Source organism: Salvia hispanica, chromosome 5 (assembly GCF_029641045.1).
Source record: "Salvia hispanica isolate PSC_SH4W2 chromosome 5, Shi_PSC_v1, whole genome shotgun sequence".
NCBI classification, from domain to species: Eukaryota; Viridiplantae; Streptophyta; class Magnoliopsida; order Lamiales; family Lamiaceae; genus Salvia; species Salvia hispanica.
This window is the reverse complement of record NC_142696.1, coordinates 42,901,701-43,044,910: the sequence shown is the minus strand read 5'-3', so window position 1 is coordinate 43,044,910 and position 143,210 is coordinate 42,901,701. Positions and strand designations below refer to the sequence as shown.

Genomic DNA, 143,210 nt, shown 5'->3' with positions numbered 1-143,210 from the left:
AAGCCATAGTTTAAGGAATCAATTGCTGAAGCTAGGGTAAACATAACAAAAAAATGGCTAATGTGTTGTAGTACATGTGATATGCTAGAGTGAGGTTGTAGAGCTTAGGTTTGTAGATTTCAGATTTAGTAAGAAATTAGATGGTTTGACTTCTGACTTATGGATTCATTTGTAGATAAATGAGTAAAAGTATTTTCTTTGTCTAATATGTAAGGCCCCCTGTATATATGCTGTAAAAGTTGTATCATCATTCAAGTCCACTTGGAGGTGTAATGTTTTTTTTTTCTTTTCCATCAATTCATCAGGTTTTTGATCTTTCATCTGTCAAGCCTCATGAATTTGTTCAGTATGGGTTATCTTGCTTGGAAAAGTTTTCTGCTCTTGGTGACCCCTGTGCAAAACATATCCGTGATAACCTCAGAATCGTGGTATATTTCCTATGCTGTATTATCTGTTAATCTATATTATTACACCAGTCTTCAATATTAGCATATTTGATTTTTTGTGCTTATGATGAAATTTACACTGAGGACCATACTGAATATGGTTTTTGATAGGTAGCAGGAGGTGATGGAACTGTTGGCTGGGTCCTTGGCTGTGTTGGAGAACTTAACAGTCAACTCAGACTGCCGCTTCCACCAACTGGAATTCTTCCACTTGGCACTGGAAATGACTTATCGAGGAGTTTTGGTTGGGTAATCTTTTCATCTGCATTAACTTGGTACTCTTTCTGTCTAGTATGCTATGAACTTATCTCCCGTGTCCATATTTTCAGGGCGGCTCATTTCCTTTTAATTGGAAAACAGCAGTTAAAAGAACCCTGGACAAGGTTACCCAAGGTCCCATAGCTCGTCTGGATAGGTGATGTCCTTAATTTGCTCCCCTGTATATGTTTTATGCCAGATGATACTCTTATTTACATCAGTTCATCAGTTAAATGCTGTGAACACTTGCACAAAAAGCATCTGGGTATGACTAGGTAATTTATTATGCAACTACGACAATGACCCAGACCTTTTATTTTTTAGTTGGGTTGTGGTGGGGGGAAGGTGTACCAGAGGATATTGCACCTTCAGTGGCATTAGCGTATTGGAAATATGATTCTTTTATCTTAAATGCAATTGCAAGGTAAAGGTAAGGATTTCAGTTCAAACTATAATAGAGCGTTAAGGCTGCAGCGTAGAAACTAAAACAGTGAGGCATCACAGTGGCCTCATGGGGGTTTCTTTTATCAGTAGAATTTAATGATCTGAATTCGTAGAAATTGCCTTCTATTTTCCGCTGCATGTACTTGCTGTTTTGTTGGGTGAAAGTTTGTGGTATATATGACGATGTTGTTTATATCTCTCTTGATATAAGCATTGATTTGTATATCTTGAGATTCATATGTTTATGTGTGTCTGTCATGCATTAGTAAGTGGATATGTCTTGTCTGGTTAGTCATCTTAATATGCTTCCTTTGTTTTGTTTTAGCAATATTTCCTTGGCCGTTGATATAATAACCTCTTATGTGTAGTTGGCACATTTTGATATCTAAACCAGCTGGCGAAGAGTTGGAAATACCTTATTCTCTCAAGCCAACAGAAGAAACCCCACTTGATGAGGTTTGTTGCTGAAGTTCGTTTTTCATTTTGAACTGAGCTTTGCTTTCTAGCCAGGAAACTTTATGACTGCTGTTTGTTAGCAGACATGCGGTTTAGGTATTAGGGTTAACAAATTTTCTGTTGGTTTTCATATTTTACTCTATTTTTTACTCCTATGCTGCTATGCACATTGTAGAGCAACATCCACTACTATAAAATCTCAAAAAATGATTCCTGAAAAGAGCTTATATATTTCTCAGTATCACATTTATTGTGAGTTTGTATGTTTTTCATCCTAAATTTCCATGAACTTGATATGAATGATAGTACGAGTTCTCACCTTAAACCTAACACTTCTGAGCTCTGAATGCTGTTGTTCACAAAGGAGGTCTATCACTTGGGCTGAATGCTGTTGTTACACAAAGATGGTCTATCACTTGGGCTTAGTCTCTCATCATAATACTGAATAACTTTGTAGAATAGGGCATATATACACACACACTTTAGTAATTTCTTGTCGCACAAGCAAATGTTCAGTTTTTCTATCTTTGCAGATATAATTCTACTTTCTCATAGTTTTATTTTGTTATTGGTTAGAGATCCCTGCCTTTTTTCTACTCTATATTTGCTATATTACCCAAAGTCCATCAAAAAATTGTGTTCTCCACAGCAGTGTTATCAAATAGCGGATATGGTGGCGCCATGGCGCTATGCCATGGTGTTTGGTGGTGGAAACGCCATAGCACCATGGCGCTGCCATAGCACCGCCATATTCACCATTTAACAACATTGCGTGTGTATTGCATTTAGGAATGGGGCATTATGCTAGAAACATGGAGGTTAGATTTGTATTTTATGCTTTATTAATTGTTTTAAGAGTTTTAGATGGTATGTTTTTATTACTCTGTATTTTCTAATTTTTGAATTATATATAAATATATAAGTATTATTTTATTTATTTAATTATTGACCGCCATATCCGCCATACTAATACGCCATATCCATGTGGCGGTTTTTAGGCGAACCGCCATACGAGATTGATAACATTGTAGTCCACGGACACTCTTCTAGTAAAGCTGTTTTCTTTAGTTTGTGATACAATCAAACATGGGTGTAAAGCCGCGCCCACCAGACTCAGGACTGAAATCCACGTACACCAGATGCTGGTTTAAACCCTCATATATTAAGTGCGGCTTTAAAGCTGCGAGCCCCAAACACGTTTTATACTGTTTTTGCAAATAAAAGAAAGGTTCCCAAAATTATTGTATTTGTGCCCCAAAGTAGAAAAAACCTTCTATTGCCTCAAGGTTCTTTCTCTTTTATGTATCTCCATAGGTTCATTTCTACTAGGAGTTTTACAAATGTCTTAAATTCCATAAAACTGTGTGTTATCCATGGACACTTTTGACTAAATTTCTAATTTTAGGTCTTATATTTGTTTACCTTAGATTATTGATTAGATCGTAGTGATAATTTTCTTATATTGGAAGCAAATTTGCAGTATCTTATTAGAACGGAAGCAAATATCCTACTGAATGCTTCCTCACTATATACTATATTGCTAAAAGATTCTCCCTCCATCTCAGAGAAAGATTCATCACTTTTTATACCATGGGTTTTAAGAAACGTTAGATGAGTGGATTAAGTTGATAAAGGGTAAAAAATAAAGGGTTTGTGGTGGGGTGGTGTCCACAAATGGAAAATGAATATTATCTTCACCTACAGATAATTTCAATCACATGCAAGAATGAAATTCTAAATTCTAGTAATAGTTTAGTATTGAAATGAAATCTGACAAATGCATCATATTTTTCAAATGAAATGCAGTTTCTTTTCTTTGTTTTGTTTAAACTTAGTCATAGTGCAGGAACTAGAAGTTGAAGGAGAACTGCCGGAGCAGGTTAATTGCTATCAAGGAGTCTTCTATAATTATTTCAGTATAGGTCTGCATTTGTAGTCATTTTCTCTCTTGAGCTAAGTTCTTGCTGTTCACTTGTAAAAAATGTTGGTTATGTTATTGTGTTGTAGGAATGGATGCCCAGGTCGCTTATGGTTTCCACCATTTACGTAATGAGAAACCATACCTTGCTCAAGGTCCTATCTCAAATAAGGTGCAACACGTGTTTCCCATGTAAAATATCGTTTACATACTTATCTCTTAGTAATAACTGTAGGTGTTACAAAAATACATTCAAAATATCTTCGTCTTGGACTATTTAACTTAATTGGTGCTTATGCAATGCTAACGGTCAACTGGCATTCCTGGTAGAATTTCATATTACTACAATATTTTGAACCTTTTGAATTCAGTTTCTGCAGAAAGTTGTCAACATTCTTTGAAGCTAAGTTCATTTTTGTCACGATTGATTCTATTTGTGATGGCTCTTTTCTGTGTTGTTGGGTGCAGTTAATCTACTCTGGTTACAGTTGCAAGCAAGGATGGTTCTTCACACCATGCAGCAGCGATCCTGGTTTAAGGTTAGAATCTACTCTGGTTATATAGCATGATAATCTTGAAGTTCCTTTCGTAGCTAAGTGCCAACTGCCAATTGTTATCTCTTACGACAAATCAAATCAATAAAGACTACATAGCTCCTACATATCATAGTATACATTCTCTAAAAGGGACTGAATTCAAATCTTAATTTGCAGGAGTTTGAAGAACATCTTGAGAATATACGCTAAGAAGGTCAATTCTTCCGAATGGGAGCAAGTCCATGTCCCTTCAAGGTTCAGTTTATTTGCTGAGATATTCATAAAATCTAAATTTATTCTCCTTAGTCACACCATGAAAGTAGTTCAACAATCATGGTCTGAGTGCTTCCTGTCCTGTATCACTACTAAATCAGTTTTTTTTTTTCAATGACTGCTCTTAAAATATTTTGTTTTCATTTACATGATTTTCATGGATTACAGTGTGAGGTCTATTGTTGCTCTAAATCTTCCTAGCTACGGAAGTGGTAGAAATCCATGGGGCAATTTGAAGCCAGACTATTTAGAGAAGGTATGGATTACTTCACACTATATAACCTTTTTTTTTCTTAACATGATGGAGACGAAGTTACTCATTTTTTCGCTTGTTTCATGTTGATGTCAAGCAGTTTATGCACTATGTCAGTGAGTTTTGTGCAATTGATTGATTCAGGACATTGCATGGAAGTCCTTTCTCTATATTCACATTCGTTTGAATCTTTTCTTTTGTATATTCTTTTTTACATCATACTCCAATGCTTCATATCTAAAAGAACTTCCATTGCAAAATATTGTAAGTAGAACATTACTAAGTAAACCAACATCTTGCATATCTTATTCATTTTTATATAAAAGAGCTGTTTGACTATGTTTGTCCTAGAAGCAAGAATCTGTATGTATCTCTGTTTTGCACTTCGACCTTTCTGTCTCTACGACCCAAAGACTTCAAAATTAGGGACTTAATCAAGTTGATTGCATCTGATTGCACAACTCATATGCTGATACCTTGTTTCTCTTGACAAAAATTGCACAGAGAGGATTTGTTGAGGCGAGTGCTGATGATGGGTTACTAGAAGTTTTCGGTTTCAAACAAGGATGGCATGCTTCAATGGTTATGGTAGAATTGATTTCTGCTAAGCACATAACACAGGTAGCAGCAACGATATTCAAGTTATTGTTACATAGCTGGGAATAATAGTGCTTGGTAATAACCAAAGGCAGATAAGATTGAAATAATTGTTCTCACACGTCATATGGCACGAATATGAATAGATCACCTTTTACAGGATAGAAAAACTGACTATCACGTGACCTAATGACTCAGGCTTCAGCTATTCGATTCGAGCTTAGAGGTGGAGAATGGACAGAGGCATACATGCAGATTGATGGCGAACCATGGAAGCAACCCATGAACAAGGACTTTTCGACATTTGTGGAAATTAAACGTGTACAGTATCAATCTCTTATGGTCAAGGGAGACTAGCATCGACTACCATACGTTTTCTATTGTTTGCTGGGGTATTTCGACAAATATTTATTCTGATACACAATCAATTCAATGTTGTACAGCTCATTCCCTCTTTTAACCTTGTATCTAATCTATTCTTTGGAGGGAAGGTGTTTATAACTGCTCTTTTGAATTCTATTTTCATGTTGAAATGTATTCTCTCCAACCAAGTGGAATGAAGATTGAATGAAACGAAGAACAACTGGTTCTGTGTGCATATACCTCTCTTTCTCTCTCACATATAGCAGTATTGTATTCTTTTTTTCTTAATGTAGATTTAGTGAAGATAAACAAAGGAAGCGGAATAAGGCAAGTGAAGATGAGGCCAGAAGGAAACATACAAATGCCTTTTTGGTTGTGTGATTAATCGTGCATGTATATTTGTCACTTCTCTATCTTATCAAATGGGTTCTTGAAAGGCGAAAAATGAGGTCCCGCCTATTCAGGGTTCGTGTATATACACAATACATGTGGTACACGTAATTATGCAAATTGAGCAATAACTCATTGGATATTAGTTGTATATATAATTGTCCTAATAATATGCCTTGATGATATTTATCATGTAGTACTATATTTGAGTAACATTATTGGTGCCTAAAATTATTAGTATAGCTGAATTTTGATATCTCCCACCAGTATAAAGTTGGTTAAAAAATTCATGAGCTTTGATCTTATAATCTCATGATTCAGAATTTCCCCAGTTTGAAATTCACGTGACGAGTCAGAGTGTTACATGGACCAGAAGTATTATGTTTAGGCGTGTGGTGTGTCGTTTCGATAATGAAAGTTTATTTTTTAAAGTCACTATTTGAGTAAAAGAGCATTCTTGAAATATTGAAATAAATAGCAAGTGTGGATACATTTTTTTTTTTAATACGGAGTAGTATTTGTGAGTATATTTTAGTTTTAAATATCATTTGAACCTTTTATTTCACCTGTTACTATTTTTCGTATTCATTTCAGGAAACATAGTGTACTTTTATGCATACTATCATACTCCTTTCGTCCATCAATACAAGGCCAATTTTAACCGGATACAAATTTTAAGAAATTCAATAGAAAATGAGGAGAAAATGTTAGTGGAAGATGAGTCGTATAATGAAATGTGAGTGAGATAAAAATAGTGGTTATTACTAATAATACTAGTAAAAAAGTAAATATGATATTTATTGGTGGACAAACGAAAATGACAAAATCAGATGTTTATTGGTGGATGGAGGTAGCATGTGTTTTACTAAAGAGTGAACTACATAAATGGTACCTGATCTTTATTTTATATCGTTTTTGGTACCCAGTGACAAAAATAACCCTAGGTACCAAACTTGATTATTTTGTTATGGAGGATATTTTTGGAAATTTCCATTAAATAGTATACAAAACATGTGATTATTTTTTTATTCATTTCTTATTTCTTTTTTTCTTCTTTAGTTTCCCCTTCTTTCTTTTTATACATACATCTAATGCATTCATAATAATATAAATCAAGAACAAAACACCTAATTAAATTAATTATTTAAAATATTTAAATCAATTAAATATTTTGTATTGAATTGTTTTATACTCATTTTATGGTTGAAACACCTAACTAAAAATATTCAACTCTTAATATCATTATGAATATAATTCATAATTTTAAATTTTTATTAAGATTATATATATTGGTTAGTTATTAGTTTAATGTAAAATAATAATAATAATAATAATAATAATAATAATAATATATTATTATATAATATTATGTGATTCATAATTTAAATAATTATATTATCATTATTTATTTATTACAACTAGTTTTTAGTATTATAACAATAATATTAGTACAATAATTAAATATAACTATAACTATAACTATACTTAAGTATATTTGAATGATATCAAAAAAATAAATTAATATCAAAATAATAATTTTAATATTGATTAATAATAATAGTATAAAGAGTGAGAAGAATGAGTGAAGAAATTATAATATCACTTTTGGTACTTAGTTTTGTATGTCCAAAATAACCTTAATGATACAAATGGAAATATGTTTTTGTTTAGAGGGCATTTTGGGGTCAAAATGCATCAGGTACCAAAAATATGATTTATAGATACCAAAAATGATATAAAAAAAAGATCGGATACCATTTATGTGTGAAAGTAAAAGATCATGTACCATTTATGTAATTCACTCTTTACTAAAATAAAAATACCATCGAAAAGAACATGGAAACCAATTCTGTAGTTTGTTTCTTGTGACGTTTAAATAAGACGTGTCAATGTAAAAGAAGTAAGTACAAAAATCTAAAGTGGAAACAAAAAGATGGCAATAAGTACAAAAATCTAAAGTGGAAACAAAAAGATGGCAATCTCAATAACCAAATAATGTTTGTAGTTCTTAAAAAAGGATAATTTAATAACGTAAAAAATGATAAAAGCAAAAGCACATTAAAGCTTTACAAAATGTTAGGTGAAGTCCTATTAAGCACTAACTTATTACGTGTTAAGTTGCATCGACACCAAAAGTTTCTATCTTCTGTTTGTTAATTGTCCTAACCAATCGATAATCAATAATTACGTGCATAGAAGAAATCGTGACAACTTTATTCCATAATTTACGTGTTCTTCAAATTTGTCGTTTCACGAATTATTTGTTTTTTTGTCATATCGCAATAGATATTTATAGATCTTACGTATCAGAGTTATATACATATAATTTCATCGTACTATAAAGCAATTGAAAATAGGGCTGACAAAACATACCGAAATATCGAAATATCGCATTTACCATATCGAAAAAATACCGAATTTTCGGTATACCGCACTTTTCGGTACGATATGATACCTTACCGGTAGATTAAGGTACGGTAAAGGTATAGATTTTGCATATACCGCGATATACCGCATCATACCGCAATTATAGTATGTACTGCAAAATTACGGTATATACCGTAATTTTGCGGTATATACCGTTAATAAATATATTTTTTTTAATATATTATTTATAAAATTATAATATTTATATTTTTAAAACTAAAGAAAGATTAGTGGCATAATTCGTAAAGCAGTAGTAGCCATCATTAATTCATTATTCTGCCCTAATTCTAAATCTCAATTCTTCAATATTTTATAAATCAAACAGGTATGATTTGTGGTATACCGCGGTATACCGCAACACGGTACGGCATACCGAAATATCGGTAAGGTAAAGGTTTTCAAATTTTGACATACTGAATTTTTCGGTATACCTAAGGTATAGGTATGGCATTTAGTCATACCGTAATTTGCGGTACGGTATGCGGATGGCATTCTCGGTGCGGTATATACCGTACCGTGCCAACCCTAATTGAAAACTCCATCTTATGCCCATAATTAATTGTCTTATAAATTCAAGCACAAAGTACTGTAAATTCAATTGAGGTTAATTATGCTACTTCTAAATAAGGATATTTATAATTACACCTAGAGAATATTAGAGCAGCTTGAAATTCTTGGATCAATCCGAATATAGGTTAAGATGATGAATTTTTTACCCAATAAAATCACAATATGAATGAACAGACCAATAGTTTGGATCTAGATGTAACTATGGTCTATTCTCCAGTTTTATTTAACAATAGTAAATTTTATATAGATTACTACACATAAATATTAACCTTATGTTTCATTTTAAGTATAAGTGAATTAAAAAATATTAAATAAATTAAAAAAAATATTCAGAATTTTAAAATATTTTATTACTACTATTTATGTTTCATTTTAATTTTACAAATATTACATTAGATTTTCAATATCAATGTCCTATAGGCCAATGCCTTAAATCATTTAATAACTCAAGACTGATCAGACATCATTCTTAAATCTTAACATATGTCATTACGTTATAAGTATATTTTAGAACTGAAACAATTAAATGTCTTGTATTCTATAAATACTCCTACGAGTAATTTTCAGTATTATGCATTAAATAAATCATATATTAATTTTATTGTTAATAGCCAGCAAGAACCAAAATATATAAGATTAAGATTAACATCTCTAGTTACGTCATATAAAAATTGTTGATATAATAAGTAAAAATAATACTCATATTAAGAAGAAAAAACCATCCCTCTCTCCTTTGGATAATTGGATGAGCTTATATAAATGAGCACCTCGAGCTCTGCTCACGTATTTTCCCACTCCGCCACCACCGCCGCCGCGCTCATATATCATCAACAGGTCTGTGATTGTGTCCTCACATATACGTTAAAAAAAAAGAAAAGGAAATGGCGTCGACGGCAGAAGCAGCGGCGCCACCGTCATGGAAGTCGCCGGTGCCGTACCTATTCTGCGGGTTGGCAGCCATGCTTGGCCTCATAGCCTTTGCTCTCTTGGTCTTAGGCTGCTCCTACTGGAAGCTCAACAACGACCACCGCCAAAGAAGGAGCGTCGTTGAATCACAGACCGGCGAAAAGGAGGCGGCGGTGGTGGTGGAGGAGAAGTACCTGGTGATAATGGCTGGAGAGGATAACCCAACTTTCTTGGCAACTCCGTGCACTAAAACTACTCAATCTTCTCTGGCATTACAACAAAACATTCACATTCACTGACATATAAATGGATTAAGGAATTGTTGTACATTCAGCTCCACCCATGTAAAAATATAAATACTACTTTTTTCAAGAATTACATGTAATTTATTGTCTTTAATTACACACACTAATTTTGTAAGTAGTACTAGTACTATATTGTACTCCTATATTCGGTTATTGCAAACTTTATGTGACTATTGAATTCTGATATCACCAAATATAATGTTGATAGTTCACAGCACATAAATGTGGTGCCACCTACTTAAATTTTGTTATTTTGATATAATTTCTTCGGGACTTTCAAATAAGTGACTATTGATTATTCCTTTGGTCTACAAAAATAATTTTACTATACAAATGTTAATTACTATTAATAAATGAAATATAAGATGGACTATAATAATGGAGGATCCCAAATGGCTATAGACGTCAATGGCTAAGCAAAAGTTGATAACTATTGCTTCTTCCACTTAAACTTGAGCATGATTCCATGAATCAAAAATGCAAATTTCCTTGTTATTGGCAGATGCTTTGGCCTTTGGATATTTGATCGGCACTACTTTCAAAAAGATAGTATGAATATTCGTCAGTCGTGGATGTTTTGAACTCTGCCGAATCATAATATATTCATATATATATAAAGGCTCAAAGGGGGAAAATCAAACCAAATTTATTTTATTTATATTCATAACTTTCAAATTAATTATTATTGTTTTATTTTATTAATTATGCATTATAAGCAAAATATTTCTAGCATTTTAGAAGTCCTGGAGCCCTACGGATTAATATATTATATATGTCATTCATCCAATTTCTAACTGTACAATATGTAATATTCATACAAATTATTTGTGTAATATATAGATAGGGGTGTTTAGATGACGGTCATATATTCCTTCAATAATTGATATCTGATAAAACCAAATTTAAAGTTGCTCTTATTATTGCTGCTATAAAGGAATGACAATAACATTTCCTTACTCATATAAAGTTTAGATAATCTCTCTCTTTTTCCAAAGAAATTCGTTGAAGCTAACTTTGTGATATCTCGATCTAAAAAGTTATTTGTGGTTGTGGCCGAGTTCAAATCTAAATATTTTACACAATCTTATTATTATTGTATGCAATATATAATTATAAATCGATAGAGTATTTAAATATGGATGGACCAATACTTATACACCTCCAAATGTGATCGTAGGTATGTATAATGACATAAAGTAAACGTAATGTCACTAGCTCATTTCGTGTGGATGAGGATCAACACAATTATAATTTTCTTAATTTGTGTACATTTATTTTATTACTATTTAGTATTCTCATGTTATTATTGAATGTCTTAATAATAAACAAATAGCCAAGAAACATTCTTTAATAATTCCCAAAAATTTGAAAACAGACCTACTATTTTTAATCAAGAACACGAATGCAAAATTACGAAAGATCAAATTAACCTGCATCTGTTACACCCCAATTTTCCAATGAATAAGAAATAGGAAATGAAGGGCAAAACATGATTTACTTGAATAATTAGTTCTCATTGAAAAATATCTGTAATAGTAAAACTTGATGGGCTCCAATAGGTAAATAATAATTGGGCTTTCGATTTAATTTTGCCCAAGTATTTAAATGGCTAAACTCTTCATATATATTTTGACTCTAAAATTTGCGGCCCTCCAATTTAATACTCACCGAATATAATATCTTATCTGAATTTTAATACGAAAACTTTTAAATTTTCTTATGCGAATATAATATCGGTTTAATTTTAATCCACTTTAACTCTATGTGAATTTTAAAAAATGTGAAAGTTGGTGGGTATTAACTTTTTGTATAATTTTTTTTAAAAAACCAGAGCACTTAAAAAGATAATCAAATAAATATACACGATATTTATAGTGGGACAGAATGATTAAAAAATTTGGTTAGTGTTGATTTAGTTGGCCAAACTTTTAGTAATCCACATTACCCTTTTAAATTTCAACACGTCGGCTTGTATCAAAGGAGATAGGCGAACAATGGGGGTAGCTTCTTTGTATTCGATCAGCACCTACTTCCATCATTAAATATATCTTTTTCGAAATATATGTAATACTACTATATATTATATCATCTATCGTTATTGCATTGACAAAACACTAATAAAATTAGCACTCCTACTTTATAGAATGGTCAAATTTGGAAGGTCAACCATTCGACTTCCAACATTGCTTTATAGTTTATAGAATGAATCAATTATCAAAAAAATGCCAGCTATAAACAGAAATAAAAATAAAAACTACTACTCCATGTTTCGCAAAATTTGCTACATGTCTGTTCTTAATAGCATAATCATTTGAGTAGTAGCACTAACCAAGAACAAATATCGTCTGTAAAATATGACAATTTACTAAATATAAATCAGGTCAGATCGATGCAATCTAATTCAAAGAATTTTAACTTTAATATTTAGTTATTTTAGCACAAAAATTGTTTTGGTAGTTATGCTACTAGAATATATATACAAAGTTACAAACATCATGGCATGATGTTAATTAGATGTAACCTAATTTGTAAAATGCAACTGAAAATTCATATTATTTTCACACACATCACACATACATTAATCCAATTAGCTAAAGGAGTTTCCCACTCATTTTTTAAAGACTTTCCCGATAGTTCTAGAATAAGAATTTGTTTCATTTTCTATAATTTGGACATGATGTAAGTTATTTAAATTAACAAGACGTGTTAGTCAACAGCAAAAGAATTTGTATTTTTTAAGAAATACTAGTATTATTGGTAAGTCATGGGTGCTTGCGGCCATGAAAGTCGGACACTACAAGCGACAAGTCAACAATGAGTTATGAGGAAGAAGGAAATTATGAGCAATTTTATTCGTGATATTATTTTTCATTATTTTTTCATCTTTGTCCCTATCAAACAAAAACCATGTGTCTGCCCATGCGTACTCATGAGTCAGCCGTAGAATCGATCAATCCTCCTCCCCCAACCTCGGCTAGAATCGTCCTTGCTACTACTGATCTAATTTCTAAATCTCATGACGGTGAATTTATATTAGTAGTATCGTCCTTACTACTGCTGATCTAATTTCAAAATCCTGTACCGATGGATTTATATTAGTAGGTGGTGGCGTTCGGTTGTCATGACTAATTATCATGAGACTATCCATCTAAGATTAAGTTGTAAAATTAATTTAGTTGGACGGGGGAGGCTATGACTAATAATCACGAGATTATCCATCTAGGATTAAATTATGAGGTCAATCTTATAAACTAAACATGATACATATTTAATCGTGAGATTTAGTCTTGCCAACCGAACACCCCGTAGTATGCCATTAAAATCCATTCTCAACCGTTAGCTCATGATCAAGGCTTCCAAAAAAAACATGATAAATACACCCAATAGCAATTTATATTTATTTCAGTTTCAAAGTTATCCGATTATTTTTAATTAATTTTGGAAAAAAAGAGCCCCCAACCAATCAAACTCCAGATACAGATAGACTTAGTCCATCTGGCCATTCCAGTAGCCACCCTGCCAACAATAACACGTGAGATCTTATCTTCATATAGCTAATTGCTATATATAGAAATAAATTTAGCAATATTCCTATCATTCTATTGATCGAGTCAATCTTGAGACACTGAAATCGAAAAGCCAAATCTATTTCAAAGGTCAATTATAACTAAACAACTTGTTTATTAGGAGTACTTAATTAAAAGAAAAGAAAACAGAAAAACCCACATTCAACAAAAAGTAGCTGGGCTTTTCGGTAGAGCAGAGAGTTTCAATACAAAACGAGATTAAATTAATTTCCAAAAAATCTGCCTTTTAATTATTGGACAGATAATCGGAAATCACTATCACTAGAAATGCGTCGATTCATCTCTCAAAACGACGTCGGGACGATGCCGTAACCTGCACCAGCGATAAGATTGCCGGAGACGAAGCTGAGAATTCCGTCGATTTCAGCCTCCGTATCGCTTCTCTTTGCAAATCTGCCTTTAACTCTCGGCCGCGTTTCTGCGTACGCCTTCCTTGATGTGTAACGGATCGTCTTCTCGAATTTCCTATTTTTCCTCTTCTCCTTATACCGTAATACTCTGGCTTCTCTGTCCATTCCGGCCGCCGGCGTTACGTGATTCGCGATCGGATCGGAGATTGAGCTCAAGGTGAAAGGATAAGATGTTTCCGCGTTTCCGTCTGGCACAAAGCCGACCTCCATTGACGATGACGAAACCTGGAGATTTTGAGATGAATAATTAGGTCAATTGATTGTCTAGAATTGGGATTCGATCGTTTAAATTAGGGATAAGAGGTGTGAAGGAGTGATTACGCTGTGGCTGAGAGATGCGGCGGTGTAGCTGTTGCTGTAGGAGGTGATGTTGGATCTCGTGAAGTCGATCTCGAACCGATTAACCGGTGATTGTTGGTGAGATAATTGAGCTGAAAGCGGCGGTGCCGCGGTTGTTTGTACGGGGACGAGACTGTCACCGTAAGGCTGTGAGCAAATTCGGTAACTGTCAAAATCGGAATCGGCGAATAGGAATTCCACCGGTTTCAAACCCGGCGCCGGCGGGAGTTTGGTTGGAACGATCGGGTTTGTTGAGATCCACGAATCGGCGATGTAATCGTCTAATTTCCGATTGCTGATCGAATCGGCGATACAATCGCCCAATTTCCGATTGCCGATCGAATCGGCGACCGGAGCGTCGTCGAAGATGGCGGTGGTCGACTTCATCAGTTGGGACTCGGCGGTGGCGTAGAAGGGAAGCACCGCGGCACGGTCGTGGCGCTGCGCGAGGGGATTGGCGGAGTGGATGTCGCGGTCGCAGGTGGCGCAGAGGGCGGCGGCGTCGGCCTTGCAGGTGAGGGCGGCGGGCGCCTGCTCGCAGACGTCGCACATCCACACTCTCCCGTGGCTCTCCGGCGTCGCGTCGTGGAGCTTGGCGTCGCACGCCATGCACATGAAGGCGGAGTGCGCGCGGCAGAACAGCAGCGCCGCCGCAGACTTGCAAAAGTCGCACGGCTTCGCCGCCGCATTCCACCCCGCCGGAAAACACCTGACGCCTTCAACCGCATCTAGCGTGACTCCCATTGGTTTGATTTCGATTATCTGTGTATCAAAAATTGATGAGTAGGCGTGACAAGTGGTGTAGATACCTAAATTGGGAGTGTGTAAATCTGTATCTAAGCTGTGGTGAGGAGAGAGAAACTGGGGGGGACACGTGGATGGGTATGAGCCGCGAAAAAGGTGTCTTGATATTCGAGATGATGATAATTGAGAGAGAGTAGTTGTCAATTGTCTGTACCGACGTAGGCCCCACCGATTTGAACAATCAAATTGGCTTCTATACTTATCGCTTATAAAGATGGTGTTTAAATAATGATTTTAATGTGTATTGGATGAGATCAACTTTTTTGTTTCTATTTTAAGTATGTCGATTGTTAATTTGCTCGTAGGCTTCAGTGTGCCAGCTGTGCCTGACCATCTGAATGTCACGCATAGGCATAGCTCCTATTTACAAAGTAGGAGAGGGAACTTTAGATGCACAACACTCCTCAAGATTTAGGATATTAAATTTTTACTTTTTATGATTTTTAAGATGTGTAATTTTAAATGTTTTTAATGAAGTCATTTCTCTATGTATATTGTTCTCGTGTATTAGTACAATTTTGCAATTATTCAACATTAAAATAATGAATAGTAAAATTAATGTGATGGATGATTAGAGAAATAAGAATGTACGAATTGTGGAATGATGAAAAAAAATAATGCGACGGTGAAGAAGGATGACTAGATGGGTGGGATGAGAGGCATATGCACTTATACATGTATTCCCTACGTCCCATTAAAAATGACACACTTTCCTTTTTAGTTTGTCCCAACCAAGATGATCCATTACTTAAAATAGAAATCTCTTTATCTCTACTTTATCTCCCCTCTCTTGTTTTACTCTCTCTATTTAACATACAAAATAAAGTTGCATAAAATCCTGTGCCGCCCAAGAAAGAGGTCATCTTTCTTGGAACGGAGGGAGTATGTGGCAACAAGCTAGTGCTGTCAATAATAACCGCTCTAATTATATAGTTTAGGATCTCGAATTTATCGGTGTTAGGGGGTATACATACAACTATTTTCAGCTGAGATTTACTCCGTATTAGAAAGTGAAGCCTTAGTTTTATTTTTATCTTTATAGTAATTGTTTAATTTTTTCTATACACAGATAAACATATTGAACTTTTTAATTTAGTCACAAATTTTCGTGAAAGTAGATTGTAATGGGAAAACTGCTAGTCCGTGAGTTTACATCTTTTAGTAACACATTTTCTTTATTAACATCACAACAAATGCATTTTTTCCTTTACAAAACTCATAACTTTTTTCCCTGCAAAAAGGACAGATCATGAATTTTCATCTCTTAAATGTTACAAAAAGTTCCACCTTTCCTTTATTTTCAGAATATATCCATGTATTATGTATACATTATTTAAACAAGTAGTACTTACGTTGTTTTGGTCATTCACAACAAGAATGCAAAATCAGTATGGCTGATAAATTCTCGGCCGCATAACACAGTAACAAACACTATTTAAACAACTATAGTGTATTGTTTCGGTCATTCACAACAAGACTGCAAAATATGACGCGTTTGCGGCCCTATTGTATGGCTGATAAATTCCCGGTCGCAAAACACAGCTGTTTTTACGACCCTGTTGCATGTCGCGGAGGCCACAATCCATTTTTTTTCTTACAAATTTTTATTCTTATATTTAATAATTTAATTGCTTTCAATTTCAAATGCTGCTTGGCGCAAGCTGCTCCAAAATAGTTTGAAACCGTAATTTGTTATTTAAATAATGTGTTTTTAAATTTTTGGTACTTTTATCGTACTCGTTTGTTTAGGATATTAAATAGTAAAATATAATATGTTCAAATCGTTCAATCTATCAAAATATAATTTTTTGGTACTTTTATTGTACTCGTTTTTTTACATAATTTTAATTTGTGGCTTATTAATTGCAATTTTATTACTTTCCGCAATTCAAATTTTAAAATGCAAATTAATATAAAAAAAGATAAATCAATAAATTAAGTTTTGGCTGAAAATGAGTTGTCCGTATTGCATATTTAAGTCACTTAATATTACATAGTAAAATATAATATGTTCAAATAGTTCAATCTATCAAAATATATAGTAGAAAACTACGCTATAGAACCATTAGCATTTAAATCAACATTTATCTTCGAAGGGTCCAGTATAAGAGCATCCGCAATGGTCGGCTAGCGACCGGCTAGCCGATTCGTCGCGCTAGCCGATCGGCTAGCCGAACCATTGCAATCGGCGAGGACGAAATCGGCGAGCGGATCGGTGTGGGCTGGCCGATCGCTCGTCGCTGGCCGAAGCGCTGGCCGATCGGCTAGCCGCCATTGTGGCGGCCCGATCGGCCAGCGATCGGCCAACGCTATTTTTTAATTTTTTTTAATTCTTTTTTTAATTCTTTTAAAAAAAAATTTAATTCTTTTTTTTAATTTTTTTTTATTCTTTTTTTTATTTTTGAAAAACTATAAACGCGATTTTCTCTATCTCTAAATTTCTGTAGCGATGGACAACAACAACTAGCCCAATACAAAATTAAGACCTAAAACAAAAACATTTTTTTATGTATTTTTTATGTATTTTTTAAATAAATTAGTGAGGAGTAGAGTGGCAAACTATAACGGATTCAAGGCATACTAACATTTTTTTATGTCTTTTTTAAATAAATTAGTGAGGAGTAGAGTGGGGCGGTGGCTCGTGTGTGGAAGCCCGGATTTTTTTTTATTATGCAATTTTTTTTATTTTTAGTTAATGTACTTTTTTTAAAAAATAAAATTAATGAATTTTCCCGTATATGTTTCGTAAATTTAATTCGGTAATTTAATCGTGATTTTAATTCCGTAAATGTAGTATATTTTGAATTATTTTTATTACGGCTGACCTATGGCTAGCCTATGGCTGGCCTAAATCTGATGTGGCAGGTGGATTTTTTAGTGTTGCTGACGTGGCAGGGGAGAGAATGGCTAGCCTATTGCTGGCCTATTGCTGGCCTATGTACCATTGCGGATGCTCTAAGGGCATCCACTATAGGGGCGGCGCGCCGGCCGCCCCGTTTGCGGCTTAGCCGCGGCGGGCTATAGCAGAGGAGGCGTCCGCCCCGGGGGCGGACGGGCATTCGCCGCGATTGCGGCGAGGACGGGCCGGAGGAGAGAGAAGCGCAGCGGTTGTGCGGCGAAACCGGCGCGGCGGTCGCCGGTTTAAATATTTTTTTTTTTAAATTTCGAATTTGTAATGGTTTTTTTATAAATATTCCTCCCATTTTCATCTTCTCTCCACACACATCTTCACACCCATTTCACTTTCTATCCAAATTTTCTATCTTTAAAAACTTTTCAATTATGGATGATTTGTGAAATCAAGCATGGTATTCTTTGATTCAAGAGGTGCAGAGGGAGGCCGACGAGGAGGCGGCGGCGGCGATCCCTCGTGAGATTCGTCATCGTCGGACAATCCCACGAGACCATGTCGGAGCGGCTGAGCGGCTTATGGCCGACTACTTTAGCGCTGACCCTCGTTACCCGGCTGAGATTTTTCGTTAGCGTTTCAGAATGTCGCGACCGCTCTTTACCCATATAGTGACGACATTGGCGGACCGGTTCGAGTGCTTCACGCTCCGGAGTGATTGCACTGGCCGGATCGGACTGTCTACTTTGCAGAAATGCACCTCTGCAATTAGGCAGCTTGCCTATGCCGGACCGTCTGATATGTTCGACGAATACCTACAGATGGGTGAGACGACTAGTCTAAATGTGCTCCGGCAGTTTTGTAAGGGCATTCGGGAAGTCTTTGGTCCGGAGTTCCTACGAAAGCCAACCCCTGATGAGTGCCAGAGACTGCTAGATATGCACGGTGCGGTGCACAATTTCCCCGGGATGATGGGCAGCATTGATTGCATGCATTGGGAGTGGAAAAACTGCCCGGTGGCGTGGAAAGGCCAGTTCACTACCGGTTTCAAGCAGAAACATCCGTCGATGATCCTCGAAGCCGTTGCTGACTACCGTTTGCGGATCTGGCATGCGTATTTCGGTGTTGCAGGTTCGAACAACGACATCAACGTTCTGCAGTCGTCGCCTATCTTCAATGATGAGTGCCGGGGAGAGGGTCCAGAGATCAGTTTTGTAGCAAATGGCACGCAGTATCGCAGGGGATACTATTTGGCAGATGGAATATACCCTCGTTGGCCCATATTCGTCAAGACACTTCGCCAACCGGCTGGAGCGAAGAGACAATATTTTGCGTGAAAACAAGAGGCCGCTAGGAAAGATGTTGAGCGAGCTTTTGGTGTGCTCCATTCGCGATGGGCCATTCTACGCTGCCCGACACGAGTTTGGCACGAAGATGATGTCGCGGATATTATGGTAGCATGTATCATATTGCACAATATGATAATAGAAGATGAAGGATTTGCTGAAGAACGTTGGGCACCGGAAGATCGTGCAAGTACAAGTCACGGCGTTGCCTCCACGCCGATACAGATTGGTGTACCACGTAGTAATGAATATTTGATCCAACGTTTCGCTGATATACGCAGGAACACAACACATGACCAACTCCAGGTCGATTTGATTGAAGAGGTCTGAGCACGTAGGGGAGGCGGCGTAGCGTGAAGAACATGTGTGATTTTCCGTAGATCAAATTTTCGTTCTAATTTTCCCCTCACTTTAATCCGACGAAAATTTAGTTTTCAATTTTAATTTTATTGCACTAGTTGTTTTTCTCTAATTATTTTTAGTCCGATAATTTTAATTGTAATTGAATTAAAATATACAACAAATAAAATAAAGTGAAATATGGCTAAAAAAAGTGTCCACTATTGCTGTGGACACTTTTTTTTATGGCTGTGGACAAATAAAAAGTGGCTATGAGAAAAAAAAAAAAATTATCCACCAAAAAGTGTCACAAAAAAGTGTCCACCTATAATGGATGCTCTGAGTAAACCCCATTACCAAAGATGTTTCTTATTTGTATAGAGTGACAAGTGGAGTTATGTGCCATAAATTCGACATAAAACAAGTATAATTGGTTTGTGACGACTGTAATCATGTTAGTGGCTAAACACTAAAGCAGACATTGCATACTCAATTCATGTTAAACACTTTTGATCGATTTGAAAGTTAAGAAAGTCCATCTCTTTTAAATACAAGCATGAATCTGGAAATATTAGGTTGTCAATTAATTGTGCTATTAATGTTAACTTGTTCTAAAATTTGATTAAATACACTATAAGCCTTTGTACTAGTACATTTTCCTTTACTAACGTTCTAGTGAATAATTAGATTGTGTAAAAACAATACTACACCTACAATTATACTTATTGATTTATTAGATGCAGAAGACAGATTTTAAAATCACAGTTAAGGGACACGTAGAGATGGAAATTTTTTAATTTAAAAATAATACTATGAGTTTTCTTCAGATTAAACAAATATATTAAATTCCTACTTCTTAGTTAATTAAAAAGAAAACAGAGTATATTTTGAATAAAGCGAAAAAAGTAATTTGGCAACGTATGATTGGACCACACTTGCTCTGACTCATATCCATGTCGGCTATTAATCATAAAGCTTATGTGCCAATTATAATATATAGAGTACAATTTATACTACATCTACTAGTATATTTCTATATTGACACCTTGGATTATACTCCTTCCGTCCCCAGATAATTCGATCCAGTATTTTATTTCGGACCCCCATATAACTTGTCTCATTTCACTTTTATCATTTTTGGTAGTGGACCACATATTCTACTAACTCATTTCTACTCATATTTTATTATAAAACTAATAATTTATAAGTAGAACCCACATTCCACCAACTTTTTCAACTCACTTTCCATTAGATTTTTTAAAATCCGTGACGGGTCAAACTGTCCCAAATTATTTGGGATGAAGGGAGTAATAGTATAATTTAATTTGAACTCATAATATAGGTTCTCAACATTTCCTCCTACAATTTAAGCCAATGTATCACCATTGTGGCTTTGTGTTTCTTTTTCTTTTTTATTAAGTCGTACTTTTTTCTTTAAATTATTTTATCAATTACTATCTAGGATATGCGTCCATTTGTGAATTTGTTTTTCGTTACAGTGAAAAATCTACTCCATTAAAATAAAAACAACTACGATTATCAAAATCGATTTTTTTTCATTTCATTAGGTATTGAGATATTTTGCCCTTAATAGTGTCTCAAGACAAAAAATTGCCTTAGTTGGGAACTTTACTGTATTGTCCAGTGGATCCTACAAGGATATGATAGAATGATTTGGACAAGAGAAATAAAAAGTTGTGACAGAAGAAGAGAAAAACTATAAGCTAATTTGCAAATTTAGGTTTTTAGATGAGCAAAGTCCAATATGATTAGGTTTTTAGATGACAATTCGAACACTACATTTTCCGGTGTCAAGATTTTCACAAATTTCCTATGCTGATTGCAAAAGAGGTAGTAGTATTTGATTTGCCTATCTTATATATACTTTAATTTGTTTCATATGGACTTAGGTAGTCAAATTATAAACATTATTCGTGCACTGAGCCCAATGGCTTAAACGTGTTTTTCTCGAATTAAAAATGGGCCAATACTTTATGAGAAATAGTGATGAAAATCCAGTGCTTGGGCATTACAAGCGCTTATACCCAATTGGAGTACTTCATTACTAAAAATTGTTCCTTGTATATTAATTTCTCGTGGATCGCATGAGGTAGGTGCGTGCACTCGAGACTGCCTCTTCGAACTTAATGGAAAAACGATAAAACTTTTAAAACGTATCAAAATAAATAAATAATACGGCTAGTTTGTACCATGACTAATTGTAAGAAAAAAAAAAAAAAAAAAACTAATACATCCACACACATGATGTATGCGAGAGCGATGCCAATTGAGTTAGTTCATCTGATTTCAGAATAGGTTTATTCAGAATGCATATTAAACGAATTGAAACTTAATTGGATTATAATTTTCAATTCTTACCCGAATATTCGAATTTTGGATATTTAAGTCGGATTTGAGTTTAACCCAGCCTTATAGAGTGAAGATCTGCTGCGCACCTTATTTGAGCGTAATGTGAGCGCCTAAATCCAAGTCAGCCACATTCCTTATTTTTAGTGTTTAAAATTATACTACCAATTTAGTTAGACTTATATTCTGTTCTCTTTTCCGTATCTTTTTTATTCCATTTCAATTCTACTATCTTTCATTTACCTCTCTTTCTACAAATTTTCACTGCTCAAGTTTGCTTCATTGCAATTAATTCCCAACATATATTTTTCATTTTTTTTCTCTGCAGATTCCCAACATCACGCCGCTTTGTATTCTTCCCAAATCATCTCTCTTTGTAGTTCTTTTTCAACATCAACTTTTTTGTGTCATGTTTCTCAATTCTGGCAAACCCCAGTTTATTAATTTTGTTACAATTCTTCTTCATTGGATAGATAAGAGTTATCATCTTCTCGAATCCTTTTCTAAGAGGGTGATGCTAAATGGCCACATTATGGCTTGGCCATAATCAGATTTTACAATCAAATTTAATGCACTTAGAAAGTATCAAAATTCCATGACTATCTTACCCTTTGCTTTAAATCATCAAGAAACATTTGCTGCTTTATATATACGTTCTATACTAGTAGTAATTATTTCTTCTCTTATTTTCTAAGATTTTATTTCGTCTTAGTCATAGTATTTGTTCATGAAGGTGACTTAATATACAAAAGGCAGTGGAAACGGAATATTAAAATAGTAAGGCATTTCCAATTAAAAGTAATATCACTAGTATATTTAATTGAAAATAAATACTACTATTTACTTACATTTTTATTAATTTTTTAGTTTATATTGTTTTAGTTTGATGGGAAAATTGATATTCCGCTTTAATGTAATAAGTTTGTAACGTAGTCTGTATTTTAGTTCATACTAGTAAATTTCATTCAATTGTTATTCAATTCAATTGTAAATTTGGGATTTCATTTAGTCTTAACATGCAATATTTTTAAAATTTATTAATAATTTACAATAATTCAATACATCATAAATATAATAAGTAAATATATAGGATTACCAATATATATACTATACGTAATATCATAATCATAAATAATAACTTTTATACAATATTAATACAAATACGTATTATTAATATTAATTTAAGATACTACCCCATATTATAATAATTTGATTAAGAAGAATTCATAATAATAACTTCATACACCATAATGTTACTTAATATTAATGTATATAATAAACTACAAAGGAGTATATAAATTTATAATTAAATATATTAAGTAATGACATTATGTTACACATATCAAACTATAGCCATTTCTGTTACTTTAATTTACTAGTAGTACTTATTCTTATTATTCCCACTGTTCTTAATAATTTAACATCATTTAATTCGATACGAGTTTTTATAAATATAATAAAAAAATTGATTGAAAAAGTTAGTGACATGCAGGTTCTATTTTTATATATTAGTTTTATAATATAATATGAGTGAGAATGAGTTAGTGGATTGTGATCCATTATAAAAAAAATGGTTAAAGTGAAAGGTGGCAAATTTTTAGGGACGGACGAAAAAGAAAATAAGTAACAAATTTTTAGGAATAGAGGGAGTATTATTTTTTTAGAATCGTAGTTACTAGTATAATTTAATTTGTAATCATATGATTAGACTTATCCATTTTGGAGTGTTAAAGTAAATGTTATTCAATCCGTTAAAATACTCTTTCTGGCTTAAAGCCTTAAAGAATATGCATTTGGGTTCGTCTCGATTTTAATACAAAATTAGTAAAATAAGAGAGGGGTAGAGAAAAAAAGTAATTAAAATATTATTAGCAGAGAATGGATCTCACGTCACTAATTAAAATATTATTAGTAGAGAATGGATCTCACGTCACTAGAGAAAAAATAATTTCTAAAATTAGAAAGTACATATTCTTGTTGAACTAATCAAAAAGGAAAAAATATATATTCTTGTAGGACGAATGGACTAAAAAAAAGTGAATAAAGTAAATAGTAAAGTAAGAAAACAAATAAATTAAAGTGAAAAAAATGTTAATTACCTCGACTATAATGGAACTTTCCTAAGTGAAAAAATTATTTAATTATAATGGAAAATTTCTGATATGGAATAAACGTACATGCTTAATTAATTCAAGATTAATTGTGCAATAAACATACATACATCATTAGGATCCGATAATAATTATTTTTGGGAAATAGAGTTTGTAATTAGTAAAGACAGAGATTAGTTTCAACATTTAATTTGAAATTAAATATGTATTCTCTCTCCAAAATTGGAAGGAAAGAGTGATTGTGTAAAACTAGTTAAGCACTATCTAAAACTATTATTTTATTATATTACTTTTGCAATTATTTATAGAAATACCACTGTGTGGCCAGCCACATTGTGGCCGCATAGCATTATTGTTTCTAAAAAGTCTTGGTTGATAATTTTCTTTCATTTTATATGGTGAAGAAAAAGTATGCTTCCAATGTAATAAGTGAAATACTCCCTCCGTCCTAAGGAAGATGACTCTTTTCTTGGGCAGCACATGATTTTAGGTAGTTTTATTTTGTGTTAAGTGGAGAGAGAAAAGTAAGAGAAGGGGAATAAAGTAGAAATAAACGTGTTTTCATTTGTAGGAATGGGCCATCTTGATTGGGACAAACCAAAAAGGAAAGTGGATCATCTTCAATGGGACGGAGGGAGTAAATATTACTCCCTCCGTCCCGGCTAAGATGACACATTGCTTAGCCGGCACAAGATTTTAGGAGTTATTGGTTAAAGTGTTTAATTGGAGAGAGAAAATGTGGGTGTAAGTATTAAATTAGAGAGATAAAGAAAGATGGATATTTTAATAGAAATGAGAAAAAATGGTTGAGTGTATTAATTGGAGAGAGAAAATTTCCAAAAAAAGGAAATGTGTCATTTTAGTTGGGACAAACTAAAAAGAAAAACGTGTCATCTTAAGCAGGACGAGTACTTTCTCCGTCCAACAATAGAAGTCAGATTTGTGTGAGAACGAGTTTTAAGAATATAAAAAATAATATGTTGAAAAAGTTAGTGGAATATGAAGTTCATTTTTTTATATTCGATTTATAATAGATGTGAGTGAAATGAGTTAATGGAATGTGAGACCTACTTAACTTAATATTTATGATAAAATTGAAATGTGATTCTTATCCTTGACATACCAAAATGATAAAATGTGACTCTTATTATATGATGAAGAGAGTATCAGTATCAACTGTGACTTTTTAAATAGAAATATAGAGATCGAAATATAAAATATAACATAGAAATAGAGAGATCGGAAGAGACAACCAAGTAACCTTAAGTTTAAAATAGAGAAACGTTGTTGACGAAAAGTGAAACACAGGGCGGCAGTATTTAGGTGTTTGAAGAAAAGAGATTGAATATAAAATACAAAATGATAAATTAATAAATTGGCCATGAAAAGATAATAAAAAGAATAAAAACTAATGATGCAATTAAATAAGGAATATGGCTGATTTGGATTTAAGCGCTCACATTACGCTCAAATAAGGTAGAGATCTTCACTCAGCCTTATAATATCGAGTTAACAATTCTCATTATACATATATTAAGAGATACAAGTTCACATCAATCTATCACTGAAATACATGAAATTTTCAATTATTTGCTAAAGATATATTGATAATTAAGAGTCTGATTATTTTTGTGACGTGGCTCCACCCATCAGAGTAGAAATAAATTGTTGAATATTTCTATCTGAACTCCCCCCTTCATCAACAGCTCCCTTTGCCAACTCCTTCCATTTCCTTGCATTCTCTCTCATCTCTTCCGCTCTCTCTCCCTCCATCACACAATTTACGCAACGAACCAATTCTTCATGCCCAACAACACCTCCATCATTGGGGTAAGCCCTCACTCCCATTTTCCAAACATCCATAACGAACTTTGCATTCGTAGCCTGATCACTCCACCACGGGACCCCCACCATCGGGACCCCGAGGCTCAGTGCCTCCAGAGTCGAGTTCCACCCACAGTGCGTCACAAAGCAGCCTATGGCGTTATGAGCAAGTACCTCAAGCTGCGAGCACCATGACACGATTAGCCCCTTATCCGAGGCTTCGTCCGCGAAATTTTCCGGGAGCTTCGACACCTCCGAGGATCGGACCACCCATAGGAAGTGTTTTCCGGTTAGCTTAAGGGCCGTTGCCAATTCCTCCATTTCACGCTTTTCCAATTCGGCAATACTACCGAAGGAGACGTAGATAACTGATTTAGGTGATCTTTGTTGTAGCCATCTCAAGCAAATGTCATCTGGCTTCAACAAACTAAGACCATAACTTTTGTCATGTTGTAATCTTTTATCTAGGTAGATAGAAGGTATGGCTGGTCCAATTGTTTTTACTGACATTGATTTTTTCATCCATTCATTTGCCTGAAACAAAGATTCCAATTAAGTACTACATAAGTTACGTTAAAAATTGTAATTTATTTAGCAATTGTCTCAAAACTCAATATATCATCATATATAGAACAGGGGTTCCGAAGGTGTATTTTTTATTTTGACATATTAGTTAGGAATTAAGTAGCTACCTGATTAGTGAAAAAATCTGAGCTATATTAAATTAGGAAAAGAGACTCTCTCTGCTGCATTAGTATGAGACGTTGAATCTTCTAATTATGGCAATCTAAAAATCTCAAACCTAATTATACCATATTTAAGGATGATAATTAACAGATGGTCCCAAATTAGTTCAATTCTATGCTACATGTGACATTGGAAACAAAACCAACCAAGCAAAAAAAATAAAAAAATCTAATAAGTATATTCCATTTTCTTTCAAATCCAATCCAACTCAAATGACTTATTCCAAAAGACTAGCCACGTACCTCTTGGTCAAGCTCGTAAACCGAGTTAGCAAACACGAAATCAGAATCCTCCACACCATCAAACTGGCCCACCAGCAGCTCCAACACGCCCGGATGCTTCTCCTGGTCAACAACAAACGACGGCAAATCCGAGAGCGCCAACGGCGGCAGCCCGGGAAGCACGGTTTCCTTGTCCGTTACCGGAACTTTGAGCAAGCCTTTAAACACGTTGTAGTAGACAGCATTAACAGAACTCGGCTGCGTGAAGAAGGCCGCACCAAACAGGCCTTTACTCTTCGCCACGGCCAGCCCCCACGGCAAGAAGGCGTCGTAGACGACGCAGTCCACGGCCCGGCCCCGGCCTTCTCGAAGCTTCTCGATGAGCCGGGACGCTGACTCCGTCCCTTCCTTTTTTAAGGTGGCTACATACTCCCGAGGGTCGGCGTCGGCTCTGGCGGCGGCGGAGGTGTAGCCGTCGGAGATGGTTTCGACGGCGATGGAGGCGGAGATGTCGGCGGTGGCGGAGGTGAGGACGTCTTGTGGTACGGCGAAGGTGATTGTGATGCCTTTGTGGGCTAAGCGTTTGGAGAATTGGATCAAGGGGTTTATGTGGCCTTGGCTTGGATATGGAAGGATTAGGCAGTGTGGTTTGTGTTCTATTTTTTGATCCATTTCTTTCTGTTTGGATTTAGGTGGTTTGTTTAGACTTTAGGATGGTTGGGGTGTGATCATGTGTACTAGGTAAGGTTATATATAGAACATTGGAAGATTTAGACAAGTTATGGATAAGAGGTGAATTCTATCAGCGGTTGTAAAAATGTTGGGGATAGAGGTGGCATGATGATTAGTTCTTCCTCGGTGTCACTGTAAGTGAACACATTTATTTTGGGCATGAGTTACGGCTAAAAGGTGAACTATGGTGACATTTATCGAGTTAAATGGATCAAATAAAATAAAAGAGAGAATAAAATAGAGAAATGAAAAAAGAGTAATTATGAGAAAAAATAAAATAGAAGAAAATATAGTAAGTATATTTTTTTTTCTAAAAATGAAAATCAATTATTTATAGTGAAACACAAAATATCTAAATATTGCTTGCACATGCGTTCATTTGAAAATTTGTTTTTCGATACAGTTTGCAGTCCTATTAAAATGATACAACTACATACGATTATCAAAATTGATTTTTTGAATTTTTTTTTTCATTTTGTTAAAGTATTGAAATATTTCGACGCGGTAATAGTGTCACAGTACCAAAATAGTGTCTCAGTTGGAAACTTCACTATTTTGTTCTATCCTACAAGGATACTACTATTCAGAGGCGGACTTATTAAGGGCCATGGGATTTCCTTGGAACCCCCATCCATTTGGTTATTTGCTATATTATGTATAGTTATACATCACGAGCCAAGTAACTTGTTAGCTCAGTTGGCTGGATGGCTGAGGTTACAGGTTCGATTCCTCTTGTTGGCGTTTCTTGACTTTCTTATTTCTAATTCTAGTTCCTTTGTTAATTTTTATCTTTTTTATTTAATTTGTATTTCCCTATTTCTCATAACTAATTTAATTTATTAATGTTGTTTTTTATTTTCTTATAGTTTATTAACTAATAATTAATTAATTAATAGTATATTATTTTTTATTTCCTTAAACTATAAGTTTTGTTTATTTTTCATTATTTATGTAAATGTTATTATTATAAGATCACAAATTAATAATCATTAATTTATAAATTGTTTTCTTTAATTATTTCAATGTCAACATTTCATCGTATGTGTATTTAATTTATGGTGCTCACTCAAACTATTTATCACTCTCATTCATCTCTCTCACAGTTTCGTAATATGTTGTGTTGCTTCTAAAATCATTAACATTAAAAATATGCAATTATCGTTAATAGTAATTTGGACCCCCAGTATAAAAATCCTGCGTCCGCCACTGCTATTATTATTAGACAAGTAAATAAAACTCGTGACAGAGAACAAGAGATACAATAAGAGGTGAATTATTCTATGAGTGGTTAACAATATTTGGATGGATGTGACATAAAGATTATCTTCCTTGTCTTGCTACGAGTGAGTGAATTATTTTGGGCATATAAGTTAAAGGCTAAAAGATGAACTATGATGACATTGGATAGAAAATTAAATAAAAGAGGAAATAAAATAGAGAAATGAAAAAGAGTAATTATGAGAAATAAGAAAATAAATATGTTTTTTTTAAATGAAAATTAATCAATAATAGTGAAACACAAAATCTAAATATTGCTCGGATATGCGTCCGTTTGTAAATTTGTTTTTGGTTACAGTCTAGCATCTTAAAATGAAAATATTTTTTCATTTTGTTAAAAGTGTCTCGACAAAAAAGTTGTCTTATTGGGAACTTCACATGTGGATCCTACAAGAAAATATTAGCTACAAAGTTGGGCAAAGTCCAAATTTTATTAGGTTTTTAGATGACAATTCTAACACTACATACATTGCTGGTGTCAGCTTTCACAATTTTCCTACACTGGTTGCAAAATAGGTGTTTGTCACGCTATCTTTTGTAATTTTCTATTGCTTGCAAATTCGCAATTTGCCTCCTCTTTTGGTCATACTATGACTTAGGTAGTCAATACTCCTCCGTTCCTTAAATTGTATCACAGTTTGACTGAGCACAGATTCTAAGAAATGTAATAAAAAGTGGGTTAAAAAAGTTGGTAGCGAGCACAGATTCTAAGAAATGTAATAAAAAGTGGGTTAAAAAAGTTGGTAGCGTGTGAGTGAGAATAAGTTAGTGGAATGTGAGTCTACTATCAAAAATAGTAAAAAAGTAAAATATGACAAATTTTATAGGACGAATAGAAATAGAAAAATGTGATAAAATTTCAGGAAGGGAGTACGTTTAAGGTTTGGATTTTCATTCGGTATTCCTAAATGTTTGAATAGGATCTCACTCCTAAATATGTGTACTCCCATTAGATAAACCGGACTATTAATACTACTAGTATCTCACCACGGTCATACTATTCTTTAAATATTTATAAATTTGATTATTCAATTTAATGATTTTATATTACATACACTTTTTGGACAAAAACCTACGTTGAGATCAAACTAAGATCATGATATAAAAAATATATGATATCAATAGCACCGTAATGCAATTTAAAAAATGTTTTTCACTTTAAGATTAAAATGCACTTTAACATTTCCTTGATTAAAAGAATACTAACCATTGAAAATGGAATATTAACCATTGAAAATGGATTCACAAATATGTTGGAATTGAACAATGAAACTTTCAATATAAATTGTTGACAGTCAGGTTTTTTCCTCTTCAATTTTGTGGTTTTTCGTATGTGAATTGGAGTGTATCCAACTGATCAGGAAGAGATTCCCGACCCAGTTGAGTCGTTGGTACGATAACCGGGACCTGGCTTCAAACAAATTTCCTCAACCCACTTCTACTGATTAGTATAATGGAGGTAAGGGTCGAATCCCACGAGGATGGGCACGTTTTGATAACTGCGGTGACTTTCCTGGGTGTTTTGGTTAGCTACCACGCTTGGGTTGAGATTTTACCTAGACACGAAATAAAGGTGGCACCCTACTGACTAGTAGGAGTAAAAATAACAGGCATGTGGTGGTGTTCGTGAAAGTAGGGGACAAGGTGTCTCAGAGACATATGGAAAGTAGACAGTTACTAAAAGAGAAAAATTAGACTACAAGGCATATTTGGTGGCTGGGTGGTTCTCTGACAGGTCTGGACAGTACATCTGAAAAGTAGGGAACAAAAGCAAAAGTAACTTAAAAGTAAAGTGGTTCAAACTAAAGTTGATTTTGACGTTTTCTATTTCACCAAGTATTAACAGAATTCAGATAAACACAAACACCATAACTAAACTTCAGATTCATAAATTCAAACTCAAGATCCATCGATTTAAATGCTCAAACTTAAATTAAACGGTGAAACTGCAACTTTACTTCTACTGACTGACATGCAGGGTGGTAATCACGGCGCAGAAAAGAAACTCATGCACGAAAACTTGACTAAACATAGCTACAACTTCGAATCAACAACTCCAGATAAGAAAGCACTCAGAAATTAAAAGCAATAACTAGATCTAACTTTCCTAGGCAGAATGAAGCAAACTCGAACCAAAGCGACATGCGAAATAGAAACTTCATAACGTAAATGTTGGAAAATAATAAAGTACTTCAAAAGAGCAACAACGATGAGTGTTTGCAAATAACCAACGATGAAAACAAGTAAACTTTAAACTAAGAAAGCGATTAAGATTGTTTGTGCCACTCCGGGCGATGATACTACTACACTACTACGATAACTGGCTGGAACGGTGGACCGATGACTTCTCCGGCAGACTCTTGGACGTCAAGTGATCATGGCTGTGGCGAGGAACGAGAGATAGGATAATGCTGAAGGAACTGATCTTCTAGAGAGAATTCTAACTAAGTGTGGTGGTTGGACTTAAGGGCGAACTCTAAGTGCGATCTCTTCTCTCTCTCCAAGTGGCTTCTTTTATAGGGAGGCTTGCCCTTGCTTTTAGGGTAGACTTCCTCCGCATTTTGACCTTTTTGCCCTTGCCAATGATCATCCCAGCTATCCTCCTTCTCCATCTCGAGCCTTTTCTCTGCCATGCATCCTGGTCAGTATCGCACCCTTCTGGCGCCCTTTTCACTTGCGTCACCTGAATCGTCTCCTACTAACTTGGATCCTTTAATCCTGCACACTTGAGCAACTGTTTTGCAGATAATACATGCATTTCACGACATACTGACCAGTAACCAAGGCTTAGAATACGACTTATCAATTGTTTTCCAAAAATCATTTCACTTCCCCTCTTCCAACCATTTACTTTCCAATTAAGACAATAACAAAAAAAATACTTTCTCACTTCTCCATATTTATAGTTTGTAGAATCTCCACTTCGTCTTCTTTTTTTACCACAAAGTGACAGTAACACCTATTCACAAATAGGATAGGAAAGTCTGCTTCCTTCTTTATAGCTTACGCAAATTATTAAAATTCCAGAGCTATCTCTTACTTCCATGTGTACATGACAATTCTTCCATCGCAAAAATATCCTACTTAAGTATTGAAAAATACTCCATCCGTCCTCCATTAAGAGTCACACTTTTCCATTTCGGTCCGTCCCCAATTAAGAGTCACACTTCATTTTTACCATAAATAGTAAGTAGGTCTCACATTCCATTAACTCAATTAACTCACATTTTATTATAAAACCAATATAAAAAAAATGGGTCCCACATTCCATTAACTTTTTCAACCAATTTTTCTTTACATTTCTTAAAACCCGTGTCCGGTCAAAGTGTGACTTCTAATCGGGAACGGAGGGAGTACATATTAATGATCAAATATTTTTTTTTATCACTTAATATAAGTGTAATGTGAGTGACAATAGATATATAAAAATAATAAATTGCGTAAAGATGAAGAATATATTATGCATGATTCGATCAAATTACCCGTATCCTCTTTGAGATCATCCCACTTGAATTTACTCAAATATTTGATATTCCATAGGTCATAGTAGATTGACGACCTTTTCTTTCCACCTATACCAAAAAAGGGGAAGACGTAAACCATGATGGGCAACTGCAATCCTAACAAATACGCCGCATACAAATCCTATACGAATAACATGAAAGGTCATAAAATTAATATACCTTACACCACAAAATTATGGTAATGGAATGACAGTTACAAACGAGGTGAAGAGGCAAAGACTCCCCATGACCCACTCACGTCCCACGTTTAATTTTATATAAATTAATCAAAGACGTATTTATTTTTCATTAATATTACAAAATTTTATAATGACAATCTTGTGAATATTCCCAAAACTCCCATTTTTTTCATTTTACACCTAAAGACATTAAATTAAACATATTTAAACCGGAATTAAGACAAACACAATTATTTGGACAATGCTAAAGAGACTATATTAAGTATTGACATTTTTGAAAAATATGTTTAAAACATTCCTTTATATTTCTCTACTAAAAATAATAAATTGTGTAAAGATGAAGATAAATACTATGTATGTTTGAATTAAGGATGTGACAATTCTTTCCTCTCTAAGAACTGTAAGAAATATTGGGATAAAATTCTGTAACCATATACACGCGGTACTCTAACTATTGTAATCAAAGAAAAAAAACAACAATAAATGAAATGGAAATTACAATGAAAATTTAGCCAAGAAAAATCCTCTTTCCGTAAGACAAATTACATCACGGTTAGTGCTCTCGGATTGACGTATTTTCCCCAAAGATGAAACGACTTCCTCCTAACGTATATAACATCTCAAACCTGCTAGATACCTATAAACTTGATGGGGCTCCGAAATCGAGCAAAACAATGTTTCTAAAATGTGCAATAAAATGTTGAGAGCTTGAGAGAGAATGGAGAATGTTTTGTTAGTGTGTATTTCATCCATAGCTTTGTGCCTTTTATAGATACAAAATTAGTACATGAGAGATCATGGAATTAAAACATCATAAATTATAAAATCAAGACAATATATGTTACGAAATTTGTTAAATGCTCTTTATTCTATTTAAATATTTGTAACCACCAATGAGTCATTGTAGTGCTTTAAGAATGAGTCAGATGCTCATTAAAATATCTAAATAAATATTCATGAGCGTTACTTAAAATATTCAAATTGGTCCGTAACTTATAAACTAGTATCACACCCGTGCGATGCACGGATCGATTTAATTTCGTAAAATAAATTTCTATTTAAAATTAATTATTTTTAAATCCGATACAACTATTTATCTAAAGATTAAAAATCACAAACACATAAAATAATTTAAAATGTACAACCCCAAAAACATTACAACAAATTTAGAAATCAACCAAGTGCATACACATATTTAAGATAACGATATGGAATCTGCATTATTTATAAAATTATTCAAAGTTCCAATGACCAATTTTTTATCTCTATCACAAAACAATAGTCATAATTTTATATTTTATCAATGGAACATAAACACTTGAATACCATTCACATAAAAAAATTAATACACAACAATAATCATCAATACTAAAGAGACTTTAAAATGTAAAAATGAGTAATTAAGTACGTGGTACATATAAAATTTTTATAAATAACATATTAGTTTATAAGTTTTGAAAAAAAAATTGTATACATTATCAACCGTGGAATCACAAGTACTATCAACCTCGTTGATACAAATTAAAATTTTCAAAATATGTCACACAATTATGTTTTGAAAAAAAGATATATTTGTTACAATAGTTGTGCATGTAATTATTTCCAAGGCAGAGCCTAAAAATAATTACACATTAAATAAATATACTTACGCAACCCATTTCCTCCTTATTTGCGGTCAACTGATAATTCGACATCCAATTCGACATCCAATTTTATTAGAAGGCATATTATATTAATATTTACATTTGTAATTGAATGAAGGAAAGGTTACATTTCAATATCAATTCTCAAAATAAACTACAAAACTCATACTTCCATAAAAAAATTTTTTAATGTTTTGCTTAAACTATTGTTTTCAACACCGTAACTCACGTAGTTTATTATAATTCCTACAATGAGTTGATCAAATTTATGCAATCACATTTATAGAAAACCATAGAATAAAGAATAAAGATTATCGGAAGATGAAACCAAAGAATAATGTTTATTAGACATTCAGTGATAAATGCCATAGAAATACGAAATAACGTAGTGAGTGAGAGGATGTAAACTACGAATCTCATACTTAAATAAAAAAGTTAATTTTACACGTAAGCAATTGCCTCCAACACCACAATTCACGTAGTGTATATAATTCTTGCAATTACATAAACAATGAGAGCTAATCAAATCACGTTTATAGGAGACCGTAGAATAAAATATATAGGAAAATGAAACCAAATATAATAAAGTTTATTAAAAATTCAGTGACAAATGCCATAGAAATAAGAAATAACAGGAATGAGTGTGTGGGTTTAGAGCCAACACATATCATATATTTATAGTTGAAAAAAAACCTTTCACTTCTCCAATTATGTATAATAAATTTTTAAAACCTTTTATTTTTAATGTAATGACATAATGATTGAAATTCAATTATTTTTAATGTATATAAATATAGAGTACGTTACTAAGTAATGTGCATGAATATAACTTTTGACTGGATCATATTATTGTGGTGGATAATGCTCATGATGTGAGAAAATTTATAATCCTTCATTATATCTATTGAAATATAACATAAATTTCTAGCAAATAATAAATGTCACCAATTTTTAGATAGAAAACGGCCTCATCAATATTTACATATAAGATCTACATTTATACACAAATGCATAATCTTGAGTATAACGGCAGCTTAGCTTATGATAATCAATACAAATTTTATATATTGGACACACTTTATATCATACCAAAAACTTTTAAATATTCAAATATGGCCAAAAACTCGCATTTTATATTAGTATATATATATATATAGATATTTTAAAATAAGGACAAAACATATAAATATTTTTAAAAAAAAATTCCAAAACTCGCTTTGTATAGATTCAATTATTAATTGTAACAGTTTGATAACATTTCATATCAATATGTAGTTTTCATTCGATTGAGTGAATTTTGTAGCAGTACTTAAATTTTGGGTAAAGAAATAAGCGAATTGGGTCGATTTATATCCTTCAAAACCATCGCATTAAGGGCCCAAATGACGTAAGCCCATTTAATTGTTTTCTTATGTAAGCCCAATAGCTTAAACGTGTTTTTTTTGCAAACTCTGGTGCTCGGGCTTAACATGACACCAATGACTTCATTAATAAAAATTATTCCTTGAATATGAATTTAATCTATTAAACATTAAGGGATTTGTATGAATGGAAATTGCATATGAAGATATTAGATATGGTTATGTTTTATACTTACGTTTTGGGCACATATAGTCTTTTAATAGGATGTTTACTTTATCATGACTTATTTTATCAAATGCTTACTTTCTAAGTTTCAATCAAAATGACAATAATAATCCTAGTTAACCATTAATATTACCATTGAACTACCCTCCTGTGGCTGGTGTGACTGTGAGGTAGGGATGTCCCCCCGGATATTACCTCTTCAAACTTTGCAGTCCATCGAATTTTAGAACATCTTTATTCAGTTTATGGATTATTCGAGTTAAAATTTTATCGAATTATGAATTTTCAAGTATAACCTTAACATTCAATTTCAAGCTAGTCAACAGATTAATTGGAATGAAGACTAAATTTGAAATTAATGTGTAAATTTTATTTATAAACATATAAATAATATAAAATAATAATGATAGTAGCAAATATAAACAAAAAAACAAACTTAGTTGCTCCATCACTTCTTTAAGTACAAATTTATAATAATATAGTACGTATATATTGCGAAATGATATGCGAGCATCATCTATTACATAAAAAGTTCCTCCACATCTTCTTTAATTACAAAATTATGTAATGGAGTACATCAAAATTCATGTAGTTCGCTATCAATATTACTGATCGGGAACAGAGAGTCTAAAATAGTCTCTCACCAACCAGGAACTTAAACTTGCCTATTCTTACACTTTTTATAATAATGTGAACTTGAACCATTAGGTTCATTGCGAAATGGTATCCAACACTCTCTGCAAACTAATCCAAATTTAATTTTTACTAATTCCATCCACGATCAAATTTTTCTTTGCGGCCTAATATCAAAGTCAAATATCTGCACAAATTAATAGTATACGTTTATACGTTAAATTGAGTGGTTGAACGGCGACCCTGTGAATTTATTTTCAAACCAAAAAAAATCTCAACGAAATTTGTAAAATTAATTAATTGATGGTAAGACTTTCGAGAGTGCTTTCTTTTGGCAAATCACTTATAAGTACTCCATTATTTATTCAAAGACGTCAACATCAGCCGCAAATCATTTTATCATTACTAACTTTTTTTATCATTATTAACTTAAGCACGCAAACGACAAGGTTGAAGATCACAAAGAACAAAATAAAAGGATAAGAGCATCCGCAACGCTGCCTCGTTGCGGACTCGATCTCATCTCGACGAGACGAGACGGCATCGAGACAGCGTTGCGGCTCCCGTCTCGTCTCGACGAGACGAGATGTCTCGACGCCCAACGCGTCCCGGCGAGGCAAGTCTCGAGGTCGCGAGACACGCGCCCGGCGCCACGTGGCGCGCGCGGGCTGGTGGCGTGACGTCCACTCGCCGACCCGCGAGTGGGCGTCGGATTTATGACGTCATAATTCAATTTTTTTTTTTTAAAATCAGACTTTTCAAAAAAAAAAAAAAAAAAAAACTAAAAAAAAAAACGGTAATATTTTAATTTTTAATTTTTTTTTTTTTATATATTCTATATATACTCTTCTCCATTCTCCATATTACACACAAACACACATTTATCCTCTCATCTCTCTTTCTTTCCTCTCGAATCACTTCTATAAAATCATTCCTTTATTTTTTTCTTCTCCTAAATTTAATCAATTATGGATCCATTTGAGCAAATGCGTCGAATAATGGAAGAATCGCTAGAAGCAGATCGACGTAGGGAGCAGGAAGCCGCCGCGCCTCCTAGGCAACGCCGGACATACATCCACCGTAAACGGGAGGAAGCCGCCGCAAGGTTGGAACGTGATTACTTCAGTCCGAACCCGGTGTGGGGAGATATCTACTTCCGTCGCCGTTTCCGTATGTCACGCCCGCTCTTTTTGCATATCGCGAATACATTGGCGGCACGGGAAGAGTTCTTCAGGGAAGGGTTCGACGTTGTTGGTCGTCCTAGCCACACGACGCTCCAGAAATGTACTGCGGCGATCCGTCAGCTTGCTACTGGACAAACGGCGGATGCGTTCGACGAATACCTGCACGTCGGAGAATCCACTGGGCGACTTTGTTTGTTGAACTTCTGCAAAGGCGTCCGGGCAGCCTTCACCGCCGAATTTCTGAAAAAGCCAACCACCGCAGATTGTCAGTTTCTGCTCCGTCTTCACGAACACGTGCACGGATTCCCCGGGATGCTCGGGAGTGTCGATTGCATGCATTGGCAATGGAAGAATTGCCCTGTGGCGTTGAAGGGGTCATACACGAGCGGCCACAAAGGCACCCACCCCACCGTTATACTCGAGGCCGTCGCCGACTACCGGCTATGGATTTGGCATGCGTATTTCGGGGTCCCCGGCTCGAACAACGACATCAACGTGCTCAACAACTCCGACCTCTTCGCTGAAGTTCTGAATGGTAAAGCGCCGGCCATCAACTTCGTCGCTAACAATCGCCAGTATAAAATGGGGTACTATCTTGCCGACGGCATCTATCCGAAGTGGCCAACCTTCGTGAAGACGTTCAACAGGCCTACGGACGAAAAGCAGTCTCTTTTTGCGCAGAAGCAAGAGTCTGCTCGCAAGGATGTGGAGAGAGCGTTCGGGGTTCTCCAAGCTCGATGGAACATTATCAAAGCCCCGGCTTGACAGTGGTTTATAGAGAATATGGTCGACATCATGTATACGTGCATAATCTTGCACAACATGATTGTCGCCGACGAAGGACCTGAGGCGGGAAATTGGTTCGACCTTGAAACCCCGGGAAGCTCAACCGCAAGTAGTCCGCCTCGAACGGGAGTGCATCCGTCTTTGCAAGAGCGGTTGTCTATTCGGGCAAGGACACGTGATTCTACCGCCCACGCCCAACTCCAGGAGGATCTAATGGAGCACATTTGGGCAAAATTTGGCAACCAGTAGATGATCGTCACTAGAGAACTCCTTCTTCTGCTTCTTTGCCTCCATTTTTTTTTATTTGAGTTTAAGTGTGCAATTTGTAATTTCTAGTTTTTTAATTATGTCTTTTTTATTTTTTTATGTATTTTAAATTGTAATTTTATTTTATTTATAATGAAGTGTGTTTTTTATTAATTGAATTTGTTGGAATTAAAAATAAAAAATGAAATTGAATGAATAGTTAAGAGATGGTTAAGAGATGGTTAAGAGATGGAGGGTTGCAGGTGCTGTCTCTTAGTTAAGAGATGAGCTGAAAAGTACAATGGGGCCCATGAATAGTGAAGAGATGAGACGGTTAAGAGACGGATAAGAGATAGCGTTGCGGATGGCCTAAGTGCATCCCCCCAAATTTTCAGAACAAGACAATAGCAATGTGCAATTTGCCAACAGACAAGAAAAAAGGATATATACCCAAAACTTGTCAGCATGAGTCATTTACTGTGAAAGTCGACCAACGTATAAGATATCGAAATGAGAAGAAGAAAACGTGCTACATATTCATGTTTATCAAAAAAACAACACATAGCTCTATCTGCAGATAGTCATCCTAATTGAATCTCTACACAAATCATGCCAGTGACAATTGCGGTATTTTTCTTGATCAGGATGGACAACAATGACATCATGTTCTCGTACACATACTTAGCCACCTCCAGATTTAAGTGTATTACTCAGCCTGTACAGTTATCAAGATAAATATGTCAAGCAATTGATCAAAAGGGATGCAAATTACTCATAGTGCATCATACTATTGGTGTAAAAGATGCCGGTTCAGTTCATTAAAGGAAAAACACGTGTCTCCCTTTTTTACATTGAACCATTATTTCTGAAGAAACATATTTTTATATGATCAAAGCAGGGAATAATAGAGCTTGCTAGTAATAGAATCACATGTTGTAGTTAATAGAGCTTACCAGTCCAAGCCCTCAAAAAGGCCTTCTCCTTTTATAGCAGAGGTTTTGAAAATAGACCATTGCCGGTTCTTAATCTTGTGCAGTTCCAAGGCTTCAGTAATTGCAGCATCATCAAGTGCCCCGGGAAGATCCTGCATGTCAGGTAATGAACATGGATTCAGTGGTTTGTCAAGAAGTTTACATGCATAATTCATAATTACGTTTTGCAATGGTGCTGTGTTCAACCAGAAATTTCATATAATTATCGACAAATCTTAAGCATACTGAGACACTAGATTAAGCAGTCAGTTGAGAACACCTGTTTATTTGCAAATAAGAGGACGACAGCACCTTTAAGCTCCTCCTCCTGTCAATACCCCATAATAGTGCAATTAATTTTCAAATAATGAAGGACGTCAAAGGTAAAACAGAGACCCATGAAAAGATGATAAAAGACCAGTATACCTCAACTAAGAGAGTACTCAAAAGAGGGAAAATTAGCAGAGGGAAAAACTGCTACATGGTGATGCATGCTTCAAGAAACTATTTATAGGACTCAAGTAACATGAACACAGACAACAACTTTGACCCTCTAACCCATCAAGCATATAAAAACTGAGGTCTATAAGCAGAACAGTGATTCTTGCTGGATTTCACAGTGCTGGAGAGTGACAAATATAAAGATATACTCCCTCCGTCCACGATTAGGAGTCCCGTTTTCCATTTCGGTCCACCGCGAATAGGAGTCCCGGTTCATTATTACTATAAATGGTAATAGGCCCCACATTCCCCTAACACATTCCACTCATATTTCATTTAAAATTAAAACATATAACTGGGACCCATATTCCACTACTTTTTTCCACCCACTTTTCTTAACATTTCTTAAAATCTGTGCCGAAAAGAAATGGGACTCCTAATGGTGGACGGAGGGAGTACCAAATTTTAACTCAATCATTTTAATATAATAAAGCAAGAAGAACCTCTAGTATTGCATGGAATTCTTCTTTGGCAATCACCAGCCTATCTGTATCACTTGAATCAACAACATATATTATAGCTTGAGTGTTGGGGAAGTAGCATCTCCAATATGGCCTGTATTACAAAATAAAGTTGAAGAAGCACAGTGTCAGCCTGAAATAGACTGTGTCATGTATTATCACGGGTATTTAAATCAACAGCCTAAATGAAGACATGTAAGGCGAAGATGACTGAAGTTTCAGAAAAAGTAAGACCGTATCCCCAGAAGATATATTGGATAACTGTAAGTGCACAAATATTTCTGAAAGGATATAACCAGACATCTGAAGCATATTTATTTTATTCTAGATTGTCCTCAAGAGACTCTTAAGGATCAAATTATAATTCATGTTTATTTTATGCCCACCTTATAGCTATCTGAATTCTGATAATACAAAACTACAAGTTATTATAAAGGTGTTGGTCACAAAATAAGGTACATGCCCATTTAACATCCATATGAGTTTGAAATCCAAGTAACAATAGATAAGACCAAGGCATAAAGAGGAGGGAATTTAGACAAGAATCTTGGTAAGATAAATGGATTTAACTAATGCTTCTCTCTTAAGTTTTTTCTAGATATTTGAAATCAGCAGATAGAGCAAAAGGAAGCAACACGCATGATAGACCACAATGTACATACTATCAAGTATCAATTTCTCATCAGTGAAAGGAAATATATCCCCATTTTACAGAATATTAAGTTTGAGCATTTATCAAAAGCCTGATACTAAAATGAGGTATTACACTGAGTTCAGTAGCAAATTTTATGTATGATTCAAACATTAATATTGGATGATCTCATGGTTGAAACCCACTAATTCGATGCTCCAAAAGAGATTGTCAAACCAACTGAAACTTACTACTAGTATATTTTAATGAATCTTCTCTGAAATGTATCATCTAATGGGGAACTGAAATGAAATCCAAATAATAGTACCAGTCTACCAGAGAGCCATTATTTCATAGTAAATGCTACACATGCAAGTGATGCTAGATTAAGAAGATGAAAACTTATAAACATTGTGTTTATTCTTAAAATTTCTCTGTAACAGGCTATCATTTTTTTTGCTTTTCCTCCTAAATGTTCTGTTTCAGTCAACAAAGTCAAATTGCAAGCTAAAATTTTTTAAAATAGAACTAAAAAATTACAGAGAGGACCAATACAAGTTACCTGATACTTGTCTGGCCACCTGAGATAAGAAAAGCAAAGAGCAGTTAGCTATCATCACCAGAAAGACTTCTAGCAACACAATGTAATGATTGGCCAGAGAGATACAAATAAACATAGCTAAATTCTAAAAAATGCTTGCAGCACAGGTAAAACTATAAGCACAAATAAATACTACAATCAACTACAAAAGATGTAGAAAGATGAAGCTAAATATTATCATGTTCATACATGACCTGGTTTGCGTTCATATTTCACAACTCCTAACTAACTTCTTTTTGCATGCGTAAATTTCACCTTAATACTCTAGTTTCAATGTTTCTTACAAGTCTCCCTATAATCAATGATTAAATTCTATATTTGAACTTCTGTCAAAGTCACAGATCATGAATTCTTTTCTCATGTGATGTCAGGAACATGATAAGTATCTTACATTCTCCAACTGTTCAGAAACACTACAGATCCAAGTATGTATACAACAAAATTTTTATCAAGATATGATGATAAAGAGATTAACATAATCAACTAATGCAAGGAATTTACCTAGATCCCAAACTTGAAACTTTATGTTGTTATACTGCACCGTTTCCACATTGAACCCAATTGCTGCAACAACAACAAATAATGTCAAATTACAATTAGTTTATTTCTTCTCTCCCATAAAGTGGACAATTACGCTTATCATCTCTAGTAATCCATCAAGCGACAGTCCATACAGCAAAATTGTGAAATCCAGAGACCACATCGACTACAAAGCCAATTTGAGACCAGAAAAGAGCTTCGGCTAGAACACTATCCATAAACTACAAGACTTATCTATTAACGCCGATAGCAGTTTAAAATAAAGCAATATGATCAATTATCCAATTATTACACAATGCCCCCATCATTGTAGATTCAATGAACAAATAGAATTTGCGAGCTGCTTACTGGGAATTGTAGATACTACTTCACCCATCTGGAGTCGATCTGCCAAAAACAAACAAAGAAATTAAACAATCAAAGCTAGAATTGATCAGCCGAAGGAGAATAAGGGGGATCCGTACAAAGAATCGTGGTTTTCCCGGCATTGTCAAGGCCGAGAACCAGGATCCGAGCTTCTTTGTTCCCAAACAGCGACGAAAACAGCCGCGTAAATACTATTCCCATTTCCACGCCAATCTGCGCAAAAGGTCAACGAATTGCCCACTCAAATCGGGGGGAGAAATGCAGAAAACAATTAGATCAGATCGAAGAAAATCTCCGTACCCTCAAATACTTCCTGCAAAACAAAAATCACAACAAATCTGAGCCGCGGAGATGGTAAAATGGATCAAACTAGGGATGCAGCAATCGATTACGTGCGGTGAAGAGGAGGGCCTACGACGGAGGAAGAAGACAGTATCAAAAGTGCCGATGCTGAATTATTTGGAGATGCAATCTTGAGCTTTGCGAGCGTGATTGGCGTAGAAGCAACTGATTTTGATTTTCATAACATAAATTTGGTTAGGAACAAAGAATCTGGGAAAGTTCCATGGATTTGTAGAGTGATGAGAGTGTAGATCACGAGGAGGAAGAAAATGAAATCAGCACAAGTAAATGGGCCTTACGCGGGTTGGTCTTACCCGACCCGAACTTTAAATGGGCCTTTTGACGATATCAAATAGGGCCTTGATTAAAAATGTACTATACTTCTGCTAGTACATTACATTTTAATATCTTTCGTCACATTAGATCAGATATGATATATCTCAAGAGGTAGAATGTACATTACATTTTAATTAAATGGATTGAATTTTTTTATTACTTTTAACGTACAAATATAATTTTACGTCTAGCTAATTATATATGCCATGAGTTAGAATGTTCTCGTATAATACAAAGCCCGGTATTGCCAAAGGAATGGAGTACCCCAATTATAGGGCCCACGAGGTGCATTATATTGCTAACTTTTTAAGTTGCTAACTCTGTTAACTTATCAACGCAGTGTATTAAAAATGTCAACACGATGACATTAAAATATCAACATATAATGTCAACACAATATATTGAAATGTTAACAAAATTATATGTGGACATTTTTAATACACTGCGTTGATAGGTTAGCATAGTTAGCAACTTTAGAAATTTAGCAATTGACCACACTCCTAGAACCCACTGTCTACTTCATTACAGAGACATAATATGAACTTGTAATCAATTTCAGTCGAACGAGTTGTTGACATTTTGACCAATTTCCTACTATAATTAATCGAGTAAAAGAAAGACTAAATAGCCAAATTCATCTAATTTTAATTTTAGCCAGCTTGTAAATTATTGGAATATTAACATAATTGCCAAATTAATCAAACATATTATATATGCACATAATAATAATTTAATCTTTCGCGAGAACAGTATTTTGAGAGAGAGAGAAAGTTGTGAAGACGAGCGAATTATAATTATTTGGGGAATAATCATTTAGAATCACGTTCCGCATATTTAGGTGAAAGTAATATGAAAGCTTCAATATTTTATAATTTTCATGTTCACTCCATTTCATATCAATAATTTTCAAAGCTGTTTAATTTACAAAGAGTTACACCCTCTCATCTACTTTCACTAAAACAATTGGCGATGATTAAACATGCGCTATAAATCGATGATTACACATTGATGATTCATCATTAAAGGAATCAATTATGAATTGATATGCAAAGCTAGATATCACTTGCGTTACAAGAAATAAATCGATTGCTTTAACAAATAATTTCATAGGTCAAATATTAAAAGATAAATATCAGTCAGAACTCAGAAGCATTCATTTTTTATGCAAATTTGTAACTCTATTTTCATTAATGATTGATCGTCACATGCCCAACTGGCTTAATGCAACTGATACTGAATATACAGTTTTATCAGTTTTATATAATAATCGAAATAGTCTATGGGCTAAATGCTACTAGTATTTATATACTTGTTGAATTTCACATCATACATAAATAAGACTAACATGCTTTAGTAGTATTTAATTTGTTTGATATGGGAGTATGGATTAATTTATTCTTTTCGGATTATTTAATTTAAATTATTAAATTTTCAGCATATTTTAGAATTTTTAGTGTTGCATATCAATTTGAAAACCTGCAGCAAATTATTCAATTTTAAATTTTTTATGATTTTGCAATCATAGTAAATTTTGATAATGTTCATGATGACATGCATGGACAACTCATTTCAATAATTTTATGTTATAAGGATATACCCAAATGCAGAAGCAATTACTTAGAGTTGGAAAGTTTCGAAAATATGTCAAAATTGGGAGTGTAAATTGAAAATTTTCCTTCAATTGAGGACATAATTATTCTCCGTTCCACTACATCTTAATTTTTTTTGTTTTTTTTTTTATACGTTTTTATTTGAATCCCATTGTTTTAATTGGGACACTAACATTGAAACTGTTTTTTAACATGTACGTGATGTATTTAGAAACACAAATTAACGTTCATAATTAACAAAAAATTGTCTTTTTCTTTTGCGGTGATTGTAAAATTGATGTTATCTAGCAATCGTTTTATTGAGCGTAGAAAGTGTTTCCTTCTTTTTAAAAAGGTTGAAATCACAATTTGATTATACTTAGATTCGATGGAGTGAATGACGAAGAAGTAGTCATGGAACAATCCATGTGGATCTATGTTTGTCTGCGTCGAATTCCCTTCTCAACTTATAAACAATGTTGTTACCACATGACTAAAAGCGACCACTAAAAAAAAAAACATCAAATAGCACCGTAGTTCAACTAGTAAATTCCAAAATCTTCAATGATAAAATAAATTACCAACAGATTAGTTGCGGAGTAATATCAGAACAATTGTTTACTACTAAATTTAGCAGCATGTTATGCTATCTGAATTGTGTAGAGACCTATTTCACAGTTCCTTCTTTTAAAATTTACACGTAAACTATGAAAAATAGTGACTAATTATGGGATATCATAATTATACTTAACGTGATGTTATTCCAGTAATATCACTCTTGGTATTGAATAAAAGCTCTTACAGTAAACTTAGCTTGGTTAGATTTTTGTTAGTTACAAAGCATACTCGCCCACTGGAAATTCAATCCACCAGCCAGCTATGCCTTTATCCGCTAAAAAGCCAATTACTCCTTTCGTCTCGCAATATGAGTCCTATTCAGTTATGACACAAGTTTTTAGAAATATAAAGAAAAGTGAGTTGAATAAGTTAGTGGAACATGAGTCCTACTTACATTTAGTATTAGTTTTGTAGTACTCCCTCCGTCTCGACTAAGATGACACATTGCTTAGCCGACACGGGATTTTAAGAGTTATTGGTTAAAGTATTTAATTGGAGAGAGAGAAGGTGAGTGTAAGTATTAAAGTAGAGAGATAAAGAAATATGGATATTTTAATAGGAGTGAGAAAAAATGGTTGATTGGTTAAAGTATTTAATTGGAGAGAGAAGGTGAGTGTAAGTATTAAATTAGAGAGATAAATAAAGATGGATATTTTAATGGGAGTGAGAAAAAGTGGTTGAGTGTATTAATTGGAGAGAGAAAGTTACCAAAAAAGAAAATGCGTCATCTTAGTTGTGACAAACTAAAAAAGGAAAACGTGTCATCTTAAGGGGGACGGAGGGAGTAATAAATTGTGAGTGGAATAAATTGGTCGAATGTGGGGCCTATAGCCTACTTACTCTTTATGGTAAACGTGAAATATGATTATTATTGTGGAACGGCCAAGATGGCAAAATATGACTTTTATTATGGACGGGGAATTATAATTTTGCTTGTAAAATCGTAATGCCACATAATTAGGAGATGGTAAAGAAGCCTGTAGAGGCAGTCCTACCCTGTTTATTTATAGCAACCATTTAAAATAAAGTTGGATGAAATTGCATCTTCTAATCTTAATTTGCTTTTACTCATGTGAGAGCATGTGATGTGGATATTGTAGCATAAGCCTTTCTGCCGTTACCTCACTACTAACTATAGCTTTGTTAAAACTCATCAATTTTCTTCTCAATTTAATTGATTTTGCAATAAATGAAGATAGGCTAGTAATAAAATATTATATAGAAAAGTCATTTTTTAACTCCACTCATTATTATACCATTTTTTCAAATAAGATTATTCACCTATTTCTTAAGCTCAATATATCCCCTGGATAAATCGTATGGCCAAGAAAACCCATAAAGCAGAATTGAAAAGATTGTAATATTCTATGAAAGCAATTCAAAGAATCTACCCAAGCCATTATTTATACATATATATATCACTTTCACAATAATGTTTAATTATCTGTAGAGTAGGTGTTGTTGCAAAATCATAGTAATTCAAGAAATTCCATAAAATCACAAAATACTGAAAATAAAAGTGTATTCCAGTTATGAATCATTATGAGAAAGAAAGTTAGCTATGATGGGCACAATGATTAGTAGGAACATGGGTGCCACCCCAAACACACACTAAACAGTACACACATTTCACTCTTATAAATGGCATCGTCAAATACAAAACCAGATGCTCAAATCTACATCTGTAACCCTCTCTCTCTATATTCTACTGCCAGATAAGATTTTAATTGTAATTAAAATTATTTAATTACAATGCTACGCCGCCGCATTCCAATCCTCGCGCTCCTCTTCCTCGCCGTGATTCCGGACAACGCCGCCGCCTCGTCGTCCAAGAGCCAGTTCCTGTCGGTGCAGAACGCGGCCAGGGCGGCGCTGCGCCTCCCGCCGCTGGCGTGGGATCGGCGGATGGCACATTTCGCGGCGGCGTACGCCCGGCGGCGGCGCGGCGACTGCGAGCTGCGGCACTCGGGCGGGCCGTACGGAGAGAACATATTCTGGGGCAGCGGCGGAGCGTGGACGGCGGGGCAGGCGGCGGCGGAGTGGGTGGCGGAGCGGCGGGAGTACAGCTACAAGTCGAACTCGTGCGCGGATGGGCGGCAGTGCGGGCATTACACGCAGATCGTGTGGAGGGAGACGACCAGGATGGGCTGCGCCAGAGTCGTGTGCGACCGAGGCAAGGGTGTTTTCGTCATTTGCAACTACAATCCCCCTGGAAATTACGTTGGCCAAAGGCCTTATTGATTAGTACTAACTTTTACGCTTCAAGTTTGTTAGTAGTACATATTTTCGGAGTATCTGTTTTCATTATTTTTTTTTTCTTAGGAAATAACGATTATAATTATTTGTATGCAGAAAGAGACACCATGTTGATATTATGATTAAGTGCATCGTTGTGAGTCTCTTATCCTCAATAGTGGAGTAGTATTAATTTATTTTGTGTTTTTTATTTTGTATAGTGTGTGAATTATTCGTATACATATATGTTGTCTGTGTTGAAAACTACCTTTTTAATCACAAAAAGACCAATTTGTGAGCATCTTTTATAGATTCGTGAATATTTAACCAATCTTAATTTTATTTTTATTCTAATATTAGTGTTAAATAAATTTGATTACTGATAAAAAAAATTTCTAAAAGCTACAACCGGTGAATAAAATAATTAATTATACCTTTTTAAAAAAATTAATTTTCATGTAACTAATAAAATAATTAATTATACCTTTTTAAAAAAATTAATTTTCATGTAACTTATAAATTTGATGAACATTAAGCATCCACAATAGGGGCGGCGCGGCGGCCGCGGCTGGCTACTGTGGCGGAAGCGGGCGGACGCGTCCGCCCTGGAGGCGGACGGATTTTGTGGGGCGGAAGGGCTTTCGCTCCGAAAGCGGCGAGGACGAGCCGGAGGAGAGAGAAACCGCCGCGGCTATCTATTGCACGGCGAAACCGCCGCGGCGGTCGCCGATTTGCTTCTTTTCTTTTTTTTTAAATTTTGAATTTTGAATTTTTTTTTTTTTGCTTATTTTAAAATATAAATTCTAATTGAAATAAAATATACAAAGAATAAAAATAAAGTGAAATGTGGCTAACAAAAGTGTTCACTATTGCTGCGGAAACTTTTTTTTGTGGCCGTGGACAAATAAAAAGTGGCTATGGACAAAAAACGTAAAAGTGTCCGGCCAAAGTGTCCACTCTATTGTGGATGCTCTTAGAGCATCCACAGTGCCGGCCAGCCGACCGGCTAGCTGATTCGCGGCGCTGGCCGATCGGCTAGCCGAACCATTGCAATCGGCCAGCGGCGAATCGGCGAGAAAATCGGCGTGGGCTGGCCGATTCAGTGGCGCTGGCCGATGCGCTGGCCGGCATTGTGGCGTGCCGATCGGCCAGCGCCTATTTTCTTCTTTTTAAAAAAAAAACCTATATATATGCGATTTTAGTTTCATTTTCATTTGCACCACTTGTTTTAACGAGTTTTCTCCCTCTCTAACTTTCTGTACAAGAGCATCATCGAGCGATGAGTAACACGAGTGGTAGCGGTGGTGGTAGTGGTGGTAGTGGTGGGGATGTTGAGGAGTACGAACGGCAGATGAACGAGGCTATGGAGGCCTACATGAACCGCGAGATGGAGCGGTACATGCGACGGGTGGAACAGCAGGCGGTACCTCGCCCTCCACCGGTTGTCCACCACCGAGCAGTGATAGATCGGGATCACGTAACTGCACATCAGCGGCTATATGACGACTACTTTTCAGAGAACCCGCGGTTTCCCGCACACATGTTCAGGCGGCGTTTTAGAATGCGCAGGGAGTTGTTTATGCGTATCGTTGACGCTTTGGAGCGTCGATATCTGTGTTTCCACTTCAGGCACGATGCGGTTGACAGACCCGACCACACCCCTATCCAAAAGTGCACGTCGGCAATCAGGTAGTTGGCCTACGGAGGCACGACAGACATGTGGGATGAGTACCTCCACATCGGTGAGACGACTTCTCTGCAATGTCTGAAGTTTTTCTGTCGGGGCGTGATAAAGATTTTCGGTGAGCAGTACCTTTGAAGCCCTACTCCCCAAGATTGTCAGAATTTGATGCAGATGCACGGGGAGCAGCATGGGTTCCCCGGGATGTTAGGCAGCATAGATTGTATGCATTGGGAGTGGAAGAACTGTCCGACTGCCTGGAAGGGGGCCTACACGACCGGCTACAAGTCAAAGAATCCCACGATGATCCTCGAGGCCGTAGCTGATTACCGGCTGTGGATCTGGCATGCGTATTTTGGGGTAGCCGAGTCGAACAACGACCTCAACGTCCTGAACTCGTCGCCCCTCTTCAACGAGAAGTGTCAGGGCATCGGTCCAGCCGTCTCATGTGTGGCCAACGACAACCGGCATGATATGGGCTATTACTTGGCGGATGGGATATAACCTAGGTGGCCTGTCTTTGTGAAGACGATCAGGCACGCAAGTGATGAAAGGAAGGCCTACTTTGCGGAACGGCAGGAGTCGGCGCGCAAGGACGTGGCGCGCGCATTTGGTGTGCTCCAGTCTCGATGGGCGGCAATTAAGGGTCCAACGCGTTTGTGGGATGTCAAATGCGTTTCTCAAATAATGTACGTCTGCATTATCATGCACAACATGATCGTCGAAGACGAAGGCGTACAACTCACTAGTTGGGCCAATGACGATGAAGCCGATCCAAGCCACGGAACGGCCACTCCTAGCGTACGACGTGGGGTACCTCTCGATGAAGCTGGCCACCTCAAGGAATATGCCGACATGCGCCAAGTGGAAGCTCATATTCAACTCCAAAAGGATATAATTGAAGAGTTGTGGGCACGGAGGACTGCACGGCGATAGGTTTTTTTCTTTATTATGTAATTTTTTTTAATCTATGTACGTTTGTTTTTATCTATGTACTTTTTTTAAAGGCAATTAATGGATTTTCTCAAATATGTCTCGTAAATTTAATTCTGTAATTTAAGCATAATTTTAATTCCGTAAATGTAGTATTTTTTGAATTATTTTTATTGCGGCTGTCCTATGGCTGGCCTAAATCTGATGTGGCAGGTGGATTTTTAGTGCTGCTGACGTGGCAGGGAGAGAGAGTGACTGGCCTATGACTAGCCTAAAGCCAGTGTGGATGCTGTTATAACAATCTACGCAATTTGAAAGAAATGGCAATATAAGAAAAATTAAAATGCGAAAGTGATTGAATGTCTATTTCCTCACATAAAGTGAGTGGTAAATCGGTGATCGGTCTTCTTAATTGTACAACAATTAGTTAGGATGATAAATTTAGTATTAACAATAACACTGTTTATATTAATGAAAATAGTGGCCATTATTCTAGTTGAAATGGATGGAGACTTTTAATAGGGTTAAGGACATGCAGTTGACATATCTGATCAGTATACTATACTAGTACTATTATTTCAGAACGAAATCGTGATCGGCGAATTTTCTTTAAGCATTATTTTCAGATAATGGGCGTGCATTTAATTCTGACAAAATTGTCTTAACCCTAGCCCAACTAATAAATGGCTTACATTACATCTTCAAGCATTTTAAGTTAAGCCCTCAAATTTGGTCCATATTAAGTTTCTCACCATCTTACTTAGTTAACTTAACTCTGTTCTAGAGTGAATTAATACATTCCAAACCTCCCATGCCATCAACGGCAGCTTGGCTTCGGTGTCGGCAGAGTGAAGGAGATATGAACGGGATGTCGCTAAGGGTCTTTCCAAACCCTTCAAATATAGTATGGTTTGGCTTTCACAAGTCAAACATCTTTTTACTTGAACTGTACTTTCAAACACAATTTTATTAGTGAAGAATAAGCACTTAGAGATGCACGGATATAAAGAAGCAAACTAAGTTAGTGGACAAAAGGTCTATTTGCAAAAAAATAAATATTACAAGAGATATTTGTTCTTTCTTGAGAAAAAATCAATTATATAATAGGATTTTATTTATTTTAAATAATTTAAAAGTTGTTAGAGCCAAGTCAAGTAGAGACTTGTTTACAAATTAAAATTATACTCAATCCCTCCACCAATTTAAGGTCAAGCTTCATTGGACATGGATTTCAAAAATTATTGTGAAAAGTGAATGGAAACTGGAAGGGTCAAGTGGAATGTTGTTTCTATTTTTATATATTATTTTTATAATGAAAGAAATAAAATTGGTGGATAAAGAGTTCGTTACTAAAAGTAGTAAAAAAGTACTCCCTCCGTCTCAATAAATATGAAATAATTGGTTTGCGGCATAAGATTTTATATAGGGTAAATTGGCTTAAAAATCGTGAACTTTCATAAAAGTTTGGTTTTTCCCGTAAACTATAAATGTTGCGTAAAAAATCATGAACTTTCATAAAATGTGCCGATTTCCCGTATCGGGTATTCCGGCTAAGATGGTGATATTGACGATGACGTGGATGATGAGTTGGTTGCTGAGATGGAATTTTTTTTAATAAACAAAAGCATTACTTATTATACTTATTATACATATAATCTTATCTCACACCATTATTTTTTTAGAATCCTCGAAACAGGGCCCTGATTCTTCCTGATTCTTCCGGAAATTCCGAATGCATGTTACCAAAATTGCAATGTTCATCCAAGTAGTGTTGTTTCACCCATACATAGAAAGATACACATCTGCAATTGAATCAATTAAGTAAATTCACTCAGAATTTGGGGATTTTGGGGTAAATGTGAAATTAGGATTGAACGCTTACCGCCCAGTAAGGGAGGGGTTGGATTCGGCCGCTAACGACGAGCCACTGGACGCCGTAGCCGACGAAGTCTTCGACGGATCCAATGAGGAGGATGACGGAGGTGGGGAGACAGTCTGAGGCGAGGCCGGCGAAGATGTCGAATGCTTTTCCGACGTCTTTGGCGACGGAGAGGCTGTTGAGCTAGAGCTGAGTGAGTCCCATGAGTGTTTTGAGGGCGTCGGAGTAATTAGAGAAGGTGTAATTGTTGCCGGAAATCGCTTGAACCCAGACGGCGGTGACAAGGCCGAGCCATTTTCCGGCAGGGGACGCCGACGAGAGTTTTACTCCCATGGCAGAATGTGGGAAATATTTCTTTGGAAATAATTTCAAGGTTTTGAACTTTGGTACTTGCTGTGAGGACGGGATGGAGAATTGCAGATGGAGGAGGAGGAATAGCGATGGGATTGAGGAATCGCAGCTGGAGAAGGAGGAATCGCAATGGAGAAATTGCAGATTGGACTTCACGATGGGAGGAAGAATTCTAACCCTAATTGATTAAATTTAATTTTTTAACAGAAATTACTCAAAACGACGTCGTTTTGACAGCCGGTATGCCATGTCACAACTCCGGCAGCCACGTAGGATAAGTTTTGGCCGGAAATATACCGGGTCGGGTTTTACGGGAAATTTACACAACCCGGCAAAGTTCATGATTTTTTACGCAACATTTATAGTTTACGGGAAAAACTAAAATTTTATGAAAGTTCACGATTTTTAAGTCAATTTGCCCTTTTATATAGTGTTGTTTTGTGAGGTAATGAAGAGAGAGTAAAATAAGAGAGACGAAAAAGTAGAGAGAGTATTATTTTTATTTAAGGAAATGTTTCATTTTTAATAGGACAATAAAAAAAACGTTTAATTTCTAATGGGATAGAGAAAGTATTAATGGACACAATAAAATGACAAAATAAGATGTTTATTGATGGACGAAGGGAGTACGAGCATCTCCAATGGGCGGACTTCCCCGACGCCCTTACCGTCGCCCTTCCCAAATACACCTTTTGCCACGTCATAACGACTTCCCACCCTCCTGCCACATCATAAGGACTTCCCACTGCACAATCTGCCCTTCTCATCGCCCTTCCTGGGCGGACTTCCCGCAATTAAAAAAATTCACAAATTCACAAATATTCAATTTACGTTACGGAGTTAAAATTTTGAGCTGTATATATAGATTTTTTTTTTAAAAAAAATAAAATTAAAATACCGGACGTCCGCGTGTCGCCACAATGGCGGACGTCCGCCCGCCCTTCCCACGACGTCCGCGTCCTCCTCTCCGTGCCACAATGGCGCCCTTCTCCGGCGGACTTCCCGGAGGCCGGAAGCCTCTCCAAAGGACGACTGGAAGTCTGCCATTGAAGATGCTCTTGTCCGGATGAGCTAGTAATGGATTGTCTAGTTGGGGATATCAGAGATTAGTGAGGGCCACTTTTTTATGGGCTGTCAGACATATTTATTTCCGGGCAATTTATAGTATATGGATCTGATTATTCATGCATGATAATTCTTTATTATACTATTAACAGATTTATCGTAGTATCCTTATAGCTATAGTCTTCTAGATTTATAGCCTTAATTTAAATTCCAAAACTTCATAAAAATATTAATAGCATATAATACCTATAGGCTATAGTCATGCTTCTAATATTTTGCTGGCCTTCGCTGGACAGGAGTATTTTTTAGGGACGGATGGAGCAGTATGAATAAAAAGTAGTACTAACAAATTTTGTTTTGTGGTAAGAAAATTGATAACATTCTCCCTCAGTCGTGGCCGAGTTGCCTACTGCCACCTTAATTTCTCCATCACTGTGGCCAAGCCTGTGGCCGTCGACCATGAAGCCGCTTATTCTCAATTTGGTATTTTCAAATTTGGACTTTAGATTTAGATGAGAACAAAACAAGAAGACATATGCAGTGAACGTTTATCTGATTATCTCTTTCCATGCACCTTGAGATCCAGAATAGTTTAAAATTGGGTGTACGGGTATCCGATCCCTCGAAAATATTTTGGGATCGGATTTCTGCTGGTGCAGTGGTAAGCTTTTTCCGGAGTCGGATACCTAATTTATTTGATTTGGATTTTCGATAAGATAGTCATATCATGTCCTGGAATTAGTGCTACTCCATGCACCTCATTTTTATGTATCTCTAATAGAAAGATCTAAGATTCAAATCAAAACTGTCCACAGTCCAAATAAATAAAAAGTAGTAGGAGTACTACGTAATTATGCAAATGGTAACGTTTATTCAGTCGTTCCCTAAAAAGAAAACACGTATTCACAACAATATACAAGACCAAACTCCCCTGGTTTATGAACTAAACAAACCCCTAAAAACTCATACCATAATCTCCATACACATGCTCATCAATCACAGCCGTCGAATCCCACGAGCTCGACTTCACCTCCAATTCATTACACCACCATGCAACATTCTCCCTCCCTACACCACCCATTTCCTTAAAATAATCCAACTCATCATCACCAATTGTCTGCAGATTTTCCCCTCCCGCCGCCGCACCAAAACCGTCGTTGACTAAAATAGGATTCTGCTCCACCATCCCGGATTTCTCGTCGAAGTGAAACGGAATCTTCATTGAATCGAGAGCAGGAGGGGCGGGGAGATTCAAGGCTGGAATATTCTGATTGAGAGAATCTAGGGTTTCGATCATCTTGGGCCAGAGGGCAGGATTGTTGTAGAGAGAGAAAGGACTTTGGAGGGTCTGCAGCTGCAAGTGGAGCTGGAGCCTCTCCATGGCTGAGTTGCTCAGGTTCTGCAGATCGAAGCCGTCTTCTCCCTCCGGCTCCCTTCTCGAGCTCGACTTCCTGTGCCGGCCGAGGAGCTTCTTCTTGAGCCGCGTGTTCCAGTAGTTCTTGATGTCGTTGTCAGTTCTCCCCGGCAGCTGCGCCGCGATTATAGACCACCTAAAGTGAGATCAATTTTAGAAGCAAATTAGAAAACTATACTTCTTCCGTCCCACTCTAACCGATGTATACTTTTTTGACGTCACACTCTAAATGATTATATTTCTTAAAATAAAAAACTTTATTCTTCCTTTACTTAATTCAGATTAAATATAAATTCGACACATCCATTAGCAACACACATGGGAGTATACACACAATCTGACAAGAGTTTTTGTATACTCGATGTAATTTAACTCTTTTGGATGTTTTTTATTTCAAGAAAAGAAATGTAGATTCCTAATCTTAGTTCAAACAGAAGAATGGAAGACAAGTGCAAAAGGACAAGAGAGAGAGAAAGAGAGGGACCTGCTGCCTATGCTGATGTAGAGGCTGCAAATAATGTTGTCTTCTTCCTCAGTAAATCCACCATGCTTGATGTTAGGCCTCAAGTAATTCAGCCATCTCAGCCTGCAACTCTTCCCACATCTCTTCAACCCTGCATATATAATTTCATCATCATTAATTCATCTCAATATCATTATTCCAAAAAATTAATAAGGAGAAATGGCATATATGCATACCGATTTTCTGAGGAAGAGCGATCCAATTGTTTCCGGTGCCGTGTTGATCGATGTATGATTTGAGTTTGAAATCTTCTTCAGGAGACCATGGTCCCTTCTTCACATTGGCTTTGTCACAGCATGGAGCTCTCCCCATCTTCTATTTTATTTCTTCAAATGGATAGAATTTGAAATCTTAATTTGTGTTTTGTTTATTTGAGAAATGTCCGAGTGGAAGACCTTTATTTATAGCAAGTAAGATGATGATGTGATACTTGGGACAAACCAAAAAAGTCTTGCTCCCATCCACTCTAGCTAGGGTTTCCCCTCTCTCTCTCTCTCTCTCACACACACACACACATGAATTTGGGTTAGTTCAGTGGTAGTAATATTTTATTTTGGTGTATATACAACTCGACAAAGAAGTAGACAGAATTTCATTGAAACGCAATACAAAAATCAATAGCTTTTTGGGGTTTGCAATGATAGAGCAAAATTCATGGAACAAGTACATCCATTGGTTTGTCGCCAACTTCCTTGAAATGTTCGATTTTTGGGGTGCCTTTATGAAATCAGTGTTTAATTACTAGTACTATATTGAAAACCTAAAATGTATTATAAGATAACAAGTTACTAATTGTGTGCATTGTCTTAATGGTAGATTAGTTAATATATGTTTACGGCTAAATGTCTCGGATTTGAGTCCAACATTTAAAATTTATGCCAGTCCAATAAAAAAAGATAGCTAGCTGATTAATTTGTGGTGATAATAAAGTTTGTGAAACGATCTAATCGATGGAATAAGTAAGCGCGTGGTAGATGAAAACTTATGTGAAACAAAAGGCTTTCTTGATCTCTAATTTCAAATAATGTACAGATTAGGTAATATTCGTATAGAGAAGTTCATTGCAATAATGAATTAAATAGTACGAAATTGGTAGCCTTCTTTTTCTTAAAATAACTCAATACTCACAATTTGGTGGAGAATCAACATTGGAAAATCTCTAGGCAGAGAAAGCCACAATACACAATATTACTCAGAAATCGCATGCCTCTTACCTTGACTTTTCATCTTCTAGAATGTCTATATGTGTACATCAGTTTTATCCTGCTGAGTTACACATTCAAAAACAGAATGCACCACAGAAATCATTAGCTGTTTATTATATATTCCTATATTTATTGATAGTTCATAAACGTTTGTTAAAATGTTAATAGTACTGTATAAATGAATTAATATATATAGGGGGTGTTCGGTTTGCAAGATTGTATTCGAGATTAATTTTATAGTGTGTTTGGTTCATGAGATTCAATCCCACAACTCAATCCCAGATGGATAATCATGGGATAGTTAGTCATAGCTAATCCCCTATAACAAATAATCTCACAACTCAATCCTAGATTGTATCTTGGTATTACTTTATCTTGGAAACCGAACACCACCATAATGTCTTGTTTTACGAGATATGATGAGATAGGGCGAGATTAAATATATAGTGTCTCATCAATCTGATCATGTGTTGAGAGTTGAAATATGGATTAAGTAATTAACTATTTATCAGCAAGTCGTTGATTACGGCATAGCGCATATTGTTGATGTTGTTACTTTATGACACCCTTAAAGTTAACAACTTGGATATAATTTTTAACTACCCTAAATCAAGAGTTCCTACTATAATACAAAAAAGTTAGTGAGAAAATAATTAAACAGCAGCCATTAAAAATTCAAATTTTTTCTAATGGAGGAACCCATTGATTGACCTTGGTTTCCCTACTAGAATATTTTAGAGGAAAATGGGCAGGAACCACAGTTTGTTAGAAATTACAAGCAAGAAACAATCAAGATTTCAAAAAGGTTGTAATAAATTAATAACCAAATTGACTCAGATATTTAAGGGGAAGAAAACATGTGTCTGTTTGTCTTTCTCTGTAGGTTAGAATCTCTCTCTCCATTGACACTGCATTTTGCATACATCACAAATGAAGACCTATCTCATGACTTTTTTTTAGGAGAGCCGGTGAAGGAATTGTTTCTTGATTAATTGATATTTATGGGTCATAATTATCTTGATCAATAACTATATTTATATCTTTAACTCTTCTATTTTAGAGTTAAATGACCAAAAATAACTTAAAATGTGTATTCTTATCATGTTTTGCATTATATATAGTAGTATATCTTAACCTAAAGGTGGTGCTTTTGGGTTTGAATGCCATCAAATATGTCCTTCTAATCTTATTCTTTATATTTGTTCGCGTTAGCAAGTGATAAATCAAGAAATATAACTTGACAGGAAATAATGAAGACGATCCTTATTAGTTATACTTCCTCCATCCACGAGTCGATCAATAACTTTAACAGTGGAAAATACATTTTTAATAAAAATTGTACTAGTACATGTTTTAGTGAAAAAAAGTTCACTTTATTCGAAAGATACTTACTATAGAAAAATAAGTTTAGTGGACTTATAAAAAATAGAAAAATGCGACTATTAGTTGTGGCGGGAGTAATTCATTAGGGGTTGCTTCAGCTTAATTACCACAACGAGAGGAGAACATTGGAGATGGAAACCTCACTAACTTCAAGTAATCATCGGAGAACACGAAAATTCTTATGTAGTAATGATTAGACTTTGGCAACCAATATGTTTAAATAAGTAGTACTGATCATAGTTTTACGATTTTCAACTAGCTTTAGAAAAATGGACGATAACGAGATTAATATCAAGTTCATCCAAATGAAATAATATAGGGACGTCCAAAAAAGTCCTAAAGTGATGGGACAATAACGAGATTAACTTCAAGTTACAATAAAAAAAATTTACTATGACTTATTAGCTTTAGAAATTTGATACTTTAATAATTTATATATTAATTATGTGTCAAGTCATCACTTCATATATCATAACTGATTAGTTACTAGTTTGTAAATTAACATCGAAATGATACTTATTTAGTTATTTTTGTATCCAGTCCAATACTAAATTACTACATGTTTCAATTTGAGAACATACGATCCGATGATCCAAACTTTGCCCAAAATTAAAAAAGTGAACCAAAAATGGGTGATCCCAAAACTAAATAAATTAAAAAAGTGAACCAAAACTGGGTGATCCCAAAACTAAATAAATTAGTCTGACATACCTAAAATACATATGCATATTTTATATTTTGACTTTTGATCCATATTAAACAATATATGGATAATAGTATATAGAAATCTGAACCAAAACCACTGTTAGGGAATTATGTAATGTACGAAGGAGACTTTATTTATTGTTATATTTTAAATGCTTCATTTTATTTTATTAAAGGCGCATACTATTGACATGTTGTAGAGAACTATCGGTCCTTCCATATTAAAATACTGACCAACCATATAAATTTCCAAATTCTGTCGACTAGTTAGTGTCCATGAATTTTTGTAGATGCAGCTACCAAAAGTTTCTGATAAAAATATAATTTTACCTACTGATACAACTTTAATTATACTTATATACAAATTAATTTGTACTTAGTTATATGTTTTTTCATAGCTATTTTTATTACTCCGTTCGTATTCTAATTAAATTATATACCTTCCTAGCTTTCATGAATCATTAGATTCATGTAATATGGTTAATTGCTTCATTAGTTTTCTACTCCCCATTTATGGTGCTGTATTATTGGTATATTTTAACAGGATTTTCTGTATAAAGTTTAATTTTATTTATATTTATGCATTTATATGCTAATGGTCATGCATGTAAATTATTACCATATCAATATGGCCAGATCACTTCAGATTATCATTGCTACTTTAAGTTGTACTTTGAAGACTAAATGATATTGTAATCATTTTTATAATAAAGTGGCTCAACCGATTTGTTGTGTGCCACTTAATTGGTAGCCACAATAGGCTTTGGGTTTAATTAATTAGCTTTTTGATAAAAATATATCTGTTATCCAATATGATAAATGAGATACATAATTGTAGTTTTAGTTACAATTACATTTTTTTCTAAAATTATGAGAATACTATTAGAGAAAAAATTCACCATGGAATTAATTGCACTAGTAGTTTTTATTTTCTCTAATTATCTTGTTTCTTTCACACTTCAAGAATCTTGACTTAGAGTCTTGACATAATTTCTTGCTTGATGATTGGCATGAACTCAACTAAATCAAGGTTTTTAGTCTAGGATTTTTCATGCAATAATATATAAAAAAACCCTAAAAGTCCTAAAAGATAATACCCTCTCATAATACTAGCGTTGACAAATAAACAGGCCACAATTATGTAACATGCATCTTTTAGAAAACGTCACAAATATAATTCGTTGGAGAAGACCCTAATTGATTAATTAATCCCTAAGTTAGTCACACTTTCACTATCATAAGCACACTTTTTGTATTTTAAATACTATCTCAATTAGTGTCCCAGTCCCGCAAACTGCAAGTTATCTTTAATTAATTAAGACATATTTATCGTCAAACCCATTGTCTCACCAAATCCATCTCTTTTTGGTATTCAAGAAAGACTTGGCCTTATCATTTTACTGCACCAATTATTGGCATTTGTACCTCAATGTACTATCCTTATAGAAATAGTTTCTCTCCTACAATTTTAATTTTATTTATTTTTCAATTTTCAGATAAAGAGTTAAATATTTGTGTAAAGCTTACATATTTGATACATTTAGAAGAAAAAATGATCAATATATCAACCGTCTGACAATCTTACACATTTTTTTAGTCCGAATATAAAACGAGACAAACTAAGAAAATAAATCATTCCTCATTCAATTTTAATCGAAAAACAGAGTCTTGACATATGACATCCAGAAATGTAATGGAATATAAATAGCTTTCACATAACATTCCTAATCCTATTTGAAAAAGAGTATAGTATCTCCATCTCCTAAGCCACCAGAAGGCTTCCTACAAAATTTATTAACCAACAAATCACTCTCTGGCAACGTGCCAACTTCTACGTACCAAAACTTTCGAGAAGATGAGCACCAAAGACGATAATCGGGTGTTGAATTTACACTAATGTGGAAATTTACACGATAAGGTGAGGATTAAACGGGAAAGTAAAACTCCATATTGCTTAAATATATTTACACATCTCTGGTAGAAGAAGAGGAGAAGCATCATCCACACCCAACCATCTTCCAAACAGAGTATTAGCCAGCTGCCTGAAACCAAAAAAAGCAAAAATTTATTATAGCATCTCTAACATTTTCGGAGTCAATCATAAAATCGAAGCACTTACAACGTCTGAAGGCGTGTTTAAAAGCTCCATCAAACAAAAGACTAATATTATTGCATTTCATGGACGAAGAGGGTAATATAATATGGATTATTTTTAGGAGGTATACGCTTCTCTTTACACCTTTGTACTCCCACAAAAAGTCTAAAAATTCTCTTCAGTGAAAGCATCATTTCAGATTCATTGCTGCAGCCATATTTCTTAACTTCTGAGCTATTTCTGAGAACGATGGCCTCTCCGCTGGTTCTGAACCCCAGCAAGTTTCCATCAACAACTTCCATTCCGGGTCACACCATGTAGGTGTTTGTGGGCGCAACGTGTTGTTCACAATCCCACCTACAAACCACAAAGAGAACTCATTCACAAAACTAATTGCTGTTGTTAAACGTTTAATATAGACGCACCAACTTGATACATACCACACAACTAGAATGCCAGATCGTATAGACTACAGAGGCATGTAGTACTTTTTAATTCGTAAGAACAAATAAACAAAAATGTTCTATCTATGCATTCATGGCAATTAGAAAAACGCATTTCAAGAAAGGGGTTGCTAAATTATTAATTGCATACCAATTATAGAAGCACAGTGCATATCCGTATATGGCTCATCACCCGTAAGCAGTTCCCACATGACAATCCCAAATGAGTAAACATCAATCTGTCATGGGAAAACAGATAAATTAGCAGTCAGTGACACTGGATATAGTTTCCCCTTCCAATATAAGTTGGTGTCTTCTTCTTTTCCGTTGGAGTATTCTTTCTTGTTCCTTTTTTTTTGATTGGGGGGACTGAGATTGGACCATCATTACCTTTTCTGTCACCATATGACTCTTTCCACTCAGGAGTTCAGGTGCCATCCATGGTAATGTGCCACGAACACCTCCCGACACTAAAGTATGCTGTTTTACCTTCGATAAGCCCAGGTCGCCAATCTAAATTCAAATTCAAAAAGAACAAAATCAGCTCTCAAAAAAATTATCCACATAAAGAACCACTAAGCTACCCAAAAGGAAAGCAACAAAATAGTTTGGATTTTGTCCAAACAAAGTCACATTAGCATAAACTCATGAACAATACTTGTCATCGTGCATAATCCAAAAGGTCTTCCCAGAGTTTTTATTCAACTTCTGAACCACAATGAGCCACGAAACGCAGTAGATGGTGATGGACAAAAAAGAATTTCAGGAATTTTTGGTAAGTCAATGAACCTACCTTGCACACTGGACGATGTGGGTCTCTCATGTTCACCAACAGATTTTCACATTTAAGGTCAAAATGAACAATATTTTTTCCGTGCAAGTACTCCATGCCAAATGCAGCATCCATTGCAATTATGAGTCTCTTACGTCTATCAATTGTTCTGCTCAAAAGTTAATCAAAACAGAGTCACATACGTAAACACTTGATGAGAATGTGCAGGCCAATCAGTAAAGTACCATACCTGTCCTTTTTTTGAAGAAATTGTTTCAAAGATCCATTAACCATGAATTCAGTTACAGTTGCTAAAGATCCATCAGGGCCATCACGAACCACCCCATAGAAAGAGACAACATTTGGATGGTGCAATGAACTAAGTATCAGAGCTTCCTTCCAGAAATCAGCAATCTACGCATCAAGTAGGTGAAATCAGAGTTCAATGTGAAATGTAATGAATGAACCCAAGAGGTGTTGGCTGGGTGGGGGAGAGTGAGATCCAATTAAGCACACACCACACGTTCAAAATACATAACCACAAAAATTATACATCAGAAAAACACGAGATCCATTTTTCACAACAGGAACTGACAAAATTGAGTATAACTCCAGCTGACTTGCTAACTAATGCAAGCAAGTGTTTGCTAACATCACATGGAACTTCAAATAACTGAATTAATGAATGAATAAAGAGCCAATCATAACTGTCCAACAGAAAGTAAAATGCTCAGTACAGAGGACTAAAAAACTGTCATCCAAGAAAAGTTCTCGAAGATGTGTTGCCTTTTCTAGTCAACTAATGATCTAGTATATCTCACAGTCACAGGCATTGACAACTTGCTTAAACCCTATGAGTCTCACTCTCATGGCATATAACATGCATCACAATTGGCTTGGATTCATTGACATTAACTTCACAACAAAACACAAAATTTGTGTTATTATTTCCAAACCACTCATCCTCAACCAAAAAACAGAGGCAATTAGTGGCAACCAAAATCTCTTTTGCATGCAAAGGAGAAATAGGAATAGATTCTGTTACCAGCACAAGATTACTAAATGAATATGCATGACTTATAAAGGAAAAGACCATTTTGACAATGTAATTAAGTCAAAAGCCATACCAGACGTTCCCTTTCAGATGGTCTTCCAGTAAAGCAGCTGGCTTTTATTCTTTTTATTGCTACATCTGATCCTTTCCATTTCCCATGGTATACAGCACCATAAGTTCCAGAACCTAATTCCCGAATTTCCTCCAGATCTTCATTTCTTATTGTCTATAAAGTTAGCGAAGGTGGCACATCAGAGGGCAGTTATCGATTAAATATGCAGATGTCTTTGATGAAGAAAGCAATTTTCAAATAGCATATAAATACGCAATTGGCAGGAAAAAAACAAACAATAGCAGATGTAATGAGCATAAAATCAAGTACAGAGATGAGAACCTGCAATCCTCGATCAAGTGCTTCTGCCTCAGCTTTTGTCAACTCTATCTTGGAGCGGTCTAAATTGTCATTTTCAGAATCTACCTCCAACTCCATGTTGCCATCCTATAAAACAACAATGTTATTTAAGGACAACCATGAATGCACTAGCATTTGTATACTTGATCCATACCACTCCATCTTTGTGGTTTTGAGCATCATCCTTTGTATCAGCATCATGCGCACTGCCCAAATCAGAGTCTTCTTGAACTTTAGCTTTCACCTCCTTCAAACTCAGTAAAGCTGCCTCCTTCACAGATTCAATCAACTCGGGCAAGAATTCTAATCTGTCATCTTGCTGCTCAGGAGCACCAGCTTTAGTTTCGTCGCCATTTAAAGCATCACCATTTTCAATAGCAAATTTTGGAACATCAGAACTTATGACAGCGGATGATGCTAAAGCATCTGACTTCCTCTCAATGGATGCTCGAACACATGAATCTTTGGCCACTGCTCCATTAGTTTTCTCTTTGCTCCCATCATATGCATCATTCTCATTAATGATAGCTGGTTTATTAGTTTCACAGCCACTCCAGAGATCTATCCCAGAAGCAGCAACATTCATAGTCACTGATGCATCATCAACTAGTAAGACCGGATCAGACTTTGGAAATGGATCTTTAGAAGTAGCTAGTGTAGTCAACGCAGGTGCTGATTGGACAGGTTCCATATGAGATGAATGGTGATTCTCCAAAGTGTAGGCGTGAGGAGGAAATTTCACAGGCCGGACATGAGGAAAGTCTGACATGAGAGAACCATCATAAGCCACAACTTTCTGCGATGACTCCGCCCAGGGACTCTGATTCTCTAAACCAGTTCTCACCCTGGGACTTGCCTCCATAGCACCACGAATGAAGCCCATGGGAACAGAGCCATTAACTAGCTGAGAAGAAGGTGTTTCATAAGCGGGACTGCCCTGCAATGGGCTATGAACATTTCTCCACAGAGGTTGTGAAGGAATATGGCCATGAGGAACCTGGTATACATTATCAGCTCCATATGCATAGGGAGCATTCCCGAAGCGAACACCACGCTCCTCCGAAGACTGTAAATGAAGCTGTGATCCAGTTGCTGCCGATGGATCCTGAAATCCTTGACTGCCATAGTCAACTCCAGGACGAGCATAGCGTTGATCATCATGATGGATGTAGTGTGATTGCACATGGTGTCCATCACATACATTACCATGCCCGAGTGGAACATTCATCCCATTGTCCACAATATAACTTTCAGCTAACCTTCCAGACACAGATAAAGATTGCTGTGGTCTCAGTTCCTCAGTCCAAGGATTTGACAGATGCGGCGAAACCCATCCTCTTTCATGACCATGGGTTTCAGAATACATTGATCGGGGATCGTTAGGATCCCTGCTGTAGTATGGAGGGTTCAGGTTTCCATCCGAATTCAACATGTATACGTCTCGGTGTCGAGGGCACTCGGAACAAGAATTAGGGACCTGAAGATATCCATTTCCAACGTTTGGTGGCTCTAGATGCGACTGCTCACCAGGCTTCCAAGAAGAATCGTGAAAAACTTGATTTCTTTGAAATGGCACCCGGCAATGGTCACAAACACTGTTTCCGTCATAGACATTGGACCCTTGGAGCATGTTGCCCACAGAGCCAGGTGGAATCAGCACCACATTGTCTGCATATTGTGGCTGTTGCTCGTAAATAGAATGATTACTGATTGGAGGTCGGTTATAATCCTCAGGTACTCTATCAAATTCCCCATATGGTGTTCGATAACGAGTTGATGAAGGTGAAGTCGGAATTTCAGCAACTGGTCTCTGATCTATAGGTTGTCGAGGAGAGTAGTACGCAGGACTCCATGGAGCCTCCATTTCATTATACCGTTGATTAACTGCTTGCTGGGGCTGCCCTGAGCCTAGGTGAGGAATTGTCAGATGCCGCAGATTCATCTGAGCCATCGGCAATTCCATGTTTCTCTGGCCGTGGACGCTGCCCTCTAGATTCATCTGGGTAAAGTATTGCTCAGCAGCTTGGACGTCATCTAATGATCCAACTAGCAACGACTCACCAAGTGGCTTCCTGTCAGGAGACTCATTAAGGCTATTTAAGGCGTCCACATACCTCCTCTCATTGTCCCTTTCATCTCCATCTCCAAAATGCAAAGAACCATCTTGATCAGGATTAGCAAACAAAAATATCCTCAGCCTAGTAAACCCATCGGCAGATCCCAACTTATCATACTCCTCCATCATATTAGTGACATCATCGTCGTTTACAACAGATACAAGAGCATCAAGATCCTCATCCGGCTGCTGGTATTTCAGAACAGTTACACCCTCGTAGAGCTCTCTCATCTTCCCCATGAGGTCTTCATAAGTTATATCACGCGGAACACTCACAATCCGAGTCTCACCTCCAACATATCTAAGCTTCCCATCTTGGGGGCGAGGCAGTATACTACCACTGAAACTACATAAGAATTTAACACGCTGACTCTCCTCAGCGCTTGGGACGCTTGCCGGGGCCATTTTAAGGCTATCCATCAAGGAGAAGGCTGGCACTTGTTGATAGTCTCAAATTCTACTTCGCTCAGATTCTCCACCTCTTCAATTATACACATTGAATTCACCCATGTGTGTGTCAAAACACTCCTCCGTTCCCAATCCCAATCTTAAAGCATCCGTTTAAGGTCCACAATTCATGCATTAAACAGCCAGATGGTTTGTAACAAGAATTTATCAAAAAAGGACAAATTTTAACATTGAATGAGTTGCGAAGAGATTTAAACCATTTGAAAATTCAATAGCCAAAAGCAACACCAAAATCCGCACTTTCACACCGATTCATCCCAAAATAACAAACTTTTCAGCCAAATAATTGAGCTTTCCAATTAAACCTAACAAATCCAGATTCGGATACGCATGAAATCGAAAATACACAAACATCAGATTACCTGATAACAGGGGATTCCAACAACACCGGAGCCCTGAATTTTTTTTTCTCAAAACCCAAAATTCATGAAAACCCCAGAAAATCCCCCAAACCTTGTGGATCTCTCGCAACCCTCCTTCGATCAAAAACTAATAATGTAAAATAATAAAATAGTGCGCTCTCTCTCATAAAAAAAACGGACAAGGAAAAAAAATAACTGACTGAGAGGTAGTTGTCCGGCGATATATATAATTATAATCCCTAATTCATGCAAATATGTGTATGGGAAAAAGGGATCAAATTATGGTGATGAAATGACGAGAGAGAGAGGACCTGTGGAGAGAGAGAGAGAGAGGGAGGAATGCTTTGGAGTTTGGGGATGGTGAAGTTGCCAGGTTTGTGGACACGTGGCGGTTTCTAGTTATTGGGAAATAGGCATCAATTTATCTGCTGACTAACAGCATATTCTTAAATGAAGCCTACCTATAATTACTTCCTAATTCTGTTCCTATTTTCTAGGAAACTTAATCAAAAATCTGATTATTTAGTTTAGGGTCTTCGTCTAAAACACCATCAATTTTATTTTAAACTATGATTACACCCGTGCTATACACCGCGCATATTATTTATATCAGATTATAAAATATTTTTTAATATTAAACAATGGGGGAGTGATTAATTGTTAATTAATTAGCAATCTCATTCTTAAATATTAGTAGATTAGAAGATCCGGTGGTTGAAATAATGTCACATGGATTTTTAATTAAAAAAATTAATAAATAAAATTAGAGGGTATTAATGTCAATTCTCTCTCATTAAAATTATCTTAAAACTTTAAATTTACGTATCTCTCGATTTAAATTTTTTTTTCGCAAAAAATATATCAAATTAAAGATAATTTTATAAGGATTCAAACGAGATCTCAACTGCATATGTTTCGACGACGTTCGGATGATGAAATTTGATATATTTTATTTTAGTTTTCGTAAATCTTGATAACCAGATTTTTATCAACAAATATATCAAAAAATTTCAATATGATGCATATAAAATCTCAGTAAAACCATGTAAAAATCTCAATAAATATATGTTGATATTTTCTTGTACTAGTGTTGATATTCTTATGTCATATTGTTGATATTTGTTATATACTATGTTGATATAAAAAAACATTCACGAAAATTATCATATGATAACATAATGACGATATTACCCTTTTGTTGATATTTTGTCTACTACTTATTGAAATTCGTAAGGTTCAATCTCATCCACTCACTTTAAAATTGAAGGGTGGAGATTTGGTCTTGATTTTGGATTAGAATGTTAGAGCATCCGCAGCGGTGCTTGTCCGTCGCCTTGTCCGTCCGTGCCGCTGGACAGAGTTCGTCCGTCCGCCGCTACAGCGGCACGGCGCTGCTCTTAGCTAAGAGCACGTCCGTGCCGCTGAGCAGTCATACGTGGCGTGTTTTTATTGGCCAACGGCTATGCCGTTAGCAAATTCGATTTTTATTTTTTATTTTTTAAATTCATAATTAATTCAAAATAATACCAAAAAATAAAAAAAAATAAAAATTTGGATTCCCAAAAAAATAGAGCCGTTTATAGACGTTTTTTTTGGATTTTTGTGAATTTTTTATTTTTTTTTATCCCAAAATCATCTATAAATACACACATTCATCATCCACTTTTCACATCAAATTATCTCCCATTCATACTTTTTCATACTAAATCATCTACATCTTCCTCTCTCACCCAAACTCTCTCTAAAAAATTCAAAAATGGATTTCACCAATCTCATTGCGAAAGCGGAGCGCGAAGAACAAGAATATTATGAACAATATCGTGCCGCCTATGAAGCCTATGTCGCCGCCAATACCCCCGCCCCTCCTCCTCAACCAACTAGAGCAAAACGTCGCTACATCCCCCGTGATCGAGAGGGAGCCCATGAAAGGCCCGTTGCCGACTATTTTTCCGACCAGCAGCGGTATCGAGAAGATTACTTTCGGCGCCGTTTTCGCATATCAAAACGGTTGTTTATGCGTATTGTCAACACATTGTCCACCCGCGTTGAATACTTTCAAGAAGGTGCAGATGCAACCGGTCGGCAAAGTCTCACGGCATTGCAAAAGTGTACTTGTGCCATCCGACAACTTGCTACTGGGCAAATGGCTGACCTCTTCGACGAGTATTTGCATGTCGGTGAGTCAACTGGAATCCTATGCCTCAAGAGTTTTTGCGACGGCGTTCGTTCTGCTTTCGGAGAGGAATTCCTTCGGGCACCCACCACCGACGATTGTCAACGGTTGCTTCGTCTTCACGAAACAGTCCACGGTTTTCCCGGTATGCTAGGCAGCATTGACTGCATGCATTGGAAGTGGAAGAATTGCCCGACTGCTTGGAGGGGGCAACACTTAAGCGGGCACAAAGGTGGCGGCCCAACGCTTATCCTTGAAGCGGTCGCCGACTACCGCCTATGGATTTGGCACGCATATTTCGGTGTTGCCGGATCCAACAACGACTTGAACGTGTTATATTCTTCACCACTCTTCGATGATGTTTTGAATGGTGTAGCACCGGCGATCGACTTCACCGTCAACGGAAATGCATAGCACATGGGTTACTATCTCGCCGATGGTATCTACCCAAGGTGGTCGAATTTTGTGAAATCGTTCAGCAATCCACAAGAGCAAAGACGAATTCTTTTTGCGCAGCGTCAAGAGTCTGCTCGGAAAGACGTCGAAAGAGCTTTTGGTGTCCTTCAAGGCCGATTCAACATTGTGAAGTCCCCTTCTCGGCTTTGGTACGTTAAGAATATCGCCGACATCATGTACACGTGTATTATCTAGCACAACATGATTATAGTTGACGAAGGACCGATGGCGGCTAACTTTTACGACGAGGATGAAGCCGGAAGCTCAACCGCGAGGTCTCCCCCACGTCGAGGTGTGCATACGACGGTGAACGAGAGGATGGAAAGAAGACACACAATGCGCGATACAAGAGCCCACACTGAGCTACAAAAAGATCTAATCAATCACATTTGGGCGAAATTCGGCAACGAGTAGTGTAATTTTTAATTTTTAGGATTTTAATTGTGTAATTTTTAATTTTTAGGATTTTAATTATGTAATTTTTAATTATTTTGTAATTTGTAATAGTATTTCGGATATTTTTAATGCATTTTAATATTGTGGAAATGTTTTTATTTAAATTGAATAATAGAATGGTGGGACCCTTGAGCTTGTCCTTAGCTAAGAGCACGGATGTGGGTGTTGTGCTCTTAGCTAAGAACAAGATAAAAGCACGGATGAGAATGCTCTTATAAACAATAGAAGATGACCCATAGACAATACCCTTATATGGGTCTAAAATTATAAATGTATATAATAATAAATATATCATGTACAATATTACTATATTTGATCAAAATAGTTACTTTTATTAAAATAAAGTTGTGATGTACAAATTTATGAATTTAGTATAATATATGTAAAAAAATTGCGAAAAGTAATTTTATTATATAATGATAGTATTGATAAATGAGCATATTATATACAGAACAAAAAGATTATAGTAAGTTTAAAAATTATATTCAATATTCATATACATATTGTAATAAGGATTACCAGATTCAAATTCAATGTACATACATATTAAGATTAGAATTTAATTTATTTAAACAAATAACCTCATACATGCATTCAATATTATAACGTACATGCATTCAATATTATAACTAATATAGTTAATGACAAAAGATGTTGATTTGTATATGAATGGGGCAATTGAAAAAAATGAAACTTCATCATTAATATTCTAATTTCAAAATTTATAAACAGACCACAATTTTACCAAACTTATTGAAATGACTATTATCCCAATAAAAAATAGAATTACAGTATAATTAACATTACCTTTTATTATGCATATACTTTTTTTTCATCTTGCACGACACATTATATTTTCTTTCAAAATGTGTAGAATATCAAATAATTATGCAACAAAAAAATGAAATAAAAAATAATTTATTAAAATTAACTCGTAAATATTGATTAAAACCTTTTAACTAAAAACAAATAAGATCGAACAAAAAAATTATTAACACTTATACAAAACAAATAAATTCAATGTTGATACTTTCATCACCAAATATGGAAAAAGAAGAACCCACCCAATTGTCAGAGACTGAATATCAAAGAGAATAACAATAAGGATGGGAAATTCTAGGTAGAAGATAAGAGGTAGTAAAAAAATACTATGCTCCCTCTGTCACACTGTGAAAGCCCAGAGCTGCCTTCTCTTGAAAATTGAAGAACCTAAATATCTGACATCAGGAAATTGAAGAGCATAGCAATAAGCAAAGGAATCGTCCAGGTAGAAGATAAACGACAGTGCATAGAAAAATACTATACTCCCTCTGCCACCTTTCATAAACTCGATCAACACCAGCTCCAAATATTGGTCCATGTCCAACAACCAGACCAAGATAGCCACCTTTAGCATAGAAAAAAAATTATTTTGCATCTCCCGTCATATGTCGAGGCCAAACACAGTACCCATGTAAAAAAAAGAAACTGATGGCACGGAGAAAAAAAATAATTAAGCACCAAACCAGAACTGGCTTCCATGTAAGGTTGATTAAGACTTACCAGCCAATTGCTAAAACAACGGAAATTGAAGAGTATAACGGTAACCCTCCATAGACATTGTCATTGCCAGAGATGAGTCCGTGTCCATATAGCAAGAACAATCTATTCCAATTTATTTATGGAGACACCAAAGAAGAGAAAAACAATGAGAAAAGTAATCAAAGCATGAGCACTTCCATCAAAACTCGAGAATGAACTGGAAATAAATTCACATAGACAAAAAGGCAAAAACCTAACCTTCTGGCCCGAATGATCTTGAGCTACCAAATCGATTGCCCTACATAAAAGTATTTAATGTAGTTTCTTCTTTTTCGTCAACATTACATGGAAATACTTGGAAGATTTCATGTGCTCCACTACTCCACTAAACCTAGGCCTGCTTGTTCGGTCGGTTCCGGTTCAACCCGGTCCGGTTGACCAGGTACCCGGTTGCAAAATCTCATGAATCTCGGAACCGGAACCGGATTCGGAACCGTCCGGTTCCGGTTTAGAACCGACCGGGTAAGAACCGGCCGGTATCGGTTTCGAACCGGAACCGATTAGTAGTTTTAATTTTAATTTAAGTATACTAATTAATGAAAAGTTGTTTATTATTTACCTAATTTTAATCTGACACCAAACTAGATTTAACTTATATATAACAAAAATTACATTATCTCCACTTAGCCCATGAGTTGTCTGTGATGTCAAACCAGAATTACGGTATATTCTTTCGCATGTTTCCTCAATTAGTAACCTCCACCTTGACTCCTCTAAGAGCTTTCATGATCTGTTAAAATTATTTTTGTTTAAAGCACTCAAAGTATAATGGTAAATAATGATCCAAACACATAAATTGAAAAATTATATTGTCAAACCAAGAGTAGCATTTATTTTAAGCAATATCAAAGTAGCAAAGGAATACATTCAGTAATACTAAAGAATCAAAACCAACCTTGATAATAATAAATGAATTACCGTTAATTACTATACTTCAATTTTAGTAAAAAAAAATTAAATTTAATATATATTATTCGGTTCTGGGTAAGAACCGGTCGGTTCCGGGTAGAACCGGAACCGGAATTTATGAAAACATTAGAACCGGTACCGGAACCGGAATCCGATTCATCGGATCCGGTTCTGGTTCTTCGATTACCCGATCGGTTCCGGTTCCGATTCCGGGTACCCGAGAACCGGAGAACCGGTTAAGCAGGCCTAACTAAACCAACTACATATAATTTACGATTTATGATTACGAAGTCTTTATTTCATTTTATTTTATTATAATATTCATAATGATGGTTTTGTAAATATCATCAAAAAGTCCCTTTTTTTTATATATTTATAGATTTGGTTTCTAAAATAATCATCTATAGTTTTGAGCTTATATGTGAATTTCTCATGTTGGTTTCATGTCAAATAAAAACTGACGTGTCCAAATTTCAATTTGCATGGCAATTTAGTTGCATGCGTGATTATTTTAACTTTTTATTACTATTATTATTTGACTTTTAAAATTGAGATTGATTAAAAAAAATATTTATTTATATGTTGATGATGTTTAAGAGCAATTTATAAATTTGCAAAAATATGAGTAAATTTTATTCAAAGTTAATGTTATTTTCAACCAATAACAGTAAATAAATTTATACAATAATAATTTATAATCAAATAATAACAAAAAATAAAAATTAAATTTAGAATAATTATAACTACAACCCTTGCTACTCCATAAATTAAGTATGGCGGTTAGGGATGTCAATCTAGCCCGAAACCTACGGGTCGACCCGAGTTACCCGGTAAAATCATAGGATTAGGGACAGAAAATCACAACCCATATTCAGAAGCGGGCTACACGGGCTAACCCGTTCGGATTGGCGGGTTATACGGGCTGGCCTAGGTGATTTGCGGGTTAGCCCGCGGGTTGAGCATTTAATATAAAATATAATTAAAATTTTAGATTATATGCTTATATAAAGTATACTTGGTAATATCAATATTAAATATAGTACAAAATTTGATATGAAGAACATATGGTAATTATATTTTCTCTCTCAAATTAAGTTAGAGTTATATGAAATGCATGATTTCCATTTAATTGTAGTCAGATTCATATGTGATATTAATTAAACGATATGTCTATTATTTTCTTTCTCTTGATCACTGTGATAATACTTTACTATTTGCGACAATCTACTTTTAATAATTTTAGAATATTGGATTGGATAGAAAGTACATATAAGATTACTATTGACCCGAATAGCCCGTGAGTTAGCTCGAAACCCGAAGATTTAGGGTTAGGGCTGAAAATTTATAACCCGAAAAATTTACAGTCCGAACAACCCGCACCCAAATAACCCGACAACCCGAGTGGATTGGCCCGAACCCGAGTGGGTTAGCCCAATTTACATCCCTAATGGCGGTTAATTGGTTATCAAGAAACCTTTGTATGATATTGGGCTTCACTGGGCCTTTAGTCTCTGTACACAATCTTTATAAGTCCATGTGGACTAGTCCTAATGTACAGATCTACCACATTGCTTATCTCATTTTTTTGTTTCTTTCTTAAATTAATAAAATTAACATTTTTTTTTCCAATTAAAATTATTAGTAGAAATGTATCCAATTTTCCAATGATTTTTATTCACGGTTGCTCAATTCTCATAATTAATCCCATAATCTACAACAATGTTGTAGTAATTTGTAAGCTTCATTGTGAGCTTCTTATATCTCCTTCTACGACAGCAAAGTTGTGAGCTTCCTCAATGTGCTAATTCTACTACTTAATCCAAAGCTCTCAAAAAATGCTGACGTAATTCGATGACGTCACATCTTCCAAATCCAACGGTAGGTGATTTTCCTGAACTTGAAAGCCCTTTGAAATAGATGCCGGAAATACGATAAACTACTATATATAGTACACATCCCACCTTCCACCAATGCTTTCTATTCTCATCAATAGCAAAAGGGCAAAACATCCAAAGCTCTTGCTTTTCTTCTTTTTTATCCTCAATTTTTGAAACCGTAGTTCTGGATAAAGTAGCGACCTACTCTTCTTGCTCTGTCACTGTTGCTATAAAAAAGGGGGTCTTGGCTCCAGTCTTCGATACAATCACGGAGTAGCAACCACATCTGGCTTTGCCTCCAATCAGCTCAGTAGGTGAGTTTTGGTTGTAATTGAGTGTGTGTCTTGATTTGGGGGTGATGGATTTTGGTGTTGATTGATCTGTTTGAGGGATCTGGGATTTTGAGCTCAAAATTGATATGGGTTTGTGATTTTTGGGGGAGTTGAGATCTGTTTGACTTCGTTTATGATTCTGTGATGTTTCTTGGTTTTATGGGTTGCTAATTGATTTGTGCTTGTTTCTGGTGTTTTTGTAGTGCCAAAATGCATACGAGGTATATGGAGAGAACAAATTCGATGAAAGCGGGAGGAAAGAGGAGTTTGGAAGATGGTGGGGGAGATGAAGATCAGCAGAAGCCAGATAAAAAGCGACCTGCTTTAGCTAGGTAGAAAGAGTTTATTAAAATCATCGTTTTTTTGTGTAATTATTTCTAATTGTGAGTCTTATAACTGTATATGGAAATAAATTATGTTGCCTTTTGCGTGCTTAGCCTTAGTTCTTACTTCACTTGTTATTAGTTGTTGCAATTGCAACTGGGTGGGTCTTCGTAGTCTTCATATGAAGCTGAAGAACTTTTGCAAGTTGTGCATAAACTGATGTTGAAGCAATTTGGTTGGAGTTTCAACGGTCGCTATGTTATTAAATCATGATGTTTTGTAGCATTTCACTGTGAAGTCGACTAATCATCACAACTGATTCGTGTAGTGTCTAACACAAGAACATAGACTTTAGTTCAATTCTTCAATATGTAGGAGGGAAACCAGATGGGCTGGGTGTCCGTTGACACATTTGACTATAAGTTTGATTACGCTTCTTCTCAAATGCTATGTTTACTTGACTTGTGAGAGGGAAATTGGAAATTTTTATTTTCTGATAAAGCGGCATGCTTTTATGCAGTGTTATTGTGGAGGCTCTTAGGGTGGATAGCCTCCAGAAGCTCTGCTCGTCTCTGGAACCGATTCTTCGAAGAGTGGTAATGATGAATGCATGTGTATTTTGTTGTGAAACTCTACTGAATTGTACAATTGGTTCCTCTAGGTAGAATGATTGGAATGTGGATTATATCCTTTGGTTCTTGTATTGTTATTTTTATGTGAATCAAAGTCCTTGTAGATCTAATATAGACAAGAAAAAACATCACCCACTCTCGCTCTTCCTTTTTGTTTGATGTTGGAATGAAATTAATACCAACATGAAACCAAAACTAGTTTCTAGATTATGGATGTTCTCTATACTGAAATAATTTGTATACATTACTCATTATTAAACCATGCCCATGTATATGACCATGGTCTCTTTAGCCTTATTCATATCGTTTTCTTTTATAGGTCAGTGAAGAAGTTGAAAGAGCTTTGGCTAAGCTGGGTCCAGCCCAAATCAATGGAAGGTAGAAATTGAATGTAATAAAGCTCATTTTCTGCCAATCGATTTATGCTGTAAATGTCTGAAAGTCTGAAACTCTGGTGGCGTTGTATTCCTGTCAAAAGTTATTGTGGCAGCATTTTCGTCAAAGTAAATTTTGGTATTGTACCTCACCTATGCCTTCATTCTATGCACTGCTCTCTTCAGTATGCTTTAATAAGAGAGTAGTAGAAGCATGAGAAAGAGAATCTTCTGAGTAGGAGTTAGCATACATTAACACAGACCTTAATGTCTAGACAGATCAAATGAGCAGATAAGTATGATTTATACTTTTGATTTTTTATACATAAGAATATGCTGTATTTTTCAGTATTGTAACATTTACAGGCTCTTTGCATGATACATCAAAGAATTTGATACTGAATCATTAACTTAATTTGTTGCTCACTCTTATACAGAGTGAGACATAACCAAAACCCTTATTACTGAGCACCTCTAGTCAAATTATATTTTGACTTTTTTTGTGGAACCAACATGCCATTTTTCTTGTTACTCTGTTGTTTGGAAAATTACCTGAAAATTATTAATGTATGTTGCTCACAATTTCTCTGATTTTGACATTTCAAGACTTTGTGATTCCATTTTTCTTTTGCTCTATCAACATACTTCACATGCCTATATCTAAGTCTAGAAAATATCTCATCAAAATGCATACAAACATACAGCGTATCATCAAGCTAGCACACTTTGGTGCCATTATTTTATAAATAGGCCATCAGTAGTTTCTTTACCGTGCCACATTATTTCAGCTGTTTTTTGTTTATTATTTCTGAAACTTCTAAATTCAGGTTGCCAACTAAACAAATCGAATGCTCAGATAGAAGAAACTTGCAGTTACACTTCAGGTCTAGGCTTTCTCTTCCACTTTTCACTGGAGGGAAAGTAGAAGGGGAGCAGGGTGCTGCAATTCATATTGTACTAATAGATGCCGACACAGGGCGTGTTGTACCATCTGGACCAGAATCTTCTGCAAAGCTGGATATTTTTGTGCTGGAAGGTGATTTCAACAATGAAGATGATGAAGGCTGGAGTCAGGAAGAATTTGAAAGCCATATTGTGAAAGAACGTGAAGGAAAAAGACCTCTTTTGACTGGGGATTTACAAGTCACACTTAAGGAAGGTGTGGGAACACTAGGTGATCTCACATTTACAGATAATTCCAGCTGGATAAGGAGCAGGAAGTTCAGACTTGGTCTGAAAGTTGCATCAGGTTATAGTCAGGATCTCCGCATCCGGGAAGCGAAAACAGAAGCTTTTACCGTCAAAGATCACCGAGGGGAATGTATGTACCTAATACTCCATATCATTATAATCCTTCAATTGTTATCTAGGATGCATTATTATGGGAATGGTCATACTAGCATGATAAAGCTCGATGATAGTTTTACACATCTGGTTGAGTTCTTATAAATGCAAACCTGGAAGCTTGATTAAAGATATTCTAAACAGAATTGATGGGACATACTTTATACACAAATAACAATTATTTTCTTTTTTTTAGAAAAATAAAAATTCATGCACTTTTGTGTATATCCAATCCTTTGCTATTTACTGAAATGTCCTTATTTATATAGTGTACAAGAAGCATTACCCACCTGCATTGAATGATGAAGTATGGAGATTGGAGAAAATCGGGAAGGATGGATCATTCCACAAGAGGCTTACTAAAGCCAACATATATACTGTGGAAGACTTCCTGCGGCTTGTAGTCAAAGACTCGCAGAAGTTGCGGACAGTAAGTATTTGTAAACTATACCTTGGTTACGATGCTTCTCAATTGTTTTGACTCTGATATCTGGTGTTGGGCTCTTGGCAGATTCTTGGTAGTGGCATGTCAAATAAAATGTGGGATGCTCTCATAGAGCACGCCAAGACTTGTGCCCTGGGTGGGAAGCTTTATGTGTACTACCCCGATGATACAAGAAACGTAGGTGTTGTTTTTAACAATATCTATGCGCTGAGTGGCCTCATTGCTAATGAGCAATATTATCCCGCAGATTCACTTACTGATGGCCAGAAGGTAGGTCAATACACTTCCAATTGGAGCATGCACACTCATGTGCTTGAGATTGTTTTGTTTTAGAGGCAGTTGTGTGGGAAACTGCAATCAAATTTTATAGCAATTAACTAAGTACTATTGTTTGTTTAGGTTTATGTGGATACTTGGTTGAAGAAAGCATATGACAACTGGAGTCAAGTTTTAGAGTATGATGGAAAATCATTGTTAAATTTTATGCAGACTGAGAAGCCAAACACATCCAAAATCGAATTACCTCTGGGTTCAGCTGACTATTCTCTATCTTTAGATAACCAACTTCCTCCACAGAAATTGTTGGCAACTGTTCCCTCTGAATCTACATCGATAGATCATAGTGTGATGGTTGGAGGTGAGCATCAACTAATTGAAAACTGTTTAAACTTATGTGAGCCTTTTTGTTATACAATAAATCCCCTACAATAAAGTGTTGCACTTCTGTACAAACTGATTAGAATGTGTGTGAATAGTCTTTACCTTTGTTGTTGTTTCTTGTATGTGTTGGTCTATGTAGTTGCAGGATCTCACTTGCTGGTAACTTTAATATTGCATCGGTCCGTTTAGTCAAAGCCAAGACAGCATGGGAAATATTTGTTTGTGAGGATGTATTTGAAATGACTAATGCCTTATTTCTGCAAAACATTTTTCAGGGTACAACGAGAATGTGAGCACCAGATATTCCTCCCAGGCCCCATTTGAACTGCCCGCTTATACCCCACACCAGCCGCAGGTCAACCATTCCCAAAACCAAAATGCCACATACGATAACAGAGTTAACCTTGCTCTTGGTCCTTTGACTCCTTTTGAGGACTGGTCTAGTTCCCGAAGTAAGGGCGTTGATGACTTCTTGTCAGAGGATGAAATTCGTATGAGAAGTCATGAAATGCTGGAAAACGAAGATATGCAACACTTGCTTCAGCTTTTCAGCATGGGAGGCCACCCCTCCGGCAGTGCTCCTGAAGACGGGTTTAGCTTCCCTACTTATAACATGCAGTCACCTTCTCCTGGGTTCAGTTATGGAGAGGATGGAGCCCGTTCCGGGAAGGCTGTTGCTGGCTGGCTGAAGATCAAGGCTGCAATGAGGTGGGGCATCTTTATCAGGAAGAAAGCAGCAGAGAGGAGGGCACGCATCGTGGAGTTAGATGATGAATGACTCTCCTTCAGAAGATTCGAGTTAACTTTCAAACCAGACGACTTCTGACAACTGCTACTCGTTGTTAATGCCAGTAGGATTCGTGGAATTTCGCTCGAGTGTATTGAATTATAAATCCTCAGAACTTTGAAGACAGTTTGTTGATTTTATGTACAGTCATCTGTACAGTAAGTTTATTGTTGCTTACACTTGTATGTATGTTGAACATGTACTGTATAATTGGTCATGAAATTCATTTACTTTGAATTCGATATACAGCTTGTTGTCTACTCAACCGAGACTCTTGATCGCGGACGGAGGGATTAATTTGCAAGTGCTAGAGAAAATATAAATGAATATGTAAATAAAACACAAATTAAACAAGACAAGTAGTGCTATACACATTCATAGTTTTCTCAATAGGAAAGAATTAGTAATTGATTTTGTCACACATATATTTGTTATAGGAGGCATCAATAGTGAAAAGTAGTAAAACAAATTAACCTATAGTGTATATTAGCGATCCAAACACACCAATATCCAAGACTAATGGATGACCATCGTTTTGTCACTCACAATACTAATGGCTAAAAACTTTTCTTTCTATCTTGCACAAACCACAAACACATAAACATCAAACAAAACAAAAAAAAAAAAATGCATGAAATCACACAACATGAAAAAGATCGACGGTGAATTATATATTTCATGTTATAATGTTAGTTGAAATTCGAGAATACTGCAAATTCGTGTTTGAAGAAATCGAACGTTATGCCACCGAGGATTAATCTCCAACACCAACCTCCTCGTTCCACTAAGCAATTCCTACCCTACTTGGCCTTCATCATCTTTTCCGCCATCTTCGTCTTCAAGGTCCCAATTTGCATTCGTATCAAACATACATACATATGACGTGCATTGATGATGATGAATGCTCATGTCATCGAGAAATATTTCAAACTTTGTTGTAACATTTTCGCAGTTGGACATACTTATTTCCCAGAAGATCTTCACAACGGAATATAATCAAGAAAGGACAACATATAAAAGGTATGAATTTCGTTAAATGAAGACACAAAAGTGTCTCATGGCCTTTAAATTTCTACTATTAATTTGCCTGTAAAAAAAAAGTTGATGAGCTAGTTGCATAATCTAGTAAGTAGATATTAGTAGAATCAAAATAAAAAAGCCTAGCCTTGACTAAACGAGGCACACTCATACAGGATTAAATTCCAATTGTGAGTAATAAATTCAAATTGGAGATTAATAAACTTTGATGGGGACATTAGTGAAAAAATTTGCCTAATCAAATTGGGCAATTAACAACATGAACGTGTGCACTTTGCAGCATTAATAAATCATCAGACAACACAGTTGAAGCTCGAAATGGAACGTTTAACCAGCACTTCATCGTGTCGTGGGGCGAGGAACGCGCGCAAGTGCTGAATGACGGCGAGCTCCTGACGTTGTCCCTCGACAGGAAATCCGGCTCCGGCTTCCAATCAAGGAGAGAGTTGTTGTTCGGAAAAGTGGACATGCAAATGAAGCTTGTCCCAGGCAACTCAGCAGGCACAGTCACAACTTATTATGTAAGTTAGGTACTGCATAATTCATTAATTTGTCACCCAATGCTATAATTTATTTATGGTCTCGATTAACAAATGTTTTTATATATATATATATATGTGACAGTTTTCGTCACATGGCGACTTCCATGATGAGATAGATTTTGAATTTTTGGGGAATTCAAGTGGGAATCCGTACACACTCCACACTAACATCTTCAGCCAAGGGAAGGGTGCGAGGGAGCAGCAATTCTTTCTTTGGTTTGATCCAACTGCAGATTTTCATACTTATTCCATTCTTTGGAATCCCAAATGCGTTTTGTAAGTACTTTCCTTCTTTATTTATCTTAATAATAAGAGTAAATTTCAACATTGCTCCTTGGAAATTGATGTTTGCATTTTAGGTCCTTATAAACTCGGAAAAAAAAACATATCACTTTTTTTAGTCCATTTTTCCTTATCTATTCCTCAGTCATAAAAAGCGTATAAATGTCTTTCTCTTCCCACATTGCGGTGACTCTTTATATTTATGAAATCTGAATTGAGATTTCAAGTAAAAGAATAGATTAAAGAGGGCGATTAAAGAGTAAAAGATTTCATGAATACAAAGAGTCATTGTATTAAAGGAGGGAAGAAAGACATTTATACCCTTTTAGGGCTGAGGGGTAAAAATGGAAAAAAACATCTCAAATGAAATTTTGCATGTTCCAGATATGAGATATTTAATATACTACCTAAAAATGCAAACACCATTTTTGAAGGATCAATTTTGAAGTTCAATTGAATACTAATAAATACTGCCATGTTCTTTAAACTAGCTTATAATTGGACAATAAATTAATGAAATGATTGACATAAATATCAGGTGGTTGGTGGACAACATTGCTATAAGGGAGTTCAAGAACATAGAGAATTTAGGGGTTCCATACCTTAGAGATCAACCAATGAGGATTTATTCGAGTTTGTGGGATGCCGAGGATTGGGCGACGCAACACGGCCTAGTGAAGACCGATTGGAGCCTCGCCCCATTCACAGCCGCCTACAGGAATTACTCCCTAGACGGCTGCGTCTGGTCGCGGCTCACCAGAACCTCCTCGTGCACGGACGCCGACTTCTCCACAAAGGAAGTGCTCACCACGGAGCTGGACAGGCAGAGTAGGGCCAGGATGAAGAAGCTGCAAAGGGATCATATGGTCTATGATTATTGCAAGGATAGATGGAGGTTTCCTAAGGGCCCTGCCCGTGAATGCAAGCATAATTAGATTCATTGCATTTTTCATTACAAAAAAAAAAAAAAAAAAGAATTGGGAGGAGACGCGTTGTTCATTTCACACTGTGTAATAGTTATTGAATAGTATGATTGAATATTAAAAAATTAGATGGTTGACTAAACTTGAAAAACACTCATATTATCGTCAAAATTTACCGGTGAAAAATGCCCGACTGTATTGATTTGTCGACGGATCTCTGACAAATTTTGGCATCTAAAATAAATGTAAGTTAAAATAGTACTAGTACATCTATCTCATTCTAATTGGCACATTTCTTTTTAAAATGTCTCACTCTAAATGACATATTTCTAAAAATGGATACATCATTCTCTCTATTTTTTCCTTCTTTTATTTTATCTCTCCATTTAACTCACAAATAATACTGTATAAAATCTCGTGTCGAAAAAGAAATGTTTCGCTTAAAGTGGAATGGATGGAATATTATTTTTATCTATCTAGCATATTACCAAAAGTAATAAGTAAATTAATTAAGACTTTATGAAGTACTCTAGTATATTTTAAAGAAAAAAATTATATTGGTGTTGTTATTGCAGGAAAGGAGACAAATTATAATTAGCCGCTTTGTTTGTGAAAGCAAAAAAAGAATTGTAGGCGCACAAAGTCAGTTAACAAGTAAAATTAGCTACTATATCCAATTTATTAATAATATTTCCTTCTCATTTCATACCCAACTAATTAATTGCTCCCTGAATGTCTCTAGTTTCCCTTTTCCATCGGTTCACGATTAAGTAATTTATTTACTTTTTACTATGTTGGGTAATACTACTTAATACTACATTTTAGATTCAATTAACTAAATTATATTACTCGTATTTTATTAGAAAACTAATACTCTACTTTTTTCTAATAATAGATCTCCGCAAATAACCTTTTTCGCACACTTTTCATTATAGTATTTCTTCAACCAGCTGAGTAAAATAGGCTTATAATGGCTCGGAATTGCCCCTTCGTAAGTCGAGTACAACTTTAGCTAGCTCCTCATGGGAAAAGCCCTGTTCAAAGACTATTCAAATTGTAAATGGCAAATTGGATCCAACTAATAGTCCAATACTCACACGAGTTACATTGCAAAATTCACCTACTCCAAACATTGTAAAAAGTGAATTCGATGAGATGTTGTAGCCATTATCAAACTTTGTGAAATGTTTGAAACCGCAACGCAATATCATAATGGAAAACATGATTCTTACGCATCTGCTTACTTTTTTTTTATTTTCTCATACCCTAATAATTTTTTATATAATATGGCGGACACATATGATATAAAGTGTACGAAATTTGTCTCCTCGTAAAATCAGAAAACCTCAACTCAATCACGGTTTTCCAACTTTAAGACTTATCATACGCTGAAAGCTTTAGTTTTATTCGAATGTTGTCGATTGTGTTGGATTATATATTTTGTAATTTCTGAGACTACATTTGCTCCTCGTACGATGCACAAAAATTAGTTTTTTTTTTGTTTACAATAAAGTATGCAGCTTTCTTTTTAGGGTACACATTGTAATTTATGTTTCAACTTTAGTAAGAACATACATTATGTATACTGGGGTGTATTAGGGTCCTCACAGCTCTTTAGTATCAAACATAACACAAATTATAGTTCTTGGATCTTTGGATTGAATGGTTTTGATAAACTATATTATTAGCCTAAAATGGAACATAACTAACCGAGCTGCATTATTAGACTAAATTGATACATTATTTTACTAAAATAGTACTCCCTCCGTCCCACTTTAGGAGTCCCGGTTGAGTTCGGCACGGGTTTTAAGAAATACAAAGGAAAGTTGGTGAAAAAAAAATGGAATGTGGGTCCTACTTTTATATATTAGTTTTATAATAAAATGTGAGTAGAAAAAGGTGAATGGAATGTGGGACCTATTACCAATTATGGAATATTCCAACCGGGACTCCTAAAGTGGGACGGAGGGAGTACATTATTAGCTAAGTTACTTTATTAGACTAATAATCTACATTATTAGATGACACGTGACATTAATCTTATCGTTAGATCACAAGATCTAGTGGACTACAAGTGTTTTGATTTTGAACACTATTTAGGTTATGAATCAGAATACATCCACTAAAATCTACCAACTATATATAAACTTAAAACCCGAATATTACATATTTTTTGTAGATGGAAGAATATATACATATGCATTTTTGGGTTTAATTTTTTATAATGCGATTATATATGCATTTTTGGGTTTAATTTTTTTTTTATAATGCGATTCTTTATTTTTTCACTGTGATAATTCAAACTCTCAACCTACTGCTTCAAAAGAAATATCTTACTACCTAAATTGCTCGTTACTATCAAAATTTGAATTTAATTTTTGTGAGTAATTAAATTTATGCTGCATGACGTGTAATATAATAATTTTACTTATATACTATAATACTATATACGTGTATAGATGTCACAATTAATTTCGAAATCCCCAAATAACGTGTAATCAATCGTACGCAATATGTGCTTGTCGCAAGCCCGTGACATGAGCTAAAATCATTTTGCAGTACTTGACACGTGTAAGCAATCCACTTGGAAAATAAATGACATGAAAACGTGCAATGAATCACTATCTAAGATGTAACGTACCTCTCCCATATAAAAGTAAAGTTATTCTAACTTCTAATTATAGTAACTATTCTTACTTTCGTAACTTCAAATTATATATGTACTACATCTATTCTTTAATCATAAGATGCTCATTTCTGACTTAGGTTTCATATTATTTTCCATAAATTTTAAAGTTATACTCCATCCGTCCACTGTTACTCGCACTTTTACATTTTAGGCCGTAAAGTTGGGATTGATTTTTTAGTGTAATTAAATTAGAATTTTAAGTGTAATGAAACATCACTTAATAAAGAAGCTTTTAACTTAATCTAACATATTAATTAAATGCATTAATTCTAACTTAAACTATAAATAGTGAAAGGAGTTTGACAAGCCGAAAAGCAACAGTGCAAGTAACATGGGACGAAGGGAATATAATATACTGCGTCTGAATTAAAATGTCACTTTTCATTTCCATAGCATTTTTTTCTTTGATATCTTACAAACTACATCATAATCATTGACAATTGATTTTATTCATCTATTTGAAATTAGAGGAAAAAATATAATTATGTTTGTATACATATGTGATTATCATAATCGCAATTTAGTTTATTATTGGATATAAAAGAAAGAATCAAACAAAAATATAAAGCCAAATGCTAACATGGATTGCACATCAGTGATGCTCAAGGTAAGTGGTACACACAAATGGTGCATGAATATATAAAATAAATTATATAATTGTCTAAGTTATTTATGGTAAAGAAAAATAATTTTTTGTGAAGAGCCCTCAATGGTAAAGAATAAAAAGGACAGTAGTACATAATGGGATGTCCAAATGTGAGACATTATCTCGAGAGAGGCATGTGCATGATATGTCTAATATAGGATGTTGATTGTGAATTTACAGCATCCAAATTAGGTTTGCTTGGTTTGCCAAACTCTGATTGTTTGTCCCCACTTCTTGGTTTATCACCCTTAATCAACAAGCACATTAATTATTGCTTTAACATATTTTCTTAATTTGAAGACAAATATGCATCACTCACTTTATTGATCAAACGTATTAAGTGCTTCTGTAGAAAATTTTGATCGCTCAATAACAAGTTCTATATATGTTACTCCTTTAATAAAAATTTGCTCAAACGATCTTAGACATTTATTTGTATGTTGTTATACAATAATATTTATTTTCATATATAAATATTTAGTTCCTTCATATGATAATTCGTACTATATAAACCAGGACAATTATGCATCCTTTTGGTTTATAATTCTAATCTAACTCTACAAAAATATATGTAGTATTTATTTGATACTCATAATTTAAGAAGTTATCAATCGAAATATATTGATTATTTTCGTTTATTTCGCCATGGTAAAATTTATTGTTACAAACTTACAATTCTAGTGAGAGCTACAAGTAATTAATTGATAACTCGTACTTCAACATATATATAATTGTAAATTTAATACTAGTACTTCTTTAATTTTATGTAATGATAAACTTAGCCTTCTTCTTCCTGACGCATATTGGAATATGATTTCCTCTAATCAAGTAACTTCGATTAGATGAATTAGTCTCTGCTAAAGACGACAAAGACAACACAAACACAAGAAAATGTTGAAGCAATGTGTGTGTGAGAGAGAAAGAGACCATCTTCTCAGAATTTCTATCTATCTGATCGAAACATAGTACTTTGATAACGAAGTTAACCAATATATATATGATTCTTGCATGAAACAACACACATGCAACAGCAAAACCAAATTACTAATATAAAAAATATACTACGCCGAATAAAAAGCCCAAATTCAAAGCCTCAAAGACAAATCAAGCTGGCTAATTTCATCCTGATCACGAACATGAACATGCTGATCCTCGCCGCCATACCCATAACCAACCACATCCCTCCTTTCGAACCTACCCACGTGCGCTAGATGATCCATAACAAAAACTGGCTCGCTGACCCGGACCGGTTCCGAGCTGGTCGGACCAGAGTGCGACCGGACCGCTGAGCTAAACTCCCGGCTCTTCTTGGCTAGGGTTCTCTCCAATTTGTGGGCATTTTGATGCCCTCCAAGAGCTTGTGAGCTGTGGAACTTCCTCCTGCAGTAGTTGCACGAGAACACCCGCAGCGGGTTCGACCAGTCCGGCGCTGGGGCGTCAAACCCTAGTCCTAGGTTTATCACCCGGCCAGATGATAAGCTTAGGTTAAGGGAAGTATTGGGCTCGTAGTTATTCATGGCTACTTATTTCTGGGTAGAGAAATTCTAGCAGGTGAAGTTGGTTTGAATGAGAAAGAAGATGTTGTGTTTGTGTATATATGCACATAGGAATGGTGAAAGTGATAATGCACAACACTGTGCAGAATGGGAGGTGAGGAGAATGGTGTATTACCCACAAATAAAAAAAACTACGGTAAAAAGTAGTACTCCCTCCGTTCCCAAAGAATATGTACTTTGGATTCAGCACAGGTTTTAATGCAAAGTTGATAAAATAGGAAAGAGGTAGACGGAAAAAGTAAATAAAGTATTGTTAGTGGAGAATGAGTCTTACCTCATTAAAGAGAAAAGAGTTCCAAAACTAAAAAGTGCATATTCTTGTGGGACGGACTAAAAAGAAAATAGTGCATATTCTTGTGGGACGAGAGAGTACTACATGAAAGAATATTATTAAGGTGAGAAAGAAGACACAACTTTCAGGTATCAGTAAAGAACCTATAGCTGTCGGCATCTAGAAATGGCAGCAGTTGATCCCATTGTCTGTCCATGACAAAATTATGTAGTATAATTCCCATTCCATTAGTTTATGTAGTATAATTCCCATTCCATTAAAACTAAGTTAGTAGTACTCCCTTTGTAACGTCCCACTTTTTTGAATCCTAATTTTTGAGATATAAAAATTTTGCATTAAATGCTTTTAATGCTATGGAGTATGTGGATTAATTGATGAGTGATTTAATTACATGATTTCTTCGTGTCCTAATTGCGTTTTGGAGTTGAGATTGATTGAATAGTCAAAGATGTGGAAAATATGACGTGGCTGTTGAATAGTCAAAGATGTGGAAAATATGACTTGGCCGTTGAAAGGTCAATGTGTTGAGAAAATGAAGTGGAAGTAAAAACGGTTGATTTTGTGAAATGATTGTGTGAATATTCGATACGGGGTAATATATATTGGCGAATTATTTCCCAAGGGATGAGTGAGACTAAATAGGATTTTCATAAATATCCTACACATATTATTGGAATTTTCGACCCCTATTATTATTGGAGAAGGAATCCTATTTTTCTTGGATTTAATTATTTGCTTGGGATAATTATCCAAATTAAATCCAAAGTCCAATTATTCTCTAATTCCTCTATGGAATTTTTGAAACCCACCTTATTACATGGAGATTTTCGAAAATCTCCTATTTATGGGAGAAAGAATTATTTTAATATATTGTTTGATCCCTTATTTATTCTCTCCCATGAATAAATATAAATATTCTAGCATATCTTACCATATCTAAGGAGATCTTGCCATATCCTATTTAAATTAAGATTTTAATTTGATTCTGTGGAGAGATTAAAAAATCACGCCACTTTATTGAGAGATTTATTATTTTATTCTGCTCCGTGTTATTTTATTCTACTCCGTGAAATACCAAATTAAATTGCTAATTAAATAGCATAAAATTCGAATCCCTCCTTATTTCTCTCAAAAATCACGCCAACTCCCTCCCCCATATCTTCTCTAATCTTTAATTTATTTAATTAAAGATATTATATCTTGCACTCTATAAATAAGAGGGAAACCTTAACCCTAAAATCCAAAATCACGCCTCCCACTCTTGAAAATCACGCCTCCCACTTCTTCCACTCCTTCTTCGACTTGTTTTCTATTTTATTCAAGATCTCTTCATTCTCTACGAAGAATTGAAGTTGAAACTCAAGAATTGTTGAAGAATCAAGGCTATTACTTTGTTCTACCGTTCGTTCTATCAAGAAAAGGTATTTTTATATCAATCTTTTCTCATCTAACCGATTAATCGGTGTTCTTGAACCCTCATGCATATAGATCGAGTGAAAAGGGGAAACCAATTGATGAATGTGATGCATATGTGTGTGTGAGTGGATCGTGTGTGTGTGCATGCCTCGGTGTGCGTGCGTGTGTGTTGTGTGTGTGGGTGTGATGTGTTGTAAAACACTCATGCGTGACATATTTTGATGATAGATCTGGAGTTGTAGTGCGAATAAAAAGTGATGTGATAATCACGTCTTGTTTTTGAATGGTGATATTAAAACAAATTGAGGGGAAAAGGGAAACGTTGGGAACATGCATGATTTTCAAATCAATGTTTGAAACTGATTTGTGATGCACATAATTTAAAGGTGATAACTCGCGCTCTCAGCGTGATAGCAAGGGGAAGAGAATACTTGCGATCTAAGCCGTCGAGGTGGGCTTTTCTTTTAAAATAAGGACACTGTCCTAAATCTGTATTGATGAGAATGAGATCTGTGTTATCATGCTATGATTTGTTTTGCCGTGCCTATCCCTTGTGGCTATGTCACTATTGATTTAATCGAATTCGGATCCTTGTAGAGCCGCAAACTCTACTTGGGTTAGTGTACACCAATGTTAGACCGTGTGCCAGTGTACGGGTTGACCGGTCTAGTGACCTGGATTGCAGCCGCATTCCTTGTAGAATGAGGATATGGTAAACGTCGATATGAAAAAATGGTTGCGCGACCGTGATTTTGATAAAGGATATATTGTGGTGCCTCTGAGCTTTCTAAAGATAAAACCCCGATGGACACTTGAAATGACATGATAACTACTATTATGATAAAACTGTTTTCGACATAAGTCCACTCAGTATGTTTATAGTACTCAGCCCTGCATGTGTTTTCCCTATGTGCAGGTTGAGCGGCGACGAGCGGTTGGCGGTGTTGAGCAAGTAAATTGAATAATATGATCGTTTTGAAACTCCGAGTGTAGTTGTGTCTTCATACATAGCTTCACCCTTCTCTTGGTTGCTTCCGCTGAAACATGAAACTTATTATTATTTGGTTGAGTTGAACTATTTCCTTTTGGTTTAGAATATTGAGACATGATGCGTTTTGGATTTATATTAATCCCTTGTCTTTTGGAGCATAAATTATGATATCTATTCATCATTAGTTTTCTTGATTAAGGTGTTGTTTTGTTGCTTATTTAGTTCATTAAATACTTCAGTCAAATCCCTCTAAATGAAACCCTAGCCTATGATCTTTGTTGCGTTTAAGTCCGCCTAGTTAACGGTCGCCGTATTTATTATACCCTAGAAGGGCGTGTCGTTACACCCTTCGTCTCATTCAAAAAGGTAATTTTTCTTTTTTGTTTGTCCCAATCAAGATGATCACTTTCAAATTTTGGAAATAACCTCCTCTTTCCTCTCTTCATTAAAATATCCAACTACTTTTTTTCTCTCTACTTTATTCCACCTAACAACACTTCCTAAAATCTCGTGTCATTAAAGAATGTGGCCATCTTAAGTGGGACGGAAGGAGTAATATTTTTATTTTTTTGTGCGCCTCAAAGTGCCATTGGCCTAATGTTTTAATACAAAAGTGGTGCAGCTTCAGTAGTAGATGTCGATATGCCGAAATCGCGCTGAAAATAGGACTGATATGTTGGGATTTGTATATTAAAAGATGCTTCGAGCATACACGCCTTTGTATAGTCAGCTCATGCATGTATACAAGAAACGCCACATCCACTTGTTTACCTAATTATGAGAATAAATAATATAATATAATGGTTTATTATTGAAATATAATAAACAAGTCTAAGGTTTTTTACTAAGTAGCTCAAGTAGGGAAATTCGATGAATCTCCTCATGAGTTTTCCAGTAGGGGACTTGGCCAGATCTAGTAAGAAGAATAACGTATTCACAACCTAGATAGGCTTTGGCTACCTATTGGTATGATTGCGGTGTTTGTGATAATTCTCTCTTACCTAAGAAGAGATTAGTAACACCGGTGTGGTAAAGCATTGAAAGAATCTAATACGAAATGTATTCTTTAGTGCTATCTACTGTAAGAATATATTTCAGAAAGTTTAGTACTTTTCTAGTTTATGATATTAATATCAATATTGTTTATTCAGTCAGACGCCACTTTGACTTATCAATATGGGAGAGTTTGTACATAACTCAAACATGATATCTTGGGTGGTAGTAATTGAATAACATGAAAGTATTGGAATATTATTTCATACAATTCGCGTGCTCAGTGTGGTATGATTAAATCCTAAACATGTGATCCCCAAGAGGTGTTTGAAAAAAAGAATTTATTATTCAGAAATCTGCGCAGTTGGAATTTTATTCCACGAATTATAAATAAAGTTTCAAACTAGACAAACTCTTTGGAGAATTAATTTAATTCAAGTCACGTAGCAGACAAAATAATTAAATTGATGGATTAAGATAATCTTAAACGCGGGAAATATTGTAAAATAAAATGGACCCAAGTTATTTGTAATTTGGTGATTTAGATGGGAGTGAATATTATTCTTTAGTGGAACAAAATAATATTTCATTGATAATATATTAAATCATGTGTCATTTGATTTAATTAGATATTTATTTAATGGGTGGGCCCATCATCTAGATCATTCCATGGATCCACACTCTAGCCCAACAAGTCCACTATAAAAAAGTGAGTGAGATGGAAACCCTAGATGCACTACACAATACACAACACTCTAACCCTAGCCGCCAAAAGTCGACGCCTCTCTCTCCCTCTTAGCCTCGATTTTCGTGCCCTAGCACGTGGGAGATTTTGTTCTATCCTAATTCATAGGATTAGATCAAGACAATCTCGTGTTTGGTGTTGGACTTCCTAGATCTCATCAAACTATTGTTGATTATTCAAGATCCGCCCACACGGATGAATTATCAAGGACAAGGGAATAGAGTGGAAGAGTCGTGGTCGATAGATCAAGGATTTTCGGGTGGTGCAGCTAGCAACATCAATCCTATGATGGATCAAGATGTAACAATCGAAGCTACATCAATTTGCATTTTGCATGTCTATGTGTTTATTTGATGTGTTCATCTATAGATCTAGAATAATTGCATGAAATTGGAATCGAATGCATAATCACCTAAATAGATCCGTAAGGACTTGTTTGTTTTCCGTGTCTTCCGTTGCGGTAGTTCCAACATGATATTCGCATGGTTCTTGTAAAGTTAGACATCATTTAGGGAGCGAGAAAGACAATTTACTATTTTTCCATGCTTCTTTTTAATTTCTTAGTTTTTATTTTATTTCGATTCGCAAGTATCGTATGAATTCAGGCATTTAGACACAAAACGTTTTTGGTGTTGTCGGCATCTACTACTGATGGAACTGCAATATAGAAACACTTCTTACTAGCATATATTCTATCTAATCTGAAATTTGAAAACATGTAAGGATGTTTGATATATGAAATTGAAATTTTATACTAGTATCACTGGATTTAATTCTTAAGTATTTAATTGGAAATCATTTATTTGATATAAATTTAATCGATATGAATTTTAGTATGGAGAAACTACACGTTGTACACCTACTACACACACTCACTATAATACACATACTACATACTAACATACATACAATACACATTGCAATATTGCATACACACACCACACATTACATTCAAACCATACACAGTACACACTACAGAAATTCTTTTACGGTAAAAAAAAACATAGTACTCGTTTAATGAAACAAAAATTTAAGACACAATTACTAGCCCTTGAAAATTTTTTCTTATAAATAAGCAAAATTTTGGACGCCAAAGAAAGCATGTATAAGTTAACTGCAAATTATCTTAATCTTTTTCACCACTTTTTAGGACATTTTTATTTGTGTCCAATAATTTTATTTTGAATACCAACAACAAAAACACTTTTAAAACGTTGATAGTATAATTAGATACATAAATTAGCGTTCTTAGTAGCATTAAAAATATCATTAATCGTTCTTTTTGTTGTGACACACATAATATACCTCGAAATCTTATTTAGTTCCTTTGGTTTTTATGTTTTTCATATGTTAGTTTTTGTTTTTTTTTTCTTTCTGTTTTCTTATGATATGTGCCTTTCTATTTTTTTTTATTTCCATTCTTTTAATGTTTTTTCTTACGTAATGTTTATATATTTTACTGTTATTATTTTCAGTGTTTCTTTTATGTATTACTTATGTTATTATTTACAATATTTTCTTATTTAATACTTATGTTTTCTTATTACTTATTTAAACTTAAGATATATTTTACTTTGGAGTTTTAAGATTAAAGATGAGCAGTATGTGTTGTGTGTACGTGTAGTGTGTACGGAGTGTGTGTGTGCAACAGATACGTGTTTGTGTATGTATATGTAGCGCGTGTAGTGTGTGTATTGTATAAGTATGTGTGTGCGCATGCACTATGTGAATTGTGTTTTTTTACGTGATTAGTGAGATTTGATATTTGGTTATACATTAAGATGTGATTATATATTGATCACTAGGGTAGTGATAAAATGTATAACAATATTCAAATCTTATGACGTAAGAGCATCTCCAGAGAAAAAATTCAGTGGACCATCCACACCATATAGGCATAATGAGGTGGTATACCCTATCAATTATTTTTTGACATATGGAAATATGAAGGACCCAACATCCAACTAGACATACAATAATTTAGAAAACATTCATTCGACCACTATTATAGAAAATTTCATAATCTAAATATGGACAATTACCAATATATTTTCACCTCCTATATATATTGCATATTAATACATATGCGTATAATATAAATATCTCATATATACAGTCATTAAAAAAAATCTTATAACACTTGTTAGTATTATGTTATGGATATGATTTCCTTTTTCTTTTTTATGTATAAATATATATGTAACTGAAAATTTTACATAGCATTGACCATAATTTAATTTTTTAATATTGTTTTAGTAAATATAAATGATTATATATCTACTCATGCAATAGCTTAATTCGCAAATAAATAGTAAATTATAGTCATACTATCCGTCCACGATTAATTGAACCCTTTTGACTTGGCGCGGGTTTAAAGAAATATAGTAGGAACTAGGAAGTGAGTTGAAAAAGTTAGTAAAATATGAGACCTATTTTTATATTTTAATTTTATAATAAAATGTGAGTACGGTAAATTAGTGGAATGTGAGGTTTATTGCCAAATAAAAAAAATTAAAAAAAAAATAAGGGTGTCTCAATTATTTGCGTATGGACAAAGATTATTGGTGTCAATTAATCATAGATCTTAATACTTATATATACCCAAAATGAAAAAAGAAAATCATACCCATAATAAATACTACTAACAAGTGTTGTACTAATGTAAATATTGTTTTTGTCGGTACATATAAGATATGTTATTATATTATGTGTATGTATAAATATGTAATATAATGTATAGTACTCCTAATTTTCATAAAAGAAAAAGGAAATCATACCCATAAAAAATACTAACAAGTGTTGTATATATTATTTTTATTGTCGGTAATGTAAGGTTATTTTATTATATGTGTATATATAAATATGCAATATAGTGTATAAAAGTAATTTCCATATTTAAGATTATGGAGTAATTTTCTATAATAGTGGTAGAATGAATGTTTCCTAAATTATTGCACGTCTAGTTGGATGTTAGGTCCTTCATATTTCCATGTCAAAAAATAATTGATAGGATATACCACCTCACCATGCTTATGTGGTGGATGGTCCACTTAATTTTTTCTCGCATCTCCATGGAAAAGATATAAGATGATAATGGTATACATATTTACATTTTGTGCGAAAAAGAGATAAAAATACTTTTAAAAAAATTGAAGAAGGTATAATATCTTTTCAAATAATCTTTCCATTAGAGAATGAGATTTTATTAAAAAAAACAAAAAGATAAATACTGTACTAGTTTTTTTTACCTTTAGATGCTCTAACAAATATCCTAAGCAATTAGAGTGGAATATCTAAAGGTTAAAAGTGCATGTGATAATAGTATTCTGTATTAAATTTAGAGTGAAGTACTTGGACTATGCGTTTATCTCGCCAATGAATCTTGGACTTTAAAAATATCCCCAGACAACCCTGGATTAAGTATTTATCTCGAAAATGGTCATTTTTCACTGTTTCGTGACGAAAATACCCTTCTGGGGGATTCAGGAGGGTTTGGGCAATTTGGTCTTTTTACATTTTAAATCTGATATTATTTTAGTTATGTACTAAATCTGATATTATTTCGAAATTATCATTCTTCTTCCCCTTTGGCATCCTTCACTTTGTTTCTTTAATTCAATATTAGATTTAATTTTATAAAATTAAATTTTAAATTTTAATTATTAAAATTACTATTAAATAACAAATTAATAGTTTTAATCAATATTTGATAGTGTCTAATATTTAATCAATAAGGTACGACGACACCTTAGATTTAATCAATATATAATAGTTTTAATCACAAATAGATCATATAACACAATTTATAGGAGAATTTGACTAAAAATATTATGAAGTTGACTAAATCGTGTTATATGATCTATTTATGATTAAAACTATTAAATATTGATTAAAACTAGGGCGTTGTCGTACCTTATTGATTAAATATTAGACACTATCAAATATTGATTAAAACTATTAATTTGTTATTTAATAGTAATTTTAATAATTAAAAAAATTTATTGATATTTAAAAATCAAAATTTAAAATTTAATTTTATAAAATTAAATCTAATATTGAAATAAAGAAACAAAGTGAAGGATGCCCAAAGGGAAATAAGAATGATAATTTTGAAATAATATCAGATTCAGTACATAACTGAAATAATATCAGATTTAAAATGTAAAAAGACCAAATTGCCCAAACCCCCTAGAACCCCCCAAAAGGGTATTTTCGTCACGAAACAGTGAAAATGGACCATTTTCGAGATAAACGCTTAGTCTAGGGTTGTTTGGAGATATTTTTAAAGTCCAGGGTTCATTGCCGAGATAAAAGCATAGTCCAGGAACTATTTTTGTAGTTCACTCTTCAATCTAAGGCATAAGGGTAAATATGTAATGTAGAATAATTTTCAGTTAGAGTATTACACCACATTGATTTGTTAAAAATAAGGGTAAATATATATGTAATGAAATTACACACTTTTTGATTAAGGAAGAGTACCTAGTACATCAATAATTATATTAGTGGGCGAACCCACACAAGCGAAAATGTACATAGTCAGCATATCACGCCTAACTAGCTAGCCATCATAATCTTAAGTTTTGATTGATTAATTCTATCTAATCAAATGTCATAATTTGTGGAGTATATTTTATACATATAATCTTTGTTACACGCCAAACTTTTTTATGATTTCCCCATATAATAATAGTCGTAATAATAATTGGAAGAGATGAGGTACGGAAATGTGATCAATTAGTGGGATATATACTAGGATGCTACTTGATTCCAAGACCTAGCTAGTGGGATGATTTTGGACCGATACGACATTGTATCTTTTTCAAATGACTTAATTAATTCTTGAGTTGACTCCTATTTTATATAGGGGAGGGGCACAGCCCAGATAATTCTTAAACTCTTAATTCTGTTTAACTAAAAAATATTTTACAACTAATTTACAAATTTTATAAATGAAAATAGAACTATTATTAGTACACTTCTCTGTGAGAAAAAAAAATTGACGGTTAATTAATGAGTGCATAGTGTGGAAGATGATAAAATATGTCGGCTATAATTGCGATGCCTACTGTCTGTTATATACGGAAACAATCATACAACATAATCTTGCGCTCGTGTTGGAGTTTAATTAGTCCAAATATTCCCCCTAAATTAGGATATTAATCCCATTTGGATATCGACTCACAGTTAATTGTCGTTAAAGTTGTCACGTTCAACAAACGTATAGGGTTGTCATATATTTGTCGGAAACTAATTATACTAATGAATTTTAATATTTTTTATTATACGTAATTTTTTTTTAATAAATTTTAATACTATTGAGTTAGTTAGGTTAATCTAACTAATTAAATTTATAATTAAGTCAATAATTTGGTTAAAACACGTTCGACCGTTTAGTTCAATAGAAAATATTAATTTTAGACCAAAACATTTATTTAGGAATAAAAGATGATGCAGATGACAAAAAAAAATTAAAGCAAATACAAGGGATCAAATTTGAACTTTAGTAATGGGACCAAATTTGAGCTTTAGTCATTAGTTTATACTAGTATAAGTTAAATTGATTACAATTCCAGGCATTTGTGTGAGAGGTAAAAAAAAACAAACAAAAATTAAAAATTGATTTGTGCAGCATAAGAAATAAACTGTTGTAGTACTATAAGATAAGGATGAATTTAAGTTGGATCGAAGCTTTGAAATTGGTGTTATAGACAACTGGAAAATGTATACTTTTTGTCGCATTTAATAAAAAGGTGTCACGTTAATATTAATGCAAATTCACATTTATTGGGGCCTCCCATTTGCCCATTTTTCTTGACGAAATTAATGAAACAAAACTCCAAGTAAACGGCCCACGAGTTGAACCTTAAAAGCTTTTCCTATCTCACATATGGCGTTGAATAATTTTCGCCCCACCTATTATTGTCTCTATATGTCCTGCTCAAAATTTACCAGTATTTAATTATAACTTTAAGACTCTTTTCTTTGTTAATTTATAGAAAAGTCATTATATCTACTTCACACTTCACTGAAAATCCATCCAAATTCCAAACAATTGCGGTAACAATATGGGTGGATATAGGGTCCCTTTAAAATTTGAAACACTTACAGTTGTGTACATATTGGGGGGGGGGGGGGGGATCATGCATTAATTAGAATTGTCACAATATTATAATATATAAATAATTAATGTCATGAAATATAGCTACAAATCTAATGTCGTTAAATATAACTAAAAATAATATTGTCATGAAATAAATATTGTGGTAAACATAAAGAAATAAGCAGTACCATAAAAGTAATTATTATATGAAGATTGTTATAACTATCATGAAAAGACTATTGTGCTTTAATAGGTATACATATTGTAATTTGCTTGGTTTCCATTTTCGCCAAATTTTTCAGGTGTCAGTGTACAATTCAATTTGAGTATTTTCTTTTACCCTTCTACTATTTGTCTTTTTGTGAAGAAAATCATAGTATATCAAACAACTATACATCTTATAGTTTATAGAGAGGGCCTAGAGTAGAGCAATTGAGATGGAGATTCGTTTTCCACGTATCAAAATATAACCGTAGAAGAATATAAAAAAAAGGTTAATTTCAGATGATTGTCTTTTATATGAAAAGGATTTGGAATGGATATGGCCTGAAAAAGTTGGAAAAGGGTAAGTATATATAGTATTCGTTAAATTTTTGCGACATTGTCTTTTAGTAGATAAAAAATAAAAGAAAAATCCATCACAAGTTAATTGTCATTCAACTCAAAAATAAATAATTAATTACTACGATAAAAGACGTGAAATTGGATAAAAACGAACGAACTTAATTTTGACGTGTATCATCCTCGAGGCCTAATGCAAAACTTTAAATTTAGTTTTTATAATGACATGGCATATTTAATTATGGTCATCCAATATTCGGGCAAATTTAGTATGAATAGTTTTTTTTTTTTGAAGAAATTTAGTATGAATAGTTAAAAATTCATACTCCATAAAGTTGACCCCATGAGTTGACGCGGCGACTCACCCGATTGCTGCTGACGTGTCGACAATTGAGACACTTGAAATGGGGGGACGATTCACGAGACCTATTCTAGTACAAAATTAAATTTAGTGAGATTCATTAGATTTCTTCAATCATGCGATAATGAAAATTTTGTTCGTATTTCGTAATACAAGATTTCAAAATACTATTGATATCTTCGCATTTTGCTCTAACTAATGATGAAAAATATCTAATCATATTTGCTACCTATATATACTCATACTCCCTCCGTCCCACTTAAGATGACACGTTTTCCATTTTAGTTTGTCCCAACTAAGATGACACATTTCCTTTTTTTGGTAACTTTCTCTCTCCAATTAATACACTCAACCACTTTTTCTCACTCCTATTAAAATATCTATCTTTTTTTATCTCTCTACTTTAATATTTACACCCACCTTCTCTCTCCAATTAAACACTTTAACCAATAACTCATAAAACCCCGTGCCAGCTAAGCAATGTGTCATCTAAACTGGGACCGGAGGGAGTATATCATAATTCATAACACTAGTATATTTATTGCACATGCTTTTAATTTATATCGACTGATACAAAATATTCAGTGCTAAGATATGGTGAAGCAATTACCCCACCACAAATTTAAACTTGTGTCCTTAGTGATAAGATACAAATTTAAAGTTGGTGCCCATCAATATTTTTGTAAAGTAGGCAAACATATAGAATTATAAAGTATTCATACTAAATAAAAAAATTTTATTTTTTTCTTCCTCTCATACTAATCAAGGAGTAGAATAAACTTCATTTTTTCATTTCGATTGACTAACCAGTAATCATCTTTGTTAAAATCGATATACGGAGAAGTGAGATACTCCATAAGTTGAGTGCTAAGACATTTTTACTCTAGAAAAAAAAAAGAGATTCAAGTTAATACGTCAAAGATTAAATTATCAGCTCTTTAATTCAAAACGTCCCATTTTTATAGATAAGAAATCATACGGATCCATTTTTTTTAATCTGGACCACAGATTATTACATGTGGGACACATGAACATGCGACACGTGGGCGGGCAATTTTTTATCCGACACGAATCCGCACGAAGATAACCCAACACGAACACACACGTTTAGGATTTGACCCAATAAAAATCCAAAAATTTTGGGTTGGGTTGGGTCGGATTTGGGTCGGGTTGGGTTATCCGTTAAGAAAAAACAATAATTATTTTGATTATTTTTATTAATTAAAATGATATATTAAATTTAAATTTTAATTATTTTTATTAATTAAAAAATATTATAATTTTAATTTTATTAGTAAAAATATGATTAATACTATTATTAATGCATACTTAAATTTTATGATAAAAAAATATTACTGCATACTTAAATTTTATTAAAAAATAATTATTTTAATTATTTTAACTTTATTAGTTAGATTTAAATTTAATATACTTTAATTTTATTATTTGGATTTAAAAATTAATTTAATTAATTATTTTAATTTTGTAATATCTTATTTTATCGTGTAATATCTTATTTTAATTATATAATATCATATATCGCTCGTTATTGTATAACGTTTATATTGTGTAGTAACTTACTATCATTAAAAGATGACTGATATTTTTTTGGATGACACGAAATTCGCACGAATCCAACACGACCGATATTTTTTTTGGATGACACGAAATCCGTACAAATCCGACACGAATCTGTTTGGGTTGAACCCGATTAAAATACGATGATTTTGGGTTGGGTTGGGTTGGGAACCGATAAGGCTGGGTCGATATTGGGTTGACTCGATAACGACCCAATCCACACAATTTGCCAACACCGGGTGGCACAAGTTACTCTCTCCACCCCAAACTACCTACTCTATATTTCTTCGACAAATATTTACACATCAATTTTTTAAATCATTTTACTAAAAGGAATGCATAACTACTTTGGGACGGAGAATTTCTATAGTTTTTAGAACTATTCATATGATGACGAGGATTTTATGCATAATTAATGTTGAGCATATTTATGCATGATGTTACTTATAAAAGCGCATAATGTTACATATACACATATAAACATGGATATTTTGTCATTTATTGACGTAACTTATTGTTCATGTTCTATGTTTATAATGCAATCGATCTCTATTCTCCTTTCTCGTGAAATATATTTAATGTAGGTGTTTTTTTTTTTGGTAGAGGATATTAGGGGTGTGAATATGGATATCGGGTATTGGGTTTACCCGTACCCGACCCGATATTCACCGAGTATTGGATACCCAATATCCAATTTTATGGGATTGGGTATGAGATTAGATATTTAAATTTAAAATAAATTGGGTATTGGATAATCCGAATGGGTATCGGATATTACCCGAATATCCAATTTATTATTTAAAGCATTTTTTAAATTAGGTTTAGCCATTTTAGGCTTCAAGAGTTGAGCCAATTTATTTACTAGTACAATTTATAAGTTAACTTTCTCTAAACTTATATAAATAAGTCGATCTCTCTTACTCTAGGTCACGGCTTCTCCAAGCTCTCAAGTTTTACGTATTGCAAAATCAACTCATGTGGTTTTTTATGTTTTAGTTAATTATTTTAACTTTTGAACTATATTATTGGTTGTTTCTACAGTTTAATTAAATGCATAACTTTTATTATTTTACTTACATATTGCATAACCAATCCCCATAAATATAATCATATACTTAAAATAAAAGTGACCCATTTTTTTTAGTTTAATACTACAAAATAAATGCAACATTAAATATATTTGTCAATTTAAATATTTCTATATTTATATTAATATAATAAATTTTGAAAATTTTTTATTAGTTATTAACACATGTAAAGAATCGGGTGTTTGGGTACCCGATACGTCGGGTGTGGATACCCGGGGCGGGTATTGGAGTACCCGAAAATATATCGGGTTAGATTTTGGATAGACATTTAGATGATTTTTGGATTTGGATACCCGGTTTTTTCAGGACGGGTATCCATGGATACCCGTATTCCCACCCCTAGAGGATATATTTTTTCGTACTCCATTATGCATATTTCTGTTTATACATTTTTGACAAAGCTTAGTTGTGATTTATTCAAATGAGAGAAGTAGTATATATTCACCTTTTTTAGAATGAGGAAAACATGGGTGCACGCCACAATACCATGCACCACTGCATGCACTTTTATTCAAAGCATTGATAATTATAATTATAGAATTACATATTGATTATAAATTCAATTTTCTATTGTGCAAAATGGCGTAGATCATGACACAAATTATTGAATAAACCTCAAACATCCAACAAGTTTCACAAGCAAAAATTCACGTAACATGAATAAAATAGTTTTAATGCATAATAATAATAATAATAATAACTATATGGAAGTTAAAATGGATTCTTCTACTATATTATGCACTAGAGAGCCCAGTTGTGAAGCCCAGTAAGCCAGGCTCTTTCTTGCAAAATGAAGAAGTACAATATGTTTCGGTTCTTAATAATTAAGCCTTCATCTGTGTTAAAACCACATTTAATTCCGTGTTATCCAGAATGAACTTAAAATCAAGGCTATTATTGTTAGGCAAAAGCAAAACAATTAAAACTCGAAGACCATTAGTAATTAAGAATACTATATATTGAGTTACGTCACACAACATTATCCTGCGTAATCATTATTTAATTTTCAATTTGCGGTTAATCGACTTCATGAATACACTCCAAAAACTAACACACATTAATTAAATATTGAATGTGCTTGTCAACTACGCGAAAATACATGACAAGTAATACCATTGCACGTCATTAACGAAATAGTTACAACAATAAAGATCTTGTATATATTAACAAAATAGTTACATCAATAATCAACAAAGAACTCTACTCTCTCATTTTCAATCGATGGAAATATTTTCATAAAAACTCAAATCTCCACCACATCACAATATATAGATCTTATTCAATGATTTATTATAAAGAAAAAATTAAAAAAAAAAATTGAATTTGGGGTCGAGTTATTGAGAAGAATTCTCTTTACAATACCTAAGCTGCAAAGAAATCTGCCTCTCAAACTGAAGCTGCTTGTAAAAATTAGCAATAAAAGCATCGGCTCTCTCATCAATATCATCTTCCGACGGGTAACTGGTCGTCCTTCGTAGCCCCCTCGATGATCCCGGGCTCTCATCCGAGCCCGAATCCTCCACGCAGGCCATCAATCCGGGCCTTTCGTTGAAGCTCAGCCCTCTCTTGCTTATCACCGACGCCACTTTCCATCTATTCACGCTCAAATTAAGCAGAAACTTGATCTTCTCCACCGCCCTTCTCAGCTTGCTAAGCAACGTCGCCATTATAGAGAGAGATGCGTGTTAACTTGTTTCAAATGAAATGATTTTGGAGTTGATACAAGAGTAAGCACACATATATATACATATAGGTATGCATGCATAATTTATAGATATTATATTACTATTATTCTATTGTATGTATGCATGTGTGTTGCAGGGAAAGAGAGGTTGATGGAGGCGTGGGGAGAAGGAGAAGCGTGTGAAAAAGAAAGGCTACAAGCTGGATATAGTGTTAGGGAAGACTTGTATGAGGATATAATTATTCAAATGTTTTATTCATTCTTATTTACTGATTAAGTAACTAGTAAGGTCGTCTTTGTTTTGGATTTGTAGATTGAAAGCGACGACCGCTTTTTTTTACTTAGTTGGTGTATTTACTTGAGTATTTGTTTTATTTAATTTATTTCATGATAAAAACACAAGGTATACACGTTATATTATGGTTTTAATTATAAAAGAGATTTCAAGAAATGATAGATATATTAAATAAATAGCCTTTTTTCTATCGATTCCCAACCTATAAATTAATACAAGGTAAAATTAAAAGAATAAATTAAATACCTTCATTTCTATTTCAAAAATTTGATAATAATAACGGTTTATTTATTGCTTAAAGCAGTGGCGGATCCAGGATTGATAAACGGAGGTGGCGAAATATATATTAGTAGGTTGGTTTAGGGGCGAAAATGATAATTTTTTCGATTTTCGGGACGATGTCGGGGCAAACGAAGGGAGCGGACATGGTAATTTTACGTCCGGATAAGAAGAAATTAGTCGCACGGAGGGAGCGACGGCCCCCTCCTGCCACCCCTAGATTCGCCACTGGCTTAAAGGATCATTATTACATTTTTTTGACTTTGATAGATGTGAACAAAATAAGAGAAAATAGTTATAAACACGAAAAATCCCGATTGGTTATATAGGAATTTTGAAAAAAACTGTATGAAATTATTAAGTCCATTTTCTCGTCTAACTATTGAATTATTAATTTATAGTATAATGCCAAAGTTGTTGTCAATAAGTAACTACAAGCAAATCGCCAATATTTCATCTATCCAACTATTAAATTATTTCAATTGTAATCAAAATATACCCTTTTCGACCCAGTAAACAACCACTACTACTTGTCTACTTCATTCCTAAATCCTAATCTGAATATTAAAACAGTTATGAAGCAGCCAACGTGCTTACATTATTGTTTGACCTTAAATCTGAAGTGGTTTAGGTATAAAACTTGGTATCCAAGTTTTAATATTTGAAGATTGACTTTATGTAGGATGTAAGATTCATAATCTAAGCAACTAATGATCAAGTTCAACGAAATTAAGGTGAAGCTTCAAATTAAGATTATTACCTCTTCAACTCGTTTAACTCTAGTATAATTAAGAGTTTTGGTCAAGTGGAGCACTCCACATGATGTACTCCGTCCAAAAAAAAATAGTCTCATTTGTTGATAGCATGAGTTTTAATGAGAAATTGATTAAAGAAGAGAAGAAAAGAGAAGTGAAAATAGATAAAGTAAGAGAGATAGGGAGAAAATAAGAATAAAGTATGAGATAGAAAATTTCTATATTTAGAAATACAACTATTTTTTGTGGACATCCCAAAATAACAAATAACAAAATGAGATTATTTTTTGTGAATGGATAGAATACTAATACTATTTTAGGTTATAATCCACTACTATATTTCTTAAATCGTTCATTCACTACCCTATTAAGGAGTTTTACATAACTTTTTACCATAGTTATAATCTAAAAAAATTCACACAATCTATAATCATGTCCCTTGATTATTCACATGAATGTCTCAATTTTTTTCCATCTTGTCCCATTTATTGATATTATAATTTAGCTATCTCAAATTAATTAAAATTTTATAATTATACTTTCCTCATTTCATAAAAATAAACTATTTTTGTCATTTTAGTCCGTCCAATTAATAAAATAACAACTTCTATTTTTATAGAACAAGAATAGTATTTTATTGAAAATCTTGGATTATTCTTTGTAGTGTTAACCACCTAAATTACGTTATGAGACGTATCTTGAGATTTACAAAGCTTAGTAAATTTTAGTTATTGAAACTTGTGTAATTAATTATGGATTTACAAAGCGTAGTAAAATTTAGTGGTTGCTATTTGCGTACCACTTTTCTGAATTTGTTTTTACCATTTGATTATTGATTTAGAGGCGTAGTAAAATTTAAATATTGAAATTATTGTAAAATATAAATATTGCGTAATTATTGTAAACTTCAGTTTGGGCCGTAGTTATGAGAAAATTCTGCTAAATTTGGACTTTAAAAAAAAGAGGCCCACAAATCATTTTAGTAAACCACCCAAGAAATGAATAGAAAGCTCACAGCCGCGTGACTGTATCAGATTTCTTCTCCTTTGTTTGTGACCTGGTTTTTAACTCTTCCTAAAACCCTGGCCTTTCCCTCTCTCTCCCTCTGAAGCTCACACAGATTCCATCGCAATCGGCGTCGCCGCCGCTGGTCGCTGCTAGTCGGCGATCCTAGTCTTCACTGTGAGAAGCTTTCTCTATTGATTTCATCGGCGCTTCTTCTATGTTAATTAATCCCTTACTTTGCGCTACTGAAAATATCGGGAAATCTGAAATGTCAATTTTTGCTTCTCTCCATTTGTCGTTTTTAAAAGCAATTGACATTCGATATCTGAAATATGGCTTGCCTGCTCTCGATCCTGTCCACTTTTTTTATGATTCTGTTACTTTGTTTATTGAGCATTGATGTATATATATGGAAGGAATATGTGTTCATACAAGAATTTTTTTTTGGTATTTGTATAAAATGTTTTGCAGAATTGCACTTGAACATTTGGTTTGTGTGAGGAAGAGGCAATGGGCAACGGTCCAGCTCCCTTTTCAGAAATTGGCAAACGAGCAAGAGGTGGACTTCTTAAAGATACAAAATTTTAGATAATTTATGCTTTAATTGTTGCATTAGAGTAAAATTGTTTGATGCTTTAACTCTTGCGTTAAACTTAGGATAGTATTGAGATCTATTTTGAGTCCATGTGTATTTAATGCCATTTTCTTGAATGTTTGGTTGGGTATGTGCTTTACGGCGAAAGGTCCTTACGGTAATTGAATACATTATAAATTCTGAAATATCTGTTGTCTTTATCTGTTTAGAATACGGTTCCATGTCACACAGCGATAAATTTGGTATATTAAGTAAAAACTCCAAATCTCAATAATTTGCTACATAATCTGTTCCTAAACATGTCCCGTTGACGTGATGAGGCTATGATGAGATCTTGGTACTGGCGAATATTTCCTTTTATGTCTGTTGTACAATATACTGCTTGTTAAGTCAAGCTGACGCTGTCATGCTGCAAGGAATTTTATGCTATTTGGTCAAGAACCATCATTTGGTGAGCAAAAAGTTGAAGATACTAATTTCCATAAGTACTACCACTGTGTTTTGATATTTAGCTTGCCATGTATTAATTGCTCTTATATCTTTATTCTCAAAGACCTGTGGCTTGTCATGTATTAATTGCTCTTATATCTTTATTCTCAAAGACCTGTGCCATGCAGTCTTGCATAACTGTGTTTGTTTTTGTTTACAGATCTCCTGACCAGAGATTACAATTATGATCAGAAGTTCTCCCTCGCCATACCAAGCTCTACTGGAATGGTATTACAGTAACCTTTTCCACCAATTGTTTATCATAACTTATTTGCACTTATTATGATACACATGTCTGTCAAAGCGATTATTCAACATGATTTTTCTACATTTTTAGCTATTTTTATACTAATATCAATTGGTAAGTTTAAAGATTCTCCTTTTATGAGCAACTGTCATTGGGACCTAGCTAGAAATTACTCTGCTCTTCGATTGCGTGATTCCTTGTACTAACTTCACATGAAAACTGTGGTCCAAAGTATACAAGCTGCCAAAGATTAATCTATTTGGGGAACATGTTTTCTGTGTTGAAATTTCAATTTGATCCTTGTGAAGAATGTTTCTTATATACATTGTGAGGACACTATACCTCCAAATGCAAAGTCCTATGAACTGCTAAGCAGTATTAAGTATATTAAACATTATTCCTCCCACAGGGATTTACAGCTACTGGAGTGAAGAAGGGTCAAATATTTGTTGGTGATATAAGCACACAGTACAGAAGTGGAAAAACTATTGTTGATGTCAAAGTTGATACATACTCTAATGTAAGAAGATATATTTGCTATTATTGTTGACTGAATACCATTTAGGCAATTTTTTGTTGATGATATATTGTGGAGAAGTAATGATATAATATAGAATTATTTTTTTAACTTGATTCCCTACTGCATGTACTTACAGGTTTCTACCAAAGTGACTTATGATGTAGTGCCTGGAACAAAAGCAGCAGTTAGCTTTAATGTTCCTGATCACAAGTCTGGGAAGGTACTCAGATTATATTCTTGGTGCTCCTTAATTGTCCACAAGTTCAGAGGCAGTTAGGATGCCTGTTGGGTTTTCTTTTCAATTTTCTTTTCTGTAGTTTTGAAGTTTATAATATGCTTTTTTTATGAAGAAATCTCATTTAACCAAAAATGAATTATTTGTAATGGGGTAAGAAATTGGGTAAAGCTAAGTTTGTTCTTTAAATGGAGTGCTTTCTAAAGTGCAATGCTGACTGACTTCTAAAGTTCTGATCAACCATCTTATCTTAACTTCAAAATGATGGAGCTGTGTTATTTTGATAACCATGTGAAGTTCTATTTATTGGGAGTTGCACAATCAGATGTCTTGTTTTTTTTTCAATCTTTAGCAACATTGTTGCAACTTGTTCTTGACATCTTCTGTTTATACAACGCAATCATGTTTTAAATACTGATTGTTTGAATGTTTAGCATCTTTGTTACTAATATTTTTGGTTATATTGTCTGCTCATGTATTGTTGAATTTCAGCTCGATGTGCATTACCTTCATCATCATGCTGCCATTAATTCTAGTATTGACTTGAACCCGAGTCCCCAACTGGAGGTTTCTGCAGCAATAGGCTCCAAAGATATTGCTATTGGCGGTGAAGTTGGATTTGACACCTCTTCGTCATCTTTTACTAAATACAATGCTGGAATAAGCTTCAACAAACAAGACTTTTCTGCTGCTGTTTTATTGTATGCAACAGTTCTGCTAAAGTCTACAATTCATATTTTGAATCTTTCTGTACCTTTTGTATTATTCTACAAAAATATCACTTGGTACTGATTTCTCTATGTACCTTTTCTTGTTTACAAGGATTGACAAGGGACAAACTGTGAAGGCTTCTTATGCACACGTGGTTAACCCTTTGACGGGAACAGAAGTTGCTGCTGAGATGACACACAGATTATCCAGTTTCCAGAATAGCTTCAGCTTGGGAAGCATCCATAAGATTGATAATCTCACGTCGATGAAGACAAGATTCTCCGATGATGGTAAGATTGCTATATCTAGCCAACGGGAATGGAGGCCTAAGTCACTAGTAACATTTTCAGCAGAGTATGACACCAAGGCCATCAACACAGCTCCAAAGTGTGGCCTCTCCATTGCTCTCAAGCCCTGATTTTTAACATTATCAGGTTTGATTTTTGAACAAATAGGCATTGAGCTTGAGGCGCTTAACGATTTTTATTGACAGGGAAACAATACCCGTTTTTTACAAACATTGAAATGATGGTGATAATTTTGGATGAATTCGTTTCCAGAAATTGGATATTTGCTGTATAATTGGCCAGTAAGGCAATAAGCAAATATTCTCCCCATTGGGATTTTAAGTGCTTGTTCTCTTTCCATTGGTACTCATTTTTTTCTCATATTATATGTTGAATCTTTTCCTTCTTTTCTGGATTGAAACAAGCCATGAATCATGAATATGCCATGAAACCATTGTGTCATTGTATGGTGTGATTTCAATAAGTAAAGGTTTACATTGTATTCTTTTGATCAGTGTATATATTAGAATCATGTATATTGGTGGGAAATATTAATTGGTATTTTATTTCATAATCTTTTACAATCCTCCATTTTACGATTTCCCATATTTCAATTCATATTGGATGTATATGAAATTTCATCAAATGACAACTTATATAAAAATGCTAACCCTAATTAGTCATTTGATTAGCCGGTCAAATAAATTGTTAGTAGTAGTAGTAGTATATTTTTCTATTGAAAATTTTTAAATTGATTAAAGAATTAACATTAGCTGAATAATTTTGTATTATTCATTTATATACATTATGTAACAAGAGTGTGTCGATTGAAGTGTTGTAAGAGCAACTCCAAGGGGAGAAGGTAAATGAAAAAGGTATATCATGTTTATACCTTCTTAAAAAGTGCAATATACCTTTTTAAAAATCAATCAACTCCAAGAATAAAAGGTATATAGAAAGGTATATCATTTAAAAAAAAAAAAATAATAGTACAAAAGCATTAAAAAAAACATAAAGTGTAATACCTTCTCAAATACCTTCTCCCTTGGAGAATGATTTTTTATGAAAAGAAGGTAAATATGGTGGTTATATGATTTTACCTCTCCATTGATGGAGAGGTAAAGATACCTCTTCAAAATGGAAAAAGGTATAATACCTTCTCAAATACCTCTCCCCTTGGAGAATGATTTTTCATGAAGAAAAAGTAAATATGGTTGTTATATTAGTTTACCTCTCCATTTACCTCTTCCCTTGGAGATGCTCTAACTAGCAAAACAGGATTGGGTTTCTAATCAATACGAAACTATCAAGTTTTTTGTAACAGTACAGTTGCTATTAGACATGTTTATCAGCAACTATCCAACCCAACCCAACCATCTACTTTTTTAATATTTAATTCATTTCTATCTCCTCCGCATTATCTTCCACATCATTAATATTCATCCAACCCAATCACACCCATTTTCATGGTTTATCAATGACCACCCAATCACACTATTATATATTTTGTTTTATCATATTTTTTTAATAATACTATTTTTAAATGAATAGTATTTATTATTGCATAATAAAATTTATAAAAAACCACAATAAATGACAAACTAAAAATTATAAAGACAAATTTTAAAAATATAAATTATAATAATTGAAATACGAAATTGAAAATAAATAATTGGTGCTCACCAAAGAAAGGATTATAGGAGGAGAAAAGATAAGATTTTTTTGTGTACAAAACTATAGCAAATGTGGTCTCTATTTATAGAGGATGAAAAATTATAAATTTTGGTATAATTTTTAATTTTTTTAATATAATATATAAAAGATATATCATTTTTTTAAAAAAAATCAGTCAATGAAATTGTGTCCTGTGGCACAATATCATTGGCTGATTCGTGAATTCAATCGAGAGACTGTTCGGTCGCTGGTTGCCAACCAGCCGACCATGGGTTGAGAAGAGAGAGACACACCACTACTTTAACTTTTTTTATTATTATTATTATTGCAATTGTGACACGGAGGTCGACAATCACTTCATTAACTAAAAGATTGGAGCAAGAGTAGTGAAATTTCCTTTTGTACATTCTTAGGATCAACTTAGGATTAATTGACAAATATTTTGACTAAGGCCGTGTGCTTCCCGTCACTTAATTTGAGAGTGAGTGTAAGCAATCAATGAAATTATCAAGGGATTACTTCCTTGAAATTTACTAATGCACTTTTAGTAGATATTTCTCTATTTATTTACATATAAAAATCTCGTATAAATAAAGGTAATCTAAATGTAAATATAGTGGTGGTATATGTGTGGTTTCTTTAAGCTGGATTACAATTGATGTAGAAAATGATGTCTACAGCATATGTCTCGGAATATTATTTTGGCTCATAGCGTATATTATTCTCGAGTGTTATATGCTGTCATCTTAATAATTTAGATTAAGAATTTTAATATTTAAGTCTGTGGAATGAATGGATGGTAAGGCGATAATATCCCAATAAAGTATTAATTGGCACAATTCTTACCCAATATATTATTCTTTTGTTTGATTATTCCGTCTTCACTATGAATGAATTGTGCCAATTTTTCGTGTTAAACCTCGCGCATTTCACATACATAAATATTGAAAAGAGAGAATATACTCCCTATTGTTTCTACAAAAATGTCATTTTTATCGTTAGAAATATCACTCTTACTAAAGTTGATATAGTATCAAACTTCGTGTTATATTAGTAAGTAGTAGTATGATATAAATTTACTTACTAGTACTAATAGAGACTGATATCATTATTCAAATGATACACCAATGGAAAATAGTATAGCATCAGTTAATTATTTATTATCGTTACATAAAATTTCCTAGACCACTCAATCCCACTGGCCACTTAGTATAAAAGGAAGATACCAACTGAGAAAATGGATGGTTGTTAAAAGTAGTAAGTATGGTGGTGTGAATCAGCCTCCTAACTACGCATTAAATTAATGAATGGTGGTGTGAATCAGCCTCCAATCTATGCATTAAATTACCAGCTTTCATTATCAAAAAATGAGTAATTAATTATTCATTTCCAATCCGAACATCACATGTTTCACAAATTATCTCATACTTATATTCATACCCGACCTTTGAAAATGAACTTTTCATTTCACATTTCAGTCTTAAATTTTAACTACTCATTGATGTAAGTTTTTAATGATTTTAAATTTGAGTTGTGTTAATAAATTTTAATAATAATTCTTAAGGATTACATTCCACTAAATTATTTATTTATAAAAACATGAAAAACTCGAATTTCATGAATATTTCGATTATCCCCATGTCATAAAAAAGTGTATGCCTAAATTATTCCATCTAATCTACAACTTATGCCTAAACCGAAACACACCTGCTTACACCTAATTAAACCTACTAATTACCATCATTACCAATAATTAGAATCTACACAGCTGTATTAGGTATATACCTGATCATGCAACAACATGTATTAGAAATGGGATTAATCGAATTCGAAAAATGAAACATTGCCCAAATAAAATGATTTACAGAGGCACGAGTTTGCTTCAGAAAAAAGATAGATTTATCATTTTTTAACCGAGATTCTTCTTTCCGCTATCTCTTTCTCTCTCTTCCTTCTTTGCTTCCCCTCGCCAAAGAGAGAAGAGAAGCGTGGAGACAATCTCCGACATTCCGGAAAGGGACAAACGCAATCAAACAATAATTCGTATCCCTCTAATTTATTCATTTGTCCTGCAACTGCCGTTGTTTGTTATTTTGTTGCGGGAGAGAGAGAGAGAGAAACAAGAGCGAGAGAGATGTTGGTTGCAAATAGCTTCGATTTATGGCAAAAAGACTCCTTCTTTTCTGCAGCTGAGGAGGTTCAGAAATCTGCCGATTTGTAAGTGTGTGTGTGTGTTTCTTCTCTCGCTTTTTCTGTATTCTCCCTTTTTAATTACTCGAATATTGATCTGGGTTTGGTTTATCTTGAGGAATCGTTTATCGCCTCTTGTAAAGTTTACTCTTTTATTTCTTAATTGCTTGCAGAATTTGTCACTGATTTTACTTTTCTTTCCTTTTATTTTTCTGTCATGGGTTTTGGTTTCTGAGATTGTTCTAGCTTTTGATTTTATTTTAAGCTGTTTTTCCCGAATCACATAATTATTTTTGGTTGGAGATAAATTAGGTCAGTTAGGTGAGCTATATACTTCTTGGTTATGTGTGGAATTCTAGTTATTTTTGGTAATCAAGAATTAAATGAAACAATGAATAGAATCTTTCATGATATAATAAGCATGAAGTAGTTTTGTTCTTCTGTTTTATTACTCTGTTCAATGGCTTTTTGCTCAGCTGTTGGGGTGGGGGTGGAAAGGGGTTGCTCAAGAGGGAGCTGAATTTAGTTATACAATCAATATGAAGTGTGTACAATTCTTGTTTTTGCTATTTGTTTGATCAAAGACTAATAGGAGAATTACGGGGAAAGAATTGCATTCCATTTTACGCGTTTGTTTCGGCAGAATGGAATCAGCTTATAGAGCATGGCTCAAATCAAGGAAAGAAGCATTGATGTCTCAGCATTTAGATAAGATCAGTAGGGAGCTTCAAATGGCTTTAGGCACTGCAAAATGGCAGGTTGGATACTTCGATATTGTATATTTCTTGATTTCGTGAAGTATGCTACATGGTGATTTTTTCTAGCTAAACAATTTAATGTTATTTTAGAGATATTGTTTGGTTGTTGAATGCCATTATGTTCTGATCCAGTTTTTATTTCTCAAAATCTTGATTGTCAATATATAGTTGGAAGAGTTTGAAAGAGCAGTTTGTCTAAGCTACAGAAATAAGGTTGATGATATTACAATTACCCGGCATAAGGAATTTGTTTCAGCCATAGAGGACCAAATCTCCCGTGTTGAAACAGCATTGAAGGTGTCACTGGAAGTTGAAGGGAAGAAACCATTTCGGTGGGTGAACTTGGATAAGGAAGAATCCGATGACTTAGTCCATTTTCTTTCGGGATCCCCAGGGACATCACAGATGATCAAAGATGGTCACATAAATGTGGGAGCACCAGACAGAGATTACAGTCTTGGTTCTCCGGTAAGTTCCAAAGTCCTAAATCGGGGTTGGGAAGAAGTCGCAGCAAGTGTTAAGGATATCGGCTGCTCCTTTGAACTACAAGATAGAGAGGTTCGTGACACAGAAGATGAAATCAGCAATCGAGCTGGTGAAAGTCTTAATAATCTGAGAGTCTGGAATTCGCCCGACAGGAATGCTTTGGAGATCGTTGTTGATACGGATGATAGAGAAACCAATGGATTAATCGAAGCAATGCCTAAGGAGAAGGGTTCAGAACCTTTGATTTGGAGGTCAACAGGTGAAATGCATCGTAGAGCTAAAGAAGTGAAAAGCCACACTCAAATGAAATTGATAAATTGGATAAATAATGTAAGTCCAATGGTCATCTGACTCATCTCCCATGATTATGCTTGAAAGAAGGATAAAAGGTTATTAGAAATGTCATTTTCTATAATTTATTTGGCATGTGTTTTCATCATGGTTCATAAATGACTGTCTTCTACAGAAAAAAGCATTTCCTTATAATCACACAATGTTATGAATATTATCTTAAGATGCAGAAGGAATTTCTCCTTAGTAATCAATGCCCTTATGATTCTCATTTTTTTAATATCCTGACCATTTTGCAGCACTTAAGAGGACGTCAGGGAAATCAAAGACAATATCTATCCCCAGTGTTACCGGTCAAATCTATACGTTTCGTACTAGCTTTGATGATAACCATTTTTTTATTTGGTAAGCTTGTTATTTAGAGACTTCTATGGATAGTGCACAGGGCAAAATATTGAATGCTATATGAAAAATACAGAAATATACATGCATCACTTTTTAGTTCATATTGTAGTCCATTATCTAGAAGTGTCATGTGCTTCTAGCTCTTGAAACTTCAACTAATTTCAGCACATCCAAGGCTTCACCTTGATGATGCTAATGTAGAAAAAGTAAAGAAGAGATGTATGCAATAAACAAGAATTCATAACATTATGACTAGTCATATTTATGTTTTGAATTGTATCACATTCAAAGGGTTACATTTGTAATCAGGAGGCTGATGCGAGCTGTAATAGAAACTCAGTGCATGATTAAAGTCGATGAGACCTATGTTGACATAATTGAACTTATAGCTTAGGGTTCTTCACTGAGTTTAGTATGCATAGGTCAGTGATTAAGTTAGTTTAGCATACCTGTTTATGAGGCAAATTGGATGCTAAATTTCCTCTTGTTATTCATGCAGTCCCTTTCGTGCTCCACTCAACTTAAGCCGTGTTTAAGTGCGAGCGATAATTGAGGTATGTGTACAGTTTTTGAACTCTTCATCAGTGGCTATTTTGATAGTTTGATGTATGTGAGGAAGAAGTAATTAACCTTTGGTAAAAGGAAGAGCCTATCTATTGTTTGTGGCCCAAAAAGGGTGATTTGCACGAAGTTCTCTCGTGTTGAAATGGTGCATGAAACCTCTTGTGTTTTTCGATGAAAATGATTAATTGCTTAAAACATAATGAACTTCGACTTGATTTTTTCAAACTTGTGAATGCAGCCTGCATACAGGTCATGGAATTTGGATTTCTAATGGAATCTTATTCAGTCAGGATGGCTTCTGCAGTTCAAACATGCTTGAGGGCCATACTCGTTGAGATTAATCTCAAACGCATTTGTATCATCAAGTTTCGCCAACCTCTCCAAGAATATAAAGATTGTAAAACATGCACCATTCGATCTTGAACAGAAAAAGAACTTCTGAGACTGGCATCGTATAGCTGTGTTTTTTTTATAGCTATTGTAGTGCTGTTCTTCAGTCTTGAGGTGTTAAAGGAAAGTGGATTTGATGGATTCTTCTTCTTTGAGCTGTCCTGTTATTTGCAGACATCCATTTGTGATAATATATAAATAGGTTGTTCAACTTTCACGTGTTAATCATTTTCTGCTTTTGTAACCAGAAACATCTTTGTGATCTTGCTGAGTTATATAACCATGTGTAAAATGCACATTGCTTCAACTTGAAAAGGGGAAAGACGAATCAATTGAGTTTCATTTCAAGCTGCTGAAAGTAAACCTTTTAACAAAGATATAAGGGTACAACTCATCGTATGAAACAGTGAATTACACACACACCAGAGCATAAAGAAAGCTAGAGTGTTTCTAAACAACAAAAACTCATCAAATAAGATAAAATGGTACAAACTCAATACACAAAGCCCAGTTCTGATTCTCAATTGCAGACATAAACCCCACTTTCATACCTGTGGTCAGTCTCATAGAACTCTGTCTTGCCCTCGGAAGCAGGTCTTAGGGAGATTCCAGACAAAGATCTATATACTTGGGCAGAAAACTTGACATATGCAACGATCTCAAGATCCGATCCATCATCATCTTCGCCAATATCCACGGGCATTCTTGCCCTGAGTCTACCAGGATTTCCCTTCAGAGGAATCTCATCAATGTGCCATTTCAGTTCTCTCTCGGACCTGTTCAACACTGCTTTAGGAGACACTTTCAATAGGCTCGGGTCTACAGGCAATTTGAGAACAATCGTTACATTGTTCAAGGGAGCTGGCAAGTCTGGGTTTGAGACATATTGAACCATAATAGAAAGTAACGTTCCACTGAGCCGTTTAGCTAGTCGAACCCTTAAAGGCAGTGGAGTCATACGAGGTTGCAAGCTGTACTTTGCAATGGGTATAGGTTCCTCTGAGGTAGCCGTTCTCACATGAAACAAGCCATTTCCTAAGCTGCTCACTTTAGAGCCCTCCACTGCAAACCTCTTGATACCTTCTCCGCCTTCGACCTTGAACGAGAACTCAGTTTCCTTGCCATCTGAAGGCGATTTAGGAGGGACTGTCTTGAGATACACCACACCCATCAATCCCACTCTAGCAAGTAATGATTCCCTAAACTCTGCACTTATCTCTTCAACAATATACATCTCTGGACCCTTCATTTCAGTCTTCTTCACCAATATATCCTCAATCTTATCCCCAGCAGCAGCACCTTTAGCCACAGCTGCAGACGGTGGCTCACTGGTCTCTAAAAGCTCCAAACCACCAAGACCCTGGTCCTTTGGAACCTTCTTCGTACCCACAAACTCCGATGCATCCAATCCGCCACCCCAGGCATCATTAATACCTTCAAAATCTTCCGGCAGCGTCGACCCATCATTAGAAAATTCAATGCCACCATACTGCCCTTCGAATCCTTCCACACCAATATGAGTGGACTCAGTAGCTGCAGCTGGAGGCAGACTAGTCACGTCGAGTCCTGCCAGCGCCTTGCTTACATCAGAGAGACCCGTATCCTTATCCTTCTTAAACCCTTCCATCAGCATTTCCTCTGGCTTACCAATCCTATCACTAGCCGCAAATGGATCCTTCTCCACCTCAGTTTCCTCAACCTTAGGCAACTCCTTCTCCTCAACAGGTTGAACAATCGCCAAAGTGGTAGCCACCTCATCTCCAGCCTCCAATGTCTCCGCAGGCAGCTCAAACGACACCTGCGAAAACAACTCCATGTTGGCCTCATGATCTGCCGCTTGCGACTCCACGTTACCCCAACTATCCGCTCCACGGATCTTACTCTCAGTCTGAACAGCCGAATGCACCATTTTGGCAATGCCTTCGCCGTGCATCGACGCTAGCATTGCCGCAAGCCTAATGCTACTAACGCCCCTCAACACTATATCCAAAGCCATGTACACCTCCGCATATTTCTTCCCCAATTTCTCCGGCGTCACATCGACGCCGCGGCACGCGGTCACAATCACGGAAACCGATTGATTAACGATATGGATGCACTCAAACACATTATTATGCGAATCATCAATCGTAGTAACACCAAGAACGTAAATTGAATTAACTAGACGGTACACAACACGATAGCGCGACTCAGCGCCGACAATCACCTGACCGGAGGAGGCAGTCAGCGGATCGTCACCGATGAAATCGGCGGAGGAATCGGAGGCGGGATGCTGCTGATTCTTCGCGAAGGAGCGGCGGGTGCCGCGGAAGGCGGAGAGAGCTACGAGCGCGCGTGAAGGAGGGAACCATTCCCGGGTCTGGAGAAGAATGTCGGGGCCACTTGCCGGTTGAAGAGCTAGGGCTAAACACGACATCCGGATCTAGATTGTGGATCGATCGATTCGGATTGGGAGAGGTTTAGAATTGGGGGTTTTGGTTTTTTCGGCGGAGAGAATTTTGAATTCGAAATGTGAGCATACGAGTGGCGGAGGAGACTCCGAAGCTGGAGATCAGTGATTTTCCGACGATGTTTGCGTCGACGTCTTTGCAGATCGGGGAGAAATGTACAAGTTCAGAGTGCAGATGGTACAAATTAGATGCAGAAGGTGTTTTACCAGACGATGGTTTTTGCAGACAGGTCCCCGAGCATTTCTTAACTTTGAAAATGGCACCACACTTCTTGGGAACTTACCATTCTTCACCATACTCAATTTGGTCAACATCAAGTGATACAAGACTTTTTTATGGTCAGCGTCAAGTTAGAGAAAAATACATTAAAAGAGTATTTATTAAATAAAAAATCACGTCATTTTAAAATTCTTAATTCTTTCATATGATAAATTTAATTTAATTTTTTTTTATAATTATTAGCATCAAAATGATGCTATTTAATAATTAATTCACTTCACTAGTATCATATTACATGGAGTATATATTTATATCATTATTGATCCGTATTACAAAAAATTGTATGTATACCAATTCAACATTGCATTTTCAAAGTACAAATCTTTGAAATTTTATGATTATCATCCAAATTTTGAAAAATGCAGCATAGATTAAACTTTGATCAAAATTTGTATGCGCTAAAAAACGTACCAATGAAGTTTTTTTATTTTAAGAAAAAAAACAGGGTTATCAGTGTTTTAGCTTATTGCAATTTTTTTAAAGATAGTTTAGTTAATAGTGTGAAATATAGGAAATTTGATACAATAGGTTTTTTAAATGGTTTATTCAATTTATAGGTTCCAATGCGATTTATAGCTCAATATCATGATACAACGATCATTTGCAATTTTAATTTCTATGGCGTGCCACACATCATCAAATTGTTTGGCCAAGTGTTTATGTCCAAATAACAAGTAAGTGCATTATATTATGAAGTTAATTAGTGCTTTTTTATGACGTTAATTACCTGTCTCAAGTAAAAAAAACATGCGACATACTATTACTATTACTCTCACTGTTTCATAGTACTACTACAATCATACTAGCTAAGTACTTTTTGACCCAACTAGCTAGTCATATCAGTTTTGGGATTTTGCAATGTGTGTAAGATTAAAAAGTGACTTCTTCACATAATGATAAGTTGGGCTTTCGTTAAGACCTAAGAGAGAAAAAGTTATTAATGCTACAGATTAATGAACTTTATTATATATGACCTGAATTGATTTTCCATGGCCCTCACTCCAACATGGAAGACAAAATAGTCATTTCATTTTCTCAAGTTTATAGACAATATCATCATCATCTAAGTATAGAGACATCATCATAATCAACGTGCCAAAAACATATAATCTCTTCCTTCCAAGCCAAGTAAAGTAGCCTACTAATTATAGCTTCAAAATTTGTATTATGTGTCAAATACGTATGCAAGCTTCCCGATTAACACTAAAATCATCCGCAAATTAAACTCATTCATCATCACATGCTTTAAGGGATATATACTACTATTAAATTACTCTAGATAATATTAATATATAAACTGGTCGTTTATTTTAAAAATCACTTAACATCTACTGTACATATTTTTCTGCATGTCCGAATTTCATACTTTGACGTTATTTTATTAATATTATTCTAGATGATAATAATGTGCTTGGGGTTGGCCGTTTCTAACCCTATTGATTTGGATTAGAACATTGTGGTAGTAATTGTGCAATAGTAGTATATTATAGATCGATGTAAAATTGTCAAATTGGTAGTTGGAAACATGAAACAACCACGATGAATCGATGATATCGAATAAACCGAAATACATTCTCGTTAAATAAAACCAAATAATTTATAGTAGCTTTTTTTACAAAACTGTGTAGCAAAAATAAAAATAAATTACAAATGTGGGACAAGGCCAATGGAAGCCGTGACAGCCACACTTGCATGATTCTTGCAACTCAACACCTTCAACAAATCAACACCCCAAAAACTCCTCCGATCACTCCTCCCGCCGCCGCCGTCAATCCCGGCAAACAACCTCCCCGTATTCCGGCGAACCTGCCTGCTCTTTATATCCCGGAGATCCATCTCCGGCTGAAGCTTGAGCGGCCCGAACATCATCACAAACCACCTCGGCTTCACCTTCGAAGAGTTCCGGTGAATGTCCGCCGCCTCCGGTTTGGTGGCCAGCCGAGACCGTGCGGCGCTCCGCGGCCTGGCGGCTGCGGAGAGCGAGCCGCGGCGATGTGTTCTGGATAAGCGAGAGGCGTCGTCGGCGGAGAGGGATTTGAGGATTTGGGGGTGAGGGTTTTGGTAGGGCATGAGCTTCCCGCGGAAGATTATGTCTTCTGCATTGGTCATCTCCGAGTTGAAATCGTGGAGGAACTCGAAGAATTCCGAGGGCTCCGATGATGATCGACGTTTGTCTTGGATTTTCGATTCGCGGAGGGAGTGGGGCTCTTCCTCCTCCTCCTCCTCCTGCGGCGGCGGCGGTGGCCTTTTTCCTTCCTGTGGCATTTCCTAATATGGTTCAAGTGATAAATGTGGGAGCTATATGAATATTTATAGAGACAAAAAGAGACGAAAAAATATATACATATGGCAATATCAGATCATTTCAATTTACGAAACTCAAATCTAATTTTATGTAAATGTCACATTTGACGATAATTTTAGTCTAACCATTTACGTTGAATTAGTATTTGAATAAAATATCTTTACACACTTACTACTTTATAGATATTGGTACTAACATTTGCTAAAATTTGGTACTTCCTGCAAATTTTTAAGTTGATAGTAAAAATTACTACTATAAACTTAAGCTTTGTACAGAATTTATCGGTTTTTTTTTTTCCAACTCATGAGACATTCACCGTAAGAGATAAATTCATGATTTTTCCGATCAAATTTTTAGTTCATAGGAAATAGGAGTAGCTATGAGGCTAATGTTTGTTATTTTAGAGACTCGTTTACTTTACTGAATCTCCTATTTAATATATTTGCTACACATTGTATTTGACAAGTAATATTAATTAGATGAATGAATATTTCACTTTAATATGAAATCTTATGCACAGTTAAACATATAAAATATTTAATTACACACATCTGATATGATAAAAGATACAGTAAAATATTGGTCCCTAAAATTACAACTCCTTATCAATAATTTATAGTACTATAAATTACTATACTAGTTTATTATTCTCTTCATCCATGATTAAGTGGCATAAGTTAACTCGGCTCGAATTTTAATTATTTAGCTGTTGTGATTTAATTATTGCTATTATGTGAGCGATCCTCATTGTCCACATTAGAGCATCCCCATTGTCATGTCCGTCCGTCCGTGCCAGCGGCAAGGAAGAGCTCGTCCGCCGCTGTGAGCCGTCCGTCCGTGCAAGCAGCACGGCGCTGCTCTTAGCTAAGAGCACGTCCGTGCCGCTGAGTAGCACACGTGGCGCTCTCTGATTCGCCAACGGCTATGCCGTTGGCAAGATTGATTTTTCTTTTTCTTTTAAAAAAATTCAGAAATAATTCAAAATAATACCAAAAATTAAAAAATATATTTTTGGATTTCCAAAATATAGAGCCGTTTATGGACGTTTTTTTTTGGATTTTTTGATTTTTTTTTAATCCCAAAATCATCTATAAATACACACATTCATCATTCACTTTTCACATCAAATTATCTCTCATTCATACTTTTTTTATATTAAATCATCTACATATTCCTCTCTCACTAAAACCCTCTCCAAAAAATTCAAAAATGGATTTCACCAATCTCATTGCGGAAGCGGAGCGCGAAGAACAAGAATACCAGGAACAATATCGTGCCGCCTATGTCGCCGCCAATACCCCTGCCCCTCATCCTCAACCAACTAGATCAAAACGTCGCTACATCCATCGTGATCGGGAGGGAGCTCATTGCCGACTATTTTTCCGACCAACTGCGGTTTCCAGAAGATTACTTTCGGCGCCGATTTCGCATGTCAAAACGGTTGTTTATGCGTATTGTCAACACATTGTCCATCCGTGTTGAATACTTTCAATCAAGTGTAGACGCAACCAGTCGGCAAAGTCTCTCGGCGTTGCAAAAGTGTACTTGTGCCATCCGACAACTTGCTACTGGGCAAACGGCTGACCTATTCGACGAGTATTTGCATGTCAGTGAGTCAACTGGAATCCTATGCCTCGAGAATTTTTGCGACGACGTTCGTTCTGCTTTCGGCGAGGAATTCCTTCGGGCACCCACCACCGAAGAATGTCAACGGTTGTTTCGTCTTCACGAAACAGTCGACGGTTTTCCCGGTATGCTAGGCAGCATTGACTGCATGCATTGGAAGTGGAAGAATTGCCCGACTACTTGGAGGGGACAATACTTAAGCGGCCACAAAGGCGGCGGCCCAACGCTTATCCTTGAAGCGGTCGCCGACTGCCGCCTACGGATTTGACATGCATATTTCGGTGTTGCCGGATCCAACAACGACTTGAATGTGCTCTATTCTTCACCACTCTTCCATGATGTTTTCAATGGTGTAGCACCGGCGATCGACTTCACCGTCAACGAAAATGCATACCACATGGGTTACTATCTCGCCAATGGTATCTACCCAATGTGGTCGACTTTCGTGAAGTCGTTCAACAATGCGCAAGACCCGAGACTAATTCTTTTTGCGCAGCGTCAAGAGTCTGCTCGGAAAGACGTCGAAAGATCTTTTGGGGTCCTTTAAGGCCGATTCAACATTGTGAAGGCCTCGTCTCGGCTGTGGTACGTTAGGAATATAGCCGACATCATGTACACGTGTATTATCTTGCACAACATGATTATAGCTGACGAATGACCGATGACGGCTAACTTTTAGGACGATGAAGCTGGAAGCTCAACCGCGAGGTCTCCCCCACGACGAGGTGTGCATACGTCGGTGAACGAGAGGATCGAAACAAGACACACAATGCGCGATACAAGAACCCACATTGAGCTACAAAAAGACCTAATCAAACACATTTGGGCGAAATTCGGCAACGAGTAGTGGGTCTTTTTAATTTTATGAATTTAATTATGCATTTTTTTATTTTCAAGGATTTTAATTATGCATTTTTATTTTTTAGGATTTTAATTATGTCATTTTTATTTTTTAGGATTTTAATAATGTCATTTTTAATTTTTAGGCTTTTAATTATGTAATTTTTATATTTTAATGCATTTTTATATTGTAGAAATGTTTTTAGTAATGGAAGTATTTAAATTGAATAATAGAATGGTGGACCCTTGAGCTTGTCCTTGCGGAAGAGCATGAATGTGGGTGTTGTGTTCTTAGCTAAGGACAATGAGTAAAAGTGGGTCCGAACCAACCCCGTGCTCTTATTTAAGAGCACGGACGGGGATGCTCTTAGAATTTTCATTTTTCACCTTCATATCTTTGTTCATCTGTAACGTACTATTATTCGAATGTGTACTGAGCAAAAACTGGTGGTGTTTCTATATTAAAAAAAAAAAAAGGTCTTCATTTTGATCGAATTTAAGGATGTTATATATTCTGAAAATGCATAACTGATTAAGACATAGTATCTAGAATGTGTAATCCATTTATGTAAAAACACCCTTATATAAGGTATTTGTAGTGTAGTACTCCCTCCGTCCCGCTTTAGCAGTCCCATTGACTTTTCTGCACTCATTTTGTGAAAATAATAATAAATAGTTATAGTGGAGAAATAATAAAGTAAAAAAGAGAATAAAATAGAGAAGAGCCTTATCTACATTATTCTCTTTTTTACTTTATTATTTCTCCACTTTAACTATTTATTATCATTTTTACAAAACGAGTGTAGAAAAGTCACTGGGACTGCTAAAGCGGGACAGAGGGAGTATAATTTATGACAAAGATTATACTAGTACCACGGAGTAGTACTATTTATTTCCTGTTTATAACGGCCCATCACAGTTAGGTCCAAAAGAATCTGCGTAGTTGGGCCAGGATTATCCTAAAGTGGCTTCATATTTTTCTCCAGCTTTTTTTTAATCTTTATAAGCGTTATAGTAATTCTCAAATACTACTGTACAATGCAAGTTTTCATTTTTCATTAATATTTTTTTACGAACCATAATTTATCTCCATCAAATGGTTTTTTATGCAATATACAGTATGTGGCTATTTTAATGTACTTCAAATTATTTATTCATTCTAGTGTTAGTAACAAATCTCTCCATGAACCTCGATTTATAACTAATTAATTATACCAAGCTTTATGATTGTTGAAAAAACTTTCTAGCTAGAATCATTTTTTTCAGCTAAGGTTACTTATTATGTTAAGAGCTAGAATCTCCTACACTTGTAGCTTAAAGTGATGGATTACTAACTCAATTTGTCTTTGACCACCAGCTTAGGCGATGCTTGTCATATATACTTTTAAAATTTTATAATTGTTCGGTTTTAATAGCTTTTCATAAATATTGTTGGAAATCAATTCAGTTTAACCAATAAAAATCTACAATCGGTCATCACTAGCATAAATATATATTGACTAACTAATTAGTTGGATTATATTTTTATTACATTGTCTATAAAGAGGTGATAGAGAACTCAAAATTAGGGGTGTAAATTCGGGTACCCGCGGGTACTCAAATCCGAAATCTTAAAAATATCATACCCAATACCCGACGTATGTGAATTCGGGTACCCTAATACCCGATGCGGGTACCCGAATCCAACTAATCGGGTACCCATAAACCCGGAATTATTATATTTAAAATTTATTCTTTTATATAAATTAAATTGTGATGCGAATAGAAATTATTAAAAATCACACAATATTTATACTATTTATTGACTATGATTCTATATTATACTATAAAATAGACATTTGACAAATAGACACTACTTAATTTTAAAATAAAAATTTTTTGGATATAAATTGAAACATAAAAGAGATTAAAATAATTTTTCAAGACATTAAATGAATATGTAAATAAAATGGAGAAAGCATAACTAATTAACTCTATATTTTCAAAAGATAACAAGTAAGAACATAATTAATGCAACATGAACCGAACACGAATGTAAAGAAGAGAGCAAACAACAAAAAGAGTGCAACAGCGGCGTGAATGAAACTTGAAAAAGTGAGACACACGAAAAATTTATTAATCTATAAGTGATTAAATAAAGTTATCCTAGATTTACCCTACGGGCTATAGGCCATATACTAAATAAAAATATTTATCACAAATACATAATTAATCGGGTTTAATCGGGTATTAGTCGGGTACCCTAATACGGGTTTCGGGTACCCTAAACCCGAAAAATCCTAACATTAACTACCCAAACTCGCACCCGAACCCATATTCGAATCCATAATTTCGGGTTTTGGATACCCAAAACCCGTCGGGTATTGGGACTGGGTCGGGAATACCCGAAACCCGCAGATTAAATTTTCGGGCCTACTCAAAACCCTCTTTAGATCACATATATTTTTAAATAATTAAACTCAAAACACTCAAATGAAATTTAAGAGGACTCATTAATAATAATAATTTAATTCCGGAAACAAAAGGAACCTAGTAATTATCATAACAACGTCTAGGAAATAACGCCGATATGAAAAGCATTTAATTTGGGCACCAATATAGGTAACTACGTCATTAGTTAATTTACTTTTATATTTTAAATTGTTAAATCATAGTACTTGCATAGAGAGTAAATATATTTAAATGCATGTTCAATTGTGTTTAGTTGGTAGCCTAAATAAGATCAAGATATATGAGTTATTTGACCGATTTATAGATAAAATAAAGTTTATGTTAGACTATTAAAGCCCATTTTGGCCTGCTAAGGCTCAGAGCAAATTAATTCAAAATGATAGTAGATTATTTAACGGTTCAAAATGGTAGATATTTCATACTCACATCCTTATCTTAAAGTTTATCTTAATTAATTATCTTGTGCTAATTTAATGTGCCTATCGAAATTCGATATACAAAATTAGAAATATTGCAGCTAAACTCTAACTTTATCATTTATCTTTGGGCTACCAATTAACTACACGGCACAATTTGTTTACGTATCCCGATACATTATACAAGACCAAAAAATAAATCGAATTTACTACAATATAGTAGTATATAAATTTAGAATTTGATTAGAGCATCCTCATCTGTGCTCTTAGCTAAGAGCACGGAGGTGGGTCCGGACCCACTTTTACTCCTTGTCCTTAGCTAAGAGCACAACACCCACATCCGTGCTCTTAGCTAAGGACAAGCTCAACGGTCCTACTATTCTATTATTCAATTTAAATATTTCAATTACTAAAAACATTTTTACATTATAAAAAATATATTAAAAAATAAAAATTACATAATTAAAATCCTAAAAAATAAAAATACATAATTAAAATTCTAGAAAATAAAAAAATTCATAATTAAAATCCTACAATTTAAAAATTCCTATAATTAAAGTGTTATGGGAATTTTTTGTGTTGAAGTGGGGGTATTTATAGATGAAAATGTTAATTTTGGGGGGAAAAATTAAAAAATAAATTAAAAGTGGGTAGAAAACGGATATAATTTTTTGGGAAGTGAAAAAATATTTTTTTTTATTTAAAAACATTTTTTTAAATAAATTTCGAATTTTAAAAAAAATAAAAATAAAAAATCAAATTTAGCCGTTGGCCAATAAGAATACGCCACGTATGGCTGCTCAGCGGCACGGACGTGCTCTTAGCTAAGAGCAGCGCCGTGCCGCTGGCACGGACGGACAGCTCGTGCTCAGCGGCACGGACGGACGAACGGACGCCACCGCTGCGGATGCTCTTAGCAATTTTCTTCGTATAATTAGCAACCTAGAAAATGCTAGTGGAAAACGTGATGGCGTGACATTGTTGTTGAACAAACATGACAATTAAATATAGAAGTGGTCTCTTCTCCAATTTTAGGAAAAATTACACTGCCAAAGAAAAAAAAAAGCGCCCACGCCTTCATGAGCAAAAGAGTAATTTTCTCAATTGGAGTATGAACACTCTCTAGTAAAAGCACTCCCAATGGAAGGACTGATTGAACACTCTCTAGTAAAAGCACTCACAATGGAAGGACCGATTGAGAGGTCTTCCGATCGGCCTCGATAGGCCCTCCATTGCAGAAAATGGGCCGTTGATAGCCCCATCCCATATGGCCGATATATTGGCTTTGGCCGTTCCACAATGGCCGATGATCAGCCACCCATTGCGGGGATTAGCCGATCATCAGCCCTAACTTTTTTTTAAAATTTTTATTTTTATCTCTATAAATACTTCATCCCATTCTTTACATTTCACACACAACATCTTATCTTCTGTCACTTTTTCTCATTAGTAGAATATCAATGTCTTATGGTAGCGAAGTGCGTATTAAAATTTTTGCATTTAAATTTATTTAATTTGATAATATATTAAACATAGAAGTGAAAAAAAATCAAAACAATGATGATGTGAAAATGAAATAGAATGAAATAGGCCCGGCCCTTACATTGCACGGAAATAGGTCATTGATAAAATGCTGATGTGGAAGTGGAATGGAAGAGCCCCGCCCTTCCATTCCCATTGTGAATGCTCTAACGTGTCAAAAACCGATTTCTTTTTTCAGCATTGTCAAAAGATTCAATCTTGAAAATGCCCTGAATGATGTCCAGTTATTGTTTATGCACCTGAATCGACATGCAGTTGCATGCTATGATATAGATACAGGTTTTAGATATATATATATATATATATACAGAGAGAGAGAGGAAAAGAGTAGTTTTCCTCTTCGGAAATCCCAAAGCTTAGCGAATTCTTTCTTGTCTGCCTTTCTTCCTTCCTCGGATTCATCCCTTCTTGAATTTTATTATTTGGAGTCGAATTTATTTTGTTATTAACAGAGTTTTAGATTGTAAAGATTCCATCTTTTTTTCAGTCTCTAATAGATTAATTGAATGGCGAATGCATCTGGGCTTGTTGCTCCAACGCTTCCCAGTTTTAGGAGGAGATTTTCTCCGTCATTAGGCGTATATCGATCTGGGTTTTGGTTCTGCCACGGCGTTTCGAGGCGAACGGTGTGTTCTAGTGCGGCGCAGGGTGCAGAGAAGCTTTCCCCTGCTGAATCCAAAGCGCGAAGGTAGCTAATTCTTTGTAAAGATTGGATTTTTGCCGATATCTGATGCTTAATTTTTGTGGGTTTGTAATTTTGATTTGCTCTAATATTTGGATTCTTGGCTTCATGATTTTGGGGGTGTGACTGTTGAATGAAGTATTTTGGTGGTTTCTAGTTAATGAGAAGTTGTTAATGCTAACTTTAAATTTCAATTGGTGTGAAGGCGGTTTGGGCTGATTCAAATCTGGTTGATTTTCATTCGTACTTATGTTACTGAAACTAATGTGAGGAATTAATGTTGCAAAGATCTATCTATTCTCTGGATTTTCTTATGTGCAGTGGAATTTATCAGTGTTACATGGTAATGGAATGAATTTTGATACTATTATTGAAAGAAACGAACTTTTTTGGAGAAAAAGAGAGATTCTTGTAAGGTCTGTGGTGCCTGCTTGAAAACATGTTCTGTGATATCTCAAGAGGTTTAGATGTCAACCCAATTTTTGAAAGCTAAGTATGGTTGAATCTTGCTTTGTGCTTCTGTGGAACATGGGATAAAAATTCTGTCTTGGTTGATTTAAGTTTAACGCGTCTCTGATGTTTTTTTGTAGTCTTGTTTTCGTTCAAACTATAGTTGTGTTTTTCACTATTCTAAGTTCATTTGATATTGCATAGTATGTGTATTGTGGATCCTTCTTTTGACTGAGTGAATACTGAATTGGACTATGATTCCTATTCATTCTGGGTTTACTAATTTACATTTGTACAGACTTGTCAGCAAAGGGTGCAAGTTGGTTGGATGTGGCTCTGCACTACCAAGTATTCAAATATCCAATGACAATCTCTCTGAAATTGTCGATACTAATGATGAATGGATATCTGTCCGGACTGGAATTAGAAATCGAAGAATACTTTCTCGTAAGTTGCTCTTTCCACTTATTATTCAATCACTCTTGTTGAGATCAAAATAAGACTGGTAGTTACGAAAAACTAGGAGATTTGGCGAAAGGTATATGTTTTACCTAATGTATTTCCAATTAGACTGCTGAATACTATGTAGAATAATGATGAATTCAATTCCCTGTCGACCAAACAGCATTGGATGTGGCTGGCCTATAAAACACAGTGTGATTGTAGCAGTATTTGCAAGCACGTTGTCACATCTATGATCCATGACCTCGACTGTATCTTTTTGGTCTCTCGTCAACTTGAATATTCTGGGATTTACCGGTCATCCATGCTACCAATGCTAATTATTGATCTAGCATGAATTTAGCCTTTATTATGCCATTCCAACTTGGATACTCTACATTTTGTATGAGCCTTGTGGATTTTACGATTTTTTATGCATACAAACCCCTTTTGCCTATCTCTTATTTTTGGAGTTCTGTTGCAGGAAAAGAGAGCTTGACGGCTATGGCTACAGAGGCTGCTCAGAAAGCTCTTCAGATGGCCGAGGTTGAACCCAATGATGTTGACCTCGTGTTGTTGTGCACTTCAACTCCAGAAGACTTGTTTGGGAGTGCTCCTCAGGTAATGTTTCCAGTAATACTATGTAATGCAGTCTTTTCTTCCTTTTCGTTTCATTATTCTTTTATTTATGATTTTGCACTACTATTTGGGATCTTCATTCTTCAGCATATTAAGGCTCTATAGCAAACAGAGCGTTTTCATAAATAGTGCATTTTCAAAGGATTTTTTATATTTATTTTACTTATTTACAGATTCAAAAAGCACTTGGCTGCAGTCGCAATCCGTTGGCTTATGATATTACAGCTGCCTGCAGTGGCTTCCTGTTGGGCCTAGTTTCAGCTGCTTGCTATATTCGAGGTAAATCCTGGTACTGATATAAAAAAGAGACGTATTTTCATTTTGTGGATGCTAACAAAATTTGAGGTGCTAATATTTCAGGGGGTGGCTTCAATAATGTTCTTGTGATCGGGGCTGATGCTCTATCTCGCTACGTTGACTGGACTGACAGAGGATCTTGTATTCTCTTTGGTGATGCTGCTGGTGCTGTCTTACTACAGGTTATCACCCCTTTCCATATATTCTTAATGTTTTCGAATGTTTCCAAAATACCAACCCCGATAACGTATCGTGTAGGTTTGGCTGGTAAGTCATATCTTTATATTGCTTGTGAAATAATATTTTTCTCGTCTGACATCATGATGTTGTTCCCTTTCTGTAGTCGTGTGATAGTGAAGAAGATGGTTTATTTGCTTTCGACATGCACAGTGATGGTGAAGGTCAGAGGTAAATTAAATCCACCCTTTTCAGAAACCAATCACTTGTTCTTTCGAGTCGTGCAACGAGTATACTTGTGTGTATTTTTTCAGGCACTTAAAAGCCGGCATGAAGGGAGACAGCACAGATCAAGAGTTGGCCACAAACGGTTCGCTCCTTGGTCTCCTGCCAAAAGGCTCCTCTTCGTACTCGTGCATCGAGATGAATGGCAAAGAGGTCTTCCGCTTTGCTGTCCGTGTCGTTCCACATTCAATTGAACTGGCCCTAGAGAAGGCAGGTCTCGGCGTGTCCAGTATAGACTGGCTAATACTGCATCAGGTATGAGATGTCCTACACTATAGTTGGTGCCGAGTAAACGAGGTTGCCTAATAAATGGGCGAATGCAGGCGAACCAGAGAATAATCGATGCAGTAGCCACGCGTCTGGAGGTTCCCCAGGAGCGAGTCATATCCAATTTGGCAAACTATGGGAACACGAGCGCTGCCTCGATTCCATTGGCGTTGGATGAGGCTGTGAGAAGCGGGAAGGTCAAAGCCGGTGATACCATTGCCACTGCTGGCTTCGGAGCTGGACTTACATGGGGCTCTGCTATCGTTAGATGGGGATGATCAGCGACACGCTCGTCTCCAGTTTTGCATGTTCTGCTCGTCTTTCGGACTTTGTTAGCTATGGAAAAATGGACGAAATTGCTAGGAGTGGATGTTGTTGATCAGGTTTATTTGATTTGTTGGACAGTGTAAACTGCAACTGTAATTTAACTATGTTTTCTGAATATGGCAAAATTCCATTTCTTTACCAAAATTTTTGTTGTCATGTACCCTTCATCTTGGCTTTGAGATACCTCCACTTCTCAAAATTTTATGCCATTGTCGACTTTGATTTTACACTATTTTACTCCTTAATTACATTTAAATGTGGAAATTAGAAGGTTAAATTTATCATATTGCATTCTTTAGTTAATTTTTTAACAGAACCATGATTTCAATATATTAAGTTGCATTGATATCTTGACCACAATAAATATTTCACGATTTCATGTTACACGTTTCATTGTATTTAGGTCATGACCAAAACACTATAATAATTTTATTTTTTGGGTGTTAGTTGTTACCTAACCCATCGATGATCGATCTAACCAACTACTTCATTAAAAACCTAATAATGTTTGATAAATATTTTGAAAAACATTTTAATTACTGCCGAGGCCATGAATAACAACCTGGAAAATAAGCTGAGATGCATCTTGCATTCTGCAATTTTATGTCATCATATACAATTATCAACAAGAAAAAAGAAAATAATATAATACTAATAGAAGCACATGATATTTTAACCTCAAAAAAGTACTAAAATCACAATACATTAGAGAAATCTTGAAAGAAAACCTTAGTCTCAGCCATCTGCAGGCATATGAAGAGTTATTATAATATCTAACATTGCGTCGACATTATTCGCATATCGTACATCTGTAGTATAACTATAAGTTATACGAACCGAAAAATCTTTTAGAGATCGAGAGGGTCAAAAATACCAACAAAAATATGTAATGTAAACAAAATTCACAAACTGATAATGTAACAACAATCTTCTGAAGGCAAGGAGTAGTCTGTGCACATTGCCTCCCTTTGTACTTCAGAACCTAGCAATACTGTAATGACAACCTCCGGCTCCTCACCAGACATCGCGCAAGTACCTTCCTGACGTTTGCAGATTTTTTACCATGCCCTCAGCTCCGGAGCTGCTCAGAGAACCCTGTAAAACGGAGTAGGTATCTTCTTAGGGAAATAGAGCTTAACGCGATAAGTACCAAGGTATATGACTTTAGCATATAGACTATAGTCAAAGTAAAAGTTTAAATGCCATCCACCCCTGCCCCCACACCCCAGAATTTTTTTTTGTAAAGAGCTAAAAACCTCAAAATGAGTAGACATGAAAAGAACAATATATAATGCCTTGTCTGCCTCATCCAATAATCCAGGTAAAATTGGTAAGAAAATAGCAAAACATGAAGTTATATAAGTATTAAACGCCAACCATAAAGAGGAAGGGTTAGGACCACCAAGAAATACAAAACCGTAAATTGCAAGAGGCACCAACCTGTTCTTGTGCAATTGTGTGGAGAGTCCGGTGTACATCACGTGCCATTCCCTTAGCATCACCACAGACGTATACATAGCCTCCATCAGAGATCATTTTCCACACGTCTGAAGCCTAATATTCAGTACAATTAACTTGTATGTTAGTGAAATCAAGTCCAGAAATTTTATAGTTGGTGACACTAAGACAAAATTGTTGCCAAAGATTGCATACCCTTTGAGACATCTTGTGCTGTACGTATTCCTTTGTGGGTCCCTCCCGCGAAAATGCAACTATGAGCTCAGAAATTACTCCAGCTTTGACAAAGCCATTCAACTCATCCTCATAAATAAAATCCTGCAGTAAAAAGAATTGTTTACCTACATACATTTGGGGGAACAAGTGTTTAACAATAGTCAAGTAGATAACTGACCAGTGTACGGTTTCTACAACCAAAAAATAAAATCGCAGGACCAAGTATAGCTCCAGATTCCTTTAGAGCTAACCTTTCCTGAAATATTGGTAGAACATTAGTACAAGATAATCCTAGCTAGACATCAGAATTAATGCCTCAAAAGTAGGTTTAAGATCAAAAATCTTTCATACAAACCTGAAGGAAACCCCTAAACGGAGCCAAGCCAGTACCGGGGCCGACCATTATTATCGGTAGTTTAGGATCAGCAGGGAGTTTGAAGTTAGAGTTCCTAATAAATATTGGTGCCCAACTGCAATCACTACTTTCCTCCAAAGGCACAGCATTCTGATAAGAGGCAGATGGTGAGGTTTGAGGCAGTAGAACGTATGCTCGTGCAATGAGTGGGGGTGCAAATCACGATTAGAATGGCTATTAGAAATGTCATGATGATTCATCACTCATCATTTCCTTGACCAAACTCGAATATCAAATAGTAACAAATTTCTTATTATCATCTCCACTGCCCAAGATATAAAATTAATAAAGTACTAGGTTTTAACTCAAGTAAAATACCTTTATCCATGTAGAGCATATACCCTTGTGGATTCGTCCTGTTGGCATTTTGTCGTAAACTAGAGCACAAGTCACATGAACTCTGGTTGGTGCAATTCTGAATGATAGTTGAAGAGTTGGTGAGAAGATAGGATGATAAAGAAAAAATTATCCAAAAAAAAGAACACACAAGGTTGAATTTCGCTATGTCCAGGAACGTTTCATATGACCAGATTATAGCTTATAAGACAATCTATTGCTAATATAGTTAGAACTCCAGCACAAGCCTTGAGCTTTCATATTGAAATAACATCAAATGAAACAGGAAAACAATAACTCACTTTGGGGAGGATGAGATAGAATAAAATCTGGGCTGCAGGCGAGGAGCAACTGCTGCAAAGAAAACACCTATAGGAGGCTTGGCAGACGGGAACTCGGCCATGACCTCAAGTAGGCTTCTCTGACTTGCAACTATATACTGTGCATATTCCTCCTGAAAATGTGGGAACATAAATGTTACAAGTTGCGAAGTTGGGAAAAGCAACATTCATATAACAAGGTAATATTCGACATATATGAACGATTCCAAGACCTTTCCATCAGGAGATGCAAGATACCGGAGCCGATCAGCTTCACTTTGGTCCGAAGAATATTCCGCTAATGCCACTAGCACAGACTGGAAAACACAGGTGTATGTTAGAGCTAAATTCCCTAGTTATGTTCAAGGCAAGCGCATTAGCAAATACGTATACAGGGGTGACCAACATACCTTTTTGGGCATACTCATAAGATCTGCATATTTAGTAAGAGCTGTTCGCAAAGTGCAAGGGGGAAACGGAGGTGGCAAGGAGCTCCCACTGCGTGGTGTGCCATCCTCATTATCAGTATGAACCGAAAAATATGTTTGTGGAGAAAGATTTAGTAATTTTTCTGCTTCCTCCACATTCTCAAGCAAATTCTCACAGTAGACACCAACATGGTCCCCTGTTTCATAACTGCGGGATAAAGTACATAAGCAAATATCAAACTGCCGGGTTTTTAACTAAGTTTAAGTCAGGTTGAAGCAAAATGGAAACTGCAGTCAGTGTTGTTAGGAGAACAGGGCACAGCAGAGCGATGAGGTAAAAATCCGGGGGTGCGCCCCACGAACCAGGGAGCAGCAGCAGCCGGATTTTGTTTATATCTATTCCTAGTTATGGTCACTACATATGATAACTTAAAATAAATAGAGTATGAACTATGAATTAAAACATAAAACTTACTACAAACTTAAAGTAATACTAGTACTAATTTTGAAATCAAACTAAGAGATATAAAGCCCCCTAGGAGATATGAGTAATATAAAGAGATGTAAAGTCTCATAGGTAATATACAGAGACATAAAGTCACCTAGGGAAAAGAACAAAAAGTAACCTAGGGGAAAGAGTGTCAGGAAAGTGCATCAGTTATTTAAAAATAAGTATCCCCATCTCGCCCCCAACTTCCGCCCTGGCCCCGGAAGCTCTGTCGCCGGGGCGATTCCAGTGGCACGATTAATAATACTGCAAATTTTCAATATTTCAAACAAATATGGTTATAAACTTACACAAGTCCTGTGCCTGATATGTCAAACTCCAAATGAGTGCAAGAACGGTCTGATGCAGGAGTGTGGAGTTCTCTCTTTACAGCAACATTCGCCCTTCAACAATCAAGATGCAAAACTATTTAGAAGAAAAATCCTTCAAATTACAATAAAATTTTTTAAAAGAAAACAGAAGCAAGCATAATATACCTGCAGGGATGTTGAGCATCAATAACAGTATTACCATTGGCATGACCATTTGGAGAGCCATTCTCTGTAATAAATCCATCTGTTTGGTCATGGAGCACAACACGATACTGCAAAACCACTGCTGTATACGGTGTAGACACTGTTGCATCATCTTCATTTCGGAGCAATTTATCCAACTCAGGCCAAACTAATTCACGCCTGAATCAGCGACAAATGTAAGCACACTCATAAAATCACATGCAAAATCAGACACACATGCGTACATATATATAGATTCCAATCATTCCAACAATTATTTATAATCTAATTACCATGCAGCAAAGTCATCTTCAATGCATTGATCATCATCTCCCAAGCCTACTGGGACAAGCTTCTTTCCTCCTGAACTCAGGCAAAGTTTTCTTTTTAAAATAACGTAAGGAAATTGAATACAGTGATTCCATATACTTTGGAATGATAAATATGGTTGGTAGGAAATAAATCTACCAATTGAAACTTTCATGGTTGTTAATCTAGAGTCTAGCATACCATAATACAACTTATCCAAATGAAAGAACATTCTCAGAATCAATATACCTTGCTCGGTGATAAGGTCATCTACCACAATCGCAATCTGTCAATAACAATTAAAGAACGAAAAACAAAAATTCCATCACATACGCATAACTATGAAACTTAAGAACAGTCAACTCAAGCAAGTGAACAAGTGTTAGCATCATGCATCGATATATACCTTGTTGAAATGTTCGTATTGTCTATTCCCCAGACCAAACACTCCATACTGAAGATTCTTAAGCCATTCCTCCTTTTCTTTTTCCTGCAACAATGCTCAACATCAACCCCAAATATCGCACTTATTATAAAAGGATGAAAATCATTCATTGCTAAGATGATCTACCTCAGTAAACCATTTGTAAAACCTCGCAGCATTGTCAGTAGGCTCACCGTCTCCATATCTGCAACCAGCCAACCCTCAACCAAATCAATAAATCACAATTCTACAGAAGATAACATAATGTTTTCACCCATATATTATGGCAACTGTGCAATCAAAATACATGTTCAAGTTTTAAAAAAAGGGAACCTACGAGGCCAGGAAGAAGAATGCTAAACTCTCCTTCTTCAACTTCTGCTCGTACTCATCATCATCGGCAGCATAGTCATCCTATCACCATCCAAAAAGTAAGATCAGACCTCTGCACTACTGGAACAAATTTAAAGATTTGGAAAAAGTAAAACAGGAACATACCAAGTCAATTACTTTAAAATTTGCCTGTGGATATCTAGCTTTAGCTTCCTCAGCAAATGCCTATAACACAACACCACAATAATCATTTGGCCGCCAAAAGTAAATCTAAATCTTTCCCCAAAAAGTAGCATTAGTTAAATCATGCAGCAAAATTCCACAAAGGAAAAGTTAAATCTTGACTAAACCATTGATGCAGGTGGCAATTCTGATGATTCAGAAATTTCATGTCTATTTTTTTTTCTCTCTAATAAAATTCTACCTTTGCAAAACCTTCAGCTGTGCCAGTCTGTGTGCCAAAGAAAACCGAGACCTTGGTCTTGTCATCCTCCGGGTCCTCCGGCTCCACCGCTGACTTCGGCACCACCAGCTTGGGCGGCGGAAGCTGGTTCTTCGCAGCCGATCCGGCGGTGCGGCGCCAGGCCAGCAGCACGACGCAGCCAATGAGCAGCGCGAGCGATGTAGTGAGGAGCATGGCGAGGTCCCTATTCTCCATGAGCATCGCTGCCACACCACGCGGCGCCGCCCCCTCGATGTCGCCTTTAAAGATCGCCGCCAACAAATCGAGCGGCGAGAGCTTTGGCGACGAGGGTTCCATGATTTTGCAGAACTAGGTCCGCTAGATTTCCGTATTCAACTAAATCAGATGCAATCAAATGACGAATTGAAGAAACTATCAAAGAATTAATTAAAGTAAATTAATAAATGATAAAAATGTATATAAAATATTCAAAAAGAGAATCCCCCCTTTTCCCCCGGTTTTGAGGTTTGGATGATTTTGTTGAGAAAATGAGGATAGGTGGGAGGAACTATGACTCCCACAGAATGCACGAGAGGTTCTCTTCAATGGAGTTTCAATATTTTATAGAGAGAGAGAGAGATAACACCACCGCTTGGTTTAGCCCACCTACCAATCGTTGACTATGGTTAAACACTACAAAAATTAAGGTAATTTCTTGGGAGAATTTTAAATTACAAAATTTATAGTATTAATTTCATTGGGTGGTAGACAAAGGCTAAACTCGTTACTAATTCATACTCTATCTCAATAAAAGCATCATTCAAAAAAATTTCTTTCGTCCACAAAGTGAATCTCTCAACTTCATCTTCAAAGAAAAAGTGAGAGCGTGGGTTTTAAGAGAAGTTTCTTATGAAGACTTTGTGTATGTCTGGGATTCGAATTATTATATATTATGATTCGTTACTATTGACAAATAATTTGAATATGGACCAATCGAAAGTAACATTCACAAATGATACTCGTGTGTGATATGCACCATAAGATTTCTATTTTAATTCACAATTTTACAACAAAGTGAACCTTTCATTTTTAAAGTCCTCCATTCTCAATTAAATTTAGAACTTTCAACATAGGAGTTAAGCCATAAAAAAATCTACCACACATTTTTTAATACAAAAACTTCAATGTCAACACCTCAATAAATTATCAATCACATGGACCAAAATAAATCATAATTTTAATAACTCAAAAGACTACTAGTATTTTTGGCACTGCGGAAAAAATGCGGCAAAAGTTGTTGTACAAGCAACGATGACGTTCAACCACAAAACAATAGAACTAATCTTTTAAAAATCCATTATTTCCTTCATTATTTAAATGGTTTAATGTGAGTGAGTAAAAATAAATTTTGTTGTAATTATGCATAGGAAAATTGAAAAGGGAGTTATAAATTAATTTAGTTAGAATGGACAATAAATTGCATATGAGAAGACGAAAGTTTGCAAGAGCAAAAAATGGAATTTTCCAATTTGTAAAAGTAACAAAAAAGAGGTTCACATTCACGGATCTGTTTAAAAGATATAATATCTATGATTCTATCTCATCCAAAACATACTTTTAACTTCAATTTGCTAAAAGAAAAAAAAAAGGAAACGTGAATTTATCAAAAAAGCAAATCTGTTAGTACTTATTATGATTCCATCCCATCTTAAAAATGGGAAATTTCAGAATATGAGATTAGGGGTGGGTCGAAAATGTTGTATCGTGTTTCGTATCGAAAATATCGATATGAAATAATTTCATATCGTTATCATATCGAACATTTTCCGATATATCGAACTTTCGATATGAATAATATCAATATCGTTATAGTATCGATATTTCGATATATCGCAAGATCTATCATATATCGAAATATCGTTATCGTATCGAATACCTGTATATCGAAAAATATAATTTCAAAACTGAAAAATAACACAAAAATTAATAAAACTTCAACACAATAAAATAAATAGTATTCTTATTAGGGTTTCATATATATATTTTCTAAATATATGAATGAGTTAAATGGATTTATATATATTTATAATTTTAAACTTCAATATGTATTGAATTTTTCAATATGTTTTGATACATAAATATGTATCATATATTTGATATAAAACGATATATCGCGATATAAGGAAATTCATATCGTTATCGTATCGAAAACTTACGATACGATACCGTATCGTATCGAAAATTACGATATACCGAAAATTCGATAATTTTTCGATATTTTTCAATACGATACGAGCGATATATCATTTTTCGGTATTTTTACCCAGTCCTATATGAGATTGAATTTGACAGCTTTTAATTTAATTCACATGTCTTTCGAAATGAGGGCTCGATAGATATCAACTATCCATTTTTAAGGATTTTTTTGCATTTTTTTTTTCTTATTTCTAATCTTTTTCCTCAAGATATAATTATAGACCAAATTCTTATAGAAGATTTTTGCATTTTTCTCTATAGTCTCTTCTTTTCTTATTGCTTTCCTCGTAAAATACAAGAATCGACTAAACTATCCAACAAGAGATTTAAGTTTTTAAAAATTGAAATGTTCTATGTATCAAGTGTGTTATTTTTATGTCTCAAACAATATGTTTTGGTATGTATTTTAAAATTCTGTAAAAATTAATAGTTATAATTGCATTTTAAAGTAAAAATTCTCATATATTTGCTCAAAAAACCTATTTGGTCTTGCACATTGTAGGTATATTAGTTATACGTCATAAAATTAAAAAGTACCAGCAGTAATATATTTTAGCTCATATCTAACTCATCAATCAGGACAAAATGTGATTGACTGTTAACCTTTTAACAAAACAATTAAATATGGATCAAAACATACATTTAGGACCAAAAGGAACACACTTAAATGTGTATAACAAAAAAAAAAAAAAAAAACTGGTTATTAATTATAAAGGATCAATTATAGACTTTAGTCTAACAAAATTGAAAAAATTTCATAAAATAAAAAATTCACAAGCCACAATCTCATAATCGAAAAGATATGCGAATTTTATCTCATAAACTCAAAGATCATTTATTTTATCTCAAATTTTAAAAGTCAAATATATAGGTTAAGGATATACGGGTGGGGGGCACTTTAAAAAATTTAATGCATTAGTGCAGTTGGTGTCGATACTACTCCACACTTTAAAAAAGCTTTGTTCTGTATTCTTTTATTCAATCCTCCTTATTTAAATATTAGGTAATTTTGGTTCGCAAATTTTGTCCACGTATCAATTTAGTCCGTAGCATTTGAAAATATAGTTTAAGATCCATTAACTTCAATCATTCAAGTTACCTTTTCACTATTTCAAATTTTTTTAACGAAAATACATTCAAGCCCGTAAAAGGCATTTCAGTCTATTTAATCTTTTTATAATATTAAATATATTTAATTTCTTTTTTCCCTTTCTTCCTTCTTTTTTTTTCTTTTCTTCCCCATTTTATCCTTCTCTCTTTTAATAAAGAGAAAAAAATTTTAAGAGATACATTAAATATTTTAAATAGACTGAAATGCCCTTCATGGACTTGGGGTATTTTTGTCCCAAAAAATTTAAAAATAGTAAAAAAAAATAGCTCAAATGATATTTTATCAAAATTAATGGACTTCAAAAGATATTTTATGTTACTGGCCAAAACTGATACCTTAGCAAAGTTTGCGGATCAAAAAAATGTTACCTTTTTAATTTTATGTACTCCCTCCATTATATAAAAATATGTGCACTTTTCATTTCCGTTCATCCCATAAATATATGTACATTTCAATTTATGAAAGTTGTCCCCAACTCATTACTCATATACATCAACTTATTTACAACTTATATTATTATGACCCAACATTACAACTCATTAAACACTAACAATAAATGTGAGGCCTGTTATTCACTAACATTATTTTAACTATCTCATCTTTTCCTTTCTCTTACTTTATCAATGATATGTTAATCCTTGTATCATCTTAAATACATATATTTTTATAGGACAAATGGAATATTAAACTCAATTATTAGTAATTTTGATTATTTTCAATGTATCGCCTCTGAAAAACACCTAACTAGATGATTTGGTGCCAAAATCATAGATTCGGCTTTGTTGGGCCTGTATGTGCACCCAAACGGATCGGGCAGCCCGCACATGCAGTCGGTGTGTGTTTCCGGACCGCCACAGCACGTAAAAGCTGGGTTGGGCCGCTACCTTTCAATTGTAATTACAGAAAATGGGCCCAAAAAAAGATATGGCAGTGCTGGTTGAGGGATTTAGGATTTTTAAGAGGATAAGTGTGGAAGAAATAAAGAGTGATGCTGAAAAAAACTAGAAATATGGTTCTATACTCAATAAGAATTTGTTAAAACATAAGAGTATTTTCGGCCAAAATTTTGAAAATTAACTAACTTCAATTTTTTTTTTTTTTTTTTTTTTTTTATGTATTTGGCTAACTTTTAATTTTGATTCGAAATTTAATTTCGGACATATTATATATTAATATGATATGAATATGTAATATTTTTATTTTTCCGCTTAACCCGATCTCGGAATCAGACCAAATTAATATTGTCAAATTCGTTTGTTTTATCGAATTTCTTATTTCAACATCACAGTTTTAACTTTTATTACAGTACATTATGTTATCAATTTGATTACAAGAAAGTTGCAAAACGTAATTATGTGTTATTGATTATGAATCCCATGTCATAGCCTCGCATCATTGCGTGCTAAATTACATAGTGAACAAAGTGAAAGTTTAGAGCATCCGCAATGGTCGGCTAGCGACCAGCTAGCCGATTCTGTGAAACACGGATCACCAATTGCAACGAACACAAACAGAAATCAAGCACAAGAATCAAAAGACACAGCACATACGTGGTTCGGCCAATGAAGCCTACATCCACGGGAGAACTCGAGCACTTTGTATTGATATTGAAATGAGGATTACAGATGTACAAGAACTGAAATTTCACACAGAACTTTTCACAAACACAAGCTGACCACAACTGAAACTCGACAGAGAATCAACTAACCTATGCGATGTGAGAACACCTAGAACCGAGCTGTACTTTCCGATCACTAAGATCACCCCACAGCCTTCTTCTCCGACTGAATCTTGAACCAGCTCTCGAAGGTGTATCACTCACTGAATGTGTGTAATTTCTCTCCTAACATCTCGTCACTCTTCTAGAATGGGTATTTATACTCAGCCCCAAAATAGAAAAAAATCATGAGCTATAATCAGATGCAACGCGCCCTCACATACACCTCACTTATTTAATTGATGTTGTGAGACGCACAAAGCTAACAAATCTCCACCTCGTATCAAAACATCAATAACCTGCTGTCCTGATCCTCCAATTCCACGCTCCTTCATTTCCTAAGAACATTCACCAACTCCAAGCAATAGATGAACTTTGAAGCTGGTATCACCTTTGTCAATGCATCTGCTGGATTATGCTCAGTAGCAATCTTCTTAATCTCTATCATTCCCTTTCCAACCTCATCTCGGATGAAATGCAAACGCACATCAATGTGCTTGCTTCTATCATGGAACGTCTGATGCTTGGATAGGCAAATCGCACTGCTGCTATCACAATTAATCACAACCTTTTTCTGCATCAATCCCAGATCTGCCAAAATTCCTTTTAACCAGAAACTTTCTTTCACCGCATCTGTTAAGGCAATATATTCAGCCTCGGTCGTAGACAAAGCCACTACAGATTGCAAGTTCGACTTCCAAGTCACAGCTGCTCCAAACAAAGTGAATATGTACCCGGTCTGAGACTTTCTATTGTCATGATTTGAAGCGTAGTCTGAATCGCAATATCCTTCCAAGCAATCTCTGGTGTGATCTACACTTCCCTTGTACATGATTCCATAGTCTCTTGTTCCACCAAGATATCTCAATAACCATTTTAAAGCTTGCCAGTGCACTTTCCCCGGATTGCTCATATACCTGCTGGTAATGCTCACTGCATGAGCAAGGTCGGGCCTAGTGCATATCATCACGTACATGACACTTCCAATAATGCTGGCATAGGGTAATTTATCCATTTGCTCCACCTCTTCTCTAGATTTAGGATTCTGCTCAGCTGACAGTTGAAACTGCTGCCCCAATGGTGTAGAGACTGTTCTTGACTCGTTCATCTGAAATTTCTTGAGTACTTTATCAATGTAATTCTGCTGACTCAACCATAGTACCCTTCTCTTCCTATCTCTGACGATATCAATACCCAAAATCCTCTTGGCCTCTCCCAAATCTTTCATTTCAAATCTGCATTTGAGATCATGTTTCACTTTCTGAATCTCATTGATATCAGATCCTGTTACCAACATGTCGTCTACATATAGGAGCAGAAAGGCTACTGATTTTCCTTCTCTTTCCTTTATGTATACGCAGCTATCATATTTAGAACTTACAAATCCAATTTTCTTCATATGCTCATCGAATTGGATGTTCCACTGCCTGCTGGACTGTTTCAGTCCATAGATGCTTCTTTTCAGTAAGCATACTTTCTCCTCATCTCCTGGTTTTATAAACCCCTCTGGCTGTTCCATGAATATACTCTCCTCCAGCTCTCCGTGTAAGAAAGCCGTTTTTACATCCATTTGATGTAATTCCCAATCATTCTGTGCAACCAAGGCCATGAGCAATCTGATGGAACTGTGCTTCACCACCGGGGAGAATATCTCGCTGTAATCGATTCCTTCCCTCTGATTGTACCCCTTAGCCACCAACCTGGCCTTGTATCTGATTCTGTTATCCTCCGACGCTTCAACTTTCTTTTTGAATATCCACTTGCATCCAATCAATTTCTGCATCACTTTCCTTGTAACTAGAATCCATGTTTTGTTCTTCAACAAGGAGTCAATCTCATCTTGCATAGCTTTAATCCATCTGTCTCTGTCTCTACTCTTGACTGCTTCTTTGTAAGTTCCAGGCTCAGTAGACTCTACCTCCTCTGCTGCACAGAAAGCATAATATACCAGGCTTGAATTACTGTACCTTGCTGGTTTCTTAATGTTTGCTCTCCTTTCTCTGTCTCTTGCTAGCTGGTAGTTTTCCAGATTCTCTTGTGTTGGAGCATCCTGGTCATCATCATC

The 143,210-nt window shown here is 35.0% G+C and overlaps 16 protein-coding genes and 1 pseudogene across 20 annotated transcripts in view; 7 read left to right on the top strand and 10 right to left on the bottom strand.

Annotated features, from left to right (window-relative positions):
• LOC125187544 (diacylglycerol kinase 4-like) overlaps positions 1-5,779 on the top strand; it is a 7,385-nt gene extending 1,606 nt beyond the window's left edge. Inside the window, exons 2-12 of the mRNA XM_048084155.2 lie at positions 306-428; positions 558-695; positions 776-861; positions 1,517-1,604; positions 3,451-3,526; positions 3,612-3,694; positions 3,991-4,061; positions 4,236-4,313; positions 4,500-4,587; positions 5,089-5,205; positions 5,380-5,779. Of these exons, the coding sequence (XP_047940112.2) occupies positions 306-428; positions 558-695; positions 776-861; positions 1,517-1,604; positions 3,451-3,526; positions 3,612-3,694; positions 3,991-4,061; positions 4,236-4,313; positions 4,500-4,587; positions 5,089-5,205; positions 5,380-5,538 (1,107 nt within the window). The 3' untranslated portion in view covers positions 5,539-5,779. The remainder of the gene's footprint in view (positions 1-305; positions 429-557; positions 696-775; positions 862-1,516; positions 1,605-3,450; positions 3,527-3,611; positions 3,695-3,990; positions 4,062-4,235; positions 4,314-4,499; positions 4,588-5,088; positions 5,206-5,379) is intronic.
• Positions 5,780-13,803: 8,024 nt separating this feature from the next.
• Positions 13,804-15,345, bottom strand: LOC125188872 (zinc finger protein CONSTANS-LIKE 5-like). Its single transcript, XM_048085939.2, has 2 exons — positions 14,461-15,345; positions 13,804-14,364 (listed from the first exon to the last, which is right to left on the bottom strand). The coding sequence occupies exons 1-2, from the start codon at positions 15,220-15,222 to the stop codon at positions 14,014-14,016; spliced, it is 1,113 nt and encodes a 370-aa protein (XP_047941896.1). The 5' UTR covers positions 15,223-15,345; the 3' UTR covers positions 13,804-14,013.
• A 10,368-nt stretch (positions 15,346-25,713) lies between these two features.
• On the bottom strand, positions 25,714-27,872 carry LOC125186489 (UDP-glycosyltransferase 74E1-like). Its single transcript, XM_048082858.2, has 2 exons — positions 27,107-27,872; positions 25,714-26,651 (listed from the first exon to the last, which is right to left on the bottom strand). The coding sequence occupies exons 1-2, from the start codon at positions 27,755-27,757 to the stop codon at positions 25,917-25,919; spliced, it is 1,386 nt and encodes a 461-aa protein (XP_047938815.1). The 5' UTR covers positions 27,758-27,872; the 3' UTR covers positions 25,714-25,916.
• An 11,450-nt stretch (positions 27,873-39,322) lies between these two features.
• Positions 39,323-43,543, bottom strand: LOC125190214 (ADP-ribosylation factor 1). Of its 2 annotated transcripts, XM_048087442.2 has the most exons (10): positions 43,341-43,543; positions 43,249-43,261; positions 43,047-43,161; positions 42,931-42,969; positions 42,544-42,606; positions 42,004-42,022; positions 40,793-40,904; positions 40,129-40,176; positions 39,831-39,961; positions 39,323-39,592 (listed from the first exon to the last, which is right to left on the bottom strand). In XM_048087442.2, exons 3-10 carry the CDS (start codon positions 43,147-43,149, stop codon positions 39,559-39,561), a joined length of 549 nt encoding a protein of 182 aa, XP_047943399.1. In that variant the 5' UTR covers positions 43,150-43,161; positions 43,249-43,261; positions 43,341-43,543; the 3' UTR covers positions 39,323-39,558. The 2 variants fall into 2 exon arrangements, with proteins under 2 accessions (XP_047943399.1, XP_047943400.1); XM_048087443.2 differs by having other exon boundaries at positions 43,047-43,261.
• Positions 43,544-47,429: 3,886 nt separating this feature from the next.
• On the top strand, positions 47,430-48,244 carry LOC125190871 (pathogenesis-related protein PR-1 pseudogene; annotated as a pseudogene).
• Positions 48,245-54,828: 6,584 nt separating this feature from the next.
• Positions 54,829-56,266, bottom strand: LOC125190634 (transcription factor MYB36-like). Its single transcript, XM_048087983.2, has 3 exons — positions 56,091-56,266; positions 55,876-56,005; positions 54,829-55,527 (listed from the first exon to the last, which is right to left on the bottom strand). The coding sequence occupies exons 1-3, from the start codon at positions 56,224-56,226 to the stop codon at positions 54,933-54,935; spliced, it is 861 nt and encodes a 286-aa protein (XP_047943940.1). The 5' UTR covers positions 56,227-56,266; the 3' UTR covers positions 54,829-54,932.
• A 4,561-nt stretch (positions 56,267-60,827) lies between these two features.
• Positions 60,828-67,299, bottom strand: LOC125187316 (RAF-like serine/threonine-protein kinase 20). Of its 3 annotated transcripts, XR_007170594.2 has the most exons (10): positions 66,930-67,298; positions 64,138-66,646; positions 63,966-64,070; positions 63,645-63,797; positions 62,768-62,931; positions 62,539-62,686; positions 62,136-62,258; positions 61,897-61,984; positions 61,327-61,659; positions 60,828-61,249 (listed from the first exon to the last, which is right to left on the bottom strand). XR_007170594.2 is itself a non-coding variant. In XM_048083878.2 (9 exons), the coding sequence occupies exons 1-8, from the start codon at positions 66,517-66,519 to the stop codon at positions 61,493-61,495; spliced, it is 3,330 nt and encodes a 1,109-aa protein (XP_047939835.1). In that variant the 5' UTR covers positions 66,520-67,299; the 3' UTR covers positions 60,828-61,249; positions 61,447-61,492. The 3 variants fall into 3 exon arrangements, 1 of the variants encoding a protein (XP_047939835.1); XR_007170593.2 differs by having other exon boundaries at positions 64,138-67,298; XM_048083878.2 differs by having other exon boundaries at positions 61,447-61,659; positions 64,138-67,299.
• Positions 67,300-74,469: 7,170 nt separating this feature from the next.
• Positions 74,470-79,523, top strand: LOC125187052 (calmodulin-binding protein 60 B-like). Of its 2 annotated transcripts, XM_048083563.2 has the most exons (9): positions 74,470-74,695; positions 74,917-75,045; positions 75,558-75,633; positions 75,989-76,047; positions 76,871-77,364; positions 77,657-77,817; positions 77,899-78,102; positions 78,232-78,469; positions 78,768-79,523. In XM_048083563.2, the coding sequence occupies exons 2-9, from the start codon at positions 74,924-74,926 to the stop codon at positions 79,268-79,270; spliced, it is 1,857 nt and encodes a 618-aa protein (XP_047939520.1). In that variant the 5' UTR covers positions 74,470-74,695; positions 74,917-74,923; the 3' UTR covers positions 79,271-79,523. The 2 variants fall into 2 exon arrangements, with proteins under 2 accessions (XP_047939520.1, XP_088914117.1); XM_089057991.1 differs by lacking the exons at positions 74,470-74,695; positions 74,917-75,045; positions 75,558-75,633; positions 75,989-76,047 and adding an exon at positions 76,068-76,182 and having other exon boundaries at positions 76,900-77,364.
• Positions 79,524-79,634: 111 nt separating this feature from the next.
• Positions 79,635-82,192, top strand: LOC125187053 (xyloglucan endotransglucosylase protein 7-like). Its single transcript, XM_048083564.2, has 5 exons — positions 79,635-80,122; positions 80,232-80,299; positions 80,598-80,838; positions 80,942-81,135; positions 81,680-82,192. Exons 1-5 carry the CDS (start codon positions 80,021-80,023, stop codon positions 82,074-82,076), a joined length of 1,002 nt encoding a protein of 333 aa, XP_047939521.2. The 5' UTR covers positions 79,635-80,020; the 3' UTR covers positions 82,077-82,192.
• A 4,292-nt stretch (positions 82,193-86,484) lies between these two features.
• On the bottom strand, positions 86,485-86,916 carry LOC125186693 (zinc finger protein 2-like). The gene has a single exon (XM_048083107.2). The coding sequence runs from the start codon at positions 86,914-86,916 to the stop codon at positions 86,485-86,487; it is 432 nt and encodes a 143-aa protein (XP_047939064.1).
• Positions 86,917-102,220: 15,304 nt separating this feature from the next.
• Positions 102,221-102,956, bottom strand: LOC125186178 (cotton fiber protein). Its single transcript, XM_048082520.2, has one exon. It carries the CDS (start codon positions 102,748-102,750, stop codon positions 102,418-102,420), a length of 333 nt encoding a protein of 110 aa, XP_047938477.1. The 5' UTR covers positions 102,751-102,956; the 3' UTR covers positions 102,221-102,417.
• A 2,165-nt stretch (positions 102,957-105,121) lies between these two features.
• On the top strand, positions 105,122-108,527 carry LOC125186742 (mitochondrial outer membrane protein porin 4-like). The gene is made up of 7 exons (XM_048083187.2): positions 105,122-105,278; positions 105,573-105,660; positions 106,346-106,413; positions 106,842-106,952; positions 107,089-107,172; positions 107,680-107,888; positions 108,010-108,527. The coding sequence occupies exons 2-7, from the start codon at positions 105,612-105,614 to the stop codon at positions 108,314-108,316; spliced, it is 828 nt and encodes a 275-aa protein (XP_047939144.1). The 5' UTR covers positions 105,122-105,278; positions 105,573-105,611; the 3' UTR covers positions 108,317-108,527.
• Positions 108,528-111,744: 3,217 nt separating this feature from the next.
• On the top strand, positions 111,745-115,154 carry LOC125187179 (uncharacterized). The gene is made up of 6 exons (XM_048083710.2): positions 111,745-112,076; positions 112,693-112,807; positions 112,976-113,623; positions 113,884-113,989; positions 114,489-114,543; positions 114,792-115,154. The coding sequence occupies exons 1-5, from the start codon at positions 111,994-111,996 to the stop codon at positions 114,512-114,514; spliced, it is 978 nt and encodes a 325-aa protein (XP_047939667.1). The 5' UTR covers positions 111,745-111,993; the 3' UTR covers positions 114,515-114,543; positions 114,792-115,154.
• A 110-nt stretch (positions 115,155-115,264) lies between these two features.
• Positions 115,265-117,588, bottom strand: LOC125187178 (uncharacterized). The gene has a single exon (XM_048083709.2). The coding sequence runs from the start codon at positions 117,357-117,359 to the stop codon at positions 115,464-115,466; it is 1,896 nt and encodes a 631-aa protein (XP_047939666.1). The 5' UTR covers positions 117,360-117,588; the 3' UTR covers positions 115,265-115,463.
• Positions 117,589-119,207: 1,619 nt separating this feature from the next.
• Positions 119,208-119,937, bottom strand: LOC125186358 (uncharacterized). The gene has a single exon (XM_048082709.2). It carries the CDS (start codon positions 119,935-119,937, stop codon positions 119,317-119,319), a length of 621 nt encoding a protein of 206 aa, XP_047938666.1. The 3' UTR covers positions 119,208-119,316.
• A 7,047-nt stretch (positions 119,938-126,984) lies between these two features.
• On the top strand, positions 126,985-130,561 carry LOC125186086 (beta-ketoacyl-[acyl-carrier-protein] synthase III A, chloroplastic-like). Its single transcript, XM_048082400.2, has 8 exons — positions 126,985-127,540; positions 128,283-128,431; positions 128,910-129,046; positions 129,238-129,343; positions 129,425-129,543; positions 129,705-129,769; positions 129,853-130,078; positions 130,147-130,561. The coding sequence occupies exons 1-8, from the start codon at positions 127,359-127,361 to the stop codon at positions 130,366-130,368; spliced, it is 1,206 nt and encodes a 401-aa protein (XP_047938357.1). The 5' UTR covers positions 126,985-127,358; the 3' UTR covers positions 130,369-130,561.
• A 572-nt stretch (positions 130,562-131,133) lies between these two features.
• Positions 131,134-136,669, bottom strand: LOC125188378 (NADPH--cytochrome P450 reductase-like). The gene is made up of 18 exons (XM_048085178.2): positions 136,083-136,669; positions 135,824-135,883; positions 135,663-135,739; positions 135,473-135,530; positions 135,308-135,391; positions 135,151-135,187; positions 134,886-134,955; positions 134,575-134,772; positions 134,389-134,481; positions 133,573-133,798; positions 133,396-133,479; positions 133,145-133,296; positions 132,825-132,921; positions 132,447-132,596; positions 132,270-132,347; positions 132,071-132,193; positions 131,858-131,971; positions 131,134-131,512 (listed from the first exon to the last, which is right to left on the bottom strand). Exons 1-18 carry the CDS (start codon positions 136,416-136,418, stop codon positions 131,432-131,434), a joined length of 2,118 nt encoding a protein of 705 aa, XP_047941135.1. The 5' UTR covers positions 136,419-136,669; the 3' UTR covers positions 131,134-131,431.
• Positions 136,670-143,210: the final 6,541 nt, after the last annotated feature.

Bases quoted from the DNA above. Each gene is read 5' to 3' on its own strand.
- LOC125186489 (XM_048082858.2), bottom strand. From the start codon at position 27,757: ATGGATCAAAAAATAGAACACAAACCACACTGCCTAATCCTTCCATAT. The intron at 26,652-27,106 runs GTACGTGGCTAG...TCTTTGTTTCAG, and splicing joins TTTACGAGCTTGACCAAGAG to GCAAATGAATGGATGAAAAA.
- LOC125186693 (XM_048083107.2), bottom strand. From the start codon at position 86,916: ATGAATAACTACGAGCCCAATACTTCCCTTAACCTAAGCTTATCATCT.
- LOC125190214 (XM_048087443.2), bottom strand. From the start codon at position 43,149: ATGGGAATAGTATTTACGCGGCTGTTTTCGTCGCTGTTTGGGAACAAA. The intron at 40,177-40,792 runs GTTCTTCTTGCT...GGGTATTGACAG, and splicing joins AATTCCATGCAATACTAGAG to GAGGAGGAGCTTAAAGGTGC. The intron at 39,593-39,830 runs GTAAGCTCTATT...ATAACTGTACAG, and splicing joins CTTTTTGAGGGCTTGGACTG to GCTGAGTAATACACTTAAAT.
- LOC125186742 (XM_048083187.2), top strand. From the start codon at position 105,612: ATGGGCAACGGTCCAGCTCCCTTTTCAGAAATTGGCAAACGAGCAAGA. The intron at 106,414-106,841 runs GTATTACAGTAA...TTCCTCCCACAG, and splicing joins TACCAAGCTCTACTGGAATG to GGATTTACAGCTACTGGAGT. The intron at 107,173-107,679 runs GTACTCAGATTA...GTTGAATTTCAG, and splicing joins CTGATCACAAGTCTGGGAAG to CTCGATGTGCATTACCTTCA.
- LOC125186358 (XM_048082709.2), bottom strand. From the start codon at position 119,937: ATGCCACAGGAAGGAAAAAGGCCACCGCCGCCGCCGCAGGAGGAGGAG.
- LOC125186178 (XM_048082520.2), bottom strand. From the start codon at position 102,750: ATGGCGACGTTGCTTAGCAAGCTGAGAAGGGCGGTGGAGAAGATCAAG.
- LOC125187316 (XM_048083878.2), bottom strand. From the start codon at position 66,519: ATGGATAGCCTTAAAATGGCCCCGGCAAGCGTCCCAAGCGCTGAGGAG. The intron at 63,798-63,965 runs GTTCTCATCTCT...CTAACTTTATAG, and splicing joins CACTTGATCGAGGATTGCAG to ACAATAAGAAATGAAGATCT. The intron at 62,687-62,767 runs GTATGGTACTTT...ACTTTTGAGCAG, and splicing joins TTTCTTCAAAAAAAGGACAG to AACAATTGATAGACGTAAGA.
- LOC125190634 (XM_048087983.2), bottom strand. From the start codon at position 56,226: ATGGGGAGAGCTCCATGCTGTGACAAAGCCAATGTGAAGAAGGGACCA. The intron at 56,006-56,090 runs GTATGCATATAT...TTATATATGCAG, and splicing joins CGCTCTTCCTCAGAAAATCG to GGTTGAAGAGATGTGGGAAG. The intron at 55,528-55,875 runs GTCCCTCTCTTT...ATCTCACTTTAG, and splicing joins TACATCAGCATAGGCAGCAG to GTGGTCTATAATCGCGGCGC.
- LOC125187053 (XM_048083564.2), top strand. From the start codon at position 80,021: ATGCCACCGAGGATTAATCTCCAACACCAACCTCCTCGTTCCACTAAG. The intron at 80,300-80,597 runs GTATGAATTTCG...TGCACTTTGCAG, and splicing joins GAAAGGACAACATATAAAAG to CATTAATAAATCATCAGACA. The intron at 80,839-80,941 runs GTAAGTTAGGTA...TATATGTGACAG, and splicing joins GCACAGTCACAACTTATTAT to TTTTCGTCACATGGCGACTT.
- LOC125187052 (XM_048083563.2), top strand. From the start codon at position 74,924: ATGCATACGAGGTATATGGAGAGAACAAATTCGATGAAAGCGGGAGGA. The intron at 76,048-76,870 runs GTAGAAATTGAA...TTCTAAATTCAG, and splicing joins CCAGCCCAAATCAATGGAAG to GTTGCCAACTAAACAAATCG. The intron at 78,103-78,231 runs GTAGGTCAATAC...TTGTTTGTTTAG, and splicing joins CACTTACTGATGGCCAGAAG to GTTTATGTGGATACTTGGTT.
- LOC125188872 (XM_048085939.2), bottom strand. From the start codon at position 15,222: ATGGGAGTCACGCTAGATGCGGTTGAAGGCGTCAGGTGTTTTCCGGCG. The intron at 14,365-14,460 runs GTAATCACTCCT...CAAAATCTCCAG, and splicing joins CCGCATCTCTCAGCCACAGC to GTTTCGTCATCGTCAATGGA.
- LOC125187179 (XM_048083710.2), top strand. From the start codon at position 111,994: ATGTTGGTTGCAAATAGCTTCGATTTATGGCAAAAAGACTCCTTCTTT. The intron at 112,808-112,975 runs GTTGGATACTTC...GTCAATATATAG, and splicing joins TAGGCACTGCAAAATGGCAG to TTGGAAGAGTTTGAAAGAGC. The intron at 113,990-114,488 runs GTAAGCTTGTTA...TTATTCATGCAG, and splicing joins GATAACCATTTTTTTATTTG to TCCCTTTCGTGCTCCACTCA.
- LOC125188378 (XM_048085178.2), bottom strand. From the start codon at position 136,418: ATGGAACCCTCGTCGCCAAAGCTCTCGCCGCTCGATTTGTTGGCGGCG. The intron at 135,531-135,662 runs GTAGGTTCCCTT...GGCTGGTTGCAG, and splicing joins GCATTCTTCTTCCTGGCCTC to ATATGGAGACGGTGAGCCTA. The intron at 132,922-133,144 runs GTGAGTTATTGT...ACTATCATTCAG, and splicing joins TCTATCTCATCCTCCCCAAA to AATTGCACCAACCAGAGTTC.
- LOC125186086 (XM_048082400.2), top strand. From the start codon at position 127,359: ATGGCGAATGCATCTGGGCTTGTTGCTCCAACGCTTCCCAGTTTTAGG. The intron at 129,047-129,237 runs GTAATGTTTCCA...ACTTATTTACAG, and splicing joins TGTTTGGGAGTGCTCCTCAG to ATTCAAAAAGCACTTGGCTG. The intron at 129,770-129,852 runs GTAAATTAAATC...GTATTTTTTCAG, and splicing joins AGTGATGGTGAAGGTCAGAG to GCACTTAAAAGCCGGCATGA.
- LOC125187178 (XM_048083709.2), bottom strand. From the start codon at position 117,359: ATGTCGTGTTTAGCCCTAGCTCTTCAACCGGCAAGTGGCCCCGACATT.